The sequence below is a fragment of the Poecilia reticulata genome, linkage group LG14, assembly GCF_000633615.1.
Source record: "Poecilia reticulata strain Guanapo linkage group LG14, Guppy_female_1.0+MT, whole genome shotgun sequence".
Taxonomy (NCBI): domain Eukaryota; kingdom Metazoa; phylum Chordata; class Actinopteri; order Cyprinodontiformes; family Poeciliidae; genus Poecilia; species Poecilia reticulata.
In genome coordinates this window covers 17,227,826-17,333,539 of record NC_024344.1, presented here as the reverse complement: position 1 = coordinate 17,333,539, position 105,714 = coordinate 17,227,826, and the positions used below count along the sequence as shown (strand labels likewise).

The 105,714-nt window shown below is 42.1% G+C and overlaps 5 protein-coding genes across 8 annotated transcripts; 3 read left to right on the top strand and 2 right to left on the bottom strand.

The window, feature by feature from the left end:
• Positions 1-1,555: 1,555 nt before the first annotated feature.
• Positions 1,556-15,738, bottom strand: spns3 (SPNS lysolipid transporter 3, sphingosine-1-phosphate (putative)). Of its 2 annotated transcripts, none has more exons than XM_008428160.2 (13): positions 15,658-15,738; positions 9,830-10,072; positions 8,833-8,898; positions 8,325-8,461; positions 7,185-7,336; positions 5,452-5,518; positions 5,212-5,354; positions 4,819-4,971; positions 4,523-4,712; positions 3,198-3,263; positions 3,003-3,101; positions 2,740-2,905; positions 1,556-1,633 (listed from the first exon to the last, which is right to left on the bottom strand). In XM_008428160.2, the coding sequence occupies exons 2-13, from the start codon at positions 10,050-10,052 to the stop codon at positions 1,566-1,568; spliced, it is 1,530 nt and encodes a 509-aa protein (XP_008426382.1). In that variant the 5' UTR covers positions 10,053-10,072; positions 15,658-15,738; the 3' UTR covers positions 1,556-1,565. The 2 variants fall into 2 exon arrangements, with proteins under 2 accessions (XP_008426382.1, XP_008426381.1); XM_008428159.2 differs by lacking the exon at positions 15,658-15,738 and adding an exon at positions 11,887-12,009.
• Positions 15,739-15,778: 40 nt separating this feature from the next.
• On the top strand, positions 15,779-24,864 carry ube2g1a (ubiquitin-conjugating enzyme E2G 1a (UBC7 homolog, yeast)). The gene is made up of 6 exons (XM_008428158.2): positions 15,779-15,956; positions 19,499-19,601; positions 19,719-19,816; positions 21,280-21,458; positions 21,639-21,762; positions 23,509-24,864. Exons 1-5 carry the CDS (start codon positions 15,911-15,913, stop codon positions 21,723-21,725), a joined length of 513 nt encoding a protein of 170 aa, XP_008426380.1. The 5' UTR covers positions 15,779-15,910; the 3' UTR covers positions 21,726-21,762; positions 23,509-24,864.
• Positions 24,865-27,188: 2,324 nt separating this feature from the next.
• ankfy1 (ankyrin repeat and FYVE domain containing 1) lies at positions 27,189-41,276 on the top strand. The gene is made up of 25 exons (XM_008428157.2): positions 27,189-27,198; positions 28,721-28,928; positions 29,014-29,132; positions 29,554-29,689; positions 29,958-30,081; positions 30,981-31,130; positions 31,237-31,402; positions 31,513-31,717; positions 31,821-31,889; positions 32,595-32,797; positions 32,907-33,004; positions 33,099-33,300; positions 33,533-33,631; positions 33,721-33,874; positions 34,032-34,200; positions 35,900-36,018; positions 36,178-36,334; positions 36,430-36,630; positions 36,721-36,897; positions 36,994-37,141; positions 38,799-38,889; positions 38,989-39,113; positions 39,189-39,335; positions 39,428-39,518; positions 40,439-41,276. Exons 1-25 carry the CDS (start codon positions 27,189-27,191, stop codon positions 40,569-40,571), a joined length of 3,501 nt encoding a protein of 1,166 aa, XP_008426379.1. The 3' UTR covers positions 40,572-41,276.
• An 886-nt stretch (positions 41,277-42,162) lies between these two features.
• cyb5d2 (cytochrome b5 domain containing 2) lies at positions 42,163-43,840 on the bottom strand. The gene is made up of 4 exons (XM_008428155.2): positions 43,455-43,840; positions 43,204-43,344; positions 42,498-42,684; positions 42,163-42,415 (listed from the first exon to the last, which is right to left on the bottom strand). Exons 1-4 carry the CDS (start codon positions 43,711-43,713, stop codon positions 42,241-42,243), a joined length of 762 nt encoding a protein of 253 aa, XP_008426377.1. The 5' UTR covers positions 43,714-43,840; the 3' UTR covers positions 42,163-42,240.
• A 319-nt stretch (positions 43,841-44,159) lies between these two features.
• Positions 44,160-78,289, top strand: zzef1 (zinc finger, ZZ-type with EF hand domain 1). 3 transcript variants are annotated; one of them, XM_008428154.2, is made up of 54 exons: positions 44,160-44,726; positions 45,461-45,605; positions 46,853-47,047; positions 47,151-47,334; positions 47,418-47,617; positions 49,073-49,283; positions 49,366-49,482; positions 49,595-49,773; positions 50,718-50,816; positions 50,905-50,996; positions 51,241-51,386; positions 52,505-52,610; positions 53,078-53,296; positions 53,802-53,893; positions 54,471-54,697; positions 54,772-54,905; positions 55,103-55,173; positions 55,259-55,373; positions 55,456-55,621; positions 56,477-56,598; positions 56,702-56,824; positions 56,937-57,106; positions 57,200-57,281; positions 57,368-57,569; positions 57,708-57,841; positions 58,194-58,434; positions 58,521-58,600; positions 58,670-58,760; positions 58,848-59,328; positions 60,651-60,815; positions 60,900-61,019; positions 61,139-61,300; positions 61,403-61,535; positions 61,645-61,783; positions 62,087-62,252; positions 62,339-62,601; positions 63,248-63,420; positions 63,500-63,683; positions 63,764-63,927; positions 64,149-64,429; positions 65,312-65,486; positions 65,579-65,711; positions 65,916-66,145; positions 66,228-66,533; positions 66,623-66,723; positions 67,448-67,583; positions 67,679-68,038; positions 68,122-68,265; positions 68,797-68,965; positions 69,079-69,177; positions 69,282-69,447; positions 69,910-70,060; positions 74,224-74,295; positions 75,922-78,289. In XM_008428154.2, exons 1-54 carry the CDS (start codon positions 44,313-44,315, stop codon positions 76,000-76,002), a joined length of 9,111 nt encoding a protein of 3,036 aa, XP_008426376.1. In that variant the 5' UTR covers positions 44,160-44,312; the 3' UTR covers positions 76,003-78,289. The 3 variants fall into 3 exon arrangements, with proteins under 3 accessions (XP_008426376.1, XP_008426375.1, XP_017164141.1); XM_008428153.2 differs by having other exon boundaries at positions 66,225-66,533; XM_017308652.1 differs by having other exon boundaries at positions 66,225-66,533; positions 74,224-74,423; positions 75,922-76,009.
• The last annotated feature ends 27,425 nt before the right edge of the window (positions 78,290-105,714 follow it).

The window sequence follows — 105,714 nt, the reverse complement described above, 5'->3', positions numbered from 1 at the left end:
AAAAACACACACACAAGATGTGTGATGATGTGAAGTCCTAAGTCGCACATTTCTGTCTTGAGCTGTTAAAATTTCTGCTCGAGGCAGAAAATATGCGCAGCAGTCTGCAGCTGTTCAATAAGTTCATGGAAATGGTGCGAGGAGTCTCTGACGACTGCAGCCCCCGGTTCAGGTCTGAAAACAGATACCGGACATAAATCCTCATTCCAAGGAATCTGAAGTTTTCGGTTCTCTCCACAGCACTGATGCTGAGGGGGTGGCCAGGTCAAGACCTCTAGAGGTCAGCAGTTACCTCCAAGAATCACTAAGTGTCCTCATGAACTACAAATTTAATGATCTGTTTTTTGTTTTTTTTTTCTATTTGTGTCCTCACAGTTGGGTGTTACCAGTTTGAACAGAAGTGGGCTGAACACACAACCTTGATTCACCCCCCTGCACTCCCAGTCTGTGGTTATAGCTTAACAGGAAGACGCGTGAGCAGCCACAAAAAATGACGTATCTGACAGCAGTCACTGGAGCGGCACTTTTCCAGAATAACGGCAGAATCCATAGAACTTTGAAGATCTGTGAACCTTGTGGATGACAAAGTCTTTTTTTCCCTTCCTTTTAACATTCTTAAAACCTCCAGTGATGATTTTGTTGCGTCGCTCATCTGGAATATGACACATCACTGAATCAAACGTTGCTTTATTTAGCCGAATATGTCAACACGTTTTCACTGGTCTCTCTATTTTAAGAATCGGTTCCGCTCCTTCTGAAACCTTCCTCTATGACTAACGGATGAGCTTCCTAATTCCTGGGGAGCATTTCTGAATGTTTTGAAGAGGTTTTCTCCGTGGACGACCCTCTTCGCTATTGTTCCGATTATTTAGGCCTTCTTATGTTTTCTCACTAAAGCTCTGTCTTGTACATACACATATTAATCGTTGAAGTACATCTACATTTTGGATTTTCTGCCAAATATACAACAGAGGTTCCAGTAAACCCACCGGGTTTCGCAGCGGGTCAACATGAGGAAATACGGAAAGCGTCGTTTTCTACTCAAGTGCAGCAGCGCCATCTAGTGGACAAAACATTTCACATTCAATTTACCGGCTTACCAGGAGAAAACTGAGAAAAAATGTCCACCGTGGAGATGATAGAAATATCCAATATACATTTACTAAAAGAAGTATTTATGTGTTCAATACGTATTACAAAAATAAACTTAACAGCAGAAAACAACCAAAACACTTAATGGCTTAAAGAATAGTTTTATTCATGTTTTTAAAACACACACACAAAAAAATGTATTTACATAAAAAAATAATTACACTTATTTTTCAAGTATGCTGGGCAGCACCTCTAAATGGGAGGCGATTTTGGGACAATTACATGTGGGAGCAGCAGTCGTTCCATCGCGAGGAGCTGCAGAGCAGGAACAGGCACCAAGTTGCACGCGCACACACACACGAATAACCTTTGATGCCAACGTGTGAAATACTTATAAAAAGACGGCAAAGTTTAAGGAAAAGTTCGTTAATGGACTAATTTCTTCATCGTTTTTTTTTGTTTGTGTTTTTTTTTTACACATCGCTCTTGTTGCTCAGCTCCATAGAGGAATCCGGCGCCGGGCCTTGCTGTGGTTGGTGGCCTGTAGAATACACAAACACAACATTTAGACAATTGCAATTCTTAGTTTTGCTATGGGTTACACACATGCAGTTAGAGTGCAATGAAACTTCTGAAGTCAAGTTTTTAATATTTGCTTCCACGAAAGCACTTCCTTGCAATGTTGCAACCAGTCTTGGGCAACGGTTCCCTGAACCTATTTTTTTCTTCAGAAAATAACTTGACTCATTTCGAGACTCCTCCTCGTTTTGATCTTTTTCTGAGCAGACGGTGTAGAAACGTAGCACCAGGACATTCGTGACAGACAGTAGATCCATCCGGTGTGTCACATTTCTCACAATTTCATAAGTCACCACGTTTTGTTTTTTGGGTTTTTTTTGTCACAGACCAACACAAAGCGCTGAAAACTGAAATCGTAAGCGCAATGACCTCGCCGCTGGCTAGAGTCGTTCTCTGCTTCTGCCTTCGAGTTATTTTGGTATGCCAGCTTTTATGGAGAACTTGTGCTTATTGGTAATAAGTAGGAGAGCCAGTGTGTGCGTTGAATAGAGGACCATTATTTAGGAAAGCCTAGATCAGGAGTGTGTGCACCCTTGGCAGTCCAAAGAAACATTTTTGCCTGCGGTCCAACTAAATAAAACTATTTTAGAGTCGCAAATGTTAAATTACGTTAAAGCAAAAAAAATAAAAAATGTAAAAAGACAGTTTTCATTTTTATTATTATTTATTATAAGAAATGTATACACATTTTTCTTTTAAAGAACCACAATTGCATTTCTATTTTTAGATTTTAAACCCAATTAAAACTTGAAAACCTTTGGAAATAGAATGATACATTTTCTTCTATGCATCGCTGATAAAGTTTCCAACTTAATTACAAGAAAAGTAAATCTAAAAACATCTAAGAAATCTAAATCTAATAAATTCAGTGCAATTATTCCAGGAAATAACTGCAAAAAAAAAAACCCTACTAAAACCTGCATTTGTTTACATGTGTGTGTTTAAAAACGCAAAGTTATTGTCAGCTAAAGTTTTAAAGAGGCATTGTGGAAGATCCAAAAACGCAACTTGTGGCTCCGGAGCTGCAGGCTGCAAGACCCCTGGCCAAGTTTCTCAAAAATAAATTACCTTCAACCAGTTGCTGGACGGCTTTCTTGTCTTCAGTGATATACATGGTAGTGATGAGGAAAAAAACTCCACCCAGAATCCCCATAAACGGGCAGAGGAGGAGGCTGTACATCAGGCTACGGAAGTCGGTGGTATCAGGATTAGATGAGAGTATGGCGTCAGAGATCTGCAAAACATATGAGAACAGCATTACGGAGAGGAAGCAAAAAAAACCCAAAAGAAATCCCAAAGGACTGAAAAACCGTAGAGGGATTTCAGCTCACCACTCCTAACAGGTACGGGCTACCGGCGTCGCCGAGCAGATGGCCGAAGGTGATCTGCAGAGCCTCGGCCGTCGCCCGTCTGGTTGGTACGACGACATACTGGAGAGAATCGCACAAACACAACAGCCCTGTTGGCGCCGAGAGGCAAGCGGAACGCGTCACGTTTTACTGAGGATCGGCGCCGCCGGGACTCACCAGCAGTATGTCGGCCAGGACAGCCCAGTTCAGAGAGAGCAGCAACTCACCGAAGAAGATGAACACCTGGAACCAAAGATTTAAGCCACAGAGTGAGGAAGCAATAAAGAACGTAACAAAAATGTAAAAACGACGACTAAACAAAGAAAGTACAAACCTGGTAGTTTATGTTTGGCCTCATCTAATTTATTTCATTTAATAAATGTTAATGCTATATCAAGCGATTGTAAACATGATGGTGCTGCAACATGAACAGTGTGCTGACGATAATGTGCAAAAGAAAGTGGATTTAAAGCAAAGGTAGGATCTGGGGGCAAACGTGCCAAAATGCAATAATTAAAAAAAAAAAAATCTGTAAATGAAATGTGTCATAAATCACTTAAAATCAGAAATGACTACATAAATAAATAATAATAATGAACACATGCAATCTGTAAAAAAATTACCACACAGGTTACCCAGTTTGACGGGCTTCTTAAGGTTTTGGCTTGCTAGATTATATGATGTAATCTAACGAAATAATTCTTCCACTTTATGTTGTTTCTTTTTATTGAAATCAAATAGAAATAAACTTATTTCAACACAAATAAATAGACGGCATCAGCCAGGAGGAAAATCCCTGTCTTCCTCTCCATAGTTACTCACCCTGTATCTGTCTGTGGAAGTTCCTCCTCATCTTTCTGACGCTTACGGTCAAAGCCGGCTTCACCGAGCTGCGGCTGCACACCTGTCTGGCTCTCACCTGTCTGGCTCTCACCTGTCTGACTCTCACCTGTCTTGCTCTGACCCGTCTGGCTCTCACTTGTCTGGCTCTCACCTGTCTGGCTCTCACCTGTCCCTTTCTAATATCAATCTCGTATGGTTGAGCTGCCGCTGAACGCCTCAGTCAGTTACTGTGGAACTAACAGTAGCCGTGAACATAAATGTCAAATTAATCCAAGCCTGGAGTAATTAGAGTCGCTTTAACTTATTCTGCACTCCACTGAATTCAAAAAACATAATCATAACATTTAGAATATACTGATCTAAATTTTCTAACTATTTATTTCGAAACATTTCTCAGAAATACACACTCAGACCGAGTTTATGTCAAGTAATCTATATCGTTAGTTGACATAGATGAACAACGAGTGACTGGTTTATTTGACTGCGTCACTATTGGTCTTCCATAAATGTTGTCCGAATGACAGGGTAGCAGTTAACTGTGTTTTTGGAATTTCTTTATGGGCTTAAAATGATTAATTTCCCAATTTAAGAGAATATCTTTTATTGTTATTCAACAGAACTCTGCATTATAGCTAAATGTAGACGTGTTTGCCTCTTACATAAGTGACTGGAATGCTTGAGGATGCAACAAAGATGGTGATGAAGAGGCAGGGCACTGATCCGAGCATGCCCACCGCACAGATGAGGGGGTCCGCGTGTGAGAACCTGTCCCTGAGCTGCCTGGATATGGTGGTGCCCAGAGCTCCCCCCAGGATGCCCGTGGCCACCGTCACGGCGCCGAATATGTAGCTTTTTGGGGTGAAAAAGGAAAAAAAAAAAAAAAAAAAAAAAGATTAGCGACCTTCTGGGATTTTGAAGCGCGAGACAAAACGCAGGTCGAGGCGAGCGACGACACCTGTCTGTGGAGTTGCAGCTCTCCCCGGTGCATGGAGGTCGGAGGCCCTGGGTGACGTGAGCCCTGGCCAGGAAGGTGGGCAGCCAGAAAGCCAAGGCTCCGGTGAGGAAGGCCAGAGACGTCACTCCGAGCGACGACCACACGTAGCTTTTACTGAGGTCAGAACACGCAAACGTAACGTGAAAGGGCTGCGCGCGTGAATTTAAAAGAAGAGCACCGCATTACTGTCGAGGATCAAATAAGTGACGCAGAAAGAAAAATAGCTTCAGCTATCAGCAACGTCAGAAAGCGACAGAGTTGTTTTCGAAACAGTAGTGTCATCGTTTGTGACGTTGCGAAACAAATCCAGTTTGGGTTGGGTTTTTTTTTTTTTCGTCTATGTTCAAATCGTACTTTTTTAGAAGATACTTTACGTCCTCCACGTAAGAGCTGTGGGCCGTCACTCCGTCTCCGTGGGTTTCTGCTGCCCCTCGTGGAGGGTTGGGGCACAAGAACACCATCAGGACGAGTCCGACGAGACCCATGATGGGCGTGATCTGATAAACAAACAAACAACAACAAAAATAAAAAAAACCGTATTATTTTTAAACCTACCTGTTGAAAATCATGACGTTTCTGTAAGAAATGTGGTACCCGGAGAGCCCAGCGCCAGTCCCCCGTGAGATTAGCGCTGCCTGCCCCTGTGATGTATCCGAGACCGCTGAAAATACACAAGAACTGCCATCAACTCTGGAGCAGGAAGGGCAGAAAACAAACAAACAAACCGAGACAAAATACATTAAAAGATCGATTTCATCTTGCGTAAGAGAACCTAAAAAAACATATTAACGAGCGAAATGCACGTTACTTAAAATCAGCCTCTCCGTTGTTGTTCAGAAACGATGATGTGTAACGAATAACCACAACCATATGAACCCCACAGTGCCGTTGCCAGTTCTTTTAAACAGAAAACAGACGGCTTTTTTTTGGCACAAAATAGTTTTTTAAACAGGATCATGTGTAATAGATGTGTGCCTGCTTTTCTTTTCTTTTTTTTCTTTTTTTTTGGCAAATTAAAAAAGAATGGAGTGAGCACTCTTGTTTCCCAAAAAACTCTTTATGTAAGAAACATTCACAAGCTCCTTGAAAGTAAGAAGGGCAAACACATCAATATCCTCCAAACACAGTCACTCTGTTAAAAAATGAAAAAAAATAAAAAATAATAATAATAATAATAAAAAATTAAAATTCGGCCTCCGGTCATGAAACTGCTTCCATCTCAGGCTTCGCTGGAATCGACAACCCACAGTAGTAAGACGCGGACGGAACAAAGTTCATGCCAAGGTGACGATAAAATGCTATAGCAAAGTCAGCAAAAACTCTGCTAGTGTTCTCCGTCAGTTCAAAAATATCTGCAAATATATACGTAATCGTATATTAATTAACTGCAAAGGTGAAGCAGTAATTTTTATTTTACTCTCAGAGCCAAACGAATGAAGGAGTTTATATAGAACTGTTTCATATGCAACGATACCTTGAAATCTACCAGTTTTGATTCTACAGAGTTTGATGGCAGATTCTGTTCCTGGAATATGATTTTGACGTTACTGTAGTCCAGTGAACAAAACAAGGGATTATCATTTGAAAAGTGAGACTTTTAGCTGCTTCCATTCACCGCTGCTGTTTCATGCACGGCTTGCTAGTGCCAAGTCTACTTCTGGTGACAGTTCTTGAGGGAAATGAGAAATTCGCCGTCTGTCTGTGTGCATGTGAGGTCAAAGTCGCGAGAGAAAGGATGTCTGCTCAAACACTTGACAGAATTTTTGTTTCTTATAGGAGAAAGTTTGTCATTATTTTGTGAGATTGCAGGCAGACTGAGCTTAAAACAGAGTACTTTCATATTGGGAGGGTTTCTAAGCAACTTGGTCTCAGACAACTTTGCTCCCGACGTCCAATTAGACAATTTAATTGCCACATAAATATTTCCCCAAAAAAGGCAGCATTGGATCCGAATATATTGGTGTTACTACTCTCATCAATTTTCTGTACTTTCTTGTCTGATTTGTGCTCACTTTCTATCCATCACACTTTTTACGCATTTCTCGGAGCCTAATAAAACTCAATTGAATATATTTTGTGAAACGCCTTTCAGTTTTGGAGCGCAGCCTTTTTGCAATAAAAAAAAAAACAAACAAACAAAAAGACAAAACCCCCCACAAAAGATTAAATCTGACGTGACAGTCGGTTGCGGCGCGCGTGCAGATCAAAAAAGCGCATCCTGTCGGCTGCAGCGCTCTGGGTTAAAACAGAAATATCAAGAGTGCAGCGTAGTTATTTAGACTACATCAAACAGAAAGACGCAAAGGTTACACAGGGGAGCCTCTGACCTTCCCACGGGGATAAAGATGTAGAAGATGCAGATCATGACGCTCCGCTGACCCCCGGAGAAGAGATCTCCGATGATGGTGGGAGCGACGGTGGAGTAGCTGGCCTCCCCGACACCGACGAGCGCTCGCAGCAGAATCAGGAGCCAGAATTGCTAAAACCAAACAAAAAAACAAGTCGAAAGCGTTTCAAACGTTATTCACTTCCAAAACCCCTCAGACCTCCTCTTGCAGCGAGGTCAGCAGCTTTCATAGAGCTCGGTAAAAAAAAACAAAAAAAAAACATATTACCAAAATATCATCGGTACATTCTAATGGGATTGTATGTGCTAGATCAACACAAAATAGTTTATAATTGTTAAAAAAAATGACATGATTTTCTTTTTTTTTTTTTGTAAACCTGAACTAATCCAGTGAAACCACTCTCCTTTTTTTGACGTTACTTTTATTCATAACTATGTTTTACACTTTGTGTTGATCCATCAAATAAAATTCCAATAAAATACATGGAAATGTTAAGTTTTAAAGAGACAAAATGAGAAAGAAATTATTTTGCGTTTAAAAATGTCACATAAGCAGCATTGTGAGGCGGACAGCTGTCAGCTTGCCTTTCATTTAACTCCAGCCGAGGTCGGACGACTACCTAAAAATAAGGATCCTGGAGATGTATAGCAGCCTACTACTATTAAATGTATCAATTTGTTAGGAAGAGCAGAGACAAGTTGCTGCAACTGACGTCTGATCCCCAACTTCCCCAAACACCAGTTCCTGTTTTCTTCCTCCAAACGAAGCTTAATTATTAACCGTATTTAAAAGCGAACTTCTTCTTTCGGCAACACTGTAAAAATGATTTTGAAGAAATTTCAAACGTTTGAATTTTGCTTGTTGACATTTGGCTTAGTCCTCCCACTGTGTGACTCCCACCTGCAGACTCAGTCTCACCAACAAACTTCTGCGCTAAAAATAGAAGCGACTTGCCAGTGTTTTTCTTTTTTCTTTTTTTTTTTTTTTTAACGCGCTCCGAAGCTGAGTGTCGGGCGGAGGAGCAGCAGGAAGTGACGCTCTCTAACCTCTCGTGACGCTCTCCGACCTCTCCTTGTTTCTTCTTTCGCGCGCGTGCGGGATGGCCGGCTTCACACTTACCGATTTGGAGACGAAGGAGCTGCCAGCTGCAGTGAGAAGCCACACGCTCAAGCCGCACAGCATGATGTATTTGCGATTGTAGCGATCGCCGAGGTAACCAAAGAGAGGGGCCAGCAGTAAGAAGCTGCAGATGAAAACTGTAAACGAATGGACAAGTCGATTTAGAGAGCGAGGAGAAGAGATCTCAGTGGGGGGAAACAAAGTGTTGATCATCTCGGCTAGTTTCTAAAAAGGAGTTAAAAGGAGGACGACTGGAAGCACATTTTTTGGGAACAAAGTTCAGCCTCTTCTTTATGTTTAAAAATACACACCCATGTGTGTGTATAACTGTGTGTGTGTGTGTGTGTGTGTGTGTGTGTGTGTGTGTGTGTGTGTGTGTCACAGGTTAGTTTTGTCTTCCGTCCGAAAGCCTATAGCTGCACTTTTAAGTTCTCTTTCAGCACATTTTGAATACAGAGTCAAATAAGAACCTCATTTGTATCATTTCCAAAGCGGTGCCTCCTCTCACCTGTTTGCAGCAGTCCGGCCGTACTGTCGCTGATAAGGAAGAAGTTCTTGATGTCAGAAAGCACACCTGCATCACAACAAAGACACGAGTCACTGGAAGAATCACCAAATCAGAGGCTCCGAAGCGGAGTTCAGTGATCAAATCATTTTGTCTTCTTTTCGCCGTTTACACCTTTGCAATTTCTGTTCTTTCACACCAGCTTTACAAACCGATGATTCTAGATAACGTCCTGTGGTTTTCGAGACTCATCTCAACACTGCCAACCCACTTATAGTTTCTCTACTCGGATCAGGAGTCATAATCTGTGATATTTATTGAAAGTCGGGTTTTATGTATGAGCGATGAGAACCACAGTCGATAGAAATAACACTGAAATATATCATCTTCACATTATGTCATGCGCTAAAATGTTAAACACACGAGCTGGATTTGAGCATTTTATTGTTATTTCTGTCCCTAAAATAATGAAAATACTGAATTACTTAATGGGGGAAAAATACATTGAGAGTCATTTTGCTCCTTCACCCGTTTTTTTATTTGGGTTTGATTTGAGTAACTTCTTATTGGACTTTTGCATCACCATATTTCCTGCTGAATGTCTTAACTTTATCATTATTTACAAAATTATCAGAATTGTAAAATTGAAAAACTGAAATAAAATGTTTTATCTATTCTTCTAAAAAAAAAACACACACATCGGCAATGTACGCAGCGTCGGCCAGAGCCCTTCCACACACACGTAGATACAAATTAGCACACAAAGAAGAACTTCTAATAAGTTAAGTACACGAGTAAAACCTGAACAATTAAGCTGGAAATGACATGGTGTACTTATCGGTACGAAACGGAAACGGGTGGTGATGGCATTGGGGGCAAGAAAGAGCAATATCGACATGCAGAGAAACTGATATGCAATCTGTATAAAGATACTTGATTTTATGTGGAAGAAAAAAACGGGAAGGAAGCAGAATGGCGACCACTAAAGAGCTCAGCCCACCTGCTATCGTGTAGCGCTCCATGTAGTTGAGCAGGTTGACGTAGCAGAGCACAGCTATGGCCACGTAGGCCCGTCTCTGTGAAATGGGCGGCTTGTCTGAAGCGAGCGCCAGCGAGGAAACGCTGTTCACCAGAGCGCCGTAATGCAGTCCTGAACTGGAGCCCAGGCTGCATCGAGGAACCGGTGTGTCCTGATGGGAGCTCCCAGATCCCTTCTGATCCATAGCGTAGCCCGCCTGTTACCCTAAAACCCCCCCCCAAAAAACAATCACACTAAAACTAAACGTGAGACCAAATAATAGAATCACAGCATACATTTTTTGACAGCACATGGTAGGACTGAGATCAGGCAGAGAAGCATGCTGTTTGCAGACGACATTGTGAGCTATACTGAGAATCTATATAAGGACTAAACACAAACACTGGCCACTTTTTAGTGGTACAATAACTGGTATCACCTTAAAACATATATGACAGAAGCATTATGTTATTTTTTAATGTTTTTTAGTGGAGGAGAGCCTACGTTAATGCATTACTTTTTGTTTTTCCGGGGTATAAACATGACATGACATAGAGGGTTGTTTCTCTCATCTTCTGGCCATCAGGCTGGAGGAAGATCCAAGTTTATGTTGCCACCACACACAGCAAGAAGGATGGTAAAAGAAATGTCCTAAACTCACTGTTCAAGACGTGGAAAAAAAAATAAAATTATATACCTGTCGGCTGTTTGGTAGTAAATGTGTAAAATGCAACTAAATACTTCTAGCGCGCTTTCAGTGGAAGTGGCTTTGTGGTTAGTTGACAACACGATTGAAACAAACACTGGGTCAGACAAGAAACAACAAATTATTAAAAACGTCTTATTCCAGACACTAAGTATGGTGGAGGATCAGTGATGCTATGGGACGTTCTGGAAACCTTGTTGAGGTGAACATCATTAATACAACACCAAAACGTTTTTTGGGAGGCGGGGGGTTTTGCCTTCCATCGCCCTCGAAAAGTGGGGTTGTGTGAACGGGCGATCAATAATCGTTCCCCCAGTGATTACTTCTTTACGCGACTTTTCCCCTTAAAAACAGGCGCTCAAACGAAAGGACTTTTCCCCACATTCTTCGGTCGCAAATGACGTTGCTATGAAAAAAATCTTTTCACGCATTAAGCTAGGGAACAAACTCGTCTGCATGCGTCTGCAGGCTTTTAAACTTTGCGGGACATCCGTGCCGTTTATCGCTAATTACGTGAAACAATGAATGAGTAGAGAGTAAAAATCAATTTCCCAATCATCTCATCAGTTCCGAGGGGCCAGCGATGAGTTCATGGCTGTCATTCGTTCTTATCTCAGCCGCTTATCTTCTTCTGCATACAATAAGCATCAAGATGTGGCTCACAGATGCACAGATGGCTTTTTGCTAAATCAGTCAATGAGCTAAAAACCCATAACAAGAACCCAAAAAACACAACCCCCCCCCCACATATTTAAGCAAAGTATGACAAGGATTGTTGCTCTTGTGTTCTGCTTGTGAAATCCCACTTCCCAGTCGTAATCTTGTTAGCGGAGAATGTGTTAAGACAGGAGGGTTTAAAATGACACAAAAAAAGAAGAAATTTCACAAGTGTACGAGTATAAATGTGTCAAAACAAAAAAGGAGAAAGAAGAAGGAAGCTGTTTGGTAAACTGTTTCGCAGGCCAAACTACACAAACAGTTAAAAGCGGCTATGGGAACGCTTCATCCCTCAATGTACGTTCACTAAAAACAGAAATACAGATTAAAGAAAATGTTTTTTTTGTGTGTTTTTTTTTAAAGATAGCACTCACAGAAAAGCCCTCTGTCTTTGTGCCCAGGTTACATAGTCCATGCAGTGATAACACTGAGCCTATTGTGCAGTGAATCTTCTCCAAACAGCACCCTCAGCAGAGTGCTGCCGCTCAGATTTTAGCCTCTACACCCAAAAGTCCTGGCTTCTTTTAATCAACCCTACAACAACTGATGCCGGCACAGCTGTAGGCGAAAACCTTAAGCCGCTAAACCTGTTCAGAGAAGTAGAAAACAAGCTCACCTAGTTGCAGACGGCTCCCTCTACAGAGAAGTTGCTTTTAAACTCTTTTTCTTCTCAATTCATACTTGAAGACTGGATGCCAGAGAACGGCGCACACACTCCTCCGCGACTCTCTGAGTATTGAGGAAGCTAAACGGTTATCTCACTTCTAGCTTGACTCGAGATATATTAAGTTAGTGCAGAGGGCCCTGCCCACTCAGGGCTGGTCATATGCCTCCACATTTGGGTTGACACAATGTTGCTAAATGTGATGTTTGGTATTTTTATCCAGCTTTTTTTTTTTTAAACATTTGTTAAAAAAAAATAAAAAAACACTGTCAGGTTCATTGGGTAGAGCTTGAACGACAGGCAGGAGGGCCTCAGCAGATTGAAAGTAGCAAACATTTTCAGGAACTAAATGAGCGTGTTTCAGACTTTAATCAGCGGAGTTGCATCCTTCTGCGTGTTCCTGTAGCGTCAGAAGAGAAGTGGGGTCAGTTGTACCTTTTTAACCTTTGCTGTCGGGAAAAATAGCTGCTCATTACTGTAGGGCTGATTTAATAATGCGAGAAATGTAAATCATAAAGAGGGGAAATTCCCTCAAACAAAAGCTGCACTATTTCCATTTTTGAAGGCTTCTATCCAATTTGTTGACCTGCTTTAAGAATGTGTGTGTTGTTTTTTTTCCTATTGAATTCTTGTCACTTCACTGCATCCACTGGTTAACTGTTAACCCGATAACACTTCTGTGTCAAGTCCTCAATCGTATGCAAGTTCTTCTGTCTGACCCTCACTGAAAAGATACCGTAAGTCCCCAAAAGGTGACACGCAAGCTTGAGTGTTTTTCTAGTTTCCCTGGTTACGTTACTAACGCAATCTGTTAGAAAACAACAGAACCACAAGTCTGAACACCTCCAAACGCCACAGCTGTAACTGCAGCCATCGTCTGTCAGAACGAGACGTTGCGACTTGGCGACAACTTCCTCCCCAGGAGAGTCTCTGTCAATGTGATCTGATATCTTTTTTTTGTTTGTTTTCACCTTTGGTTTTAGAGCACAGCAGTTGAGAAGCAGGTGTTAAAAAAAAATCGATTTGTCAAATGTATTTTGGCAATCTCTCGATAATATCATGATTGCGTCTTCTCTTTTTACTGCTGTTGAGAGGTCAATCAAGAGGTCGTCTGTTTGTGGCGTTCCCTAACGCCACCCAGTGTTTATGATGAGCATTATCTTGTGCAGATGAGATTAACTTTTTTTTTTTGGTGGTTTCAGAGGTTATGCTGCAAAAACTGTAGTTTTTCACAGAGACTAATCTGATCATCGTATCTCGATTTACCACAAAAATATAAGTGACACGTACGCAAACCAACTAAAAATAACAACAAAAAATAGGCTGAGAACAGCAACTTATTCAACCAACTAAACAGCGTAACATCAACTTTTTGACCTGTTTATTAAGGATTTGACCTATTTATAAAAAGTTTAGCGTAAATTAAATAAATCGCTCTGATTCATCAGAACCTCATAGTTTCAGAACTTCAAAATTCTAGCAAAAACAGCTACAAAGTTCATGAACCATTTGGATCACAGGTGTCAAACTCAAGGTCCGTGGGCCAAATCCGGTCCGCCGTATCTTTTTATGTGGCCCGCTGGATTCTAGACTAAACACTAAGTATGCTTAAATATTATGCTATCAATCAAATCAATGCAGTTTTTATGTTTACTGCCAAATTACATCAATCAGTCCCCCCAGTTTCTTGAGAATTAGTGTGGAAATTCACACAAAATCAACAAATTGGCCCAAAAACTGGGAGTTTATTTAAAGATTTTCTCAAAAATTGTCAAAAACTTCACGAGTTGTACTAAACAGCTGCCTCAGCTTTAATTGATGTCAGATTACAGTCCATGATCTACACAGCGAGGAATAAAAAAGTCACATTTACCGTCATAAATAAGCGCAAATACTTCCAAATTAGCACCACAAACACAAAAAGAATCATTGATATTTTAGCCGTTAGTGAACAAGTTTTATCAATGTATTCTGGCACAACCGGCCCTTTAAGAGCATTCATGATCTGGATTTGGCCCCGGAACCAAAATGAGTTTGACACCCCTGATTTAGATTGATCGCTGTGTCTGATTTACCGTCCTCATGACACGCTCAAAGTTAAACACAGAACATGAAGAGATGAAGAAAATGCCTTTCAGAATTTCCTCATGTGTGTCACAACTTGATGTTACGTCACTGATTTTAAGTTGCAATGGCACAATCGAGCAAGCCCACGATACTCCCACTGCTATGCTTCTCTGTCAGCAGCGGTCTAATGACACAAAGGACAACCAGTTGCTGTATTACTGTAAAGTCTTTGTGTCTGGGGTTTAGCGCAAACATCTAGAGCCGAACTATTAGCTTTAGCGGCAGCTCAACTTTACCTGGTTTCTACTTCTAATCGTTACTTCAAAAACTTGTTGTGTAAACGCATCAGCCAAAATTCAAAATTCTCAGTTTACTGCTGTGTCAATGTGATTAATGTCAACACAAGGAACCAAAACGGGTTTCCTCGGCAGGGAGGCTGAATCCATACTTATAGATCAGGTGTTTATATTTATGTGTTTCTTTAATGTATGTTAAGGGACATTATAAACCCCTATAGTAATGTTTTTTTTAATTGATCTCACCACTGTGGGATTTTAGGTGATCCTGTACAAAACAAAACTGATCAGCTGAAAGAGAATTAAAGCAAATTTTAAATGATAGCAAAATCACTTAAAAAAATAGAAGAGTAGCAAAAAAAAGACCCAATGCTAGAAGCATGTAGAAACAATGCAAAGGAGACAGCCAACAGTTCAGAGAAGTTTGTTGTGTTCAAATGAGACCAACATTTTGCATTTTGTCGGCATGAAAAAAACTTTGTCTGGCAGAAAACCACCACGCAGTAATCACATAATCTACCTAGTCAAAAAAAACATTGTGGTGGCAGCATCATGCTATGGGGATTGAATTTTTCAGCAAGAACAAAGAAGCTCATTGTTGTTTATGAAGAGATGAATGGAACAAGATACACTGTAATCCTAGAAATAAAAAACAGTACAGGCAAGAAAAGATAAAGGTCGTGATCAGAGCTAAATTTATCTGGGGTCCATATCAAACAGTTCTAGTAGTAAGTATTCAGATACTGTGCATCCAATCTTGAGCTAAAATGCAAAAAAAAAGAAGAAAAAAATGAAAAAGAAAAAGAATGGGGGAATATTAATTTTCCCAAAGGAATTAAATCTATAATTGGAGCCAAACGTATTTCTAAAAAATATTGAGTCAGAGGGGATGAACAAAATACAGTTTTCAGGTTTAATTTTGTAAAAAAAATAATTTTTTTAAAAATTTTTTTATTTATACATCATTTACCTCCCACCTGTGAAATATGCGCTGCTTGCTGTTGGGCTGTCGCATAAAGTCCCAAAGAAAGACGGTGAGGTTTGTGGCTTTGATAGGGCAAAATGTAGAAAAGTTAAAGGCAAAAGCAATGTTACTACGTAGTCCATCTTAGCTTTATATACAATAAAGATTCATTTAGATTCTGAACAATTGTGGTTTCTGCCTTGTGAAGGAGCGCCTTCATCCTGATGCCATCTTTTAATCATTGTGCTCCCCCAGCAAACTACAACACAGTAGATCCCACTTACCTCTTAATAATGTTTAAAGACAGTGAGTCTCCTTACTACGCACTGCGTCAGTGTTAATAAATACACGTGCGTGTAATATTTTCTGTGACATTGTTTGTTGCCTAATACTTACCGATTAAAAACTTTGAGGCCGGAGAGTTAAAACGGTTCAGAAGATGGCAGTAGAGAATCACTCACAGCTTGGTCTGCCCTGAGGATTCCAACGAAGAAGAAACATCGAAGGTGGCAGCAGAAGGCGGCGAAGAAGAACGAGGAGAATGCTAATCGGAAAATAAGAGAGACGGGTTCTGTTTAGTTAACGTTAAAACAACGCTGTTACCTCGAACTGCCCCTCTTGAACAGAGCTGCATCATAACCGCTAAACTATGACAGAGCCTCAGTCAGCGCTGTTACTCAGGAGACAGCTCGCAGGTAATTAAACCTTGTTGGGAAGTGCTGGGTACCTGGCTAACAGCGGTACTGTGGTACGTAGCTGTGATGTTGTGCTGGCGCAAATTGTTTTTCTTCAACCTTTTTACATAAACGTTAATATACAATGACATAAAAACTGTGCGGGGATTAAAGGGGAGGGTGTCGACCGACATATTTCAGGTGAAAAATAAAGAAATAAACGTCAGTGTGTATGGAGAAACATTTGAATTTGTTTTTCGGTGTTGCGAACTGTTCGCAGCTGAACGCCGCTGTCACCCAGTCCCGACGACTTCCAGCTGTCAGGGGAGCTAAAAGCTAACGTGCCGATGTGTTTACATGAATTTTAACCGAAATACCAAGTGGTGATTAGCTTTTTCAGTCATGACGTTTGCCGGTTATCTTCTTAACATGCTGCGGAGTAATATGTTATAGCACAAAGTACATTAATATGTCATTTGTTGGACCTATTTTCTTCCCTAACCACTTTGAATTGTTACCATATTTAGCCACCTCACTAGTATCGTTAGGCTAGGTTAACGTTAGCTGCTGTAGCCGTTGTTAGCTGCAAGACGCCAAGCTAATACGCTGATGCTAATATCACAGAAGCTAAATTTACGAGGCTGAAGTTTGTATTCGATTTGGAAACTCAGGAAAGGGACAGTACACTGCTTTTAAAGAGGTATTATTGCAAGCATTTTTTTTCTTTTAAAAAACATGATTTTGTATTTTGATTCTGAAGAGTTGAGCCTAAAACAAATCACCAAGTAAAAATAGACTTCTCTTTAATATTTTATTACATTATTTGTCTGGTTTAAACCTTTTGTCAAAAATTTTTAAGTGTGTAATTGAGTATATTTGCTTGTTTCTTTAATATAGCTATCCGTTTCACCACCAAATGTTTTTGGATGAGTTGGGATCTGTGCAAAACGAAACCCCATTTGCAAACAGTTGAAAGAGCATCAGACAAAATTTTAGATGAAAGCAAGATGGTGTATATAGATTAAGAATCAGGACAGTGGGCACCGGTGGCTCAGTTGGTAGAGCAGACATGTGCAAGGGCTGTAATTGTTGATGCAGTTCAATTGTCAGGCCATTAGCTTTAATGTAACTTACTTTCTTTCACTTCAATCTCTGCACTCTCAAATGCGAAAATTGTTCAATAAAGTCCACTCTTGCCAAAAAACAAACAAAATCTTTCAAAAAAAAAATTATCTACATAATTTACAAATATAATTTTTTTTTTTTTTTTGGTAATTCATCCCTCAATTTAGATTGTAAAACGGAACATTTATGAACCAGGGCTGAGTATTTATGTCAAAAATAATGAGCACAATTTCTTCTGCTTTCTATCCAATATAAATGGCCTGCCGTTTTCAGTTACTGAATGCATATTAAACACTACAGAAAACAAACAAGGGCCTTTTGCTTCGTTTTCGAAGCTGAATCTTATAAATTAAGTGTAAAACAAAGATGCAAATTATTTTTTTATTTTCAAACCAGTTACATTACTATTAAGTTTCAGATGCTTTGAAAAATGTGTCCGTCTAGCCATTCATATGGCTATTTTTAGCAACATTCATCTGAACAGCTGTTTTTGCTTTGCAACACATCAGATCAGTTATGTTTGACATACAGTTGCTTGAAGACACTATCTACTCGTCTATTCTGCTGAAAGAAATTTGTAGGAGTTAATCCAATCTAGGTTTTTTTTTTTTTCTCAACAAGTAGCGTTTTAGCTGCTCCGCAGGGATTCTGAATAATTCTTACAGTGGATAAATAAACCATAAATAAACTATTTAATAAATTCTGGTTCTCCAGAATTTTTCTATAAAGCAATATCTGCACCGGCCTTCTGCAACACATTAACTCTAATGTTTCCAAGTTTTTTTTCAGCCCTTTTATGCTATTTAGCTGTAAATTGTTTTTTTTTTTTTATTGTTTCTTTTAAGGTAATCATCATCTCCCAAAAAGCTTTAAATGTCCCCCCCCCCCCACCCCTTCTGCTAATGCACATTCCTCCAAATCACAAACATTGTTCTAATCATCTAATCGCTTTATAATTCAGTACATAATTTGAACTAAAACAGGTCAAATGCAATCGAGATTCTTTTAAAAACAATGAAATTGCCCTTTACTGAAATACTGAATGCAAGCTAACTTCAGAGTTACAAACTCTTTATTTTACCAGAGTCTGCTGTGAATTAAATTTAGCCCCTCTAATAATAGCAGCCTTCCAAAAGCAGCCAAGTTCAACCCACTTCATTTTAGTTTAGGCTCAGGCTCTGAGGTTAATGTTTCTTTTTCCTTTTTTATGTGTTGTTGCTTAGGACTGGTTGTGGTAACTCAGAGCACAAAATGTGCTCCTTTTTATTTGGAAAAGATTTGCTGTCTGAATTGGTTAACTTTTACCCTTTTTTTTTACTGGATCCTGCGGAGGGGCGGGAAATGCTCGTTTTAGTAAACATGTCTGTTTCATATGAACATGTCAACAACAGCGTACGGCTGTTGATGAGTATCGCTGAAACCAACGCGACTGTTGTCATTTGGCGCTCACACCTGCCAGCCAATACAAGTTACCAACAAGCTTAATGTTTTAAGCTGTGAGCAGCGCAGCTGCGGCTCAGGGAAACTCGTTCTGTCGTTCTAGAAAAAAAAAACAAAAAAAAAAAACAACCTTTCATTAGATAATGATCTTATGCCTGAGCTCATCTGTAAGCAAATACCACTGCTGAATAGTGTCACGTCTTCTTTTTTTTTTTTTTTCACGCTTTTGCCTATGGTTTGGTAAATCCGGGGCTTCAGAATATCAGGAAAAACATGTAATTGTGATACTGTTGCTACATTATTACAAGATTGATCATGATAAACTGACTTTTTTTTTTCTGGCCCCACCACTCTGCGTGAGCTTTAGCATGTTAGCCACTAAAAACATCCATCCACTGCGGGCGTTAAGGGCAGAAAAGTCCACTAAGTAGGCCAAATATGTCAGGCATTTACTGAAGCTGAAAAATAACATCCTACCAAATATTTCACTCAGTCATTTAGCATTGTCCAGCTGTAGCTAAATTTAATTAAATCATTTACCTTTGTATTAAATATAGCTTCCCCCCCCCCACCTGTCATTAATTTGTGCTGTACAACTTTTCAATGAAATGTGTTAAAAGTGGACACTTCCCAAAACTAACAACCTCTTCAAATTTAGATTCTCGATTTGATGATGCTTTTATGGAAGTTGCACATGGATTAGTTCTTTATTTTTTTTTAAAGAGCATATATTTCAAAATGACAAAGCTTTTCAAGTGTAACATTTATGATCCTTCTCCAGTAATACTTCTGACGTTGAGGTGGAGGAGTTGTAAGACTTGCAGGGTGATTCTGTAACTGATAAGTGTGCGCTGCATGTTTTCACCAGCATGCGCAGCCTTATGCAATCCCCCCATAAGACCCACAGCCGGCCGGCCTCTGCAACAATCAGAAATCGTTCTGGGGCTTTCTGTCATCTGAAACCATAACATTTGATCCTTGTTTTGTTTGTTACCTAGAGCTGAACAAAAACCCAGTGGAGGGATTCTCAGCAGGCCTCATCGAGGACAATGATCTGTACAGATGGGAAGTCCTCATCATCGGGCCTCCAGACACACTCTAGTAAGTCACAGCGTTGGTTTTCACGCGAATAACCCTGAGTAGCCGTCTATTGATCTGTTTTAAAGCTGGCTGAGTGTTTATCCCGATATATTGATCCTGTTAACCTTGTGTCCACAGTGAAGGCGGTGTGTTTAAAGCTCATCTGACATTTCCCAAGGACTACCCCCTCAGGCCGCCTAAAATGAAATTTATCACAGATATTTGGCATCCTAACGGTGAGTGACGTTGTACAATACCAGACAAATACTAATAGAGTTGAAATGTCTTAGAAATGTGTCTGGTGCTTCAGTCATTAATACTTTGTTCATATGCAAATCGTTATACAACATGCAGATTCGTTTTTTCTCGTTTGCTTCTTGCATCTGTGTCTTTAATAGTGTTGAAGTTTAATACATTATTTGCAGACATGCCTCTGCTTGTTCAGATTTCTCTTTAAAACGTATAAAATAAGATTTTTTTCTAAATTTTTTTAATATTAGGAGCAGAGATGATTTTATATCTAAGCATATGAGAAAGCAGTCTCTCTAAAATGTGACTATTTTTAGAGTGAAAAAAAAACAAAAAAAACAACTGACTTTAAACTCTCATGATCGTTGTATTTTACCGATTAGCACTGTTAGCAAAGCTAGCATGGCTTAAAATGGCAGTGTTTATTCATTTTAGCACAGGTGTGCTCTTCCTTTTGGCCCCATGAAAAAGTATTGGGAAATATATATACAAAAAACAACATATATTACAACATTATACAAGATTAGTCTTATGCAGAAATGGTGTATAATCTGTATAATCCCAGGAATGTTCAACTGAGTTTTTCCAGAGGTTCAATAATCAGACAAAGACAAGATTCGGATTGGTTAGATATCATTTGAGGCGAATAATATTAAATGTATTTTTGTTATCTGCTAATTTCCTGGTGCGTCTAACTGTAATCGGTGCATCAGTGCGTCCCAATCTAATAATTTAGATGCTTCTAATGAGTTTTCTGACTTTATGTCTGATCCAGGTATTTACGATACTCTTTAGGTTAAATATTTAGTTGTTGTTTTTTTCTTTCTTGGAGCAGGAACTCCCCTAACGCGTGCAGGAAAATGGATCCCAATAACTGGCGACTAAAAACTTGAATATGAAATTGTTCACATGTGATCCCAGTTGAAGCGACGCAAAAGAAGGCGTCTCAGTCAGCTTGGCAGCAGTACTCGCAACAAGAAGGAAGCAAATGGACCACACATGCTGAGGAAAAGCGTCATGGAGGCCATCCAGTCTCTACTGCAGACCGATTAGTTGTTTCCTGCTGCTGGCAGACACACCGTAGTCTATCTGATAGGCAGCCGTTGTGAAACTCACTCACCAGACTTGACTAAAAGTCTGGTGTTATGTGTTGACATGAAAAGTGGGAGGAAAACGGGAGCGATGAGAAAACGGTTTGAACCGGCCGTCTTCAAGGAAATACTGTTTGAGTCACTCATTAACTCTAAATGCATTTTTTTTTTGCACCATTTGAACTAAAATAAAGAAACTGTAGGGTCAAAGGTGTTTCTTCCTTCTACCCTGCACAGCAAAATTCTTTACACTGGAGCTTCACGGCTCAAATGTTTCCCCAAGTATGTTCACAGGAGGCCGAACTCTGTGACAAAGAAGGAAATGGAAGCTAAGTTGGTTCCTCTCTTTCTTATTTCAGTTGACAAGAACGGAGACGTATGCATTTCTATTTTGCACGAGCCGGGCGAGGACAAGTACGGCTACGAGAAACCAGAGGAGCGCTGGCTGCCCATCCACACTGTAGAAACCATCATGATTAGCGTTATCTCCATGCTGGCAGACCCAAACGGTGACTCGCCAGCCAACGTGGATGCTGCAGTAAGTTTGGCTACTTAAGAAAGTGTGTTTTTCTTCCAAATAACGTGATTTATTGATCGTAAATGTCAAATGTGACAAATTCAAAATGATTAACGGCAAAAAAACGTCATAAAAACACCTTATGTAATATCGACTAGGAAGCTTCTAAATTGTCTGTCTTTGTTTTTTTGTCTCCTGCAGAAAGAGTGGAGGGAAGACAGACATGGAGCATTCAAAAGGAAAGTCGCCCGTTGTGTACGAAAGAGCCAAGAGACGGCGTTTGAGTGATATTTATCAAGGATCTAGCTTCTTTTCTGTTTTCAGGGTAAGGAGATTTACCTTTCGCTCTTTACGATCTTGGACTTTACCAAGTCCGGCCGCCATTATCAGATTATAAATAGCCCTATTGCACGCTGTATGTGTCTGATGAAATGATTGCAGCTGGTTTAATATTAGATAGATATGGCTTGATGTTGTGAGTGCAGCAGTAAATCCTCCTCAGAGCCTAGAAGTAGCTTTACTGTTTATTTTGGTGAGTTGCTGAGTCGGATGTTCTCAGCAGCCGAGAAGCAGCAGTTGGATCTGGCTTTCCTGTATTGTTAGTTGTTATTCCTACATTCTGTTATTTATTGTTATAGTGTGAATTATGAATTTCTAAACTGATCCTTTCTGTTCTTTTTGTGTTGTAATATGCTGTTCATTTTACTGCTTTGGAACTGTTTTTGTTTGTTTTTAAAGATTGCACTGTGCTGAGTAAGAGAGCAGCAATCAATATTTTCCTTTTTTTTTTTTTTACTTCATTTATTTTCTGTAGCAGCTTAAAGCTGTTACTGCTGGAGCCAATCCTAGCAGTCGGTGGATAAGAGGCAGGTTACACCATACAGACATGTCTCCAGTCTGTTACATATTTAGGCAAAACAGGCAACCTTTAGCATTTTTTCCCCCCTCACCATAGGATCAGTTAAATTAATCTTCATATTTTTGGGGCTAACTAAAAAATGTTTTGTTCACCAGGATAGATAAATAAAGAAGGAAACATGATTTCTACAGGAAGGCCTTGGCTAAGTTATAAGCTGGTAAAATGCTCCTCTGAGTACAGCGGTTGCTAATTGTTGCTTTGTTAAAGATCACCAGAGTCAGCAAAAATGCTTCATTGTCTTATTTGTCAAATTAAAAATAATGACAAATTTTAACCTACAGTAAATGTATTCATATTTCCTCCAGTTATTTATAATTTGGGTGTTGGCTTATTGAAATGGGAACAAATTTACCAGATAATGAAGATTGAGAACAGGGTAAAATAGACAAAAAAAAAGGGGGGACATATTAGGTCATCCATAAATAATGACTAAAAAAAACAAAAAACAATTGGATTCTATTAATTTGGAAAGTCTTTCATAAGGTAAGTGAAAGGTGTGTCTAAATTTTTCTTAATGATTGCATGCAAAGCAGGAGGCATACCCAGACTGAAGTACAGTTTTAAGTTTGTTTCAAAATGGATCGGTACAAAAATGAGAAGCTTAAAGCGGTTGTCTTGTTATGGCTGTCGTCGTTTGCATAGACATGTTTTTTTTATATACATTTTTGTGAAGAGATCAGTTAATTTAAATAATTTTCATTACTGTATTTTCTGGACTATAGTTTAAACTTCTTAACTCGGTGTAACTTAAATATTTGTGTTTCCCTCTTCGTTTTTTGACTGATACTCATACTCCTGTGCGACTTATAGTCCAGAAAATACAGGAATTAAAAAAGGCTTGCATAACTAATGATAATTGGAGGGGAAAAAGCCAATATTTTGACCTTCATTTTTACTTGCCGGTGTTTGAGCGCCGTTCGGGTTGCTAGGTGACAGAACATAACCTGACGTAAAGGCAGATTGAACCGTCCCACTTCACAGCCGCTCACTTCTAGTCTCTAGTCAATGAAGGACCCTTGGAAGGATGCTGCCCCTAAATTTGTTAATGTCACTGCAGGCATTTTGAAGTGTGACGCACACTAAAAATGATTGTCTAGATTTAACGGTGCAACCAACTAATCTTTCCCCTCCCCCTCTCTCCCGTTTCCGCAGGTCTCCAAATTTGAAATTCAAGATGGCACTGTTTCCTGCACTCTTCCACCCTGTCGCCAGGCTTGTCCTCCTTCATTTTTGGCTGGAACAGACTGGCAACTGTAGGCTGCAATATAACATTAAAGTGACTACCGAGGCTGACAGAAAAAAAAAAAACAACAACCCGCCAAGCAAGTGCCAACATACAAAAACAAAATAAAAATAAAAGAAAAAAAAAATAAAAAAAATAAAAGAAAACATGCACCCAGAAGATGTTAAAACATTTTTCAAGTTTCTGAACTGCTTCAACATTCAGGATGATATTGTAAAGACATGTACATAGCACAGACTCAACCGGATAATATATACGCTCCCTCTTCATCCATCAAGACCTTTTAGACCAAATATTTAGTGCTGGTTTGGACAGATTTATTTTTGTCTTTTTTTTTCTTCTTCTTCTCTCGACTCCAGCATGCGTTAGACGTCATTAGGCTGCTTTCCACAGGAGGTCTTAAACGGAACAAATCATTGTCGGAGGAACGTCGTCTGTGAAGGGGCTGTTTTTGAGTGACACACGAGGAACATGCCTGAGGATTATCGCCTGAACACATTGGAATGGATTTTACAGCCATCCCAGATCTCACCTGTAAACCTGGATTATGCTGTCTTTTTTTTTTTTTTTTGCCTTTGAAGTCTTACCATATTTTAATTTGGCGCAAAGAAACATCACAGTGTTATTTTGTTGTGCATGCTGTGTTTTTTTTTTTTTTTTTTTTGGGGGGGGGGGGTTTGGTTTTTCTTTTTCAAAAGTGCCTCCTAATAATAAAATTCTTGGCCACCTCCCCTGCCCCCCTTTACCGCCACAAGGGTTCAAAGTGTTGGAATAACATTAAAGAAGTTGTCATATCCTGCCTATAATATGGGTTTATATAATAGCCAGTACATTGGGATTCTATAATTGGGGTGTTTGTGACAATTTTCTGTAGCAATAACCCTCCTGGTATAAATTGTACAAGTTAATTTTTATCTGCTGATGCAATTTGAGGTCCTATTCTTCAGGGGTTTTTTTGTTTGTTTTTTTTTAGCGATTTGTTCCTTTTTCTGTGTTCATTGTAGGAGCTGTTATGCATGCTTTTTGGATGTTTTTTTTTGTTTTTGTTTTGAAAATGTCTGAGTGTTGACGAACAAAGTACGCCTGCCCGTTTTGTTTTGGCGCCCTTTGCCCTTATTCACACATTACTGATAATTCTACCCTCTCTGATCTAGCGCAGTTTTGCTCAATGTACAAAACAAAATTCTGATGTATATTTTTCTTCTTATGAAATCTGTCACCTGTAGTGAGTTCTTCTAAAACATGACCTTCTTTTTTTCAATAAGTCCCGGTAGTTCGGCTTTTTTTCCTGATTTGCGCCTCCAGTGGTTCAGATGGAGCAAAATATTATTTTTTGACTTGTAATGATTTTACTGTGTAGGAAAAAAAATCTTATTTAAATCTACCTCTCAAGACAGATTGCAGTTTAAGATCTGTTGCGTCTGAATTGAATGAAAAATGATTTCTGAACCCAACTTGCTCTCAAGGTCATAACATTCATGGTATTTCCTTACGTTATTGAATGTCTGGGGCACAAATATCTTGTGGTCTATGTGGTCCACATTTCTTTACTTATTTTTTCTTTTACCAAAATTAGATTTTAGCTACATTTGTTTTATTTGTTGGATTTTACTCAGGAAGAAAAACGACTCTTGACGAGCAGGTTCAGGTGTTCTTTTGTCACTGTGCTGGATTACTTAAATCCAACTTTAAAATGTCCAAGCTGAGGTCTGAGATTATTGATTAGAAATTGACATTTATTCTAATGAAGCTAACACGATGCTACTGTCACCATGGTTAACTCCTGGTACAAGCATAGCTTTAGTTTGATGTACAATAGATATAAAAGGTGTGCAAACCTCTCAAATGCTTTTTTTTTTTTTTTTAAACTAGCATTTTTATCCCGTTTTATAAATTAAGTTTTTACCACTTTTATGTTACATATATCATAAATACTTCATAGGGGAAATGTTTTATTTCCTAAAATAATTCAGTCTGTCTTGATTTGGTTTCTCATCCACAGCGTTCTCCAGGTCACCTGCTTGATTTTCACAGATTTCCTTTTGCTAGTTTAGTCACTTTAGATCCATGTTTGACGTCGTCGTTAAGCTATAAAGTAAATTCAGTTACAGCTGCCCAGCAAACATTTGAAGGTTTTGCACAGCTAATGTGTGCTTGGAATGATTCCTAGTTTGCTTCCACCTTGACAAAGGAAAGTAACCCCCTCAGCATACTGCTGCCACTGTTATACGTCAGCTTTTTACGTCTTTTTGAAATTGAGTCCATAATCTTTCGTACTGGAATAGTACGCATTGTCTAATCATTAGGGTTCCAGAGGAGGAGAATCCTTCACAGGTTAGATTCATTTTGTGTCTGAACACAATTGGACTGAAGAATAAAATTCAATCTAATCGAATTAGCTTGCACTCGTTCAAAAAGGTAATTGCAGTTGGGAATTGGGAACATTGAGTAATCACTTGTGTTCATGGGATATTTTTTTCACCCGAGAAGAATTCATGTTGGAATTGTTTAAATCTTTTCAGATCAAGCAGTAGAACAAATCCTGGAGTCACGAAAGCCAGAAGATCACGGTTTCTATATCTTGCACCTTTTGCCAATGAAAACCAGCATTCTGCATCAATAATTTTCCCCACCCTCCCATATCAGTTAGTGACATAGGAGTGAATGGGGTTTCAGAAACTTTCTTTCAGGAAGAGAAAAAAAGTTTTGATGTGCTTTGCTTAGCAGACAGATGCCTTCATCATCATCAAATCTGCTTTGGCTGAATGGAATGAGGAAAGTGGTTAAAATGTCAGTGTCCCGCTCCTGCCTGGGTTTGACATCTGTCCTTCATTTTACCTCATGCATCTCAATAATATCACAGATGGTTTCAATGTGCAATCATTCCCAGACCGTCACCGTACAGTGAATAACCTTAAAGGATTTTAAAGTTTCCCATTATTTCAACTGAAAGCTGTCCCACTGCTCTACAGCTGCATTTATCTGAAAAACATCTGGGACTTATTTTGAATTTTTTTAATCCATATGTACAAAATTCACTGTATTTCGCAATGTTATTTTCTCTTTAAGACCGTACATTACTTCTGCCTTTAAATGTTTAGTGGAGCCCACAGTATCATAAATAAATATTGTTTTTGCTTTACAATTAGCAAGCCCAAGGCAAAAGCCAACTAAGCCACACTTATGAGCACAATTGTCTGTTTCATTTTTAAAGAATGTGAAGTGATTTACATGTGTGATACAGTAAATTTAAGTGACGGCTTGCTAGTACAGATCTGCCGACATTAAATGCATAACAATCAAGCTTCTGCCATTTTAAAACTGTATTATTGGTGCTGTTGTGGGTGAGTGAGCCTCAAATCTAATTCTGCTTGTGGCCCGAAACAGTCTAGGGTTGGAAAAGTGATTTATTTGGAGCTATTTCACTATGTTGACCGATGTACATGTTCCTAAAAGTATCATGTGACCACATTTCCATCTGCTAACGAGCTTTTGTGAAGCACTTAAACGCACCACCACCGCCCACTGTGAAGCCGCTTCATCATATCGCGATAGACACCATCTGTCCGCGGAGCTAACGCAGAGCAACATGGCGGAAGGTGAGAGATTTTTTCCCTTCTTAACTATTTAATACACGCCCTTTATTGTATTTTTCATTGATATACCTTTCAAATCGTGTTACTCAACACCTTGACAGTTTAATAGGCCATGCATTGTCAGGGGCTGTTTTTCATGAAGTACCGCGATACTGTTCTTGTGACACTCATCATGCAAGTGAGCAAAATCTGTCGTTAGCGTCCGTTGGTGTTGCTGCTAGCCGAATTTTTGTTGTACGAGTTGGGCGAAGTGGGCAAAAATAAATTTACGCTGCGGTAGACGCAGACGAGTAAGAAATGAGAACCAATGCCAACAAGCTGACCATTATAGAGCGACTGTTAATGCATAAAACGAGCGTGTAATGTTGCTATTAACTACTGATTAAATGCCAACGTCATGCTTCGCAGCAAACTGCCAGTCCAGTTTGATTTAGCAGCCTTTGCCGCTCCGCTAGCTGTCTACCCTGAGCTTTTACAGCTCAGTACGGGGTAAACAGGACTGTGAACCTGCCAGAACAGAAAGAAGAGGGTCACGCCTGATCAGGTCCCCCTGGGTTCAGGTGCCAGGTCCGAGGGCACCTCCTACTTTAAGCCTAGAGTTTAAGGGAAAATCTGCTTACAAACACACCAGCTTTACCGGTGCTGTTAAAGCTGCTCGGCTTTTAAAGGATTCCTAGCGGTATCGCAATGACAAAAAAAAAAAAAAAAAAAACACATCTCAGAATGGCAAACCCTTGATTTAGTTTATTAAATTAGCGCGCTTTTATTATTATCCATGTCATGTCTTCTGTATGTTTTGCCATCTTCCACTGCCAGATGAGTCCAAAGCTGTGTGTTTGCCTTGCCGTGTGTCGCCAATCAGGTGCTTTTTTTTTTTTCCTTCCCCATGACCAGTGGCCCTGCCAGTGACGGTTTACGATGGACTGCACAGTAACCTGCTGCCTCAGCAGTCTTGCTTCACTAAAACTTTTACTGGCTTAAAGGAAGGAAATGGGCCTCAGAGGAACTCGGCAGACTCTTGGCTTTTGTAACATTCACTTGAGAGAGGAGAAAGGTGTGGCTGCGCTAATGGGAATTTGATTTGAAGACTTCTGGGGAGAAAAGTCTTTCCACAGCTGGTCACATCCCAGTTAAAAAGCTTGTTTTTTCTTTTGGCATTCTGTTTAATAGACCTGAAGAAATTGGTAAACAATTATTTGGATGAATAAATGCCAGGTGATTTTTCAAAACTTTTTACTAATTTAAAAAGAGAGAGAGAGAGAGAAATCTCAAAAGTGTTATTTGACCCAATTATTCTGCTTCCTCGGATAATCGATTAATCGGTTCCTAAAGCAGTCATTAGATGTCCGCAGGTTTTCATGTCCGCAGGTTTTCATGTCCGCAGGTTTTCCTCTTTACTCTCGGGTTGCCTCACGCAGTCGGCTCTAAACCCGTGTTTGCTGCGGACCTTTGTAACCCTCCGTCCTTGACCTTGCGTATCGATTTGTTTCCCCCGTCTGTCTGCGTTCACGTGTTCCCCGCGCAGAGGAGGTGGGGAAGCTGCAGAAGCACCTGGCCTTGCTCAGGCAGGAGTACGTGAAGATGCAGCAGAAGCTGGCCGACACAGAGAGGCGCTGCGCCGTGCTCGCCGCTCAGACTTCCAGCCAGGCCTCTGCCAGCCCTGCGAGTGCAGACACCTTCATCAGCCGCCTGCTGGAATTTGTGGCCAACCTCTACCAACAGGAACACTACAGGTGAAGATCGCACTCGCAATGACCAGGAGAAGTCTGAGTCAGCTTGATGAATATGCTGGKTTTTTTTTGTTTGTTTGTTTTGCAGTGATCTGAAAGTGAAAGTCGCGGGCGATCAATACTGTGCCCATAAGTTTGTGCTGGCCGCTCGCAGCGATGCCTGGAGTCTGGCCAACCTGGCATCCACCGCTGAACTGGACCTTACTGGTGAGCAGCACTGGTTGTGTTGGGGGAGTAGCTGTCCTGACTCCCCACCTCCCTTATCAGATATGACCGTTTTTGTTTTGAGGCTTTTTTTTTTCTTTTTTTTTTTAAGTTGTGAGCTATTAAACACTAAGGAGCTCCCTATCTGTCAGAACACTTCTTTGTTAATGAATAACATTGTTGAAATGAGTCAGTTTTTTTTTCTTTTTTATAATTTCGTGTTTAGAATGGAAAGAGAAAGGAAATTGATTAAAATCCGATCTGATTCGAAAAAAATCTCATGTTTTATGTTTAAGTCATAATCTCTGTTCCTACTGTGAGAAAATAATTATGTAGGGCAATAAACACACCCCAATTAAAGCCAGTATTTACTTTCTAAACAAAGGTTTCGCCTGAATCCGTTTGTCATTTCAATGCTTCTCAGACTGCAAAGCTGAGGTCGCCATGGCGATGCTGCGCTGGGTGTACACAGATGAGTTGGAGCTCACCGAGGATGACGCTTTTCTGATTGAGCTGATGAAGCTGGCCAACCGGTTCCAGCTTCACCTGCTCAGAGAGCGGTAGGAGCCACCTGCCATTCATGGGCGCATTTAAATTTTTTATAACCCCCACCCCCTCTTGTTTCAGAAAGCAGAATTATTACATACAGAGTGAAACATTTGAAGTATTTTCTTGTAATTTTGATGATTGTAGCTTTCCGGTAATGGAAACGTAAAATTCGTAAGATCAACAACAGAGGAAAAAATAAATAAAAATCCAAATGTTATGTGACGATGTTTTTATGGTTTACACAGTAAAGTAGAAAACTTTGTCCGTCTGTCGGAACAGGTGTGAAAAAGGCGTGATGTCGTCCGTAAACGTGAGGAACTGCATCCGCTTCTACCAAACGGCTGAGGAGCTAAACGCCAGCACCCTGATGAACTACTGTGGCGAGATCATAGCCAGCCACTGGGTGAGTAGCTTCAAGTTTCTGTGGCTTTCCTTTGAGGAAATCCAACTGTCATTTGGAGCCTTTTGCTACATTTCCTCCTTTCAGTCTCCCACAAACCAAAAAAAAAATTCTCAGGAAAGCGCCAACGTACTGTAGTCCGTTTCAGGTCAGATTTTAAACTCTTCAAACTCACTTTGCTGGTTAGTGTTTCATTTTTTTCTGTAGTTCAAAAGCAGCTCTGAACAGATGGATTTTTTTTGTTTTGTTTTATTCTAGGCTTAAATGAAGTCTGTCTGTTTCTGGGGATGCAGAGCAGAACCACAAGACCCGAGTGGTCTGGAAGGTCGATACGACAACAACAGATCTTTAACGTATTTTAGTTTATGAACTAACAACGGTATTTTAAAGCCTATTCTCTGAGCTACAGGGAGCCATTGTAAGGACTTTATTGTTATTGACGTGCTGGTCAAAACGAGGAAATGAAACAGACTTCTAATTAGAGGTGCACCAATAAATCGGCTCAGATTTCTCTTGTTTTGTGCGATCAGTCCACTGATCACATCTTCCTCCTCAAAGGTCTGAAAATCAGCCACTGCTCCCTGCTCTCCATTTTCTGACCAAAAACTTTGCTAAAAATAAAATAAAATCTGCACTTCTTCTTCTAACATCTTGACTTTTATGTTTGTCTGTGAGGTTTTCATGTTCCCCCCCCGGCCCATTTAGCTCAGATTCATTTTACTGTCCTCAGCTATTTTTATGCTGCAGAGAATGGAACTGATTCAATCTAAGAGAAGACATTAAACAGTCAATTCTGTTCAGAATAATCCATTATGTTTTTTTTTTGGTTTTTTTTTCCCCCTGTTCCCATCATCGTCTTCATCGTCTATGATGTTGTGACCGTTTCACGTCTTTTCTGTCAGGACGATCTGCGGAAGGAAGATTTCAGTACCATGAGTGCCCAACTTTTGTACAAGATGATCAAATCCAAAACGGAGTACCCTCTCCACAAAGCCATCAAAATCGAGCGGGAAGACGTGGTGTTTTTGTATCTCATAGAGATGGATTCGCAGGTAGACTCCGTCCTCCCTACGTCTTTGTCGATCGAATACCGCAAAGCTGCGATAAAAGGTTTCGTTCCGCCGCGGAGAAGTTGACGAGTTTTCTACCTGCTTGCAGTTACCGGGGAAACTGAATGAACTGGACAACAACGGGGACCTCGCTCTGGACCTGGCGCTCTCCAGGAAGCTGGAGGGGATCGCCACGACTCTGGTCAACAACAAAGCCGACGTGGACATGGTGGATCAGAGCGGCTGGAGCCTCCTTCACAAGGCCATCCAGAGAGGTCAGTCGGCATCATCCGGCCTAAAACTGGACTTTAAAATAATTTCTAAGGGGAGGGGGGGGGAGTTTTCAATCCGGAATTTTAATTTCTTCCCCCGCCTCCCTGACTAGGGGACGAATTTGCTTCCATCTTCCTGATCCGCCACTCGGCTCAGGTGAACGCAGCCACAGTGGGGGCGGTGGAGACCCCGCTCCACCTGGTCTGCTCCTTCAGCCCCAAGAAACACACGGCCGAGGTGATGGGCAGCATGGCCCGGATCGCGGAAGCTCTGCTCAAAGCCGGAGCTAACCCCAACATGCAGAACAGCAAAGGCAGGTGGGTCACATGACGCCGGCTCCGGGGGAGCTTTACTGCGTTGTAAACGTTTAACTGCAGTGCAAAGTGTGATGCCGGTTCTTTACCCGTGTTGCGTTTTCAGAACTCCGCTGCACGAAGCCGTGGCGTCGGGGAACGAAGCCGTGTTCAATCAGCTGCTGCAGTGCAAACAGTGAGTTCCACTCTGGTCAGAAATCACAACAGTGTGACGTAACGAGCTACTTAGAACCGTCTCCTGCAAAAAGTGTTGATACTCTTTAAACCTATTCACATTTTGCAGGGGTGTATCTAGGATTATCATGGTAAAAGTACTTGATGCCCCTCACTTTTTAGATTTTAGTTATTGTAGTATATAGTTATTTAGTATAATTCTTTTGTGTGTGTGAGTCAAAGGCCATTTAAGAGTGCATCGTTGTTACTCTCCAATGTTTGTCCCTCCAGTTTTACAAAGAATCAACCCTTCCACTGAATTTTTTGGCTTAAAAAAAAAAATCTCATGAATCAAAATGCAATTTAGGAACAATTCTACATCCCATGCCTCTCTGAGTATTCTGTTGCTTTTTGCGTCATAGGTGTAGGAAAATTCACGAGATGAGCTCGGTAAATTTGAGAAGGCAGCACTGCTTTCAGGCTGTTGGCATGGAGACGCATTGTTCTGTAAAGTAGCCCATGTTCTGGTATCTGGTGGTCTTCCTGTTGTTGTGGAAGCGCAGTGCATGTGACGGTCTGGAATTGTGTGGTGTGTGTGTGTGTATTGTGCAAAAATAGGGGGAGGGGGCAATCACAGCTTGGGCCAATTAAAATCTCTGTAAAGTATGTTAGGATTTGTGACAAGATGTGACGGAGTTCAAACAGGCTGTGTGTAATTCTGGCTTAGACTCGACCTGGAGCTGAAGGACCATGAAGGCAGCACAGCTCTGTGGCTGGCTCTGCAACACATCACCATGTCCTCAGACCTCTCTGTGAATCCGTTCGAGGACGACGCCCCGGTCGTGAACGGGACGTCGTTCGACGAGAACGGCTTTGCCGCTCAGCTCATCAAAAGAGGAAGCAACCCCGACGCGCCGGACGCCACCGCAGGTGCCGTTTGGGGTTTTTCGTCTTCGCCTATGTCGCCGACTGCCGCTTTTGTCACCGTAAAAGGATAAGACGATCTCCAAATTCACCTCGTGTGTTGCCCTCCTTACAGGAAACTGCCTCATGCAGAGAGCAGCTCGGGCAGGCAACGAGGCGGCGGCGCTTTTCCTGGCGACTCACGGGGCAAAAGTCAACCACGTGAATAAATGGGTACGCGTTTTATGACGACGACCAATATGTGTTTTTCTTTTTTTTCTAATGTCTAAACACGACGGCAAACCTATGAATGCGTTCCCGCCTGCAGGGCGAGAGCCCGCTTCATACGGCGTGTCGCTGCGGCCTGGCCAGCCTGACCGCCGAGCTGCTCCAGCAGGGCGCCAACCCCAACCTGCAGACCCAGAAGCCCCTGCCTGAGGAGACCAACAGCGTGGCTCTGCAGACGCCGCTCCACATGGCCATAGCTCACAACCACCCAGATGTCGTTTCGGTCATCCTGGAACAAAAAGGTAAGCAAAACTTTCTAGACCGGCTTACAGTGTGTCGCAGTGTGTTTGAGATTTTTATTTATTTATTTTTTTTGTCTTGTGCAACTAATAGTTCAGAATATATATCACTTAGCTAAACCATGAGCTTTGGAAAATGTGAGAAATGGTGTATAACCTTCTTGAATATTTATGATTCTTCGATGTTTTGAACGTCCTGATGTTTGACCGCTTCTCTTCCCGTCTTGCCTCTCAGCCAACGCACTTCACGCCACCAACAACTTGCAGATCATTCCAGACTTCAGTCTCAAAGACTCCATGGACCAAACAGTCCTGGGTTTGGCCCTCTGGACAGGTACTCTTCACCAAATGGACGTCTTCATCTGCATCATCTAAAACTTTTCTTGTATTTTTTATTTACCGAGTTGAATCACTTCCTGCCAGGTATGCACACTATTGCGGCCCAGCTGCTGGGCTCTGGGGCTTCCATCAATGACACTATGTCCGACGGACAAACCCTGCTTCACATGGCCATCCAAAGACAGGACAGCAAGAGCGCCCTCTTTCTTCTGGAACATCAAGCTGACATCAACGTTAGGTAGCAATAAATCTTACAAGCATTCCAGCAGTTGGTTTTTCTTCACTGACTCAGATTAAAACCAATTAATAGTAAATACGACGAAGGAGCGATTTAGCTCCGGGTAGACGTTGTGCTTGCGTTCATGCGATTCACGCTGCGTTGCCTTTACTTCCAGAACACAGGAGGGACAAACGGCGCTGCAGCTGGCCATCAGTAACCAGCTGCCGCTAGTGGTGGACGCCATTTGCACAAGAGGAGCTGATATGTCTGTTACAAATGAAAAGGGGGATCCTCCGTTATGGCTGGCTCTGGAGAACGGCCTGGAAGATATCGCGTCCACGCTGGTAAGATGGGGGTGGGGGGAAAGAAATTATGTAGGACAGAAATTATGTGGACAGTAGGTTCAGTTGTGCTAAAGAAAATGTACAACAATTTGCTGGTTATTGTTAAATTACATGTTAAGATGCGATCAAAGTTATTGGAGTTTTGCTTTGATGCATTTTCGGCTGATTCTGATTTCACTATGTGGCATAAGAAAAGCAAAAAGTGTTTATTCAAGCCTCGAGCTTTCATTGTTTACATTTTAAGAATGAAAACAATTTAAATCAATGTGTCATTGAAAAAAGCTGATGTTTTGGTTACTTTTTATGTATTTGAAACACATCTAAGCTTTTGAGTTGAACAGCTAATATTCTCTTCATGTGAATAGGAGGCTGCTGTGTACTTTAACTTTTTTTCTGGTCCTTTTCATTCATGATTTCTTTTTGGTTACATTAATTATTCATATTTATTGAGTGAATAGGGGTAAAAAAAGTACAATGAAAACCCAGATGCTGGTTGTGCCTCAGCAACCATATTGACATATCTTAAAGAGTAGGGCTCTGGTGCTTAAAAGGGAATTTACAAAGATCAATGGCATGAGCTATTGCTAGCTGTTTTTTTTTTTTTTTGTAAGCAACTCATGGAAGGTTATAAAACTGCTAATAGTTGGCATGAAGTCATAGGATGACAAACTGAACGGTGCGTCTTGTTCTGCTGCTCCACCGTGCAAAGTACCAAAGGAATTAACAGCCAGTGTGACTAATAATGAGACAAGTTAATATTAGCAATCAGACTGAAGCTGAAAATTAGAACAGAAACTAGTTGCAATCTGACATACTGATTCTAGTTGATGTAAAAGGACCAAAAGTGGAAGCTATTTGTGGTTAATAAATGTGCCAAGTACAGATCTTTTCTTTTCTTTTAACACTGTAAATAAGTAAACTAAACATGGACCTAGCCTGTACCATTTCCATTGTTTCACTCTGGAGCGGGGGAGGAAACTCCAAATAAATTGATATATTTTTCTGATACTTTTTAGAAAGAATGCTGAGCTTTCAAAAAAGGTTGGAGAGTAAGTCAACAGTCTCGAGTGTTTTTTTGTTTGTTTTTTTTGCATCGATTTGAAATTTTAGTCTCATGGCAAGTTTCTTTAAATAAGGAGCCGGAGCGACGTCACACTGAGTGATTAGAATGATTAGAGTTCACATCTTCAGCAGATCATTTAAACAGTCTGTATCAAACATTGGGAGCTCGTTGCTAATAGTGGTAAACGGCAGTCTCCCTGGGAATCCTATAGAGCAGGGGTGTCAAACTCCAGTCCTCGAGGGCCGGTGTCCTGCAACTTTTAGATGTGCCTCTGCTGCACCACACCTGAATAGAATAATTAGGTCATTAGCAAGGCTCTGGAGAACTTACCTACACAAGAAGGAGGTAATTAAGCAATTTGATTCAGGTGTTTTGTACCTGTGGCACATCTTAAAACTGCAGGACAGCGGCCCTTCAGGACTGGAGTTTGACACCCCTGCTAGAGGATGTGTTGAATGAATGGCCAACACGCAACCATAAACAACTTCTCCTTTTAAATCCCCCGTCCACAATCTTGGTGCTTCAACTGTCTGAACTTTTCACTATTTTTGGGGAAGAAAAAAAAAATCCCCCCAAAAAATTTTTTTTGTACCATTTTCTGTTTCTGACATGACGCCCCCTTTTTCACTGCACTAGGTGCGTCACGGCTGCGATGCCACATGTTGGAGCCCGGGCCCCTCCGGCTGCCTGCAGACCCTCCTGCACAGAGCCGTGGATGAGAACAACGAGGTCTCCGCCTGCTTCCTCATCCGCAGGTTTGCTACTTTTTCCTGTGTGCAGATAAAACCTACTGCTGTTTTTTTCTTTTGAATCTAGATTTCATAAAAACAACAATGCCCCCATTTAGGTCTGCGGCCAGGAAACATATTGTAGTTGGAGTTTAGTACATCTTCGTTGTGTGTGTGTGTCTCTAGTGGCTGTGACGTGAACAGCCCGAGGCGGCCTGGACCTAATGGGGAAGGAGATGAAGAAGCCCGAGACGGACAATCACCCCTCCACCTGGCGAGCAGCTGGGGTCTGGAGGACGTGGTGCAGTGCCTTTTAGAGTTTGGAGCTAATGTTAATGCACAAGTGAGTTCATTCTGTCAGTTTTTCTTTCTTTCTTTTTTTTTTTTTGTGTGGAGGCAAATCAAAGTTGTGAATGTGTGACCTTTGTGTGTTTTCAGGATTCAGAGGGCAGAGCTCCCATCCACGCCGCTATCAGCAACCAGCACAACGTCATTATCCAGCTCCTCATTTCCCATCCTGAGATCCGGCTCAACCTTCGGGATCGCCAAGGAATGACGCCGTTCGCCTGCGCCATGACGCACAAGAACAACAAGGCGGCGGAGGCCATCCTGAAGAGGGAGCCCGGCGCCGCGGAACAGGTAGGGGGGAAAGAAAGATGCGTGAGAACGGCGTGGAGAAAACACACAGCATTCATGTTTTTGTGTATTAAAATGTTTGCTCCTGTCCAGGTGGACAACAAAGGAAGGAATTTCCTCCATTTGGCTGTTCAAAACTCGGACATCGAAAGCGTCCTTTTCCTCATCAGCGTTCAGGCCAACGTCAACTCCAGAGTCCAGGATGCTGCCAAACTCACCCCTCTCCACCTGGCCGTGCAGGCCGGTTCTGAGATCATTGTCCGCAACCTGGTACAAAACTCCTTTCTTTTTGTTTTTCTTCCCAGTCTGATTCCTAAAGTCGCAGTGAAATAAATGTATAACGCTGGGTTGTGTATTTGTGTCCAGCTGCTTGCCGGAGCCAAAGTAAACGAGCTGACCAAACACAGGCAGACTGCGCTGCATCTGGCTGCCCAGCAGGACCAGGCCACTATTTGTTCTGTGCTGTTGGAGAACGGCATAGATTTTGCTGCTGAGGATGAAAATGGCAACAATGGTAATTATTATTTTTTTTTTTAGTAGTAATCTTCTAATCAAAGACAATGGCTCTCTTTCCTCACTCACATCTAAATATTCTTCATTTCGATGCACTTGGTCCTGTTGTAACCAGTTAAGTACGATGAATTAAAATTCGGCTCGATCATTTCCATTCTGAAATGTTTTGCGGGGCAACTTTATTAATTTGAACTTGTTTGCACGATGAATCGAAATTCTTATGAGGAATTTTTCACGATTTGATAGATATACTTATCTAACTAGAACTGCTACTAAAAAAAGCCTGACAAGGTCATTGCTGATGCTTTAGGCTCATAATTTGCATGGAAACAGAGTTGGCTCTGTTTATTATTTAGACATTATTTCACTTTTTTTTTTTTTTTTTAATCTTGACCTTTTTATGCCTCCTTGTGCTCTTGAACTTGCCATTTTGCAGTGACCCGATTTTAGGCCTTTTTGCTAGAACCAAACAAATTGTCAATGGGGGAAATGGATGTAGAACTTATTTTATACCATGAAGCTGGTGCATTGGAGGAACCAGTAAACATTCATGATCTTTCACCGGCAAACCAGCAGGTTTCTTTAAAAGTAGTAACACATTCATAGCTGTTGTTGAACCATAAGAGAGGGAAATGAAAGGAGCAGCTGCACCCAGAGGAGAGGAGTTTAGGTTGGGCCCGGCTCATTTGCATTCCCAAATATCCTTGCATGGCAAATGTTCTGAGCTGGTTCCAACCCCTCTGTGAAGCAGTTCTGAAAAGCATTTGTAGTGAGTGCCATCCTGTGTAGGACTCCTTTTTATTTTAGTCATCAATTATTCTGATGATTAACCAGAATAATAATGGCAATAATGATTCAAGTGGTTAAATTTAACATTTTGATGAAGGGTTTATTTTTGGGCAATAAAATAAACATTGCGTTAGTAAATTAGATTACTTTAGTAAATCTGAACTGCATATTTACAGACAAAGATGTTTTTTTTTGTTTGTTTTGTTTTTCATCTTAAATGCATGTATTTTTGTACAGTTTTGGCTTAATTATTACTCCTAATATGTTGGTGTTTTTTAAGTAAATGGCCTTTTTTGAGTCTGAATACTTCAGTTAACAATCAGTTACTAAATTAGTTGACAATTATTTCAATAATCAATCAAATCTATTAGTTTCCATCCTAATCGTGCGCTGTCTCATAGCTACTGTATGTAACTTTTATGAAACATGTTTTTTTTATATATATATATTTGTTAAAATATATATATATATATGCTGCAACAGCATAATATCAGACAATCTGTGAAAAAAGAGCGCCTCTGCCTTCTCTACGACTAACTGCAGAAATGCACCACTGAGTTAGAAACAACCAATCAGAGTCAATCAAACCCGCCTAAGACCCTCCTCCTGCCTCCGATTGCTTGTTTATGCCCGGGAGGGGTTCATTCCTTCAGTAGTAAATCAGAAATCCTAATCTTTCACCGGTTGAGGAGCTCCATCTTTTCGCAGATTATCCGTCTCATATTGTACTGTCACAATGTGGAGACAGTTTTAACCAACATGGAAAATATGTAAAAGTTACACACTGTAGCTTTAAGGTTTATTTATTTATTTCATCTTCAAATCATGATTCTAATCAACATTTCTTTTCTCTGCTGCTGTTTCTCCAGCTCTGCATCTGGCTGTGATGCAGGGCCGCCTTAACAACGTCAGAACCCTTCTGACTGAGTCCAACATCGATGCCGAGGCCTTCAATCTCAGGTACTTTTAGTTCCATGTTTCACTGGGAGCCAATGTGTAGCAAAATGTTGGCGATGAAGCAAAAATGCATTTTTTATTTTTATTTTTTTGTCTATTTAGGGGTCAGTCGCCAATGCATGTACTGGGGCATTACGGTAAAGAGAACGCGGCAGCCATCTTTGAATTATTCCTGGAGTGTATGCCAGAATACCCTCTAGACAAGCCAGATGGCGAAGGGAACACCGGTACTGTGGTGATGTTTAAAATGAACTCTCCACTGTAATAATACGTTGACTGTGGAGGCGTTTGCTTCGTTGCAGTTCTACTCCTGGCCTACATGAAGGGGAACGCCAACCTGTGCCGAGCCATCGTGAGGGCTGGGGCTCGACTGGGCGTCACAAATAATCAGGGCACTAATATTTTCAACTACCAAGTTGCAACCAAACAGCTGCTCTTCCGCCTTCTTGGTGGGTTTTCCCTGGTTTTTATTCATCATGAGAGCTGCTCTTATCCTCCAGTACGTTTGTAACCGAGTCACATTGTTGCTTTGCTTTTATAGATATGCTGTCCAAAGAGCCCCCTTGGTGTGATGGGTCCAACTGCTATGAATGTACCGCGAAGTTTGGCGTAACGACACGGAAACACCACTGGTTAGTTGGCAGCCATTTTCATCTGCACCTTAAGGTCATTCACGGCCAGCAGCTTGGAGAATAACAGTTTTGCAAAATCTACTGCTTCTGTGTTTTCGAGGGCGTTTGTTGGAAGGTTATGCGCTACATTGAAGTTCAGTTTCAAATATTTCATGTTATAAGGGCCTTTTATAGAAAAATGCCTGAGATTTATAAAAACTGGATGTTTTGATCCCTTGTGACACCATTTTATGAGGCTGAAAAAAAACCTTATTACCAATTGCTCCTATATCCTTTTTTTTTGTTCTTTAAAGTTGGTAATCTGCCTCTGTGCTCTCTAACATGGAAAAATCACAGAACTAACAGTTCAACAAAACGGTGTAAGCCCTACCTCTTATTAGTCGGGGAAATGATTAAATACATATTTAATTAATTGCCTTCTTTGGTAATTATGAGTTTGCATTTTAATTACTTGACATGTTTTATGGCACATTTAATGATTTATTTATTAGTTGTGCCCCTCCTTTCTTGGCTCGTGTTCCTAAGTGATGTAATGACAGCGTATGGAGATAACCCCGATAGGCAACACAAGGCTTTCCAGCAGCGCTCCCTTTTAAGGCAACTCTTAATGCTCTTCTAATTCAATCAAAATGAGTGATATCAGCTTCACTCAGTGAACCAGAAGAGGATTGAACTGATGCTAGCATGCCATTTTGGTTGGGTTTCTGAGCTAATGCACAGAGCATTAGCTCTGTCCATTTTCCTACCAACATATACTCCATCCCAATTACCGCCTTCAAAATCCGAAGCAGTAAAATTTGTCAAAATTAAAATTCTAGCTTCAACTGTACAACGAATGAGCTTCTAGAAATTGTTCTTGCTCTAAACATGTCATCGTCCAGCTCCTTAACCTCTGTCTCTCGTTCCCTCTTCGACTCCAGCCGCCATTGTGGGCGCCTGCTGTGCCACAAGTGCTCTATAAAGGAGATACCGATCATCAAGTTTGACTTGAACAAGCCGGTGAGAGTGTGCGACATCTGCTTTGACGTACTGACTCTGGGCGGGGTATCGTAATGCCACGACTCGCCGCCGTTCAGGAACGCCACGACGAAGGGCCGCGACGAGCAGCGGACGCCGAGGACCGTCGTCTTTATACTACTCCAGTCTATGGGAAAACTATTAATCTTCTAGAAAGACATCTCAAATAGAAACATCGTCTTTTTGTTGGATTGTATCGAAAGTGTCTGAACGCAGCTCGGCGACAGCTTGGGCGGATTTTCTTTCTATCTCGATGGGCGAGGTTTGTGCCGATTGGCTGCTACGGGAAGCTGTTGTGGTGATACTTCAATCCGGTGATGACGTTGTAGAAGGGGTTTACCTCTCCTCTGTTGGGTTTTTTTTTTTTTTTTTTACCATCCATGAGATTCAAACGGACCCTCCCAAAGCGGAAAAACGCAGTGCGACAAGCTGATTCGTTTATAACAGTTTTGATTATTCATGTTTGTAATCTCTGTTCACCCACAGTTGATTTTTTTTTTTTTTCTTGTGTGGTAACTGATCCAAATGAGTAAAAGTAATCATGTTGAGATGACTAAAACAAATCCTGTCAAGTCGGCAGATGAAATGGCACAACAAATCTTTTTTTTTTTTTCTTTAGTATAAAAGAAACTTGAGTATAACATATGACAGAGTATTAGGGAACACTAAAGAGAGAAATAAAATTACAAGAATAAAGTTGGACTAGTCATAATAGAATAAAAGGATAAAGTTGTAATATTACTAGGATAAGGTCATAATAAACGCATCAACGGATTATCAGGACACAACCTGCTAATGATGCTAATCTGATGCTGTTGTGTTAAATTATTTCCTTATTTGTAAAACCAATGCCAAAGCATAACTTCACAAGATGCTCAACATTCCTCCTCTGCAGCTGTAAGGCTGCTGCCTTTTTTTTTTTTTGTCCAGGTTCTCGTATCACAACTTTATTCTTGTAATATTGTGACTTTATTCTCTTTTTTCTTCTTCTTTTTCTTGGCCTTGCCCTAAAACTCCGTCGTAATAAAGATCAAGAATCCGAGAGCCGAATTCATCAAATGAACTCGCAGCGTTCTGTTGACGGTCATCTTCAGTTGCACGTCCTTCTCATATCGCCGACGCTTCTCGATTCATTTGTAGCCTTTTGTACGCCGGTCATATCGCGAATCATGTTCTGAAACGAATCACCAGATAACACATTCCTTCTTTGTCCAGCCATCACTGGTATCTTTTTGATGTCTAACGCTCTTAATTTTCTCAGCCTAACGGGTGCACTTTATCAGAAAACACGAGACATTTCAGATCATCGGGGAGAATGTGGACTAAGTAGAGGGTCGGCCAAGTGGAGCGGCCTCTTCGAGTATTGTTAAATTGTACAGATAAATGTGTGATATTTTTTGACCACTACAACTGTTTTGTACTTTAAAATGCAGTTTGTGCTTGTCATTGTGACAAACCCTAAAAAGAAAAGAAAAAATCTTGCCTCTGTTAATCTTTTATGCACATTGTTAAATCTTTTATGCACATTGTATTGTATCTGTATGCTCAGATATCTAGCCTGTCTCTTCCTGGTGTATTCTTTTAGAGAAAGGGAGGACAACTTTACATAAAGGTCATCGACAAACCGTGCAGTAAAATGTCTTTATTCTGTTTGATGTATAAAAAAGGTTTGTTGTAATTGTGAATGAATTGGGGCCCATTGTTCTTAGTCGTCTCCCACCATGCATGACTCGGCATCTGAAGGGCAGCCATCATATTTCTGCATGCTGGGATGATCTGCTGCTGCAGATGGATCTTTGACACAGACGCACCGTGTATGACCGGAACCTGGGGAGGAGAACTTTCGTGGTACGCCAGTCCAGTCTCTTTTCACCCCACCGCTGCGTTTTGGGAGAGAGGGAAAAAAAACATTACATTTTTCAAATTTCATAATGTGACAATAGGTCGGAAGTGTTTCCGTACCTTTTAGTAGAGCACCAGACTCTTTTGCCCCTACCAGAGCTCCACTCGGAGTTGCAAGGAGGAAAGAGAATCTTCTCTGCTTCTGATTGGGCCTTCAGTTTCTGGCCCTCTGCTAGTGAGGCTTGGACCTCCAGCAGGGCCTCTGTGGGCTGTCCAGTCTCATCGTAGAACCGTCCCACTACCAACCCTGAAATTCAGCGCAGCTTACTGTACAGAAATGATTTGACCCTAACCCTAATTCAATTCAAAGAAGGCAATTGAACTTTGTAAGTCAGGAAATATCAACTAGCTTTGTCTGAAGGATGCAACAAAAAAAGGATGGATTATAAATAAATAAAAACGTGTAATGAAGGGTGACTATTAAGATCAAAATGTGTTAAATTGAATAAACCAGTTTCTCATTTAAATAGGACAATAATTCTCAACATATAATTGTTTTTGTAAGAAGCGATGAAGGTCTTCCCAAAGCCTCAACTTCGACCCTTTTGAGAATTTACCCAGTGTGCTTAAAAACCCTATTTCACGGCAGGAAAATGTTAGAAAATCCACAATAACAAATCAGTCTTGTGGTCCGTGTTGTGTTTGGTGGATCTTCAGCTGAATCCCGTCGCAATGGGTGGTAAATGGAAAAAGATATGTTGATTATTCTTAAAAACACCTGAAGAGGAGGAAGAAAACGAGAGGCTTACACTGTAAAGATCCTTACCAACATGCTGGTATTCTTTGTGATAAAAATCCAGCCAGTCATAAAGGGCCACCACCTCCAGCGGAGACAAACTGGAGACGTCATCCGTCAAACCACTTTCTGTGAAATCTCCTGTGATAAAAGCCAAGGAGGAATCTTTCCCTGAAAATACAGAAGCGTTCAATGTTGTACACAACATACAGCGTACTACTTAATAATAAAGTGGTCCTAGCTTAATAATACTGTAGACTCAATTTGAAGAGTGGCATCACCTGCCATAAAGTGATAACCACCCCCGGGTCCATAATGCTTGTGTCCTTTGTGTACATCAAAAACCTGGCCCAGAATGGCCAAGTACAGGCCCCTGCTGCCCTTTTCTCCGTCGTACAGAGACAGGTCACTCCTGCTCAGGAGCCGCGCCGGGGCCACCTTCTGTGATTCCCCTCCCCAACCACCACCGGACCAGTCAGGAGGAAAAAACAGCACTGCCACTAAAACAGACAAACACGCGCCCAGCGCGTATCTCAGCATGTTTATTTGGAGCCTGTTGGGTTTTCCATCTACTTACATCACTTCGTGCCTTTTAGAATGAACAGTGACGAAGCAGGTGCTTCCGTGATAACAGAAAGCAAAGCGCGTGCGCAGCCGAGGAACTCAAAAGGTTCCCAACAGTTTATGTAAAATTGCGCATGCGCAACAAACTGCCCCAAGTTATCCTCCAGTTTGCGACTACTACAAAGAGCATAAAAACAATTAATTGTAGTATAAGTTATGTTAAATGTTGTGTTTGTGGAAGAGGTCAGAATTATGTGTCAAGGTTACGTTTAGGTTAGGCGTCTGGGGCAGAGAGAAAAGAGTTTATGAACCGGAAGAGGACTGAGAATGGTGGGACCTGAGGGTGGTGCTGACGGCACGGCGCCTGCGCAGCCGAGATACGCAGAGGACGTCTCTTTTCAGCCAAGTTGACGTACAGTGCGTGAATGCGGTAGTAGAGCGCAGCGGAGTTTTGTCTGTAGGTTGACGTTACAGAGGTCTGTGTACGGACCCCGGTAAAGCACGGCCGCTTCAAAACCGACACCAGCGGGGGCCGTGGGGACTTTTAGGGGGAACCCAAGGTGGGTCAGACGAACATGGGGAACGCAGAGAGTGGCTGTGGTGGAGGGAGCGGCGACGAGGAGGACATGGAGACGGAGAGTCCCGGTTTCGCGGAAGACAACCTGGCCTCTGCGGCCATTGGCGGTGCTGTCGGAGGCAGCGGAGGCACCGGGTCTGGGCGAAGCGGAAGGGGATCGAATAACCCACCCGCGGCCACCGAGGGACCACCTAGCCCCGCGTTCCTTTTGGAGCAAGTGAAACTAAGAGAAGCGGCCGCCCGTGTCAGCGACTCGGGGGTCACCATTCACGAGTCCGTCCTGTCTGGTAACGAGGGCGTCCTGATACGGTGGCTGGAGGACCGGTTGAACCGCGGCGAGGAGTCCGTCAATGTGGAACAGTTCTGCGAAATGTTGGAGAGCAGAGATGCTCCCAGAAATGATTGTGAAGAGGTATATACGTTTTTGAAAGCGGAAAAAAACCAACAACACAACAACATAAAAAAAACATTGCTGTCATTCGTGACATGACATGAATATCAGGTGTTTTGACACTTTTTGACCCAGGTATGAGAGGTGAACTGCTGATAGCGGCACCGCGCCCATCCGTAGTGACTAATCAGCTCCTCTGATTGTAGGGAGAGGAGTAGAAATCAAGTCATGTAGTTTGCAGAGAGCGCACTGAACAGCTGTGATGTTACTCTTACTTGTCAGGGTTATTGTCTCAGTTGTTTTCAATGCTGGTCTCTTTGTTGCTGCCTTGTTGTGCGCTGACAGCCAGGTGGTGTGTGATAAGTTTGTGCCTCAGTCTGCATATTTGACTCTGTGTGGGCAGACAAAGACCATCTTTCATGTGTTAAAAGTAGTGAGCGGCGCACTGACTCCTTCAGGCACCACACACAAACACATCGCTGCTGTCTGCTTCCCTTAAATGTACACTGCTCAAAAAAAATAAAGGGAACACTTTAACATTTAAGTGAACACTGAAGTGTTCCCTTTATTTTTTTGAGCAGTATATATTGCATATAGCTACACTTTCAAAGAAGTACTTTAATCCATTATGCATGTAGGGGTAATTCAGTTGTGAGTTCTAGGAATTGTATTTGCATGCGTTTGTTGTGTGTTGTGATGGGATTGATTTGTGTCAGAGTGTAAGGGTGTGTCGTCTTCTGTTTCCCTGATCGCAGGCGTTTGGACAGTTTGATGCAGAGGGGGATGGAGTGGTGGACATAGAGAGCATGCTGATTGCTCTGAAGAACTCCAACGGAGCTAATCTACAGGGAGAATTGAGTCATGTGATACGACAGCTCCAAGCTTGCTCCCTCACACCAGGTAAGATTGGGAATTTGTTTACACACACGCACACACCTGCATCGACTACGTTCTTCATTACAGCCCTAAAATTCAATGTATTTTTAAAAAACTGATGTCTGTTTTAATATTCTGAAAAGTGTGGCATGCTTTTGTATTTTGTACCCTTAAAGACGCCATTGCCACCAGCTGCTTTCAAAGTTAACCTGTCAGAGACTGTAGGAGCTGCTACAGATTGGAGAATCTATTGGAAAAAGCACTGAAAGATTCAGTTTAGAGTTTTGACTCGAGCTCATGACGAGGGAACAGAGCAATCATGTAGAAGTAGGTGGTTAAATACGTCTAGAGGCGACTGTGGCTCTAGAGTAGAGTAGTCGTCTTGTGATCGGAAGGTTGTAGGTTCAATTCCAGCTTCCACATGTCGATGTGCCCTTGGGCAAGGCACTTAACCCCAAATTGCCTACCGATCTTTGTGCGAATGGGTGAATGTGACTCTAGTGTAAAGCGCTTTGAGTGGTCAAAATGATTGGAAAAGCGCTATATAAGTTCAGTCCATTTACCAATTAGGTGGTTAAATGAGAGAACGATTGAACATTTTTCATGCATGCAAAACTAACACCACACATCATCCTGGACGCACCACCTTGGCTCTAAAAACATGGTGATGGCATCGTCATGCTGTGGCGACTCTTTTCTCCAACAGAAACAGGGAAACTAGTCAGAGTTTATACCAGGTGGAGAGAATTACAGGACAACGCTGAAAGAAAGCATATCGGAGGCTGAAAAAGGGTCATGAGCTTTCAGCTAGACGACAACCACAAACCCACAGCCAGGGACCCGATTTAAGGATTTAGATCAAAACATATGAATTTGTTAAAATGGCCCAAAGTCCAGAACTAAATCTGATTCGGAAGACTTGGAAGTTGCTCTTCAGAGATGCTCTGAATTAATTTGAGCTATTTAGCTAATGTAGTTTACCAGAAGATCGTAAACAGACTATACCATAACACAGTTTAAGAGGGAATTAAAACATAGAATGATTGAAAACTACAAAAGGACTTAAATATTTGAAACTGTCGTGATGGTGTTTATATGTATTTTTTTTGTTTCTTTTTTCTTCTCTTGTTTGGATTTAATAGTTGATTCTGTTCATATTTGCTACGCTAAATCTATGAAGTTCTGTATAATCCTGGACGCCATTTGCATGCAGTCAGACTGTTGTTTCATTGTTTTGGTGTTTCTTATTTGTTTTGTTTTATTTCCTACAGGTTTCGTCGACATCTTCTCAAAGAGCAAAGATAGATTAGGAGCTCACGCCTCTAAGATCCTTAAGTTCCTCCACAGGAATCGCATTCCCAGCAGTGCCATCCCGTTCCCGATTTTAGAGGGCTACAACAGCATCTGCACCATGAGGTCCAGCGTGGTTCAAGACTTCCTGGAATTTCTCCTGCAGAAGGAGAAAGGTGAGTGACAGAGTGAGGTGGTCTAAGAATTCGAGACGCGATGCACCTTCGCTTCCCGGCTGCTGTGCTAGAAATTGTCCCAACTGGAGTCGCTTCCTTTCAGATTTAGACATCCAGTACAGAGCAGAGCTGGACCGCGACCCAGACGTGGATAAAGTCAAGGTGGTCACGCAGTGCTACAGCACGATAGAAGCGTCCTCCAATGTCTCCGAGATCTACAAGATGACAAACGGGGAAACGTCGTCCTTCTGGCAGTCGGACGGCAGCGCGCGCTCACACTGGATTAGGTAAAACGTGCGACTCTGCAGTCCTGAAACCGTCCAGTTGTGACTCTTCTTCTAAGTTTTTAAAAAAAAAATTTTGGTCCCAGACTGAAGCTGAAGCCAGACGTGGTTCTGAGACGTCTGGCCATCGCCGTGGCTTCCAACGACCACAGCTACATGCCCCAGCTGGTCTCGGTGTCTGTGGGGAAGACGCGGCTTTCCCTGCAGGAGATCAGAGACATCCGCATCCCCAGCAACGTCACCGGCTACGTGGCTCTGCTGGAGAACGCCAACATCACCCACCCCTGTGAGAGCCCGTTTTTATTCTCCGTTCAAAAATGATAATAAAACAAGGGTTGAACCGATATGAACCCTTCAGCTAATATCCGATATTTATACTGCCGTTAAAGCAGCGCTCCGATATCTACCGATAGTACGCATATTCTTTTCAATGCTTTAAAAAAAATAAATGCAAAGCTACTAGAGAGCTACTTCAACAATAATATATAGTAATAGCTATAAAACTCAAACCCATGTAAATGTTTTACTCCATTTCATAAAAAACAGAATTTTTATTCTTGGTTAATCACATAAAAAAACAAATAAAATACACAGAACAATTTATTTGTAAATGTGAAAACATACAAGGGGGTTGAATATTTTTGCAAAAAGCCGCACGTGACTTGATAACAATCGAGGAAAAGAAGCATGCAGCTGTCAGACGTCGGCACAGAACACACACAGTAATAAACTTGAACTATGCATTTACTTCCTTTGCATAGTTTAAATTGTATTGCATGCTTATTACCCTGCAAAGAGCCGAGGGCTGAGTAAGACGAGCTAAACTGACGCTCAGGGCGTTCTGCATCCTAAACCTGTTTGCAGATGGGATTGTTGTGAAATAAAAGTTGTTTTGGAGCATTTATTGTGGAAGAATGACTGTGCTGCTGTGATTATTAGAATTTGAAATGGCGCGTTTCTCTTGAAAGTATAGCTGGGAAAAGGTCAGGGGTCAGCAACCTCTACAGTCCAAAGAGCCATAAGATTTATCTAGTGCTGCAAGAGACTTTAGAAAAGAATGGGTTCTAATTATAAACGCCTATTCTAGAAAATGTGCTTTTGTAGTTGTATCAAAGAATGACAGTTTTACTTCTATTTTTAAAATCGACCTCACAGAAACTTTTTTTTTGTTACATTTTTGTAGAAACAAGAACTTTAATGTTGTAATCTTTCCCTGAGAAATAAGAGTTGTAGCCGTTGTTTTATTTATCATGTTGCACGCAGCTACTTTTCTTCTTAGATATTAAAATTGGAAATATGATATTATGACTACATGATGTGTAAATTTTGCTGTATTGGGAACCGATAAAATAAAATTTAAAAAATGAATTAAGAACTTAGTTTGGGATCTAATTACCAAATGAAAATGAGTGAATTATGCAAATATTGACTAATTTCTGTCTTTGTATTATGACAGAATAAAATTTTATTCAGATATTGCATAAAATAAAAAAAAACTGCAAAATGTAGCCTTTTTTTTAGCTCTGTTTTCAAAAATGTTCCTCAGTGCTTATATATTTTTCTTCTTCTTTATTTTAACTTATTAAGAACCACTGTGAAGAGAGTTAAATTTTCCTCTATAGACGCAGGCAGCAGATCCCTGGATTAGATTATCAGGTGTCAACTGAAGGGGATTTTAAATTTTCTTTTCACACGTGTTCCGTCACTCAGCTAACCACGTTTCTTCCCGAACAATCCCCAGACGTCCAAATAAACATCAAGCGATGCCTGAGCGACGGATGCGACACGCGCATTCATGGACTGAAGACGCTGGGTTATCAGATCACCAAGAGTAAAGAGGTGTCCGTCTCGGACGCTTCGGCCATCTGGTACCTGTCTCTGCTCACGTCCCTGGTCACCGCGTCGATGGAGACGAACCCAGCTCTGGCTCACACCGTCCTCCAAAGCACACAGTAAGATGCAGAGATGTAAAAAATAAAAATGTTTGTAAAACATGTTAATTCAGCTTGTTGTCACTGCTCTTTTTCCCCCCAGGAAAGCCTTACAGCACATGCCACCGCTGTCGCTAACGCCATCGTCCACAGAGTTCCCCAAGTTCTTCTCCCTAAACATCCTGGAGGAAGTGGACGGCTTTCTCCTCAGGATTGCAAAGTGAGCTGCTGTTTCTTTTTTTTTTTTTTTTTTTAAACGTTCATCTTTCCATCTTCTTCAGCTGCAGTATGATCATTCTATTGAAACCACTTTGGGTTTTGTTTTTCTTCAGCTGTTGTGTGAGCCCTGACGCAGAAATGACTCTCTTGGCCTTTGCCCTGGCCAGAGGCAGCGTGGCCAAAATACTCCAGGCCCTGTCCTGCATCAGTGATTGTCTACAGACCAAGTACAAGGCCTCCTCACTCATCGTCTCCATGGCATCCGTCAGGCTGCGATTGCTTTATCGTAACGGTAATTTGGCTTATCCTTCACCTTTCTGATTTGCATGTTGTTCCTTATCATCCTTAAAAAGTCTTAAATTTCTGTGTCTAAAATTAAATGTCTTCATTTTATTAAAAAAATGTAATCTTGTATGTTTTTCTTCTATATTTGTGTCTTTACTGGGCTAAATTGAAAGAAACAAACAAAACACACAGATTCAAAAAACTGATAGAAATTCAAATTCTGAAATACTTTATTGATCCCAAAGGATCCAATCAAAAGACACCACCAGCTTAGACAACATCCAATTCCAGATGCTTGTCTTATTCAAATAGCAGAGTAACAACTGTAACTCACAGAAACGATTCAAGTAACAAAAAAAAAAAAATTCCATTAAGTTTCAATATGGCTCATAAAACAGGTCTTCAATTTATGTATCTAAAATTAATCCTTAAATTCTTTTAAAAAAATCTAAGTTGGCTTTAAATTCGTCTTAAATGTTTTAGTGGCAGGACTGTTTAATCTGATATATTCTATGTATTTTTCTTTTTGGTTATGTTTGTGTCTTTACTGGGCTTAATAAGAGGAGGCAAAAAAAAAACATACAGATTTAAAAAAACAGAAGCAGCCACTGCTAACTAGCTACTAACATACCCTTTGCTAGCTAGCTTTTTTGCATCTATCGTGGGTAATTGTAAATTTATCGCCAGTTGGCTGAGCGACATTCGTCTTTGCTATTGGCTCACTTATGTTTCCGACCCGTGTGCACAAAAACCTGGCACTACTACTACTACTACATGAAACATAATTTCTTTTGCAAATTTCTGCTGTGACACAGGTCTTAAATTTAATTCATAATGGTCTTAAGAAGGTCTTATATTTGAGTGCTCGAAATCTGCAGAACCCCTTCTTTGCATGTGCATCTTCTGAAAGGACGACGGCGTTTATTTGAACCAAACTGCGACTCGTTGCAGGAAAGCCCCTCCAGCTCCACCTGCAGGCCTGCGACGTCAAGAGCAAAGAGGAGAAGTCGGGACCGGAGAACATGCTCACAGAGTCTTCCACTGGAGATGGTACAGCAGCACCAAACTCAGTCTGGAAATGAAGGAACATGCGCTCACGTGTCAGCGGGGTGTTTCTGTCTTTTTTGTTTTTGTCCAGGTTTCCTCACAGAAAGCGGCAGGAAGAAAGCCAGCGTCATCCTGTCCACGGAGGACCAGAGCAACTTCCAGGTCACGCAGATGAAGATCAAAGTAAGATGGCACCGTTTCACACGGTGAAATCAGTCAATCAGTCATTTTATTCACTCACTCATTAATTCACAAACACATTTTCTTATAGCACGTAATTTCTTTCTTGCTTTAAACGTAAATAATAGCATTTTAAAATTAACTAAATCCCCTAGTGTCGAGGTATTTGCTTGAAATATCACTTTTATATGAAAGTCTCATAACTCGTGGGGTGTTGATTATTTTTTTGCATTGTCGATGTGATCAGGTGCGAAAAGGAGCGATCGGCGCCAAGTGTGGCTTGGTGTTTGCGTACATGGAGGAGGAATCTTTTGATGCAGAGAAACATTTCAAGAGGTTCAAAAAGTATGACTCGTGGAACTACAAGGACTACAAAGAGTTTGTACAGGACAGGTGACAATTTCCTTTTATTTTTCTTTTACGAAACTATTCACAACTATCTAAAATTTGTCATATTACTAACACAAGTTTCAGTTATTCAAAAGGGAATTGTATGTAAAAAGCTGTTGCGTAGTTGGGAAGCTGAAGTAAAATATGTGGTTTTCAGAGTTGTTTGCAAGTAAATGTGTGAAAAGTGTGGTGTGCTTTTTTATTTTTGCTCCATATTTTGACACAACTAAATAACACTTAATTAGCCACAGTCAACCTCTGTGTGAGTTGTAGATGATCACAATCAGACCAAATGTTCATATTGATGCAGCCCTAATTTTCATTTTTTTATTTGTGAAATATATTTTGATAACTTTGCACCAGTACAGCAACGCTTAAATCCACCAATTGCTTCACAAGCTTCGTCAAACATGTAAAAAAAAAAGTCCAACTTTAATTTGTTCAGTCAGTGCAAGTAGGAGTATAAAAGCCAAAGTAAAATAAATAATGAAGAAACTGACGAAAATAAACACGTACAAAAAACGGCAACAATAGTTGACTGACTGTGGTTTGTCTTCGAAATGTCTTTTCCAGACTCATAAATGTCAGTGACTTTGTCTTTCTGCTGTTTTTGACGTTCCATACAATATCTTTCTATTTTAGATCTTTTCTTCACCAGAGAGGTTCCATTTAAATTATTTGTATGTGCATATATCTTATTAAATATCTCACTAAATGATTTAATATATTTAAATGATTCATCAGGGAATATCCAGGCCTCGGTTTGGCTTGTGAAATTGAGTTCAGCTTTCTAGGAAATGTAGTTTAATTAAAGTTAATTCATGATTTAACAAAGAGTCAATTACTTTCCCAGAGGAACAGGACGGTGTGGGTAGCTTTTATTTTTCTTCCCCCTTGAATAAATGAAATTATTGCTTGAAAGTCACTTTTTATGTTTACTCGTGTTGTTTCTGTCTGCTATTAAAATTTTTAAAGGTGACAAAAAACTGCATGAAGAAAATAAATCTGTAAGGAGGCAAACACTTTGTCACACCGCTGTATGTCCCTTAATGCCATGAGTGTCTTCATGGGAGATCTGTGTAGTTTATTACCTTTAGGTCTCTCTGTCACGTTTCCTGCAGCGGGAAGTTGTCGGCGCAGAGTGAGGATGAGCCGATTGGCTGGTTTGAACTTGAAGAGGACTGGAATGATGTGGAGATCAAGCTGCAGCAGTGTCGCGTTGCTAAGGTACCGGCCAGTCCGTTCGCTGATACCGTTTAAACCTTTTTATTTACCTTTTCTGTTTCCTCCCAACTTCTTTTCTCTTAATTAATCCTATTTTTACACTGGTTAGCTGGTCGGCTGTGTTATACCTAAGCCTGTTAATCAATGAATGATTCAATAATTTCCATTCTGATTAATAATATTTTTTGAAGAGCAGTTTTGCTTACAGATTTCATTATTCATTCGGTTTATGTGTGGTTTTTATTTCATTTTTGTTGTTTTGGTTGCTGTGTTTTATTTTGGATATTTAAAATGTCTTCCAGTTCCAACCTTTATTAGTCTTTGACTTGAATTGTTCTACCCCCACCATTATAAAAATGGTGTCGAAACGATAATGTTATCGTTTATCGCAATCATTCCTGGGACAATTCCTGAATTTGTTATTGTTTCAGACTTGGTAGCATCAACATCTCATTGTTTTGTCTTCTCAGTTCCTGATGGTGAAGTTCCTCTGCACCAGGCAGGACTCGGCCGAGCGGCTAGGCGTGCAGAACCTCAGCTTCAGCGGCTACCTGTGCCCCGGAACGGAGAGGCTCGTCGACCTGGACGACCTCGGCGGACAGGGAGACGGCCTTGACCAAAATGGAGTCACGGGCCTTTGTCTTCTCAATAAAACCCTTTTCTTCGTACAGCAGCTTACGCGAGACATGGTAACGTAGCACCGCCTGGCAGATTTACGTTATTTAAGTTACATTTTTGGGTATAATCGATCTTCCCTGTATTATAAACAGAGCATCTGTCCTTTGGAAATCATTTTGTAGAGATGTGGAATTGAAAGAGGAAGGAGGTTTTCCTCGGAAAATGTTTGAAAGGCTTCCAGGAAGCCTGGACGGCTATTGATCCAGACCACTTTAAAAGAAAGTCGTCTGAGTCGTTGGAGAGACGAATCGAAGCGTTCAGGGATGACTCAACACTTCTGAACAGCAATGTCTATTCATGAGAAATCTCCTCAATTTCCACAAAGAAACACTAACAACAAATCCGAAAAGAAATAAGTTTGTTTTATTCTGGCTAAAGTAGCATTTAATCAAGCCGGAATGTGTGATTTCCCTTCCTCTCTGCTCATTTATTTGCTCATATTCAGTCCCTCTGCCAACTGCAGACTTTCTACTCGTTTGATCAGATTGACTCAACTGTGTTCCCTTGTGTCTGCAGGATGCCTCACACTTCAAGCAGAAGTATCTTCTGGACTTCAGTGGTCTCAGCCTTAACCTTTTCTGGAACTTCTACAATAAACTCAGGGAGATGTGAGTAATCAGATTACCTCTGCTGCTTATTTGTGACCCGTAAATGCAGAGTTCAGCCCAGAGGACATTTTCGGAACTGTTTTAAAGAATTAATGACCTTGCTTTTTAAGGAAAATAACTTTTTAAGAGCTGTAAGAACAAACAAAGGCCGAAGTAACAAGATGGCATCAGTTTAGCCCCGAGAGAGAGAACAAAATGATATTTTTATTGTAACCACTTAAGTTTATTTTATGCCCTAATAACAAAATAAAATAATTCAGTTAGTTTTTTAAATAAAAAAATTATATATTTTATTGCCTAAAATGCAATGGCACAACATTCCTTCAGTGTAAATCTGGAGCTAAAAAAAACAAATTCCTCCTAACATCAACATGTGAAAAGCTCTGCCCTTTCTGCTTGACTTTACATCAAAATGTATGTATTTCATGTGCAGTTTTGGCTTTATTGTTGCTCCGAATGCGTTCTTCATCAAATAATCGGATTTATGACAATGAATCCGATTAATCGTTTCAGCCCAAACGATTAAGTCAGAGTAAGAGTGTTGGGCTCTTAGTTGTTGTTGCTCTCCGCGTTGCAGTGAGGGAGAGGAGGTGTTGAAGAGCAGAGTCCTCCTGCTCCAGTTGATGCAGAACTGTTTCCCCATGCTGCCCAACCCGACTGAGCTCCAGGACGCAGAGGAGAGTAAAAGACCAGAAGAATGTGTCTCTGCAGCAGCAGCAGCAGGTCCATCTGCATCCAGCAGTGGAGATTCTCAGAGCGTCTCCGCTCAGGCTGTGTCGGACCTCTACACTCACCTCTGCCACGGTAAGAGCAAGAGTCATTCAGGAGGGGGTCGTCAGGGTCAGCGGCGTTTGACAGCCATGATTCTTGTGTTTCAGTTGTGGACGGTCCAGAAGGAGAGACTGTAATGGAGACCATTTTGCACAAGGAAGCGGTGAAGGCCATTCTGAACGGAGCTGCTATTTTCTTCCCTGATAAACTCAACAGGCGGGACAAGCTCTTCCACATGATGGCGAGTTTCACTGTTTTTTTCCGTCTTAATGCAGCTAAAATTGGAATCTAAAAAAAAAAATCCTGCTTAATTCCTTTTAACTGTTTTCTAGCAGAAATTAAACTCCTATAATATATAAACCTATTTATAAAGCGCTGTTTATTACCGATTGGTATTTATGTAGCAGGTTTAGTAATCCTAATCTGCTGTCTTTACAGAAAAACATCACTGAAGATGATCAGCCAGAGTCGGTGAAGGTGACGTTCGAGTCTCTTTGTAATTATTTCAGGTAAGAACACGTATCCAGACACACCTGTATGTATTTTACTCACATATGAGATGATATCAGCAACAGGTGTGCTGTCTTTGCACAGTAACCAGGATCCAAGCGGCCTTCTCCTGCTTCCCCCCAAAGGAGCGCCATCAGACTTCGACATCAGCCCCATACTGGTAGTCATGGAGACGCTGCTACTCGTCGCATCGAGAGAGGTGACTTCAGACTTTCGTTACTCACTTTGAAAGTTCTACTGCATCAAATCGAACATTCCTTAACGAACATTCGGTCTTTCAGTGTGAGGTGATGTTGGTGGATGGGAAGACCGGAGCCAGCAGGAAGGTGTTGCTGTCTCTGTTCTGGGCTCTGCAGGGCAGCCTGCTGTCCTGGTGCTACCTGCAGCTCAAAGGGGGAACTTCCACACCCACCGCATGTGATCTGGCCAGAGACATCCTTCTAAGATGTGAGCCATTTTAACGGGGCTGGCTGCATTTTTGAAACGGGACGGCTTTGTTTAATTTCCAACGCAGTGCTGTACAAACTGATTCATAGAGGAACAATAATGAGCGCTGCTTGTTTTTAAGGGTGTGCACTAAAGTCTAATCAGAATAATAAATAATTTATTTAATGTAAGAGTGTCTGCACATCCTTAAGAAGTCTTAAAATTCATGTATCTCAAATTAAGGCCTTAAAATGTCTGAAATGCGTTTAAAAGATGTCTATAGTTAATCTCATCAGTATAATTTCTTCCTTAATAGTTGTCCATATGTATGTGTGCTTGTGTATGTATAGATACAGGCAATTAATTTATTTTTTGTACATTACTGTTGTGATAGAAGTCTTAAATTGCATTCATAATCTTCTTAAAGTCTTATGGTGCGTTCACAAAAAACGCGTTTAGAGCATCAGGTGCATCTGGTTTACATTCAAAGTGTATGGGGAGGCGCGTTGAGGACCCATTGCGGGGAGTTTTGCGTGTGTAGCATAGCACGATTTGAAGTGTTTGGAGCGTTCGACGCATCTGACAAATAGGCCGGCAACTGAAAACAACGGCTAGAGCGATTTTTGATGCGCCCTCGATGCGCCTCCACATAGACTCTGAATGTAAACCAGACACGCCTGATGCCCTGATGCACAAATCGCGAGGTGTTCAACAAAATGTCAAGCATCTGCATTCAAAGCGCACACACGTCGAACTTTCGAAGCGTTAGACGCATTTGGTGTGAACGCACTTTTATGTTTGAGTTGCTGAAACCTGCAGAAACCCTGAATGTGACCAGAGACGTTCATCGCTCCTCTTATGAACATGTTCCTCCAGATGTGGATCAGTTCTTGGGAAGCGTCCAGGTTGTGCTGGGCTCCCTGCTCGAGAGGTTCACCAGCAGCGAAATTAACAACAAACTGGGCAGCTCCATCCTGGCCACCATCTTCAGACAGCTGGTAACGCGTTCTTTCTCTCGTGAATCTTAATCACTCTCATATGCAACGGCAGAGCCAACTTTTTACCGAAGCATTTAGCTAACATTTGTTCGTCTCCTGCCAGATGATTTTCCTCCTGGAGCTGTGTTCGTTGGACATCCCGCACAGCGTGCTGCTGAAGAGCTTCTCCTCGTTGGTCGAGCTCCTCAAAAAACTGTCAAGCGACACAGGAGACATCTTCTCTAAGGCGAGTCTGTCGTACGCAAAATATAGCTGGAAACGCTTCTTAAATTCAGCTGCGATGTTGTTGCTAATCCGACTCTGTGGCTGAACTTTATTGTCGTTTATAACGACTGAAGGTGGATCAGGAGAGCTCTCACCAGCCTCAGAAACCAGTGGTGCTCAGGACGTGGAACATGGAGTCGCCTCACAACTACGAGAACAGCCAACACGAGACCACCGTCTTCGCTTGTCCCGGCGCCACCTCCTTCGAGGTGGAGTTTGACGAACGCTGCGAGACGGAGAAGAGGTCGCCGATGCACTGCAACGCCTTCCCACACATCTGTTTGGGGAAATTATTTGTGACAGCGTCTCACTCAGCATTTCCTCTTGATTCTCACAGATATGACTATCTAGAGTTCACCGACTCCAGAGGAGGGAAGGTGCGCTACGATATGAAGGTCGGGAGTGAGAAATGGCCAAAGGTAAGCGAGCCGAAGCCGAGTAACTATCGGAGCGGAAAGTCGTTGTCGCTTCGTCCTGCTACCTGTCCCTCTCTCCGCTCCTACAGAAGGTGACATTTGATGCTGGACCTCAGCTGCAGTTCCTGTTCCACTCTGACAGCAGCAATAACGAGTGGGGATACAAGTTCACGGTGACGGCCCTGGGTCTGCCAGACATTACCATTTCCTGGATGTCGGACCAGCAGTTACTGGTGGCCCGCCTCATGGGCCGCCTTGCATCCAGAACCTTGGCACTGAAATCTCCTTACGGTGAGGTTTAAAACTCTAACAGGAAGATCACAGCTGCTTTGTTTTGATTGTTGTTACGCTGACTTTTAAGTGTAAATCAGAACAGTAACATTTGTGTATTCCGCTCTTCGTCTTCTTCTCCTTCTTCTTCTTCTTCAGAGATCCGCAGCGTGAAGGAGCTTCCACCAGGAAAAATGTCCCACGTTCAGGCTTCGCCTTTGTGGAAGCCCATCCTGCGACACGGCTTGAGTGAAACACGGGAGACAAATCCCACCAGAAAAGCCCCCAACCAGGTTAGTCTGCTTCAACTGTGGGCGACTGTGTGGGTAGAGTGGTCGTTTTGTGATCGGTAGGTTGTGGGCTCGATTCCAGCTTCCTCCTGCCACATGTCGACCCCAAATAAATGTGCGAGTGTGAATGTGACTCCAGTGTAAAGCGCTTTGAATGGTCAAAATTAACTGTGCTTTCCCACAGTTTTTAATGCTAGCTTCACTTTAAATAACATAGTGACGTTGTGGAATCTCTTGTATGTATTGTACCCTTAATATTTGACATAAACCCTCAAATTTTCATCAATCTTCCATGATTGATTAGAGTTGTTGATAGAAATGACCATTCTCTTTTATTTGTCCCCGCGATTTGTAGATGGACACGTCAGCTTTGGATGAGATCTCTGTCTTCCTTGAGGACTTTGCACGGTGGAACCCTTCACAGGAACCGTCAGAGCATAAAGCAGAACTAATGCGGACCTTGGTGCAGGCTTGCAGAAAGCACTCCATGAGCAACGAGATCGTCGCCGGGGCAAAGACGGACCAGGCTGTGAACGCCATCTGGGCAGCCATGGTGTACCACACCCCGGCCCTCAACCAGGCCCTGAAGGCATATGGTAACGCTAGCTCTGATTGGCTGTCAGGTTTCCTAGCAATAGTTGTTGTTAAATCTAGCTGATGTGTCGCTCCTTTTTGTCTCTAGTTAATCAGGACTGCAAGTCCTTTCTGAGTGAAGATTTTGTGCAAGTTTACCTTCTGGCAGACAGCATCAGAACATGGATGGTGAGTTTTCCTCCCATGATTTATGTCTATCAAATCACTGCTCCTGATTGCATTTTCTTCCCCTCTCAGTTGGAGATGAAGCAGAGATACCTTGTTGGCAAAATGAACATTTATGATGATAAAGACGGGAGTCCAGAGGAAGTTACCATGGACTCTCTGGGTAAGGAATCCAGATAATCTCATTCCAAACTTCCGCCTCTTGGAAAGCGTTCGCTCATCGTCGCCACTGTCTTTTATTTTTTCCCAGCTGAGACATGCATCGAGAAGAGCCTCCTGCTGTTTCGTTTCCCTCCATGCGGAAAGTCATGTCAGGGTGCTGGGGACTCGAAAATGACTCTGCTCCGCTCAAGCTCAATCTCAGAAGGAGACTTCCAGCCCTCCTCCCCGCAGCCCGCCTCCCCGCAGCCGGGATTACCTGACGAGGCCGTCGACGGCAGGCTTGGTCAGAGTCAGCCGTCCGCCTCTCTGCCCCCAAACCCTTCGCCCTCCGAGCAGAGCAGACGGGGCCACAAGGAGCCCGCAGAGAACCTCCCCGTGCATCCGGCGGCCGGAGAGCCGGCCTCTCCCTCCACATTCCCCCGTAAAGCTCCGTTCAGCCGCTCGCGCCTTCGCCTCCTTTCCTGTCGCTCCGTGGAGGAATCCCACATGACCCCCTCTGTCAAGGAGCGCTACCCGATACTCAAACACATCCTGAACTTTATGAAGGACCAGGCTCTCACCACAGCAAGGTACACTGTTAGCGCCAGATTGTTCTGTAAAGTCCATAAAAGTCACGTTAGACATAAGTTTTGACACCATAGCCACTTTTTCTAATCGTTTCTAGCTTTTTGTTATAGATCGCTACTAATCAGTGAAAAATGTATCAGTGTTGTTTAATACTACTCCATGCCACTAGGTTGAGCTACTGCCAAGAATGAATGAGAAACGGTAGGAAGACTTTGTCATGGTGTGGAAACAAAACACGTTCTTGAATAACTCAGTGCATTTATTTAACGTAGCACAGCAAGTACAACTAACCGAGCAATGCCGTCATACTTTCTAACAATCAGGTTTATCAAACATGCTTAGTCATTGTACCAGTGGTGAATATGTGTAGTAAAATCTGACCTGGAATGTAAACAGATTAGTAACTACTGAAGCTAAAATTATTCCATTCCGTTATTTGTATGCATTTGTTGCTAAACGTTCCCGATACCAGTTAGGGAGGTTAAAGTTGAGCCACTACTTTTGTGGTCTCGAAAGTTGGTCGGTAACAAGCAGCCTCTAAGAAGTAAAGCAGGTCTACGAGTTTATCGTCACTGTATATTTGTTAGTGGGTCTGAAACGATTAGTCGATTATCGTAAACTAATTTGGTAATCAATGAATCGTTAACTGGACCTTACAGAATCAAAAATGTGATTTGATGAAAAAAAAAAAAACAAGCTCAGAGAAGTAGTTAAGCCAGAACTGCACAAACATATAAACATTTTGCATTAAAGAAAAAAAAAACATTTTATAAACATATACTGCTCTGAACTCCTTAAGTAGCTGGTTCAAATTTTGTAAAAAAAATATATTTAAAAAACCTTTTAAGCTTTTAAGCACTCTTTGCTCTCCACTTATTCATCAGTTGATTCTAAAAGATCATCAGTATTTTAGCCCTCCTCAGCCCTTCCTGCAGTCAAGCAGAAAGGGCTGTGGAGGGCTAAAATACTGAACTTTTCACATGTTGGTGTTAGAAGTTTTTTTTTTTTTTCCTGCAGATGATCAAGCACACTAAATTAAGGCTATGTTATTGCATTTTAGAGAACAAAATATATAGTTTTTAGTTTAAAAAATTAATTATTAGATTATTTGCACCTTTGCATGCATTTCTAATACATATTGATAGAATTTTTCAAAATAAATGGAAAATCCTCAGAAATGACCATTAAAAAAAAAAAAATCCAATCAGAACAATCATGAGATAATCGATTATTTTATTAGTTGCAGCCCTGTTTTTCTGCGCACCAGTATTCTGCTGGAAGTTAACTGTAGCATTGTCTGAACTGTCGTTTCCTCTCTCGGCAGCATCTTGCAAACCCTGGCCCTGAACAAGGCCCAGGCTCTGAGTGTGTGCAAAGTGCTGGAGATGATTCAGCAGTGTTTACGTTCCCTGGGACAGCCGCACCTCTTCCAGCCGCACTGCATCCTGTTCCTGCAGGAGCTGCTGGCCTGCCAGAAAGACTTCACCAGGTAGATCGACCAGCAGTCCAGGAACACGCAAACGTCCCGCACGTTAAACGAATAACCGTTGATCGTTTTGTGTGTGCTTCTCAGTTATTTCTCCCAGTTGTCAGACAGCGGGCAGAAACTTGGGGAGGAGGTCAGGCGTTCTTACCATCAGCTGGTCCTCATGCTGGTGGAGGCGGTTCAGGGCTTCAGCAGTCTCAACGAGAAGTAAGACGCTTCTTATAGTCCTGTTTATACTCAGAGCAGATTAAAACATGCTGTCAGCAGCAATTGGTGTAAGAGTGTGTTTAGTCTGCAGTCAACTGATCCTGATCTCTGCTCTCCAGAGCTCTGCTCCCGGCCCTGTCGTGTGTGCAGAGCTGCTTTTTGCACCTCCTGGACATGAACTGGGAGGTGCAGGACCTTCCTCTCTTCCAGAGCATAAAGCTCCCAGTACTTCTGCTCACGATGTCGCAAGAGAACATCAGCGTTCACGACATCGCCATCAGGTAAGCGACACGTAACACGCGAACTGTCTAACGCTTGGCGCCGTTTTAGACGCATTGCTGGATGAAATCTAAAAGGTTCTCTTCCTGTTGCTTCAAACTCAGTCAGTGGACGGAGGAGGACGAAATCGCCGACTACAAGAAGAACCAGGAATGGATGGACGAGTGCATGGACGGCATGTTTGAAAAGTGGTACGACAAAATCGACGAAGAGGAGTCCGTGGAGGACAGGAGGAAGGTATTCTAAAGAGGATAATAGACGTGACGTTCTGGTTAGCAACGGGGTGGTTTTACCTGATTTGTGCCGGTTTGTGATAAATACGCGTCTAAATGTGTTTTTCCTTCAGATGCACATGTTTATTGCCCGCTACTGTGACCTGCTGAATGTGGTGATTTCCTGCGACGGCTGTGAGAGGATGGCTCCATGGCACCGCTACCGATGTCTGCAGTGCATGGACATGGACCTATGCAAGACCTGCTTCCTCAGTGAGCACATTACACGTCACACTATGGCAATTTATTAAAACGATCTGCATCACAAAAATCAAGTGTTGCTGAGATGCAGCATTTTGTAGGATGCCACATCATTTCTGTCCACTACTACTATATAAGACATAGACATTTCTTTTGTTAATTTGTGTCGTGTGTGTGTATGTGTGTGTGTGTGTGATACAGACCTTAAAAAGTCTTAACATTTTAGCTGTTGAAAGCTGCAGAAACGCTCTAACAACAACACACAGCCAGAAAGCGATTGATTGTGTCAAACGGAGGGTCTTTGTTTGCGTTCAGGCGGAGCCAAACCCGAAGGACACGAGGACGATCACGAGATGGTGAACATGGAGTACGCCTGCGATCACTGTCAGGGCCTCATCGTTGGCAGCAGGATCAACTGCAATGTCTGCGAGGACTTTGACTTGTGCTTTGGTTGCTACAACGCCAAGAAGTATCCTGACAGGTAGATTGTTTTAACGCCCTGCTTTGAAAAACACACAGGATTTTGTGGCTAACTGTAGCTTCTTATTTTTTTACATTTTTTTTTAGCCATTTACCCACCCATCGCATCACTGTGTACCCCATGGTGACCATACGAATCAGTGACCGTCACCGCCTCATCCAGCCCTACATCCACAACTACTCGTGGCTCCTGTTCGCTGCGTTGGCCCTGTACTCCTCCGAGCTGAGCAGTGAGAAGCAAACAGAGGGAGAGAGTTTAGACGGCAAAACCCTGGAGCTGGCTTCAGACCTGCAGGCGCACTGCTCCCAGCTTATCACCGACTGTTTGCTCAAAGGCCAGACTGGCAAAGGTAGGTCAATTTTATTTTTTCTCATTTTTGTACATTTAGGGACATCTAGTGGCCAGGTTGGAGAAAACATCCGTCTTTACTGTTGCCCCAGCAATAGGTTGCATCGTATTCTGGTGATATTCGGACAGAAACATAAAAAAAAAAACATGTGGAGAGAAGGAAAGAAAGAAAATAGGACTGAAATTAACAAATGAAAGAAAAGCAACAGAGAGAAAAGACTGAAGGGAAGTGAAATGCATAGGAGGAAAAAGAGGAAAGTCGGAGGCAGAGCTAGGAAAGAATAAACGAGAGAGAAAAGAGCAAAAAACAGGAGAGTAAAAGAAGGAATGAAGCTAAGGGCTGAAAAATGTGTTGGAAAGAAGGAAAAGAGGGATGTAAAGGTAGGAAAGAAAACAGTACTTGAAAGGAGAGAGAGAAAATGAAAGAAGGAAACTAAAGGAATAAAAGGAAGGGGAAAAATGCAGAAAGGAGTATATGGGAATAGGTGGAAAGAAATGAGGATGGAGAAGACAGACAGGAAGAAAAGAGAGAAAGAAAAGAAAAAAGTCCACAGCTGTCAGAATCTATTAACGGGTTTCCAGAAACCCCAAACACGTTGCAAAGTTTTGCTCTGTAACACATCTCCATCTCTCTACGCTGCACTCAGGCCTCCGCTCCTCCAACCTGCTCGCTCTGCTCTCCTCCAACGAGTCGGCGTCCGAGAGCGAGCTGGGCCCGGCGTCGCCTCAGACCTCTCAGGAGCTCAGCTCGGCCACGGACACCTCGTCGCTCCCAGGCAGCACGGCCGCCGTCTGCTCTCCGCTGTCTCCCAAGAACGAGGTCGGCAGCAGCCTGACGCCGCACAGAGACAAACAGAACTCGCCGGGTTTTAAATCATATCGATCGCTTTCCCCCTCAGCTTAAAGACGAAAAGGCAGGGGAGCCGAGTCCTCCTCCCACCACTCCTCCTGACTTATCCATACCCCGGAGCTCTGCACAGGGAGACACAAAGAAGCTGGTTGCTCAGGACACCCTGGAGTCGGGGAGCCTCAGCCAGACTCCCTCCGTCTCCAGCGAGGATCCGCTTTCTCCTGTAGTTCGACGTAGGTGCTTAGATCCCTCACAATCACCTCACAGTTTATTAGTGGCTCTAAGAAACTCGTCTTTTTTGACAACTTTTCAGCTTCAGAATCAGGACCAGGAGCCCTCAACTCCCCGGCGTCTGACGTCGTCAAGGAGACGGATGAGAGGGTGCCGCAGGTCCCGCTGCAGGAGCACGTGTTCTCTGAGTGCTCCAGAGAGAGGATCCTAGGACTGCTGGCGGCGATGCTCCCATCAGCTAAACCAGTATGTGGAGCTAATTGTTGTTTTTTGGGGGGAAGTGTGAGAGGGGCGGGGGATTGCTCTGCAATTCATATTTTAGAAGACTGGGAAAAAAATAGTTGCTCCAATGGATTTAAAAGTTTATATAAATGAATCCTGTTAAACTCCCCTTGATTTCTGAAGCAGTGAGAATTCCAGAATTCCGAATCCTGGTGACATTTACATCTCCCCTCCCGCGTCCACAGGGCAGCACCCTCAGCCTGTCCAGCCTGAGCTCCATCCTGCCTCGTCTTTTCAGAGCCGTCATCTCCAACGCCGGCTCTCTCAACGAGACCTACCATCTCTCGCTCGGGCTCCTGGGCCAGCTGCTGCTTCGCATCACTCCGACAGAAGCCGACGCCGCCGTCACTGAGGCGCTGGCGGACAAATACGAGCTGCTGACGCAAGGGGATGCCGCCTGTTCAGACACTCAGGGCTGGAAGACCACCCAGCTGCTGTTCAGCCTCGGAGCCGTCTGCTTAGACAGGTAAATGACGGCACAACACACACACACTTCAACTGTCCTGTGTCTCCAGGACAGTTGAAGCGGCTTGACAATGCATAAAAACACTAATTAGGAAATGTCTTAAAGTCTTTATTTCTGTTACTTGTGATTATTTTCTGCTTACAGCTGATAAAACCACATTTAGGATTAGAATATTACATCAGATGAATTAAAAAATATATATATATTTGATACAAAATTCAGGACTAGGTGTAATTCCTGCTTACAGGTTCATAAAAATACTTTTAATGTGACAAACAAGCCTCTTTCAAATGCATAATCTGATTTATTGAGTGTGATTGTAAACCTGGCAACATTTACAGCTGCAGGTTTGAATGAACTCCTTTTTATAGCGTTTAGAATGAATCAAAATTTCAGCAATTTTGCTGCTTCTCCGTGCTTGAAGACGAGTTAACAGCCAAGCTAACTCATTGGTTCTCGCACATGAACCACTACAAATCTGTGTCAGACATTTTTCAGTCAGTCTTCAGAGGAAGAACTAATAAAAGTTAATCATTTTCTGTAATATTGATGTTTGGTTTTTCTGATTCGCTCTGTTGTTCCAGCCGAAAGGGAAGCGTTGGAGTTTACATAGTTTTGCCTCTAGTGGGACATCACCTATTGCACTTTTAATCAAGAAAAAAAAAAGTGTGATTACAAGTGAAATATTGCTTAGTTGTGTTCGGACCAGATTGGAACTCAAAAAGCTTTTTTTTTTTTTTTTTTTGTTCTGATGTTTTCCAAACTTTGCCAAGTTCATCAAGTCCACATGAGTTCTTTGCCAGAAAAAAAAAGTGACAGATTCACACATTTAATTTCCCCTTTTGGGATGGATGAAGCACTTTTGAACTGAACTGTTTGCAGCCGCATCGGCCTGGACTGGGCGTGCACCGTGGCGGACATTTTGCACACCCTGAACACCTGCCCTGAGTGGAGCGCGGTCATCGCCGCCTTCACCGACCACTGCGTCCAGCAGCTCCCCCAGACTCTGAAACGAACCAACCTCTTCACCTTGCTGGTGCTGGTGGGCTTCCCCGAGGTAAGCCAGCGCGCGTCGCCTGAACGTGTCGCTCCCCCGCCCCCATTCTGAGCGAGCTTAGCGACGGTAACTCCTGGGCGGCGTCTCTCCAGGTGCTGTGTGTGGGAACCCAGACGGTGTTCATCGACAACGCCAACGAACAGCACAACATGATCCTGCTGAAGCACTTCACGGAGAAGAACCACGCCGCTGTGGTCGACGTTAAGACGCGCAAGAGGAAAACAGGTTAGTCCGTTTAAAAAGGGGGGGACGACTGCTGATAGCATGGAGAGCCTAAAAAAGTCTTAAAGTCTTAAGTCGGCCTTAAGTACATGAATCACTGGTCTTTAATTTTCTCATGGCGGAACTATTTAATCTCGCGTATTCTTGCAAGATATACGATATTTTGTTGTTGGTTTCATGTCGGTAATCTGCGAGTTTTATTCACAGTGAAGGATTACCAGCTTATCCAGTCTCAGGATTCCACTACAACCAGCAGCCTCCCAGCACAGCCGGCGAGTCACAGCTGCCAGAAAACTCTCCTGAGTCGCTACCTGAGCAACTTCACATCCATCATCAGCCACCTTTTACAGGCGAACCAGGACAATGGTTTTCCCGATGCGGTGGAGGCTTCCTGGGTGCTCTCTCTGGCTCTTAAAGGACTCTACAACACGCTGAAGGTAGCCGCCAATCACAATCCACACACAAGACTATCTGAGCGTGTCCTTCCTCTCACCGCACTCTGCTCTGATGGGGCAGAAGCACGGCGTGGAGCACGCGCACGAGGCCATCCAGCAGTCCGGCCTGACCCAGCTCCTGGTCAGGAAGTGCAGCAAGGGGACGGGCTTCAGCAAGCTGTGGCTGCTGCGGGACCTGGAGATCCTCTCCATCATGCTGTACTCCTCCAAGAGGGAGATCCACTCCATGGCCCAAGACCCCGAGCGAGACCAGAGGGAGCAGGAGAAGGAGCACGACTCGGACCACTCCAGCTGCGGCGCCGACGACGCCGACGCCAACAGGCCCGACCCCTTGGAAGGGCTCGACGAGGAGACAAAGATTTGCTTCCAGGTGGATTAGCAAAACGTTTGTAAAGCCGTGCAGTAAATTATCTACAAATATACTAAGCATAGTTGTTTTTTTTCATGTTGTTTATGTAGATCACCCACGATGCCTTAAACGCTCCTCTGCCAATTCTGCGCGCCATGTATGAGCTGCAGATGAAGAGGACCGACTCATTCTTCCTGGAAGTGCAGAAGAGGTCAGCATCATCAAGATGTCAACTTAAACGTCCGTCCGGTAGACTCTGCGATTTTGGACCAGAATTGCAACATTTGTTCCATTTTCAGCTGCTGTAGTTCGCTTTCACACTCAACTGTGTCAAACAATCCAAACTAACTGATAAAAACCTGTTCCCCTTTCTCGCCTGTGGTGGCGCCGTGCCAGGAACCACTGAAGGAAACAACACAAAACCTCTGAAAAAGAAACCGAGCGCAACTTTCTTCTTTGAGAAATGTGAACGAAAATGAAGTGGAGTGAGATCTGACTGGTTGGAGGATTTCTTCTTTTTTGTCTGTGGTTGCCACGGGAGACAAAGAGCCATTTATCCCATGTTGTCTTTGGGATGCACTTACCCAGAATCCCCTGCGCTGTAATCTTCTTCCTGCTTTTGGAGCGGTCTCCAATCTGCTTGCATCCACATATGCATTCAAACGGTGGAACAGACCAGAGTTCTCTGTTTCAGTCCGAATCACAGCTTACCAAACGAACCGGACCTTTCAAGGCAAACGAACCGGATTTAGAGTGAACTGAACAGGGCCGGTGTGAATGTGAATTTAATATAATAGGTCAACACAAATCAATTGTAAAGTAGAGTAAAAAGAGGGTGCATGGTTTACTTTTTTCTTTTTTTTCTTTTTTTTAAAATGAAAACTGTAAATTCAGCCTGTTTTACTCTGACGCACCTAAATAAAGTGTGTTTTCAGGTTCGATGGAGAGGAGATTAAAACAGATGAGACAATCAGGACTCTTGCTCAGAAGTGGCAGCCCTCCAGGCGGCTTCGCTCCGAGGAGAGAAACACCAAAGCTGTGGACACCGACATGATCGTGATTTCTTGCATGGTAAGCTGTCTGAAATTATAAAAAATCCTTTTTAAATCACTTTTCTTTTTCAGCAATCATAGCTCTGCTCTTTGCTCCTCCGCGTCTTCCCACAGTCTAAACCCAGTCACTGTGAAAAAGCAACAGAGGAAATCAACGTGGTGGCCCAGAAGCTCATAACCAATTCGGAGACCGACCTGCAGCTCAGCTACGCCAAGCAGAGGCGCTCCAAAAGCTCGGCGCTGCTCCACAAGGAGCTGGACGTGCGCAGCAACCGGGCGGTCCGCCAGTACCTGGTGAAGGTCAACCAGGCCATCGCCACGCTCTACGCCCGCCACGTCCTGGCCCTGCTGCTGGCCGACTGGCCCGCTGAGGCGCCGCTGAGCGAGGAGGCGCTGGAGCTGAGCGGCGCCTCGCACATGGCCTACATCCTGGACATGCTGATGCAGCTGGAGGAGAGGCCGCTGTGGGAGAAGGTGACGGCCGAGTTCCATTCGCGGCTGATCTGTTGCTGCTGCTTGGGCGCCGTAAACTTTATGTATTTGTTGTTGCCGATCAGATTCTGCAGAGGGTGCTGAAGGGCTGCAGCCAGAGCATGCTGTCCAGTCTGTCGCTCACGGCCTGCCAGTTCATGGAGGAGCCGGGCATGGCCATGCAGGCCAGAGAGTCCAAACACCCCTACGACAACAACACCAACTTTGAGGTTAGGGGAAACTGTTTTTAAATTAGCTTCAGCTGGACGTATAAACCGTACAGATTCTCTGTTGTGTCTCTAACGCCACTGTAAAAACAGAAACTCTTACCAAGTGTTTTTCCAGTTTCTAGTGCAAATATCTTATTACACCAAGACAAAAAAAATAACTTCCAAGTAACTTTTCAGCACAATTTAATTGTTTTAAGTCAATAATTCCTTACTGTTGATTAAAAAAAAGTACTAGTTATAAGTAAAATAAGCTGCCAGTACAAGAAGACATTTTAAATTATAACTTGTGAAACATGTCCACTGACAGATTATTTAAATGATAACTGGTAGCTTTTCATTAATATTAAGGATTTGTCGACTTGCAACAAGCTACTAAAAAATTACTTGAGAGTTAGTTTTGTCTTATTTCTAGTTTATTAAGATATTCGCACTAGAAACTAAACAAAAATACTTGGTAAGATTTTGTGTGTTTATTGAAGGTGATTACTTTTTAATCACCTTCAATAAGTCACAATCACTCGAACTCTTCAGGACAAGGTTCACATCCCTGGAGCCATCTACCTGTCGGTAAAATTCGACTCGCGCTGCTACACGGAGGAAGGCTGCGACGAGCTCATCATGTCCAGCAGCAGCGACTTCCTCCAGGACGTCCACAACTTCAGCGGATCTCCGCAGAAGTGGTCCGACTTCGAGATCCCTGGTGACAGCAGCTGCTTTTTGATTCTTTTTTTTTTTTTGTTTGTTTGTTTGTTTTTAAGCTCAAATGTTTGCATGTGTGACTTTCCCTGACAAGTCCTTCCGTTTTCATTTCAGGCGATACTTTATATTACAAGTTTATGTCGGACATGAGCAACACAGAGTGGGGATACAAGTTCACCGTGACGGGAGGCCACAGGGGGCGCTTCCAGACAGGTAGCTTCCTTTGACTGACGTCAGTTAACCTCAAAACGTGTCAAATAGAAACATCTTTTAGCCTCGTTGATCTTATTTTTATTATTTTTCACATCTCTCATCAGGTTTTGAGATACTCAAACAAATGCTAGCCGACGTCCGAGTGCTCAGCCACCTGCCGTTGGCCGACATCTGGGAGTGGCAAGTGGGCGTGGCCTGTCGACAGACTGGTGGCCAGCGGCTCAAAGCCGTCCACTTGTTGCTCCGTCTCCTGCAGTGTCGGAGTGAGACGTAAGTCCGGCCTTCCTTCTACTCTACATTAGCCCATCAGACAGATTTCAGTTTTCAGGAATGAGATATTTTAAAACGTTGCTGAAATCTAGAGCAAAGTTCATCCTAATGTCTTATCCAGCAGTAGACGCAGCTCACCTGAACACGAGCTTTGCATAGAGCCCCTGATAAATGTCCTCGTTGTCACCACAGAGATTAGTTAAACTATGTGTTTAAAATTTTTTTGCATAAGTGCAAACTCACCTGTGACCTGGCCACATAATATGAAAAGCTGGAGCTTGCACAGACTCTCTATGTGCAGATAGCTTGGGCTGTTTTATCACCAGCCATTGTTATCGTCATTCTTTTACATTGTTTAGTACTCTTTCTTTCTGTTGCAAGAATTGACGACACACGTGACGATGCCCGTGGTATTAACTTGGGTAAATCTTCCTGTGGCGTCTGTTGGTGTCTGTCCTCCAGAGCCTGTGAGCTGACGCTGCTGCGGCCTCTGTGGCAGCTCTTTATGTCCATGGAAAACAACCTGAGCCAGGATCCGACCAGCATATCCGTGCTGCTGCCTCTTCACAGAGCTCTCACCGAGCTCTTCTTCATCGCAGAGGCCCGTGCCATTGTGAGTACACGTTCTTGGATTAAAGGGGCAGTATTATGAGAAATTGACTTTCCTGAGCTTAATATCAGGTTATAATGCCGCTCCCTCATCAAAAACTTACCTGGAGTGTTGCTTTGATTCCTTTAATCTCCCGTGGCAACCATTCAGGGGTGAGGAAATGCTTTCTCTCGCCAAGCAGTACCTTCTCCACCTTTTTCTCTGCCTCACACAGCACCCCTCCCCCGCAGCTCCCCTACTCAGCTCCTTCAGACTAGCGGCAGCAGCAATTGGCAAACATCTGGTGGAATTGCGCATCTGCTGTCAGGCTGTCCGCATCTAAAATGTCTTAAATTAAGGCCTTACAATTCCTTATATTTGTTTGAAAATGTAAGATACCCTTAAATATGTTAAGGTCTTACATTTTGTTGTGGCAGAACTATTTAATGTATTATTTTTTTCCTGTCGTGGGACTTTTCTGTCAGTAGCATGCAAACATCTTCATTGCATTCTGTAACTTGAGACTTTTAAGGCTAATGACAGTTGGCTGCTAATATACTCTTGCTAGCTACCCAGCTAACTTTTTTGCCTATTTGAGTCAGTTTTTCTGAAAATCCAGCATTTTAACTGGGATGGGATCCGGGTTGCTCTTTAAGGTCATTTCTGACATTTCCTGTAAAGCAGCTTACACCAGGCGTAAGCTGCTTTACAGGAAATATTTCATCTATGATTTCTGTTCTCTGAAAGAGACAATAAAGAACACCTGTAGTGTGAGATATCACACTTCTGACTGGAGATGCTCTCTGATCCAGCCTTTAGGCAGATGGCATTTTGATTAAGTAAGAGGCTCATCTGCACTTCAGAACATCAGTCAACGTTCGCCACTTAGCTGAGTGGCAGCTTTTCACCGAGCCAAGTGTGGACTTCTGCCCTTCAGCAAAAAAAAACACAAAAAAACCCCAGCAGACTAAGAGTCAGTTACCATAGAATTTGAATGGAACATGGCCCATCTCCAAGGATCAGATTCACCTGCTATATGTTGTCTCCTCTGCTGCCGGGGCCACACTGGAGATTTGATTGGTTTTACACAAAATTAAGTTTCTGTAGTTTTTTTTTTTTTTTCCTATGGCAATCGAAGTCAAAGAGATGGTATAACATTTAGGAATTTACCACTGAGTCAAAACCAATGCAGGATTCTTTAAGATGGAACAATTGTCTGCTCATATCCATTCACATCGTCCTTTTTAATACTACCGGTTGTGTCCCTCACCTATTAATAGTTCTCCATATTGATGTATGAAATGTTTGGCAGACTAAAAGCTCCCAATCTGAACTACGTTTCCTATTTGGCACCTTGATAGCATTTGCTTTCTCCAAGATTTCTACATCTGTAACCATGGTTACATTGTTGTTGGTTTTCCAAGATGGCTGATGGGTAATTTCTGTGACATCATTGTAGACAACTTGTTTTACTGCATTGGGTAGATGATTAGATCTGTGCCTTCTGAGGGCCAGTGCGGGTTGGCCCTCAGAGTCGGAGGGAAGATGAGAAATAAAATGCAAAAATAAAATTTAATAAATTTTTTAATCCTAATTATTTTCATTGTATTGTTTTATCACAAAATCTGTTCTGTTTTTCAATAATTGCAAAGTATAAGTTAAGACATCTTATCGAAACGTTATTTGCCATGCTCATTTTTCAGATTGGCTGGTCCATCAAGCTGCTTTGCTTCTCTAGCTAGCGTAGCAAACGCAAAACGGAAAAATTAACGGAGCCTAAAATAAGCCCAAGGATAAAAATATATGAGGCTGCATTTATGCTAAGCGAATGGCATAATTACTGAATAATGAATAAATGTGGTTAAACCAGTCATAGTTTCTTCACATATTTTGTAGCATTGTCTGTGGGTTTGCTAAGGGAGTCTCCGCCCAGAAGCTAACGGCTAATTTTCCTGGTCCGTCCATTGAAGAAAACCCCACCTATTTTCAAAGGGGGGAATATTTTTAGCTGCACATGACAGAAAAGAGGAGAGAACAGAATTTAGTCGACATTTTTCTTCTTTTCCTCTCCGTGTATCTGTCTCTCCACTTGATGACCATGTTTTTCTCTCAGCCCACCTGCTCTGGCTGTGGCTCTGGCTCGGGGCCAAAGCCCAGCCGCGCCATCTGCCACACAGGCTCGGTGCACACTGCCTGCTGGAAGAGATGCTATCTAAACTTTAATTGATATTCTCTCTATCTCTCTCTTTTCTTCTTTTTCTTCGCTCATCGTGAATTATTTAACTACATCTAGGGGATTATGAGTGCGTCATTAACCGGGAGTTTCCCTAGCTGTAGATGCAACTGGAGCAGACAGCCCCAGAAAAAACACCACCTCTCTGAAACCATCAGGGTCTGGCCGGGGAGACCCGAAGTGTCGGTTCTGTCTATAAAATTACATCAGCCGAGCGACGTCGCAGCTTGTTGTTACCCAAAAAAAGAGGGGAGAGTGGCAGCAGGCGGACAGCAGGGGGCACTAGCAGTACTTCACAAAGAATGCCCTTCATGGACATTGCGGTCCTGCGTCTGCAATGATACAAGAAGGCGTCAAACTCAACGCAGCGACTTTCATGCTGCATCAAGAAAAATGCGGCGCTTCCGCAACCCAAACGTGACGCATCCACTTCTTAATCACAGCTTCAGACAAAAGATTTGCTAGAAGTAAATAACAGCTCTCGGTACCGATTATTCAGAAAAGTTGAACTCACTTCTCTAGATGCGAGTCATGGTTCTGCTGCAAATTTTTCCAGTCTGTCTTACGTTTTTCAATTGATGTTGATTTCAGAGGGGTTGTTTTTTTTTAATCATTTATACCAGTCATCCTGAAAACGGAATGAGGCAGTGAAAGCCTTCATAAGCTGCTGTAACATGCAAACCTGCACCAACTTTTACTTCCCTTCTCAGAGAGAAAGTCCAGCCGTCAGTTTGTCCACCATTTCATCTGAAATATGGGGAAAAAAATAAATAAATAAAAATATTCGGCCGACATTTGTTGGAACAAAATGAAACATGAATAAATGCAGGTGTGCAGCAGGTTGCCACATCCTGTGTGACCATATTGCGAGAAGCTTATTGTTCATTCAAACAAAACGAAAGGGTCTGAGCCTGCAGAAAGCTGGCTTCAGACATCCAGAGCTGCTCTCATCTCCAGCATTGATCCCAGCTCTTTTGTCTGCACTTAATGTTCTGATCCCCTGAGATTCAGTGCACTCCTCCTCACCCCAGGAAGTGCGCGCTTTATATTTAGCAATCAAAACACAGTGTGTCACGCTCTGCTGACTGTACATTCGGTTCAAGAATGTTTTCCACCAGCATAAACATTCGTCGTGCTGCGAGAGGAATTGGGAAGCGGGGCTCTGGAGTTTGTCTCCAGAGCCGTAAAAGCTCCATTTTGACCACTTTTCAGCCCAGTGGAGTCTTATCTCTGTTTATCTAACATGAAATGTGTCCGCCCTTGCAGTGTCTTGCATGTGTTATTGGGGATTTTATGTGAGAAATCCAGTGCAAAGAAGTACACGCGGAAGAACAATGATGCATGTTTTCTGTAATTTATTTAAAATTTTACCAAAAAAAAACATCTGGAAAGTGTGGCATGCATTTATTTTCATGGCCCCAAAATCCATGGTGCTAATTGTTTTTGCCTGCTTCAATAAGCAATGAATCAATTAATAGCATGAGGGGTTAAAGTAACCGTTCCGTTCTGGTGATTAATATTTCTTATTTATGGTTTTAGGTGTTTGTTTCCTTTTTATATTGTTTTTGGTTGTTTTATTTTGGATATTTAAGATATTTTACAGTTCCAGTGTTCTGTACAAAACTGGAGTTTTTCTGTCTGTGAGAGGGCAAACATGTATTATTATGCCACTGTCAATACATTTCTTGAAAGTTGCCTCACATTATCGTACATCGCAATAATTACTGGAACAATTTATCGTCCAGCAACATTTATTGTGATAATAGCTTTGCCACGATGCAGCCACTTTTCTATAACGTTGAATAACTTTTCCATACTGTTAACTTTGATTCTAGAGTAGCAGAAGTTGCCCTCCATGCTCATCTGATTGTGTCGGCGAGAACCATGAAGGTTGTTCTGTTGCTCTCTTCTTGTTTTGTTTCAAATTTTGAAAGCCAAACTTCTCATTTCCCAGAAACAAGGAATCCTCCAGGAGTATCTGCTCGCCATGACGACCGACGAGCAGCTCCTCCGCCACACCGCTATGGTAAGAACTAATCTCCTGTTTAGTCTTCGCCGACTTTTTGTCGCCGGTTGTTTCCTGAAATCCAAACGTCACTCTGCGGAACCTCCCGGGCGTCAAGGTCTCTGTCGTTCGGCGTCGCCTGGATGAAGGTAGCTCTCAGAAGTTGCCCCGCTCCCCGTAGCGTTATGTAACTCTCTTTCTACCACGCAGTCTCCCCAATTCAAGTCGCGGTGAGTCAGCTTGCTTCAGGAGTCTCAGTCTGCGTGTGAATCAGCGAGATGTTGACACCAAGCGGATCCCCTCGGCACCCCCTACCTCTTGTTTTTTTTTGTTTTTTTGTTTTGTTTTTTTCAAAGCGTGTGGGCTGCGCTCACGGCTAATGCGTTTGATAATTACAGTCCATTAGCATCTGTGGCAGAGCGAGCCGCGGCGTCCTCCGTAGCAAGGGCCCCTGCGACGCACAGGCGGGGCCTCAAGGCGCTTCAGAGGAGCGGAGGATGTGGGGTGGTGTGGGGGGGGAACAAAAAAACACCACTGTGGGTGGTTCTACTGAGCAGTTACCTAATACCTATCGGGTGGAAAACAAAGCTGTGGGTAACTTGGCACGCCAGACGCGGGTTCGGTTTGCATGAAATTGGCTGGAGTTCAAATTTCACAGACTTCGTGTTTCGGTCCTTTTTTCTTGCACTTGATTGGTCGGCAGATTGTTTTGGAAAAACACCTAAAATCACGTCAAACTCAAGAATCAAGTCTGGCTTAACTTCTGTGGCCTTCTGGACTCTAATACGACAGAGAATTATGGCCATGATAAGACAACAGGAAAGTTACAAGAAGGAAGTTGTAGTTGTATGAGAATACTGTCATAGTTTTGCGACTTTGTTCTCCTAATCCTACAACTTTTTTCTTGTTAGTCCAACTTTATTGCCGTATTATTTCAACTTCATTCTCATACGACTTCTCGCAATTAAATGTTTTATTTTTTCTTAGAATGGCCCTTCTTCAGTCAGAGGCCTCTTCAGATTTGTTGCAAGACTGACTGCTGTCAGAGATCCTTCTCACAGACAGCCTCACCGTCCACAGAGACACTTTAAAGACATTTTTGAATTGAATTGATTAAGTTCTGCTTCATTATTTTGTGAGAATCAGCTTTTCCAAACAAATCATGCTAGTTCAGTGGTTTTCCAATATGAACATTTATATTTTAACTTGCCAACTGCTAAACAAGGTTTTTTTTTTAAATTTTATTTATCTATTTATTTTTTTGTTGTTAAAACTCCTGCTCTTAAATCCCATGGCTGCAGCAAGATGTACTTTGCATTTCACTCGCGTCTTTCCTGTTTTAGCTCCATATTTGGTTAACAAATAACTGTATTTTTCTACTAGATTTCCATAGTACATAGTAGCAGAACTTGGCAACAAATAAATGCTTTTCACTGCATCCCCAGAACGAAGAGGGTATAATTTTCTTTGACATGACTGCATTCATTTGGAAAACAAACAAACCAGCTTTTTTGCAGAGGGAAACACTAACCAGTGATTATTAGTTGATATTTAATTATCCTGAGCTATTGTGTTTGTTTGTTTTTTAAGTTCACTGATAGTCTGGAGTTACACTCATCGATGCTCTTTTTTTTTTTTACTGTTCAGGCTCTGAAAAACATTGCCGCCATCAGCCTGGCCATCAGCTACCCCAACAAATCCACGAAGCTGCTCAACATGGCCCCGTGAGAGATTTCCCCGAAGAAAAACGTGGGAGAACGTTCCTGCGGGGAGACGCGTCCCGACTCTGCTGGTTGGTTTCACCAGAAAGTCGTGGGAGGAAACCGTCCCTCACCATCCAGTGCAGGTCCCCCCCCCCTCTCTGTCCCCTCTGTCGAGTATCTTCCCGTACTCACCAAGAACCACGTTGACATCAGCCGAGGAGGGGAGCCCTTTCCACACTTCTTCACAATCCTTTTTGCCTTAGAAGAATTCAATATATCAGCATGTGCTTTCACAGATAGGACAGTTTGTTTGGAGTTTTGTTTGTTCCTCCACTTGATGCTTTGCTAAAGGACATGAAGTGTGCCAAATTAGCATCCTTCAAGGGGAAGTATGTTCTGTTATTTCCCTGCCTTTTTTTCTTTTTTCAGAGCAGCAGCTACTCTGGATTACGAAGTTGATCGTGGTGAAAATGGGTCACCTTGGCAACTTGCATGTCTCAGCAGACATGTAGAGCATCCTAAAAATACTGTCCAGGACGTTGGAGTCTCATTAGTCACCACAGAGCGAAGGAAGTGACCCACTCGCTTAATCCGCTCGTTTCTTCATTTCCCCCATTTTTGACATTCATCGCTCTTCTCCTGGTGACCCTTCATCATCATCAAACTTCTCTGTTACTGTACTTGCAGGAACAAATGATCAAACAGTACCAGTTTGGTTTGTAACCATAGATGCAATATGGCTCATACCCAGGGTGCCATCCCTTCAAGGGGCGGCAACAGTCAAAAATAATCAGTTGTCCTTTAAGGAAGTTTTCAGTCGCTTCTTCGAATGTTGGTGGGTGCCTCCTTGTGTTGTGCAAACTGTAAACAGAGATAAAGTACCGTGTATGAGTTGACATTTGTAAAATCTTTATTCTGTCTGCAAAAACCCAAAAGAACTCATGTGGAACGCTTCCAATCGAGGTTAGAGCAAACTCAGACTGAGACAAGCGTGAAATCTGCAACGTATACGGACAGATCACAGAGCCTTTAACACACCGTTTTAAACGATGAAACTGTCATTTATTAAAACCGTCCGAAACGTTGCATTTATCCGCTGCGTGCATCAGACTTTATAGAACTCTGTTTTGGTTTTTGTTTTTATTAAAGTTGACTCCTATTGGTTTTAGTCAAACCCCACTGCAATGTCCCACAATTGCCATTGAAAGTAATAACGGTGATCAATTTACAGTTTAGCCGATTAGCTGTTATTTTATGGGTTTGTTTTCACGGCCGCGATTCTTTGAGCGCAACAGAATCGCGAAGCTTCGCTGTTGACGCGAAAGAGGTAAATGCGAGGAACAGCACGTGTGTAAAAACCCGTATGTACAGCACGAGACCATTCCTAACACAGAGGTTACTATAGCAACGTGGAGACTTTGTACGGTTTTCTCATGCTACATGTCAAAAGTATAAACCCACTTTCATTCACACTAACCCCCCCCCCACCGTATTAACGTCACCATGCACATGTAGTCACGTTTGTCACCTCTGAATGAAAAACCTGTGCATTTTACAGATTTACTCTTCTGTTTCTCAACTAATACAATTTTTATCCGTAGTTTTATGCCAAAGAAACGTCTCATTTTGAGCTATAAAACATCTCAGAAAGAGCAACCGGAGGAGTTGGCGATGCTTCGCTGTGATTCGCTGGGGCGGTGGAAACATTTACGCATCACTCAGATTCATTTCTTTCAAGATTTGCCTCGTTTTTTTGTTTCGTTTTTTTTTTTTCCCCCCGTTTCGCCGTGGGCCACCCCCCCGACATGGGCCGCGGGACGGCTCGGTGGTTTAGTTTACACAAACATCAGCTGCAACGAGGAGAGAAGAAGAAACGCGTGGCCTCCGTTTGGCTTCCGTGACGCCTCACCTATCTATGACGTGCCTATGGTTCAAAGTAAAGCAATCATGATTTATTTCATGTTATTAATTCTATTTTAAATAAGAAATATATTGTTTAATTGAAGTTTTTTGTAACTTTTTAGTTATTTTGTTGGGTTTCTTTGTTTTGCAATGATGCTTGATTTAAGGCTAACTAATTTGAATGTAAATACCTGTGAATATCAGTTGCACAGAATAAAGGACTTTGATAATGAGCCCATTTAAAAAAAAAAAAAAAAAAAAGAGCGAGGGAGAGGAAAACTTTATCCGACACAAACAGATGGACACTTTGAATCCAATTTTGTATGCACGGTGTTGTCAAACTTAAAACTAAAGAACTGCTTGGGTTGAAACGTGATCCATTTGTAATAAAAACAGAAATTACGTAAAAAGTAACTTTTCTATCATCTTTTTGTGTTTGGGGCTCAGGTGGGAATTTCTGATTTTTGATTATGGCGAAACACCACAACAGGGACACAGCAGCTGCGTTCCCATTGACCACATCATTATTTTAACAATGAAAATACATTTGCCTAATGGAAACACTGATTTCGAAACAAATCATGTTTCTTGGTAAAAACGTTTTTTTTGTGCTACGATGTGATTTTTTGGCTGTATTGAAATCAGTGTACTGTGTTAGGGCCGTTGTAGGGGGGGGAGTACATTTCCACCAAAATGTTGCCCTTGTTTTTGGATGGATTTAAAAAAAAATCTATCTACATTGAACTTAATATTTATTCTAAAACCCTGTTTTTGCATCACAAGACTCGTGATCAACAACCGGATGTTGCTACTGTATTGGAAAAGACAACGAAGATGATAGGAAGTAGATGGATTGTGGCACCACATATTTTTTTCACGATTTATCGCGTAGAAAAACCTATTGACGTGTGATTTTAATTGCATTTCTTATTTAATGGAAACATTGACATTCAAAGTTTTATTTATTTTTTACATTAGCGGAATAGTTTTGCACGTATTTGTTACAGAAACGCAGCTAATGGAGAGGAAACTAAAGGGAGTCCATTCCTTTTTGTTTCAGGTTCTTCATTTCCTCCCAAAATAAATCTCGTCGTTTTGTCACAGAAATCTCCAATAGTTTCAGTTTGTCAGCCTGTCTCCACAAACTCAGTTAATCTCCCATCATTTATTTTGTCCTGATAATCCATTGGTATGCCTTTTTTTCCCCCCCGCTGTGGGCTTGGTTTTATCAAAGGCCCTCTCAGCCTCTGTCCTCCCGCCTGGCTCCGCTTATCTCTCCCATGCCTGTAATATGGAATCTCGCCGACAGCCCTGATGATGAGAGTGATGATCACTGGGGCGATAATGACATCAAATGGAGGAAATACTCAATAAGGCTCCAGATGATTCAGTGCCCCTCTGTGCCGCCGTAGCCTCCACAGTGGCGTGACTCAGCTCTCCTCCTACTGCTCCACTCTCCTCCCATTTAGCTCCTACGCCTTTTTAGTGGTTTGTACAAATCCCCACTGTTCTCCTTTTTTATATATTTGTCAGGGGTACACATTAAGCCAAGTGGAAATCATAGTAAAGCTGGGATTTGGATAAAATCAGAAAAATCTCATTTGAGTTACAGTAACACCTATGTCCGTGTAAATACTTAGGAGATATTAAGTTTGTAAACTTAATATCTCTATTTTTTTCCTCTTTCATTTATGTTTTTCTTTTTACTTTCCAGGTTCTGAGTCTGAGTACAGACCAATACTTTATTGAAATGAATGAAATCAAAAGACTTGTGCTTTAAAACTGCAGAATGCAACTTTTATTTATATATATTTAAATTATCATTATGTTGGGACAGCATAATATAAGACAGACCATCTATAAAAGAAAATTGAGCTCCTCTGAATTCTCCACTCAGAAACAACCAATCAAGGCCAGGAGGAGGGGTTTAGTGCTGTCAATCATTCTTGTGTTCTGCTCAGACCCTCCCCCTTGTCCTTTCCTACACTACAGCTGGTTCACCAAGGATGCTAAGGCTAGTAAGCATGGCCACCTATTATGGTGGATAAATGGTTTTAAGTCGTTTCTCTGCCTTTTACACATGTAATACTGTGTACATGAGTGTGATTGACAGCGCTAAGACCCTCCTCCTGGCTCTGATTGGCTGTTTTTAACCAGGAGCGGTGCATTTTTTTCATACAGCAATAGTAGCTCGATCTATACACAGATTATCTGACTTTTACCATACCGTCACTACATGTTGACACTTTTTGATAGATATGGTTTGTTAAAATATAAATATTTTATCAAACTGTCTGTTTCATCAATAATATAATCTACATTTGAGTTGTGATTGTATGAAGTTTAATTCAATCAGATAGAAAGCTGCACAGCACCCAGTACAATCTCTCCCAACTTTGTTGGGTTGGAAGAAACAACTCGACTGTAAAGCGGAGAAGCCAGATTTGTTAGCTCCACAAAATGATGTGCAAGGCCTCAAATATGATTTTTTTTCCCAAGCCATGAAAAAATGTATCCGGCGATTGCTGAGGATACGGGGGACAGAATCCCAGACAGCTGGCCGTCAGTAAGTATCCGGGGTTTGAATTTCATTAGGGACACCAATATTGATCATTTTAAAAATGAAATTATAATACAGCGTCATGGTCATATCCCCTTACAAACTTAATTTAATGCCCCGGTGCAGCAGCTCTGCCATATTCTGATGGTTATTCTCCCTTTTTAACGCCAAAGTTTCGCCCAGCTATCCAGATAAATGTTACTTCCATGGTTGCTCTGTTTGTCGCTCTGTTTGCGACGTGACAACACTGTATGTTGCCTCTTGCAGAATGACCGAGGACATGAGGAGCAGCCCCTCTACGACACCGCAAGGATAAGTGAGAGTAGACGTTGGTATGATGCATGAAAATATGTGAGGACTTCTACAATGCAGACATAAACTGGTGATACTCGAGTCGAAACTTAAATTCAATTTAATGTCTCCACTGGGACAATGATCCCAAAACACTGGCTCTTTGAAAATACGTGGGCAGTTTTATGTATTTTCCAGGCGCAAAGTTACATTTTATGGCACAATCAAGCAACTGTTGCCTCGAGTTGCTATGAAAATGCTTCATATATCAAACATGACTTGACTTAAACCTCAAATTCTTAAGTTTCATTGCAGTTTCTATTGATTCATCTCACATCCCTCAAACAAAAAGAGGCTGACGCAATCCTTAAAAGCGCAACATTACTTTCCCATGAAGACTGCGTAAGATTGTATCTTCAAGCTGCTCTTCAGCGTCCTTAAATGATGTAATCACTCAGACGATTCCCGTGTCGCCTCTCTAACTTTTCATGCTGTGTTTTAGGTCAAATTAAAAATATGAACTCCTTCTAAAGGACTCCGTCTCTTCAACGTCTCTCTTTTTGCCAGATTTACCAAACGGTCACTCTCTCTCTCTCTCTCTGTCGCTCTTTTGCATTATTAACCGAGTGTTTTTAAGTGCTGGGGGGGTCACGCACGCACCGCACCGCACTGTTCGGTTCCCAACCTCCTCTCGATGAATCCCTCTGCCCCCCTTTGACCTCGTCCAAACCCGCAACCCTGCTGACGGAATCGCTCCCACGCCGAAGGAAACTCCCTCATTGACCTCGTCGTAATGGTAATGAGACCTACTTCTTCCAAGTCCTCCAGGGACGCGAGGCCGTTTTGAGGTCACCCCTCTTGAGGCGCGGGGATAATTGGGCGCTTAAAAAAAAAAAAAAAAAGAAAAAGAATGAAACCTGTGAGAATAAGACGCAGCGAAGGCGTACTCCCCTTATTTAGCACATCCTATTGTGTGGTTGCGCTGGGAGAGAGACGCTTGCTGTTTTTGATCTCATTTCTGGCCTCTCTTCTATCTGGGTTAGCGGCTGGCTGTTATTGGAACAGCCACCTGTGGCAGCGAGAGAAAGCGGACGGGAATAGATAGCTCCGCGGCTTTCAACATGACAGCCCCGCTGCAGAGCGTGTCAGCTAATCGCGGACATTAGGGTGAGAGCCGCGTATGACTGGAGGGAGATGGTGGCTGTAATGTGACGTGAGAGGAGATGGACTGCCCCGCCTGTGTCAAATGGAAAGCCCCGTGTTTATCCGCAACCCGGGCTCCCAGCTGGACAATAACTGATAAATTAGCTTGAGAGCATCAGAGGATGGACAGAGCTGCTGATTCTAGGTCAGAGCCGATGAGCAAGAGACAAATGTCCCTGGAGAGCCCATGCTAAAACCGTTGCTAAAACCATATTTGGCGTGGTGCTGTAAGGATTCATCGAATGATTCCGATACATCGATTATTAAAACTCCTTCAAGGCAAATTATCTGCCTCAAGGCCGTATTCAATTATGTTTTACTATTTAGCCACTGTGTCCCGGTGTTCTGTTCGTGGTTATTTGTGTTGCGCAGTGTTGAGGAATGCTAAGTGCCATTAGCAGCTACGGAAGGAGGCGGTGAGGGACCGAAAGAAGTGCCGCTAAGGAGACAAAAAGTGACAAAAAAAAATAATGGAGGTTATTTTAAACCAAATGGAAAAGATAACACTGCCCAATGCGTGTACCGCAAAATGGAATTGGCATTTAACAATAATAGCAGGCATCTCTGTGAAAACGTCCACTACATGCGTCAAGCTGCCTAACAGGTAGATCTTTTTATTACCTTTGTAAAGGACTCACTGTCATGATCCGTGTTTCGGTGTATTTATTTTTTAGGGTTGTGTTCACTTTCCTTCCTGTGAGTCTCTGCGTCTTCCCCGTTGATTGTTCCCAGGTGTGTCTCGTTCCCTTGATGTGTATTTAAGTCCACCTGTTGTCTTTGTCTCTTGTCCGGTCCTTGTCAAACGTACGTCGTTTGTCATTTATCTATGATAGTTCGTCTGCCGGCACAGTAGAACTGCTAAGCCCTGTGTCGGCATAAGCTCGTCTTGTCAGTCTTTATCAGTTGCTACCGGTATTAGCTGTTTGCTAACTCTGCCGTGCTGCCTGTTCTGGACTGTGAGCTTCATCATTAAATTCATCATTTCCTTTACAACCTGGGACTCTGCGTCACTCCTCACCACCACCTCAACCCCACCTTATGACACAATTTTAACTTTTATCTGTGATTGTTGGTAAAGAAACTGGCATGTTATGCAGGTACAAGGTTAACATGACATTTATTTAAGCTTACACACAGCACACAGCCTCTCCCTTGCTCTCCGCTATGCTTATAGCCTGGCTGCTATGAATGCTAAGGCTAGTTAGCATGACCACTGATTACAGTAAATAAACAGCTTAAGCAAATATGTAAAAAAATATATTTATAAAAGTTACACACTGTAGCTTTAAGATAATTTTGGAGTCTAAATGTACTATTAATTTTCAGCTTTTCTAATAAATAAATATTTTACTTCTTTGAACTTTATTGGTGTCTTTTCCTATTAGAAAAATGAACAGACCACTAAGAAGTTCATAAATACACAGTCAGACTTGTACCGTATTTTCCGCACTATAAGACGCACCTTCAATGAATGGCCTATTTTAAAACTTTTTCCATAGATATAAGGCGCATAGAATAAACGCTACAATTATGGTTGCCACCCGTCCTGTATTGAACCTATACGGGACATGATTTGTTACCTTCTCTACAAATGTGGATGTATAATAAAGAATAATAAAAAAAGTGGTCCCCCAGTACTTTATATACTAGGCTGCCCCAGTCATTGTTTCACTCACGGTGTTGGTGTTGCGATATTGTGCCCAACTGCTTTCTGGGTAACACAGACCAACCGACACGCTGCCGCCGCAGTCTCTGTCTCTCTTCCCCCGACCCCTCAGGCTTTAAATGTATAAGGGCAGGTCCCTTGGGAACCCTAGTCGAAGCACCCCGGATGAATGTCTAAAGCCATTTTGTTGACATAAAGAATGTCAACAAAACAGTCCGACTCAGGTCGGCGAGGAGAGCCTCCTGCGACTGGGCCGGGGCGTGGCCGGACGATGGTCACCCTTCTCCATTCGCACACAGCATGTTTGTGGAGAACGTGGTGCTAAATGACATGTTGAAAGCCGCGGAGCTATAGGCGAGTCAAACTTTATTAACAAACCAGCGTTCTGACAACTGTCCCAGCATGCACCGCGCGCTTCTTCTACGGGCAAAAACGAAGTCGGCGGCTGCTTACTGTAGTTGCTAGACCTGTTGTGGCTCAATATTGGTCCATATATAAGGCGCACCGGATTATAAGGCGCCTGTCGGCTTTTGAGGAATTTGAAGGTTTTTAGGTGCGCCCTATAGTGTGGAAAATACGGTATACACAAAACATATTTACATTATGCGGCGTAAATATGTTTTTTTCTTTGACGTCTCTGAAGAATATGTCTCTAAAACCAATAGGACCTAAAGGTGAAATTCTTGATTTTCTTAGTTTGGAAAATAGTTGTACATAATGACTATTATTCCTTTATGTTTTACAATTGATGCTTACATCCTAATAGCCCTGCAGAGGGTTTAGATTTACTCCAACTGAAAGACAAACACTCCTGGAGATGAAATCTGTAATTCTTGAAACTGAAGTGAACCATCCCTGACTTTGTCCTCTGTTTTTCACACAAATGTCATTCAGAGTGGACGGTATGCATTAATGCTTCCTCCTTTCGAGGGTGGAAACATTTCAGGGCTGATTACCTGCGCCGCCGCCAAGACAAAGCGAGGGTTATCTTCGGGGTACACTGTCACCAGCTGTATCACCCTTCACTGCTCGTCTGGGACTCAGGAGGCCTGCGTGTTGTCATCGTGTTTCCTGGAGGAGGTTCTCAGGTGTGGAAAGATGGCTGAATGCTGCATACATCTTGTATTTATGCAGGATTTATGTCTCTCCACACTGCAGAGGCGGCTGCCCACGCCAGGTGAATTCACTCCGGTAAGACAGCGCCGCCTCTTCTACTTCTCTTCTCATTATTCAATCGCACACTTTTCAATTTCCTCAACTTTTGATATACTAACCTGAATAAAGGAAAAAATATTTACTTTCACGGATTTTTTTTGTGTGTGTGACATTTTCTCCACTTCCTGTTTCATTTCTAGTTTGATCTACTTTTTTTTTTGCCAATTTCTGGTAATTTTTTCCTCTTGTGACTCTTGCACACATGTTTCAAGTTTCTGATATTTTGCCACAGCCGTGTTCTGTCAAACATGCAGCTTGCTAGGCCTGTCGCAATAACACATTTTGCTGGACGACAAATAGTCCCAGAAGTTATTGCCATAAAACGATAATATTGTTGCTTTGAGACCATTTTCAAGTAATATAATGGTAGGGACATGAAAACGCAAGAGCACACTCTCAAAGATTAATAAACTTTTAAATTATGACGATTTAACGCTGGAACTGACAGAGATGTGAAATATCCAAAATAATTTAACAAAACAACAGCTTACACTTTCTGGGTTAAAATGGAAATTAACTACAATATGGCCACTTACCTTTTGCCATTTGCAGTTTCACCTTTGGCTTTAACATTTGTCGGTTAGTTTTTACTCCCTTTTCCTTTTCTGTGCTTTGCTTTTAGAATTTGCATGCAGTTTTTGGCCTTTAGCCACTTGAATTTTAACATTCACCATTTTCCATTTTCCATTTTAGCTTTGCCTTTGGACTTGAGTGACCCAAGACTGTTCCTTGACCTTTATAAACTTGCCCGTTACGATTACGCTTAATGTTTTTTCTTCGCCGTTAGCATTTAGCCTCTGGTATTTAACCCCATACTCTGCAGCAGGAGAAAAATTGGTTTTCTCAACCAGGGCAGAAAGAACAAAATAATGTCACTCTGTTCTTGCTGCCCCTGGTTTGGGAGTTATTGCAGCTTGTTCTTGACTCATCATCTGGGGAGAACTTTTTTTCTTGTGTGGTGTCTGAAAATTTGCATATACAAATGCTCCAATGGGAGGGACTTAAGATGACTTCCCTCAGGTTCTGCTCTTGAGTTTCTGTATTTGATCATTTTATTGTTTATTCCTTTAGATTTAGCCATTTTAATGTTCCCTTGTCACTTCATTTATTCTAATTGTTTGTGCTTTGTATTTGATTCTTTGCTTTCTTTTGTTTCTCTCTGTTTATTGGTATATTAGGTCCATGTCTCTTTCACCTCACCTTCAGCCATTCTACTCCTCATCGCAGCTGTCTATCGTTTCTTCATTTGCCAGCTCCATCCATTCTTCTGTAAATAGCCCTTCTGGTTTCTTTTGTCATTTCCACCCCTCACACATTATTTAAGCTCCTCTTTTTCATCCACTCCCTGCTGTATCCTCCATCATACTTCCCTAGACTTCTCTCTTATAATTCCCAATGATTTTCCGTTTCTTTAGTTGTTGTTCTGCTGATTTCCCTGATATCAGCAGATGAGTTGTGAAGCAAAAACATTGCTTTGCAACTAATGTTTGATTTATTCCAAAAAGGTTTTTACACCACATTCATAATTTGGTGTTTAAAGTCAACGTAAACATATATTCAACTTTGTTTTTGCCATGTTTAGAAAAAAAAGCCCTTTGGCAGTCCTATTTTTTCCTCCAAAAAGAACAGAGTGAAGAGTACAGTAAATGTGGAATAAAAATTAGCTTTTTTCTTTTTATTTCAAAGACAAACTTAAAGAATTAGATTTTTTGTTGATAGATTCAACTTTTTCTCTTCTGTCAGCTTTTATGCATAAAAGCAGGATTTTATAACTACCAAGGCGTTCATGCATTTTTCAACAAGCCCACCCTATCCTCATTCTGCTCACATTTCAAAGGCGTAGCTGAGGAAGAAGCAAAAGGTACTGTTCAATAAAGTTGGAAAGATATGCTTACAGGAAGAATAAATGTATTTGGAATGGTTCCTTAAACATTTCGTTAAGCATTTTCCACTTCTGCTTTACTCGTGTACACCGCCACCTGAACATTTGGAGCTAAAGGAAAATCAAAACAAGCCATTTAGTAAATGTTCTATAAGAGGTTTGCCTCCAGCTGGGACAAAGCTTGTTCAGCAGAACCAAGGGGACTGGCAGGATACTCCTTGTCCCTCAAATCTGCTGCAGTATTTTAAAGTTATAGATAAGACAAGACATCAAGGACAAGGAGGAATGGAGGAAAATAAAGACAGGAGGTGAGATAGTACAAAGCCTTTCTTCTGGTAGTTTAAACTGCTCCTGGGGAGTAATACTAAATTTACACCTAGCTGGCCTGATTGTGTTCTTTAGTTGTTCTTCTGAGGTCATTAAAGATCATCAAGCACAGCAAAAATATTGCTTCACAACTAATGTTTAAATTAAAACTAATAAGGAACTGGTCAAGAAAAAATTTTCAGTCTTAGCTAATGATGAGCTACTGCTCACATTCAGGTTGGTGCCCAGTTATTAAGTAATAGCTAGATACTAAAGACCCAAAAGGAACAAGTGTAACTGCTGCTCTGTCATTATCTGTTGATCAAGTATGTTGTTAACTATTATTCTTCGTTACCTAACAATGAATTCATCTCTTTTGCTTCTCCTGAATTGCAATAATGGAGCAAGATCTGTTGCTAGCCATTAGCGTTAGCTCAACATTAATATGTTAACTGGTTATACATCAGCATGTGTCGCTAGCTATTGGATAACTGTAACTCCAATTTTCCTTAGGTATCACTTAATCTTTCTATTTCTTTTAAAGTGAAGTCACACATCAAAGCTATTGTTCACCATTAGTTAACTATTGCTTAATTACTACCTACTCATTTTGCTTTATCACTAGCTAGTTATTAGTTAGCCTTGTTTGTTAGCCATGTTTGAGCTAATGTCAGCTAATCAGTCAAGCATCTTGAGGTGTCAAACTCAAGATCCACGGGCCAAATCTGGCCCGCCATAACTATTTATGAGGGCCACATAAATTGAACTTTAAGGTAACAGCTATGTGCATAACTATTATTTTGTCACCTTAAATCCATTTCTTTTGGTGTATCGGACCAAATTACATCAATGTGAAAATGTGTTGAAAATTGATTTTAAGAAGTATAATTGAATACATTCTGTCACACCCTTCCCTTTAAGGACGTTGAATGATCTTGCTTGATGTGGCTCATAATGAAAATGTGCTTGACAACCGTGTAATTTGTGGTCCTTGAAGTCATTGTTGGATTCATTACGAAATTCCATTCAGTCTAACTTTTCTTTTTCAGTAGCAGCTAAACATCATTTTTCAATAACTGAGCTCAGTTTGGTCAGCTGAATATTTCTTCACCTGTTTCTATGTAAAAACGACATCATTTTATGAGTCTCGTGCGGAAGCGCTGCTGAGATTGATTAAAACTAGAAGAGTTCATCCCAACTGAGCAGCAGACTCTGCATCTCCTCTGTGCTAGCTCAGGTGTTCTTGAAGCATCAGAAAGGTCACACTGCTATGCAGGTGAACAAGTAACTTCCACATGCTTCTCCCTTTGGTACAAAACTCCGACCTAATCAAAATGGCCGCAGGCAGTGCAGCGGCTCATGGCTCATCTCGCGCCGGAGCCTTTTTTGGTCCAGATTCAGGTCACACTTTGCTGCACAGCAATGTACTGCAGTGCTTGCAGCTATATTAACTTGCAGCACGATGTAATGTTCTTAAGAGTTCACTGCACTAGAACTCATTTAGATTGAATGTGGATGGTCCAGTGGAGTCAAGGCCATGAAATACGATCTTTTAATTCCCTCACTTTTATTGAACCGCCCCCCTCTCCTCTCCCACTTACCACCACCAACCGCCTCAGGAACCTTCCTTACCAATCGGCCTGGACTGACAGTGGATCCTCTGTATGAATGAAAGGGAGCCGGTTAATAGTTAATGTCCTCTTGTATTATTACTCAAACTTGAAGCAGCAGCACATTTGACAAAAAACAATGGCTTTGCTAGACCGTTGCAGACTGGGCAGGTGCCCGGTACGCCTAATGGCCAGCACAGCGGTACAAACAAACATCACTGGCATTTTTGGCAGAGTTTTGAGTTTCAGAAGTGTCCAGCTTGGCCAGTTTAGAGGCAGCTTTTATTGCTGTCGTTCTCCTTTTCTCATATTCAGATTTCCTAGACAGCTCTTTCTCCTCCTGCTGATTCTCATTTATTGTGTTTTCCAGAAGACAAGTTCAGAGACCTTCTCCTCCTCAGATCACAGTTTCATCTGTCTAAATATCATTTTTGAATGTGGCTGTCTGATTCTCAGCCATTTTTGTCATGGAAACTTCTTCTTGTTCAATGTTTTCTCCAGAAATCTTTTGTCTTTTCAGGGTTTCCAGCTCAAAGGCAGCTTTCATTGCTGCCTTTCTCTTTTTCTTGTATAAAGATTTCCTAGACGGCTCTTTCTCCACTTGCTGATCCCCATCTTGTTGCGTTTCAGAGATCTTCTCCTCTTCAGTGGTCTGGTGTAGTTCAGAGATCACAGTTTCATCTGTATAAATCTCATCTTTGAAGGTGGCTGTCTCATTCTCAGCTATTTCTGTCACGGAAACTTTCTTGTTCAGAGCTTTCTCTAGAAATCTTTTGACTTTTCAAGGTTTCCAGCTCAAAGGCAGTTTTCATTGCTGCCTTTCTTTTTTTCTTGTATAAAGATTTCCTAGACAGCTCTTTCTCCATTTGCTGATCCCCATCTTGTTGTGCACATTTTAAATCAAATTAAGTAATCATACAAATGCAGATAATCAAAATGAATTATAGAAGTCAAACTGGTCTGCATTATACCCTGATCAACACTAAGAAGGGCCCAGTCAGAATACCAGGAATGCAGAATCATTATGTTTCTATGAAGCACGGCTGCAAGTTCATATCCCTAACTCCACCACAGGGATATTTCAGGGATATTTCTTCTCCGTCTGTTTGCTGATTGGCTTGAAAGCAGACATTTTAGTCAACAAGAAGCCAAAGCAAAGATGCCGCGTCTCTTGTGTTGTGATAGCTAAAAAAAACAAACCAAAATCATGTTTGACTGCCTTATGTTTAGGCCTTCTCGCTACCAAATCATCACCGTTGCTGATGCTCTCACGGCGCAGGAGGCAGGCTTGTCAGTGGCAGCTGCTGTAGGAGTCGTGTGTCAGACACACCTGTGTGAGCCGCCACAGAGGGCGGCAATGCCTCTGTTGCAAACGTCTTCACACCCACTAAACCAGGCGTGTCCAACCTTATTGTCATGTGGGCCTAAATCATCGTGTCAGAAGAACTCGCAGGCCAAGAAAATGAAATTAAAATAAAAAATGAAATTATTAGATTATTATTTTGTAGTAAAGATGTTGTTATTTATTGTAGATCCCAACATTTTTTAGCCGGATTATAAATAAAAAGTTCCCACCTGTGCTCTACGGATAAAATTTGTATCGTTCTTGAACTGCAGTTGAAGGGCCCAAACAAAATCAGTCTGAGGGCCACTAATGGCTCTTGTGCCACACTTTGGACAGCCCTACGCTAAACCTTTTGCAGTTGTCATGTCATGTCACATCCACACACACTTCAGTATATTTGACAGGGATTTTACGTGATAGGCCTACGAAAGGTACTATTTAGTGTAGAAAAAAACCTCTCTGAAAAGTGTGACATGCATTTATTTTCTCTCCCTTTTAATTTAATGTCCCTAAATAAAATCCAGTTGCTTCCAGACATCACCTGTTTTTTTGTTTTTTTAATAGACTTTTAATAGTGTGTGTAGTTCGGCCTCAGAGGTTTGCTAGTGAACGTTACTGGACACATATCATAATGAAAACCAAGGACCACAGCAGAGAGATCAAGGGTTAGGATTGTGAAGGAGTTTAAAGCAGAATAAGGTTTTAAATATATATATATATATTAAACATTTGTACAACTTCCTTGCTCTTTTTCTTTCTTTCTTCGAGAAGCAGACTGACTAAGTTGCAAAGGTCGTGCCACAATATTTAAACTTAATTTGTAAAAATGAAGCTTTCACCTCCACTTTACTTTCACTACCTTCTTTCCTTATTAGTTGGAGCCCTAATTCCATACACTGAAGCAGGTGGATGTAACGTGACGAAACGTGAAAACAGCAAGAAGTAGCATCAACAAGAAACATCTTTCCAACCCATCTTAAAACTTTGCGTCTTTCACGTGTTGCGTGTTGTTATTGCGGACTTATTGCATCAAAAGCTCCTCCGGCCTCCGCCTGTTTCCACTTCTGCTTCTGAGACTTTATGCCTAATTACGACTGTGGCTTTGTGCCAGGAAAAGCTGGCTCCGGAGGTAAATTCTCATGAATCGCTTTGCTTCATCGGAGGACTAATCATATCCTCATCATCAAAAACCATTGCACTCGCTCATTATCATTTAAATTAGACTCTGGGAACTCCAAAGTTGAATTGTGGGCTGGTACGTTGCTGCTCTTCTCTCTGCGAGACTCGTTTTGTTTTCAGAGGACAGAGAGGGAGAAACGGCAGAGCTGCAAGCTGCTTGTTTGGGAATTTGCATAGTAAGAACATGAACACGCCTATCGGACAGGCATCTCTCATTCAGCAAATACAACAGACTCGTTTTTAATGGCGTTGCACTTTGACCTACTGCCAGAAATACCAGAATCAGCTCCAAATGTCCCTATTAGGGATGCCGCCCTGCAATCCTGTGTCTGACTGAGTACACTCCTGTTTAGGTTTACCTAGAATAATGAAAACGTCCTAAACCTTTAAACTGAGAGCAAAAGCAAACCATCTGTGACAATTATATCGCTATTTGGAATTGATGTGTTTGGAACCCTGAGGAGGAAATTGGCAAGAAAGGCCACAGTGAAAGTACAGAAACCCGGTATGTGTGCTTATCCACACCCTCCTCCTGGCAGCCTGCCTCCACTACGAAAGGTGGCTCATGATCTGCCCAAGGCCATAGTCTTTACTCTAGTTGATTGAAGACATTTCATTTTGCAAACTGGAAGAGAACTAGTCCTCACGCCTGGACCGTTTAGGTTACCGGTGACGGAAACTGCATGAGAGAGCAGTAGGAGCTGCAGGGGGAATCTGACGGCAGGGAATCTTCTCTTTGCATCCTTTGGAGTTGGCTCAGGTTGACCGAGGCGATGAAAACCCCGTTAACTATTTGGTTGTTTAGCGTGACAGATTAATCACACGTTATCGTCTAACCTTGTTTCATTTTCTCTCTGGAGAGTGATTTATTGTGGGCAACTAATAATAATTAACCCCGTTTCATAGGGCATAAACGAAAACCCGTTTCTAATTGGAGGAATAGTTGTGTGTTTGGTTCAAATGCCTCCAGTGAGACTCTTGTTGCAGCCGTCTGCTATTCTCTGAGGGGAAGGCGTCTTCACTTCTCACTTTTAGCTGCTCGACGTTAACGGGGACGGTTCAGTAGGCGAAGTCCGTCTCAAGTCACACACGGCATCTCTCTATTGGAGTCAGCATGGGTGTTGACTTCAGCTGTCCAGGAGGATCATGTTTTCAGGCATGTCTTTGGATGATTTCCAGTTCTGTTTCAGCTTTTTTACAGATGGTCTCACTTTTAAAACCAAGTCACCCATCTTCCCTGTAATATTTCTATCTCTGCAAGAAGGATCTTAAGGTTTGCCTCAGGATGACCAGATAAACAGTTTTTTTGGAAACGTATATTGCTTCTCTGATTTTAGCACATTGAGCAGCGCGTGCATGAGGTTGATTGGCAGAGCTAAGACCTTCCTCCCGGTTCTGATTGGTAGTTTTTGACTAAGAATTTGACTGGCTGTAATTATTTTTCTTCCACAGTTTATGTCTCTTAACATGCTGTCATGACATTGTAACAGTTTTAACAAATTGTAAAAACAGATTTTTATAACAGTTACATACTGAAGTTAGGGTTAGGGAGGACCAGGGCCTGTACTTCATGTTTCTCCCAGTTGATGGAGCTCTTTATTGCTACGTCTGAGCCTGACAACACAGCGGAAGAAGCTGACTTCAGTTGCTATGCAAAAACATCATACATCCACATCTCACGACCAGACGTTAGTGTCGGAGCGTACTCGAACCAGTTCCTCTAGATTCTGCAGCGCTGGGGCTCAGTATTTGCCTCCAGTGGAGGAGTTTGAGTATCTCGGTGTCTCGTTCGCAAGTAGTGACAGGTTGATGGATGTGTTTTTGTTTCTTTTGTAAATACGAGGGTGCTGCTCCAGTGAAGAAGGTTCAGAAGGTGTCCTGGCAACTGCTTGTAAAATGCAAAGTCCTCATCAATATATGTGTTTGTAATGGACTTCGGCCCAAAGTTCACCCCTTCAAACTCTTAACTGTACACTTTTGAACTAGTGAAACGAGTGCAGAACTCCTTCTACAAGTATTACACCATTTTCTATATAGATTTTTCTTCTATTTGCATAAAAGGAAATTAAAAGCAGAATGTGTGTATGGTGGTTATTGAACATATATTCCCTGGTAGTTTAGACATCTCTCAGTGGGATCTGTCACACATAACACTTGTCCTATACATCCCGACAGGGTGTTTGCTAGCCTCCACTCATATTATCTCAGCCTTGTTTGCATGGAGCGTCTGACACTGCTCGCCAATATTTGCTAGGCAAATGATGAGCATGCTCTGGGTTGACCAGCCATCAACTAATGTCCTACAGACTGCAGCATCTACCGTCCACCAGAGCAGCAAATTACCTAATTGCTTTTCCGATAAAGTTGTTCGTGTCGAACGACAAGAACTCCATAAGAACCAACTGCTGACTATCGATGGGGATACAGGTGGAGCTGAATGCGGGATGATCCATCGAGAAACCCTGACAGATGCAGCAAAAGACTTAAACGTGAACTTACACACTCAAACCATGTGACATAAGGCGATCTGCTTGGAAAAAGTAACATTTTCTAGGTGTAAAAATGTCCCGTTTGGCAGAAAAACAGCATTTGACATCGTTCTGTATCGACCATCCCAAAAGCGAAATGTGGGGATGCTTTTCTCCAGCGGGGACAGGGAAGGTGGTCCGAGTAGATGGGAAGATGTTTGGAACTAAATGCAGTTCAGTGCTGGAGGAAAATCTATTTTAGGCTGCAAAACAATTAGAGGGCAGAGTTCCTTCAGGACAACACCAGATACATGTCTGGACTAGACCTAGAGAAGAAGGTTTTACATTAAAGTATATTCAAATGTTAACATGGCCCAGTCAAAGTCCAGACATATATTCCATTAAGAATCTTTGCGTAGACTTTAAAGTTTCTGTACACGCATGCTTTCCATCCAGTCTGTCTGAAATTGACATATTTTGAGAAGAATGGGCAACTAATCTTTGTTTCTTGAGGTGAAGTGGAGACGTCGACTAAATACGGAAAATTTGGGCCATGGAAGCAAATTCTGACTTTAATCTTATTATTTTTCACCTTTCTGTACCTAAAATATCTGCTGTTTATGCCAAAATGTGTTTCCACAGATTTCCATATTTTTATTTGTAAAAAAAAAAAAAAAAAAGTAAAAACCATGCTTTTTTTCTATCACTTCATAATTACGCACTACTTTGTGCTGGTCTATCATGTGAAATATCAACTCAGCACACTTACATTTTGTGGTTTTAATGAGACAAAAGAGGTGACGTGTCCGAAAGGCAACATCTTCACCAGCACTGGGACCTGCAGCTGGGATAGGCCGTTTGACGAGACCCGATACTCTTACCATGTTCTGTGATTTCTTGTACCGTGCTGCGCTTCACATCTAGGCCATGTGGGCAACCTGCCTTCTGCTGCATGTGTCTGAAACGGAGCTCAGTGCCGGTACGACTGCGGTATAATCAGGGCAGTGTTTTATTTAAAGGCTGTAACGTGGGCAGTGACTGCTCTCGTGGGGGCGGGGTTGATGCCGTGCAGCCCGACTCTCGCAGAGGTGATCAGACCTCCTTCTAACTTTTAACACCTCAGCCCTTTTTTTTTTTTTTGTGCTCCAACTTGAGATTGGGAGCACTTTGACGCTGGACAGCTGCTTCGATGACTGTTAACGAAGGAGTTATCTGACCTAGATGGAAATAATTCAGGGAAAAGCTAGAGCTTGGGATGGTTTCATGTGATTATGCCTACGTGATGAGAGGTTTCATCGTGTTCATTAATGCTGTAAACATGTGGGTGGACAAGTGTGTTTGATATTTGCTAAAGTGTCCATAAAAGCAGGGAAAACGTAGGTATGCTGATATTGCGAGCTGTTTGCTTTCTGTGAAAATGACCCTTTTAGTGGGTGGACAAGGACAAGCCATCGCTGGAAAAGCAACATCGAGCATCTGAATGTGGACAGCAGCAGGAATAAGCTGCAAAAGCGCAACATAACGAACGGCCAGCAAAGAAGGCAACCATGAAGGATCACAGAGATTGATCTAATCCAGTTTGACATGCAACTTTAGTCCACCAAATCTTTCTCCGGTCTGGCTTTTGTAAAGAAAAAAGCAAAACCAGGGTGGCCGCATTGGAAAGTGTCTCTTGTACTTTGAGTTGCTCTGCTTTCTGTTTGAACTTCACTCCTACAGGAATGCAGCTGACTCTGATTCTTAAATGAAGCATGGAAGACAAAACGGAAACAAAATTTCAAATGTTATCTTTGTATCTAGAGAAGAACGATCTAGAGTCAATGCACTGCTTCAGTTGCTACAGCTGGAAACTGGAGATCAGGTGTGACATTTGGGTGTAGTGATGGACTCCTATATTAACCTTCAGAGACTTATAAAGACGGCCTTCCATCACCTGAAAATCTCTAATTTTTTTTGCTTGATGGTTTTGGTGATGGGATTTGACAAAAAGTAATGTTTACTGCTGCTTCATAATTGGTTACTGCATCTTGTTTTTATAGTGTAAAGCACTTTGAACTGTCTTGTTGCTTAAATATGCTATACAAATAAGGTGGGAGCGTTAAGGATGTGAGATTCAAAATGACAGGTTTCATGATAAATGGGGGGGGGGGGCCCAAAAAAACTTCACCTGCTATTTTACTTCCAGCAGGATAATGCATTATGTCAAAGCTCAAATCATCTCAACATGTCTTTCTGCAGCACCTTTGTGATACTAACATGTCAATATGGACCAGAATCTGTGGTGAATGTTTCTGAGACCTTTCTGAATCAAGTTCTGAAAACAAAAGTGAGTCCAACGTTGTATCAGAGTGACCAGTGACTGCATATGGGATGAGGGAATGGAGGTAGAGAACCAAAATGAAAAGCAAACCATCAAGTGGTCAAAAAGGGGGAAAATGTACAAAAACCGAAGAGGAATTAGAAATAAAGGAGTGTCTGAAACTTAAACCCAGTGCTTAAGTGGCAAGAGTCGAATAAGCACCAAGTGACCAAGCTCTACTAAACATAGCACAATATAAAGTAGACACATCGGGGCATTGCCTGCTGTATGAGGGGTCTGTTCCAACCTGTCATGTTAAAGACAAAGCAGAGCTGAAATGTGAAGCTCCCGACTTTCCGGTTTGACGACATTCCCTTGTGGCTCACGATCGACAGCAGACCAACTAACAGCCTTGCCTGGGATAATCTAAGACGGGGTCCCACCCAGGACATTCTGTAATATCCGTATTCATCATTTGTCAAGACATGATGGATACTGTGTTCGGTGCACCTTCCTTCTCCATTCATGTTCTCCCTTCTTTTATGTAGTCTTGTACAGCACAATCTCAAGATCAGGGGTCTTCAGATCCAGGCCATGAGGTCCAGTGTCTCTGCTCCAACATGCCTGAGTCAAATGATGAGTCCGTTAGCAGAACTCTGGAGAACTCGGCTGCATGCTGAGGAGATAATTCAATCATTTAATTCAGGTGTGTTGGATCAGGGACACGTCTAAAAGTTGCAGGACACCAGACCTCAACGCCTGGATTTGAAGACTCCTGTTCTAGATGATGTTCTTGCTGCAGAAAGCTTATAGTGACAAATCTACCTTTTGGTCCAGGAACATCCTAAGGCGCCCAAAGTGAACCAAAGAGTGACAGAAAGATGTCTGGATTTCCCTTTTGGACCAGCTTATACCAAGCAAGGCCCAGTAAAGTATACTGTCTTGGGGCAAATCGGATGTACCCCATGCATCTCCAGAATGTAACTTCAGTACAGGACGGGCTGAAAACTCATGGCCAAAATTTCCTGATTTTATTTATTTATTTAATTTACGGTTTTTATTGGCTCTAGTGGCCTTTATTTGATAGTTAATTGACAGGAAAGTTGGTAATGAGAGATGGGGAAAGACATGCAGCAAAAGTCACCAGAACAGGAATCGAACCTGCGACGGCCACGTTTGAGACTAAGGCCTCCATACATGGGTTCATGGGTTGTGCTCAACCCCTGTGCCACCACAGCACACCCTTATCCTGATTTTAAAACGTCAAACTTTAGAAACAGGGCAGACTGGATATCAGGTCATATTAAGGGTAATTTCTCTCCTAGTCAGACACGTAATGAGGCTGACTCCATCCTCTTTTCGTTTGAACGACTACATCTACTGATTTTCTGCCTGTTAAAGTTGACATGAATAACGCTCTGACCTCGCCCCGCCGGGCCAATCTCCACATTTCAACTGCTCTGCTGGTTTTAAGAGACTTTCTGACACACATCACTGATCGCACCTGAAACTTTTCTCTGCACGTGTGCTGGACACTGCGAATCCGATAACTCCTGTGCAAATGCTGGAAGCCCCAATCTTCATAATTTCCTTTTTTTTTCAGTAAGTCAGTTCAGGTAAATAAATCCCAGTAAAGCTCTCTTGCATTTCTGACAGCATCCCATTCCTCCCCACATATGCACTTGCGTCAGTGCTCGCTCCAACTTTTTCTGCTTTTTCTCTGCATCACATCTTTTGAAAGCTCGAATGACATGGCATGTTCTGTCCTACGTAAACTTCCTCTCCGCCCAGAATGTGCTGTATTTTTCAGTTGATCCTCTTGGATGGTTTATGGGCTGTGTTGAGTACACTGAGGTGCAATATGTGCGGGGTTTGGCACCAGGGGGATGCTTTCACACTCTTACGAGTCTCGAAACTCGCAGTACGCATTCAGCACATGCACATACATGTACGGTCTGTGACGTCTTAACCCGTTTGGCAACCAGTAGCAATCCTGTGTTTTAGGTAGAATGTGGAAACTTGAAACCTCCATTGCCTGTGCACCGATGAACAACATTATCTATGTTTTAAATGTCTTAAACAACAAATTAACCTGAACAATGCTATCACAAGTAACACTCTTACTCCTTGAACTGGATCTCAGATTGACATGTTACTTTTATTTGAAAAACCACTTTTTGCAAGCTGTCAAGCATTTCCTGCCTATTTTCATTGGAAAATGTAACAGTTTTTGCAACATACTACACCACAGCTGCAAATAACTTTCAAGCCAACAAGTAGAATAAACATCCTGACCTTTGTTACTCAGTGTTAACATGAACGGAGTGATGTGTTTGTGTAGTTTTGGTTGATACGTTTTGCTGCGAACTCTTCTTGTGGTTTGTCCAATTTGTGTGTGTGCGTGTGTGTTTTAGGGGGTCTTCGGAGTGTCTTTGGAGTCTGTTTACACCTTACCTGTGCCTACATATCCCTCCTCTTGCAGGTGTTCTCCTGGTGCATTCCTTGCTGCTGGAATCTCCAGCATTGCATCACAAAAGCCTTTCATGTCTGACAACAGTGAGCTGAACCCTCGGAGGGAGCGGAGCGGTGAGCGAGTAAGCTGCATGTATTTATTTGAGCAGCTCAGTCACAGGAAGAGTTCGGCAAACGCAAACAGTCGGGAGCGCGATGTCGGGTTCCTCAACAGAGAAAAAGACACCGCGGAAGAGGAATCTCAAAAAGAAATTAGGTGTCGGGGCGTCTGTCAGGAATCCCAGCAGCCTGCCGGGCAAAAACTACAGAGACTATTAAAAGATTGAAACTTCACAGAGGAGCAGCATTCCCCAACGTATCAACATCCGCTGGCCTAATCTCCGACCTCCATCAACTCCCCTCCTCCTCTCCTCTTCCCTTTCCTTCCCTCCACTCCATCTGCTCCCACCTGCAGCCGTGGCGACAGGACACTCAGATGTCAGCCGATGAGTCTACAGGGGAGCCTCCAGTGATATTATGATGTGACAAATGATCACGGTTAATTATCCGTCTGAGTCTGACGACGTGGCAGCTCATTAGGGCCTCACAAGGTCATGTAATCTTCCCCTGTTCTCCTAACATTCAACCGCCATAGCAGGGCCTCAGATGAAGGGGAGGAGTTTTGAGGATGGAGGTAGTGGGGGGGGGAAGAGGGACATCCCCGAGAGAGGATGAGCAGAGCATGACCAGACATGCCAGATCATGAAGCAACACACGTAGAAAGTCTCAGTCATGGTTGAGCAAGGCCTGCTGTCTAAACAGCTGAGAACAAACTCTGACTCTGGAAACTCTGGAAAGAAAGTTATTTACTGCACTGCTGCAAAAAAAAACATCCTGAAAGGCAACCGCTTGCTAGACAAGACAAATTCCACCAGAGGCTAAACCTAGACCTAGCTTTGGAGAAGTTTAAAGCTTCTAAAAGGTTATATTCTAAAACGGTATTCAAATCTTTGAACATCACGACGTCCGTAATGCTCCAGGTCGACGCTATGAAGCTTACCAGAAATTTCCTCCACTGTAAATAACCCTCCTCTACTGTGACGACAGAAATAACCAAGTCGGCTGTTGGTGTTAATTCAGTATTTGGAAGCATGGCCACCATGCTGATATTGCTAAAACTACAGGCAGTTCTAAAATCACCATCATTGTTTCTCCGTTTGTTCGCTGATTGGCCTGGTTGAAAATCAACTGGAGGGAATCCAAGTGAACGGGTGAAATAGGAGCAAATATAAATATAACAATTAGTGATGCAAAATGTATACCAAAAGTGTGAAATTACAAGTAATTTAAATATGACCCAAGTAAAAAATAAAATAAATATATAAAATGAGAGCAAGCATGTACATGGAAATATGCGACTATAAATGAGTCCAGAGTAAAACATGTAAGTAAGATTTAACTCTGCCAAGTAAACCAGAGTTGGATGTTTCATAAAGCACATCTAAATTATTCAACAGTATTGCATATTAGGGTATATTTGGTGTTTGAGCTATTAAATATAAGCATTTTTTAAGGATTATGGTGACTCAAGTGTTTGCTAATTTTAGCTGTTCACGGACCGCCGTGACCCTTAACCCCCGGCGAATACCGAGGCGTCTGCTGCTTATATGACATCTGATTGAGATTTCTTTTTCTTTCTTTCTTTTTTTTTTTTATAATTGTCTCACTGAAAGAAACTGTCACATCACAGAGACAATTGTTTGCTCTTTGTTCTGTGCTTTCATGCGCCTCACAATTCACAGAGGCGGCTGGGATTAGATAACAGGACAAACCTGTTCTCACATGTGCCGACTGGTATTCACCCAGGAGGAACTCCCTCATAAAATCTCACGCTGAAATCCATCCAGCAGCGACCGGGTCCGGTCTGTCGGCTTCGTTCAGTTCTCTGTCAGTCGGGGGAGAGGAAGTCGCTCTCTCTCAGCCCGCTTCGATAAGGTCACACGTTTATTCTGAAAGGGGAAATGTCGATTTTCGAACTGAAGAGTTACTATCCTCGCCCATCTGTTCTGTGTGACACAGTTTGTCGAGTCAGCCTCAGAAGCCTGAGTCACCTCCTGAGTTGAAACCAAACAACACCGTTGTACTGCCACTTAGGAGGGAAGCTCCGCTACTTTGTGCTGTGCCGGTCATTATGCGGCCGTTGCTCTGCTCTGCTGTACTGCAAGCGAAAGAGGCGCTGATGGGAAAGGGCCATCTGTCCCTCATTAAGAACCGTGGATGGAAGGGAGCGGAGCGCCAGACCGCTGCGTCCAATCCACACACGCTGGAGAGAGAAAAATCTCCTGTGGGATGCCGGATCAACGATGACTCTGAGTCTGCCATGGCAACTCGGAGAGGAGAAACTCGAACACGAGCTGCTTTCTCGTTAGGCGTCTTCAACTGAATTAGGCGATAAGCCTGGAGTTCTTCGGCTTTGACTTGCAGGAGCGAATGCAGGATTTGCATCTTGCTTATACTGCAGTTATCCGGATCTCAGGAAAGCTTGTGATTAAGATTCTGATGCTTTTATGCAAAATGCTTGTATATGTGAAAACACAATGTACCTTCATTGGTGCATTGGGCCTGGATTATGAAGATAATCCAGGTTGATTTCATTGCTCAGTGTGTCAATAAAAATAACTTGTTAGATTTAGGTTATTTTCAGTGAAATTGATATATTTAAGGAGCAGCATTGTGTGTTTTCCAGGCATATAGTGACATTTTATAGCACAATCAAGTAACTATATTACTTTCAATTGTTTAAAAAATGCTATATGTTCAATTTGCCTTTTTTATTCCTCCTCTGTCTTTTTAAAAAAACCTCTGCTCCATCTGAAACTCCACCTCCTTTTATTAACCCTCTAACAACATGATTACCAGCATTGAACAGAGAGCTCAGCTGATGCACCGTTCCCCTGGGTGTTTGCTCATTTCTCTTGGCTAGTCTGAAGGAGCTGAGTAGAGGACAACACTCCAACTATGTTTTTGATTGAGGAATAGCATCATAACACGATGTAAAGCTCAAAAAAGTCAATTTTACATAATACCGCCCTTTTAAACTGACTCACAATTTATAACTTACTTTTTCACCACCAAGACAAACCAGAACATGACCCAAAAAAAACCCCAACAAAAGTTTGTTCCGACACCTCTAACAACATATTCTAGAAATGTGAAAAGTATATACATAAGGCATTAAAAAAAAGAGACAATTTACATCTCTTGTTGGTGTAAAACTAAACAGTGTTGGTCTTAGAGGCCGAAGCTAAAGATTAGTTTTAGAGACACCAACACCAGAGCTCAAACTCCAAACTGTTGATGGGAATCCTATTTTGTGAACCTTTGAGCCACTGTGGTGTTTGCATTGTGAGGTTAAATGATGACTTGCACAGGAACTGGAGTCTGAAGGTGATGTAGCGCCATCGGTTTTCCAGTGGGAAATACTTAAAATGGGACATCCATGCTATCTGGTCGAAGCTGCTACCTCTGTTTCCATTACAAATGTATGTAAAACTTTTGTCTGTATTCCACAAATGTCCTAAGCGCACAATTTTGCAATTGCTGTGTTTCCACTAAATAAAAGAACAAATTTGAAATCCCGTGTGAATAAGTTTGTTCACGCGATAAGTCATAGGAAAACATTCATCCGATGCCTGCCGCTTCCTGTCATCGTCGTCTTGTCTGCCAGTAACATCTGGTTGTTGGTCACAAAACACGTGTGAGGCAAAAGATGTTTTTAAATTGCACCTTTGGAAAATGAACTAATGTCGATATGGCTGAAGCTCATCGTAGCTCACACTTTTTTATAGAGAAACTTGAATATCCATTAAGGAAATCCCTGGTTCAAAAAATTCCAAACAATCTCTTTAAAAGCTTTAAGCATCTTAATTTATCTTTACTGTCAGTTCCTTTGTGGTTCCAAAATTACCAAAGTGTAAAACAACTATTAGTTAAAGTAAAAAAAAAAACAAAAAAAAAAACACTACTACTGCACATTGTTTCTTAAGTGAAAGTACCAGACCTGACCTGAGGGGCTAAACTTGTTCAATTAACAAAACCTGTTGAATGAATCATATGGCAGCTGGTTTGGAAACTCTTAAAATAGGCAGCGCTCAGCACTCTTCCTATTTAAAGTGAAAATAACATTTAATCCTCCTGAAACTGAGCTATGGTGGTCCACTGATTAGGAAAATAGACTCCACTTTTAAATGAACACCGCCACTCATTACACGTAAATCAGTTTTTACTTGGCTATATTCACATTCATGTTAAAAGAGATGACCATTTTCATTGGGGACGCCGTATTTCCAACATGACTTTCAAAAACCTAGAATACACTAACGCTTAATTTAATTTGCCCTGCAGGTCGTAAACTGGGTCAGGGAACATTAAGCTCGAGAAGAACACAAAACCTCAAAATAAAAATAAATGGAAAGGAAAAAGCAGTGGAATTTGCTAATTGCTGTGCTCACTGACCGAGACTGTCTATAATGAGAAATGCAAACCTACAGCAACGTGTTTCTCTCCACTTTAAGAACGGACACAATGACAAATCATCTGGCTCCGTTCAATTTGTACACTAATCTTTCTCTCTCAAAGTTCGCTATTAAATGTGTCTGCGAAATCTAAACTTTTTCATGTCTCTTGAACATTTGGTCATTGTTATGCTAGCAGCTAAATCTTAGAATATTGTTGTGTCGCTAGTCTTACACTGACGACGTGAGCTGCAGCTAATGTCGAGTTGCTACTTTAGCTAGCTCTTAGCCTGTCATATCTAGCCTAGCCTCTTCCTTCTCTGCGGATGAAAAAAAAAGATTAAATGGTTTTCAGTGCTTTTGATAAATTGCACTGTGATTTAATCAGGGGTGAAAGTAAGGGGGTACGGCAGGGTACTGCGTACCCCTAAAAGATTTAGCGGAGGTACGCAGTACCTGCAAGAGAGAGGAGTGGCAGTCTGCTGTAAAAAATCAATGGGTTCACTGTGCAGCTGTGAGAGCGCCCACTAATTAACCGTGACTGGTTAGTTTTTCAAGAACAATCTAAAACACTTAATCAGTTAATAAATACATTTTTTCCCATTTCATATTGTTTCTGAACTCTTTGTGCTTTACTAGAGCAGGGCTGCAACACGTCGATCGCCGAAGGTTTTGAGTCGACCTCAGCATTAGGTGACAAACACCTGAGTGAAGTTGGCCCCCCACCTTCTTCAAATTAGACAAAATTGGTGTCAAAAGTTTGTGCTACGTTTGTGCTGGTTTGTGCAGCAAAATTTTTTGTTTGTGCCGCTATCATTTTAAAGATATAAAGAAATGTTTCTAGAGGTCATCTAAGRTCAACCAGCCCCCCACCTTCTTCAAACCAGACAAAATGGGTGTCAATCAACTCGACTACGTTTGTGCTGGTTTGTGCAGCAAAAAGTTTTGTTTGTGCTGCTTTGGCTTTGAAAATATTAATGAAAGTGTAAAGGTCAAAAGGTCAACCAGCCCCTCAACTTTTATGAAATCCAACTTTCTTTATATCTTTAAAATGATAGCGGCACAAACGAAAATTTTTGCTGCACTAACCAGCACAAACGTAGCATTAACGTTTGACACTAATTTTGTTTGATTTCATAAAAGTGGGGGGGCTGGTTGACCTTTTGACCTTTACACTTTCATTAATATCTTCAAAGCCAAAGCAGCACAAACAAAAAAAATTTGAAATTGTTCCCTAGGACAATTTCTCTTGATGCGTCCAGTCTTCTAATATCCCTATCATCAGCACAAAGGTTGAGGTTTTAAACTCAATGGTACGTTTTTCAATCCAAACTTCCCCAGCCGGGGAAGTTTGTCAAAACGATGAATTTGATGTGTGTCTCTTCTTGGGAAATTTGTTCCCAAAGAACAAACTTCCCCAGCCGGGGAAGTTTGTTCTTTGGGATCATCCTAGGGAACGATTTCTCTTGATGCGTCCAGTCTTCTAAAATCACTATCATCAGCACAGAAGATTGAGGTTTTAAACTCAATGGTCTCCTTTTCAATCCAAACTTCCCCAGCCGGGGAAGTTTGGATTCATCGTACAGACAAACTTCCCCAGCCGGGGAAGTTTGTCTGTACGATGAATTTGATGCGTGTCTCTTCTTGGGAAGTTTGTTCCCAAAGAACAAACTTCCCCAGCCGGGGAAGTTTGTTCTTTGGGATCAAAACCTCAACCTCAGAGCTCAGGTTGAGGTTTTGTACGCCTCGTTTTCCTCCTTATTGCTCCGACCCTTCTAAGCCTGTGAASYTTCGGAGAACCGGGTAAATCATTATCTTCATCCRCGGTGTCTCTGTCGGAGTGATCTGAAAAATCAGTATGTTTTTTATGGCCTGTAGCGCCACCGTAAGCTGCCCCAGCCGGGGAAGCTTGCTGCGCGTTTTCCTGTGATTTGTTCTTCAGAGTCCAGGAAGGTTTAAAAAGATACGCATCAAATTCATCGTATTCATTTTTGTCCTCAAAGCTRGTGATATCAAAGGTCACYCCAGGAAGCAGCTTGTTGAAAAGCTTTCTCACTCCGGATGTTATTAGGTAACCTGCTCCGAAAGTAATAGGGAAAAATATTGTTTTCAAAGCAATTTGTTCCATGGTGAAAGTATGTGTACACAGTGATCACTAGCGAAGAAATACTTGGATATAACCTCTTGTTTTGAGAGCCAAGCATTCATAACCTCAGATGTTCTTTGATCTTTGTCATAGATGAGGTCATAGCTACAATGAGTCACTGTAGTTCTGGGGGAATGTCTTGCTTCTGATCGTTGCTATGGAAACGGTCAAATCAGTTCTGCATGACTCAAACTATTAAAACTTTACAACTGCATCACTTAATCATTTGAGGCGCCATGACGGACTTAAGAAGGGTATATTTTAGGAGGCTAGGGATTAAAACAGGGATCTTAATGGTGAAATATTAAGTTTAGATTGACAATGTTATATTAAAACCATTCATTTAAGTTGGATTTTTTATTATTGTATCAGGTTTAAAATTTTGAATCATACTTGACTTAAAAATATCTTGAAAGTAAAATTAAATGTAACTTACAGATATTTGCTGCTGCTGCTGTTGTAAATTGTGACAAGAAAGTTTAGAGAAGAGCAAAGAAATAATTTTACACGTTAGCAKAGAAATAGAATAAAGGATGATCCCAAAGAAATGATGCTGCCGCTCCATATTTGATGGGTTTTAAACGACCCACTCGAACACATTTGTTCCGTACGGTGCGGAAACATAAACAACAGACAGAACGTAATGTCTTCCAGCTTTTTCTGTGTAACTGAGAGCTCGACATTAACAGCAGCACAGCAG

Bases quoted from the DNA above. Each gene is read 5' to 3' on its own strand.
- spns3 (XM_008428160.2), bottom strand. From the start codon at position 10,052: ATGGATCAGAAGGGATCTGGGAGCTCCCATCAGGACACACCGGTTCCT. The intron at 8,899-9,829 runs GTGGGCTGAGCT...GTTGTGATGCAG, and splicing joins GGAGCGCTACACGATAGCAG to GTGTGCTTTCTGACATCAAG. The intron at 3,102-3,197 runs GTGAGTCCCGGC...GATTCTCTCCAG, and splicing joins TCCTGGCCGACATACTGCTG to TATGTCGTCGTACCAACCAG.
- ube2g1a (XM_008428158.2), top strand. From the start codon at position 15,911: ATGACAGAGCCTCAGTCAGCGCTGTTACTCAGGAGACAGCTCGCAG. The intron at 19,602-19,718 runs GTAAGTCACAGC...TTGTGTCCACAG, and splicing joins GGGCCTCCAGACACACTCTA to TGAAGGCGGTGTGTTTAAAG. The intron at 19,817-21,279 runs GTGAGTGACGTT...TTCTTATTTCAG, and splicing joins AGATATTTGGCATCCTAACG to TTGACAAGAACGGAGACGTA.
- ankfy1 (XM_008428157.2), top strand. The intron at 33,005-33,098 runs GTACGCGTTTTA...TCCCGCCTGCAG, and splicing joins TCAACCACGTGAATAAATGG to GGCGAGAGCCCGCTTCATAC. The intron at 36,335-36,429 runs GTGAGTTCATTC...GTGTGTTTTCAG, and splicing joins GAGCTAATGTTAATGCACAA to GATTCAGAGGGCAGAGCTCC.
- cyb5d2 (XM_008428155.2), bottom strand. From the start codon at position 43,713: ATGCTGAGATACGCGCTGGGCGCGTGTTTGTCTGTTTTAGTGGCAGTG. The intron at 43,345-43,454 runs GTGATGCCACTC...CTGTATTTTCAG, and splicing joins TGGTTATCACTTTATGGCAG to GGAAAGATTCCTCCTTGGCT. The intron at 42,416-42,497 runs GTACGGAAACAC...CCCAAAACGCAG, and splicing joins GTCTGGTGCTCTACTAAAAG to CGGTGGGGTGAAAAGAGACT.
- zzef1 (XM_017308652.1), top strand. From the start codon at position 44,313: ATGGGGAACGCAGAGAGTGGCTGTGGTGGAGGGAGCGGCGACGAGGAG. The intron at 56,599-56,701 runs GTAACGCGTTCT...GTCTCCTGCCAG, and splicing joins CCACCATCTTCAGACAGCTG to ATGATTTTCCTCCTGGAGCT. The intron at 61,020-61,138 runs GTAAGACGCTTC...TCTGCTCTCCAG, and splicing joins TTCAGCAGTCTCAACGAGAA to AGCTCTGCTCCCGGCCCTGT.